Raw genomic sequence first — 143,705 nt, forward strand, 5'->3', positions numbered from 1 at the left:
TGTCTAAGGAAGGAAGTGATGGACATTGGAAAGGGTCGACGGGAGGTTGATGAGAATGATCTTGGGGATGAAAGCCTTGACATATGAGGAGCGGTCAAGGACTCTTGAAAGGGTTGAATGGACTCTTGGAGTTTGAAAGGGTTCAGAAAAGACCTACAGATGTTATCGGGGTTGAAGGGTTTGAGCTATAGGGAGAAGCTGAATAGTTTAGGGCTGTTTTCCCTGGAGCATCGGAGGCTGAGGGGTGACCTTATAGAGACTTAGAAAATCATAAGGGGCATGGATAGGATAAACAGACAAGGTCTTTTTCCTGGGGTGGGGGAGTCCAGAACTAGAGGGCATAGGTTTAGGGTGAGAGAGGAAAGATATAAAAGGGACCTGCGGGGCAACTTTTTCACTCAGAGAGTGATCCATGTATGGAACAAACTGCCAAAGGAAGTGGTGGATTCTGGTACAATCACAACATTTAAAAGGCATCTGGATGGATGTACAAATAGGAAGGGTTTAGAGGGATATAGGCCAAATGCTGGCAAATGGGACTAGGTTAATATAGATTATCTTTTTGGCATGGACAAGTTGGACCCAAGGGCCTGTTTCCATGCTGTACATCTCTATGATTCTATGACTTTGGATGTGTACTTGATGGAGTTGAGTAGGATGAAGGGGATCTCATGGAAGCTTACAGAATACTGGGATGTCTGGGTAGGTTGGACATGGAGAAGATGTTTCCACTAATGAGAGAGACTCGGACCAGAGGGCACAGCCTCAAAGCGAAGGGACAAACCTTTAGAATTGAGATGAGGAGGAATTGCTTCAGCCAGAATGATGTGAATCTGTGGAACTCATTGCTGTAGAGGGCTGTGGAGGCCAAGCTATTGAGTATATTTAAGACAGAGATAGACAGGTTCTTGGTTGGGGAGAAGGTAGGAGAATGGGGCTGAGAAACAGTTCAGCCATGGTTGAATGATGGACAGACTCGATAGACAGAATGTCTAATCCTGCTCCTATATCTTACTTTCAAAAATACTTGAAAATCATGATGTGAAGCAGAAGGAAGTAACTTCAAACAATCACCATCACCAGGGAGATGGTGTTGGGGAAATGACTGCAGCTAAAGGCTGGCAGGTACCCAAGACCAGATGGACTACACCATACTGTTTTCAAAGAAGTGGTTGCACAGATTGTCAACACATTCGTTATAATCCTCTAAAATTCCTTCAATTCTGGAAATGTCCCAGCAGTTGGAAAATAACTGTCGCGCTTTTTATTCAGGAAAAGCGGGGACAGAAAATATCGGGCAGTGAGCCTAACATCCTTCATTGTTAGAAACCATTATTGAGGAGGTTAGAGCAGGATATTTAGAAAATCATAATGTAACCCCCATGCAAAGTCACCACTGTCTTGAGAATTGAAGATTGCCTTTAATAAGGGTTGCCATAGTTTTTGCTGATGAAAGATGGGCCTTTAAACGATAAGCAAATGAGACTCCAAATGATACCTGGTGGAAAAGCTGTCTGGTTACTGCTCCGAATAAAAAGTACGGATTGCTTAGATTGCAAGGCCGACCCTTGCTTACTGAGATTCTCACTCAGCTCTGGATGTCAGCCCTCTGCTGAAGGGCTTTTGCCCGAAACGTCGATTTCGAAGCTCCTTGGATGCTGCCTGAACTGCTGTGCTCTTCCAGCATCACTAATCCAGAATCTGGATGTCATGTGGATGTGCTGTCTGCCTCTGCAAAAGGCAGAGCCTCAGATACAAATGTCTTGGTAGATACTGCAGCCTCCTGGTAAATGAAGGCAATGACTGTTTACTGTGCACATACATACACTCTCTCTCTCTCTCTCTCTCACACACACACACGCACACAATTCTTTCTCTCTCACACACACACAGACAGGCACACGTTACTGGGAGAGTCAGTAGTGAGGGGATACAGAGTTAAGGCAATGGACTGAGGAGATGCTCATTCTTAATGAACTTCTGAAGGGATGGCTAAAGCAGATTTAGCAATAACATTAAGAAGAGAATTTAATCAATATTTGGAAAGGGGAAATTTGAATGGTGATCAATGGATAAAATGGGATCTCTTTAGATGGTTCACTCAAAGATTATTTGTGTACTGTTGTCAGTTGATATATTAGAAGAATTTATTCCTCCAATAAATGTTACTTAAAAAGATAATCGAAAATATTCAGCCAATGACTGCTGGGCTTGATAGGAGAGACTGAATGGCCTCCTTGTTACAGGAAGAACATGAATGTACTGGAGAGAGTGTCGAAGCAATTTACAAGAATGGTTTCACAAATGAGACACCAGTCATGAGGAAGGATTGGAGAAGTTGGGACTGTTGTCCTTGAGTAGGAGTAGGCAGAGGGGAGATTTGATGGAGTTTTCAAAATCATGAGGGGTGTGGACAGAGTGGTAAGAAGAAATTAAACACAGTTGTAAAAGAATCCATAACTAGAGGGCACAGTTTTAAAGTCTTTTGCAAATTAGCAAATGGTTAGGATCTGAAAATGTGATGGAGGCAGGTTCCAATGAGATATTCATAGAACATAGAACAATACAGCACAGGAACAGTCCCTTCGGCCCACAATGTTGTGCTAAACATGGCGGCAAATTAAACAACTCCCTTCTGCCTGTCCTTGGTCCATATCCCTTCATTCTTGCACATTCATGTGCTTATCCAAAAGTTTCATAAACGCTCCTATCTTATCTAAAAGCCCCTTAAATGTCCCTATTGAATCTGCCTCCACCACCACCCTGCCAGCTCATTTCAGAGTCCAACCACTCTGTGTGAAATAGACTTGCCCCTCACAACTCTTTTGAACTTTGCCCCTCTTACCTTAATTACATGTCCCCTAGTTTTAAACATTACAAGTCTGGGGAAAAGAAATTCTGGCCATCAACTCTATCTACACATCTCATAATTTTATAGACTTCTATCAAGTCTCACCTCAGCATCCGCTACTCTAGAGAAAGCAACCTGAATTTTTCTAGCCTCCCCTAATAGCTCATAGCCTGTCATCCATACAGCATCCTGATAAACCTCTTCTGCACCCTCTCCAAAGCTTCCACATCCTTCCTGAAATGTGGTGACCTGAATTGAACATAATGCTGTAAGTGTGGCCTAACCAAAGTCTTATAAAGCTGCAAAATTACATCCTGACTCTTGTACTCAATTCCCTGACCAATAAAGGCAAGCGTGTCCATACGCCTTCTTAACCATCCCATCTACTTGAATGGCCACTTTCAAGGAGCTATGGACTTGAACCCCAAGATCCCTCTGTACATCAAAGTTGTTCAGGGTCTTGCCATTAACTGTATACTTTCCTTTAACCTTTGATCTCCCAAAGTGCAGCACCTCACACTTACCCACATTAAATTACATCTGTCATTTCTCTGCCTATATCTGCAACTGATGTATATCCCACTGTTTCTTTTGACAACCTTCTATACTATCCACAATCCACCAACCTTTGCGTCAAATACAAACTTACTAAACCACCCATCTACATTTTCACCAAAGTCACTTATATATTATCACAAACAGCAGAGGTCCCAGTACAGATCACTGCGGAATGTCACTGGTCACAAACCTCCAGCCAGAAAAACGCCCTTCCACCACTACCCTCTACCCTTTATGGGCAAGCCAATTCTGAATCCAAGTAGCCAAATCACCATGGATCCCATGCATCTTAATCTTCTGGATGAGTCTACCGTGAGGGACCTTGTTGAAAGCCTTACTGAAATCGAGAGGGCATTTTGAAGTACTTCACTCCTGGGATGTAGGCGTCGCTGGCTGCACCAATATTTATGGCAGGGAGGGCCAGCATTGACACGACGGGCTGAATGGTCTCCTTTATTACCTGCATATTCGGACACCGACCACTTGGGATACTATTGGTCAAACTGCCCGTCAATCACTGGCAGCTGATCGGGTTGATCGGCTCTTGGTCCCGCCTCTGACAAGATCCCGGCTATGGTTGGTCACTAGGCCTGCCCATCAGAGACCGATCAAGTAACTCATCCGACATCCGGGTAGTGATTGGTTTATTCGCCCAGCAGCCGGACGACGATTGAGTTAGTCTCTTTCCCGCCAATCTCTTGGGAGGTACCAACCGCTGATTGGTTTTAGCGGCGACCAACTTGAATCCGACTGGCTAGCGGTGACGGTAGTCCCGCCCACCTACCCAATGCAGGGCTGTGATTGGTCCACCTCCGGATTGGGGCCTGTGACCGGGAGGGGAATCCGCGGCCTAAATTTCTCAGAGAAGCGGGATGTTTATTTAGATTTATCTGTAACCCGGCGGTGGGTGAGGGGTCTGCTATCCGAGGATGACGGGTTCGGATTGATTTGCTCCCGCGGTGGGATTAAAGAAGAAAAGCGAAGGAAAGTCCGGCTGTGGGAGTAGGGGAACCTGCGGCCTAGTCGGTTGCTAGGGGCGACGCGCAGCCCGGGGCTGGCAGTGAGGAGCCCGGGCCCGAGCCATGAGCTCCCGGGTGCGGCCTCAGCCGCCGCTAGCAGCACCGGCGGGGGGAGGAGGAGGCCGGTTCACCCCAGCTGCCGGGTCCCGCACCCAGGGAACCGAGCAACTGGAGATGCGGCGGATCCGAGCTCCGGACTCGGCCTCCTCCCGACAGGCCTGGAGCCGGGAGAACCCGGGATACGAGCCCGGTGATGAGGAGCTGGACTGGGCCGGGATCAGCCCCAGCAGCGGGACGGGAGGCTCCGATACCCGGGGAGAGGCCAGCCCCAGCCCCGGCCCTGGCCCCGGCCCTGGTCCTGAGGACCAGCAGCAGCTCCGGGCAGCCCTACCCCAGAGCCTCCTGCAGAAAGCCCGAGGTGAGTGAGACAAACAGGAGCACAAACAGGCCATTCAGCCCATCTAGTCTACTCTGTCATTCAACTGAATGATCTGAAAATCCTCAACTCTTACTTCGCTTCCTTCACCCATAATCTTCCTGTTTCAGCCTCAAATATCATAGAATGTAGGTGAAAGTGAGGGATGCAGATCAGAGTTGAGTGTGTGTGTTGTTGGAAAAGCACAGCCGGTCAAACAGCATCCGAGGAGCAGGAGAATCGATGTTTTGGGCGAAAGCCTTTCACTGGGAATACGGCTCGGAGAATGTACACAAGCAGGAGGCTGGAAGAATACAGTAGGCCAGGCAACATCAGGAGATGATGAAGTCAACGCTTCGGGTGTAATCCTTCTTCAGGACTGGGGATTGGTGTAAGGGGAGTTGCAGGTGGAGGGGGTGAGGGATAGTTAGGATAAGCGTGGAAACAGGCCATTTGGCCCAACAGGTCCACACTGATCCATTCCCCCCACCCTATCCCTGCAACCCCAGGGTTAATCCACCTCGCCCATACATCTTTGAACACTATGGGGGAAATTTAGCATGGCCAATCCACCCTAACCTACACATCTTTGGACTGCCAGAAGAAACCGGAGCACCCAGCAGAAACCCACACAGACACAGGGAGAACATGTATGGCTGCAGCATGATCTCATGGTTCCAAAACTTAATCCCTCTACTGATAAAAGCTAACACACCTGTATGATTTCTTAACAACCCTATCAACCTGGGTGGCAACATTCAAGGGTCTATGTACCTGCGCACTGAGATCTGATTGAGGCACATGAGGAGGTGGAGGTGTTTGCAATTCTGGAAAGTGTAAAAATATGTTCCCTGGCCGGATGGGATTTATTCTAGGATTCCCTGGGAAGCCAGGGAGGAGATAGCTGAGCCTTTGGCTTTGAGCTTTATGTCGTCATTGTCTACAGGAATAGTGCCAGAAGATTAGAGGATAGCAAATGTTCCCTTGAACAAGAAGCAGAGTAGAGATAAGCCTGGAAATTATAGACCAGTGAGCCTTACTTCGGTTATGGGTAAAGTGTTGGAAAGGGTTATACGAGAGGAATTATAATCATCTAGAGAGGAATAAGTTGATTATGGATAGTCAAGATGATTTTGTGAAGGGGAGTTGTACCTCACAAACCTTATTGAATTCTTTTGAGATGGTGACCGAACAGGTGGATGCAGATAAAGCAGTTGATAAGGTTCCCTACAGTAGGCTATTGCACAAAATACAGAGGCATGGGATTGAGGGTGATTTAGCAGTTTGGATCAGAGATTGGCTAGCTGGGGAATGGACAATAAGTACAAACCCAGAGAGTGACACCCAAATCTTATTTACAAATGAAAATAAATGTATTGTATCTTTTATGACAGAAACTGAATGTCCTTACCCACTCCTGGCCTCTATCTATCTTGACTTCAAATTTCTCAGTCTCATTTTCATATTCCTCTATGGTTTCTCTTCCTTCCTATCTCTCTAACCTCCTCCAGCCCCTACACTTCTTCCTTTCTCTGTAATCTCCTCCAGCCTATACACCCCAACTTATCCCTGGAACCTCATCCAGTCCCTTTAGCTCTCCCTATATCTGTAAGATCCTCTCATCCTTACACCCCTCACTATTTCTGGAACCTCTTCCAGTCCCTACACCCCACTCCTTTTATCTCTAACCTCCTATAATCCTCTGAGATCTCTGCCCTCCTCCAATTCTGGCCTGTCAGGCAACCCATATTTTCCATCATTCCACAGTTGATGGCTGTGACTTCAGTTGTCTGGAGCCATGAACTCTGGCATTCCTCCCTAAAATCTCTCTTGCTCTCTTCAGGCTATGAGTCAAGGCTCAAAAATGGGATTGGAATACTCAGGTGCTTTGTTTTGAATGGTGTGGAGGCGATGGGCTTTTTTTAAATTGTATTGTAAGCCTCTGACGTATTGGGAACAGATTTAGACTGGGGTGGCAGTTTGTTCAAATGGTGAGGCATTACCAAAGCCCCATTAAACCTCATCAGGAAAAGGCCAGGCCTTATGCAGCAATAATCATCTATGCCTAACTGGCAGGTATGTGGCAGGTACGTATTGAGACAGCTGCAGTGGATATTTGGCTTTTTTAAGCACAAATTTAAATTTGTTACAAGTTGTATTTCATCAGAAACTAGAATCATTGTTAAACTTTGAGGTTATTATTGAAATGTGTTTGGTTTCCATAAGAAACAGTTCTGTCTGCCCAGCTGGTAGGAATGTGATCTGTTAATATAAACTTTGATTTTGTGACCTTTGCTTTGTTGTTCAGTTGCAGCTCCCTGACACAGCTATTTCCCACTTTGTACCGGTGGTTATATTGAGTGTTTGGGAGTTGTTTTGTTTAGTTTAGTTGGCTGGACAGTTGCTTTATGATGTAGAGTGCTACCAACAGTGTGTTTTCAATTCCTGCACCAACCAAGATTATCATGAAAGACTCTTTCACAATCTCTCCCATCACCTGATCCCTCTCCCCTGCTAATCTTCTCTCTCTTGTGAGACAACAGACCTATTGTTCGGTAAGACTGCTGTGGCTTTACCTTGATTTATTAAATGTTGGTCTTTTCCTTGGATAAATCCAAAAATTCTCCTAAGAAGTACCATTGTTAAATATCAAACATACTTCAGTGGAGTCACCTTCTACAGTGCATTTAGGAATGACCGATAATTGCTGGCTCAGTCATTGGCACCTGCTTCCCATGAGCAAATAATATATGTAAAATATCTGATTGTCGGGGAGGTCAGTGGATGTGTTGCTCATTCGACTGTAGGCTATTTGATAGAGTGCAATATCCTGATGGAACATTGATAGCTAAGGGAAACCTTTGAATGGTTTTGCAGTTTATCCAAAATGCTAAAGCAAAAGAATGTTACGTGATACATCATGCAGTGATCGGGTTGATCCAAAAATTGCTTTTGTGGTTCATCAAAGTTATATCACTCTGGTATTTTAAACGTTTGTGGAATTTGATCTTTTTATGTGTATTTGTGCTCTAAAGTTTGAAGTCTAAATCTTTTTGCTTTGTAATAATCCTCTTTGGAATGGTATACTGGTTTATAACTGTTTGAAACTCTTAATGTTGCTGAATTTTGTGTAGCCTGATTTTACAGAAGTTCATGATGCTTTCCTGTTTTATTCATTCTTAAGCTTTATGGGGAACACGACTTACTGTGGATCACCCTGTGAGCAGAGAAAGATACCTGAAGAGAATGCTGCGAGAATTGGTGACATATAGCATTTTCTTGGTGATTTTGTGTGTCTGTAAGTGGAATCTCTAGTTACTTAGCTGAGCCAAAAGAAATAGTGGTATTATTGAGTTCTATACATTCTGAAAGATGTGTGTTCTCTATATGGTAATTTTGAAATTTGTTTATAACAATGGAATCTTTTCAATTTTGTGGCCAACACTTGGAAAAGTTAATTGATTTCAGAAAGTTTAGGAATATCCTAATTGAATTTTTGAAATTGTAGAAGCAGCAATGTTTCATGTCTGAGTCTGCTTTACATCTGTTATGCTAATAGAAATCATTGGAAAGAATTGTAGAATCCCTACAGTGTAGATCGAGGCCATTCGGCTCATTGAGACTCCCATCCTATCCCTGTAACGACACATTTACCATAGTTAACCAAATAGCCAGCACACACACAGCAGTTTAACCTGGCCAATTCACCTACCCTCCACATTTTTGGACTATGGGAGGAAACTGGACCCCCCATGAGGAGAACGTGCAAATTCCACACAGACAGTTGCCCAAGGCTGGAATCAAACATGGATTCTATGAGACAGCGGTACCAACCACTCTGCCATTCTATCAGGACTTTTTTCCCTGTTTTGTTTCTTTGAGGGCTTTTTCCTACTTTTCGATGCATTTAAGTATTTTTCTGTCCGTATAAATTCAGCATTTCATTCCACCTGCAGTGTTACTATGAATTTACAGCTCGTTGAGGGGCAGGTCAGCTTGGGTGGATGATCAATTGTTTGCTTGATCCTGAGATTCTCATAATTTTCTTCCATTCCAAAGATTTAGGCCTAGGGTTGGAGGGAGAAGCATAAATGTGCTTGTGTTCCAACAAGCAGAAAATGCTGGATTTACACAACAAATTTGAATGTGCACTAGATTAGATAATAGTATTTATCACAATTAGCCAAGACTGAGGCATCCTTCATACAAGTGACCAAACTACAGAATATGCAATAAAAAGTATAGAAAATAACCAAAGGAGTACACCATTTGACCCATCAAGCCTGCGCCTTCATGATTGATCTTCTGTTTCATATCCTGCTCTCTCCCTATATCCACTGACACCTTTAGCTTCTAGAAATCTATTTCTTCCTTAAGTATATGCAGTGATGTCAACTCCACAGCTTTCTGTACAAGACAATTCTGCAGGGTCATCACCTTCTGAGCGAAGAAATTTCACCTCTGTTTAGTCCAAAATGACCTTCACTGTATCCAGGGACATGACCCCTTGTTCTGAGTCAGTGTCCAGGAAGGAGCATGATCCCTGTATCCAGTCTGTCCAACCCTGTCAGAACTTTATACATTTAGATGAAATCCACTCTCATTCTTCTGAATTCCAATGAGGCTCAGTCAACCTAATCTCTCCTCATACAGCAAACCTACAGTCCCAGGAATCTGTGGTGAACCTTCTCTGCACTCTATGCATGGCAAGTATATCATTTCTTGGTTCAGGAGTCCAAAACAGCGCACAGTACTCCAGGTGTGGTCTCACCAATGCCCTGCACAGTTGAAGTAAGACTACCTTGCTCCTGTACTCAAACATTTTTGGAAAGATCAACAAGCCATTATCCTCCTCAGCCACAAAGCAGAGATCAGAAATCACAACAATGTTTCTGCTCCAGTGACCCTTCAGAATTGAACTGAGTTCTGAAGATGGGTCACTGGACCCGAAATGTTAACTCTGATTTGTCTCCACAGATGTTGCCAGATCTGCTAATTTTACAAACAATTTTTGTTTTTGTTTCTGATTTCTAGCATCTGCAGTTCTTCCATTTTTCTTTAGTGTTTTAAAATTGTTTACTATTCAAGGGGAATTGTGATTCTTCAGCTTTTTTTCTGTTTGTAGAATGCAGTTGTGTTGTTGAAGGTGGATAGAAATTGATGTGTTTTTTTTAGTTCTTTTTTGAGGGATGTGGGCATCACTGGCAAGACAAGCATTTGTTGCCCATCTCCTAACTGTACTTGATCTGAGTGGCTTGCTCGACAATTTGAGGGCAATTAAGAGTCAGCCCCATTGCTATAGTTTTGGAGTGATACATAGGCCAGGTCAGATGCGGACAATAGATTTCCTTCCATAAAGGGTGTTAGTGAGTCAGATTGGCACCACTACTGAGGCTACATTCCAAGTGTATTAATGTAATTTAAATGTGGTCGGCTGTCCCAATGGGTTTTGAATCCATGTCAGCGCATTAGTCTGAACCTCTAGATTTCTATTCCAGTGAGTTAGACGCCCCACCCCATGGATTTCTATTCCAGTGAGTTAGACCCTACCCTCTGGTTGCAAAAAGACTAATTTTACTAGTGTTCAGGATGGATTCAGTAAAGTTTATATCGGTTGAGATTGTTCATCTTGAAAAATTTAACCAGCTGGTAAAACCACCTGATCAGATTCAGGGGAATGATTTGACACTGTGTGGAATAGGATAAACTTAGAACTGTGGGATTATACACTGCACGAGACCATTTCTTGTATTTGCTGACTCTTGAGGTATCCCAGTCAAAAAGTGTACTGCTGGAAAAGCACAGTTGGTCAGGCAGCATCCAAGGAGCAGGACAGTCAATGTTTTGAACATGAGTTCTTTATCAGGAATGAGGCATCCCATCAATCTCCTCTTTCCCTGTAGCCCAGCAATTCTTTTTCTAATCAAATAGATTTCCAGTTCCCTTTGGAAAATTACTGTAGAATCTGTTTGTACCATTCTTTAAGGCAACATATTCCAGGTCATAGTAAGTTGCTGTGTTTTTAAGAAAAAGATCTCCCAAAGGGAAGCTTCTCACATTGCTTCCATTAATACCCCTCTAATGTTGATGATTTTTTGCTTCTGGGATTCTCTGCTCTGAAGGAAACAATCCCAACTTCTGTACTCTGCCCAGATGAAGTCCCTCATCCCAAGTATCAGTAACCTTCCTCTAGGCGAAAGTGAGGGGTGCAGATGCTGGGCTTTTACCCAAAATGTCGATTCTCCTGCTCCTCAGATGCTGCCTGACCTGCTGTGCTTTTCCAGCACCATACTCTTGACAGTAACTTTCCTCTGCAGCTTCTCCAAGGCCATGACTTTCTTAGAAATTGTAATGCCCAGAGTTATAGGAAGTGCTGTAGCTGAGTCATAACGCAGGGTGGAACAGTGGCTCAGTGGTTAGCCCTGTAGCCTCACGGCGACAGGGACCCAGGTTTGATTCCAACCTCGGGCGATTGTGTGGATTTTAAACGTCTCTGCGTGTTTCCTCCCACAGTCTAAGGATGTGCAGGTTAGGTGGTTTGGTCATGCTAAATTGCTGATACTGTGCTGGGATGTGCAGGTTAGGTGGATTAGCCATGGGAAATTCAGGGTTGAGAAGGGTGGGTGTGTATGGGATGCTCTTCAGGGGGTCGGTGTGGAGTTGTTGGGCTGAATGGCCTGCTCCATACAGCAAAGGATTCCGTGATCTAACTGCTTACTTTATTATAAAGTTTGACATCCCTTCCTCGTTTTGGGACAACACTGTGGCTCAGTGGTTAGCACTGCTGCCTCACAGCACCAGGGACCGGGGTTCGATTCCAGCCTTGGGCGACTGTGTGTGGAGTTTACACATTCTCCCCGTGTCTACATGGGTTTCCTCTGGGTGTTCCGGTTTCCTCCCACAATCCAAAGATATGCCGGTTAGATGAATTGGCCACGCTAAATTGCCCAGAGTGTCCAGGTATGTGGAGGTTTGGTGCTTTAGACAGGGATAAATATAGGGCAATGATCTGGATGGGTTACACTTCGGAGGCTCGGTATCACCTTGTTGGGCCGAAGGGCCCATTTCCACACTGTAGGGATTTTAATTCTAATTTTGATTTCTTCATTCTGTACCAAATTTCTTTGTTTCATTGTTTATGGATTCAAAATCTCTTGCTGATATGAAACTGGTGGCTTCCTGTACATTGTGAAACTTTTGCATGTATTGTTTGGCCTTGTTCTTGCTGGCATGGGATGTGGGCAGAGCTGGCCAGGCTAGTATTTATTGTCTATCTCGAATTGCCCCAAGGGCAGTTGAGAGTCAACTACATTGCTATAGACCTGAAATCCCTCACAGGCCAGACCAGGTGAGGATGGAAGATTTCCATAAAAAAACATTAGTGATCCAGATGGTTTTTTCCAACAATTGGTAACAGTTTCACTATCACATTAGACGTTTAATCCATGATTTTTATTGGTTTCAAATTCCACCATCTGCCATTGGTAGAATTTAAACCCAGGTTCCCAGGACATTACCCGGGTTTCTGGATTAATAGTCCAGTATAAGACCGGTAGGCTATCCCCTTCCTTATGCAAATAGTTAATAGTTAGCAATGCATAGTTTTTAAAAAGAAATTTCCTGTGGCATTACTCACACTGCCTGAGGTTTCTTTAAGAAATGGGTTTAATGCCATTCAGCGTGAGCTAGGACATTGACAACTTGGGGATGTCTTGGGATCTGCAAGCACTTGAAAGGGGCCTGTCATTACTGAGTTTAAGGTCTAGATTTTTGGAATCAGAAGCATTGAAATGCTAAATGTATCTTTGTGCTCTGCTGGTGAGTTTGCTGACATATACAATCCGTAGCAAACAAAAATTTCCATAAATTACGTGCTAAAGCACACAAGGTTATTGAATGTGCTACTCTTAAGTTTAAACATAAAATTTCCTCAAGCCTGAGTGTGTTGGGGAAGTTTTCTAACTTGATATAAAACTAATATAAAAGTGAATGACCAAGCAAAGACAATTAATTCACAGTAAACATGTAATTTCCTTCCCATGACAAGAAGAACCAAGATGACTACTGTCTGCCTGGGCAGTTTGTAATAGAAAAGGGCATTTGCCATTGACCAATCCCTTGCTTAAAATAACATTTGGAATTCAATCCCAAGTTTGTATTATGGAAAGAGCTAAGAAATTCTTGTATTCTCTCAGGATGTTTGCAAACTGTATCAACAGGAATTACAAACTCCAAACTGCACATGTTCTTAGGATAGCCAAATATGATCATTAGACGTTTAATCCATGATTTTTATTGGTTTCAGATTCCACCATCTGCGTTGGTGGAATTTAAACCCAGGTCCCCAGGCATTACCCGGGTTTCTGGATTAATAGTCCAGTAATAAGACCGGTAGGCTATCACCTTCCTTATGCAAATAGTTAATAGTTAGTAATGAATAGTTTTTAAAAAAAGAATTTCCTGTGGCGTTAAGTCGCATTGCCTGTGAGGTTTCTTTAAGAAATGGGTTTAATACCATTTAGTTCTTTAGCTCTTACGATAAACATTTGTCATCTAGGTGTTTGAAGTAAGAAATTGTTAAGATAAGTTTAACTAACTTGCTTTGCAATTCATATCCAACCTTTTGCATCTTGCATTTCACTTCAAATTTTGTTTGTGATTGACAGAGGAAAGATAAGACGTGGCCTCCATTCTAGCTGGGACTGAAGGTGCCACTAAATGCAGCCTTTAAAATAAATTAGGGCTCCAGTTAAGCTTTATTCTGGAGATAAATCAATAAAATTAGCCATGCATTTGAATGACAGAGCCTATGCAATGAGGGTGCTTGGCGTATGTCTACGTTAATTTCTTACTACTTGATATTGAGCCGCTAAAATACTCCAATTCAACAGTCCCAATTACTTAAACTTATACATCACTGTATTTGTGTGCACTGCCATGAGGACCCCGACTGGTTGAAAATGTTTATATGCCTTAAAATCTCCAGAATGAACATTTGTAATGTAGTTTCCATATATGTTTACACTTGTGTTACAGTGACCTATGGAATGGTCAGCTCCAATATGTACTACTATACCAAAGTCATGGCCAGTCTCTTCCTAGATACTCCCTTTTCCAAAAACGAAAACAGCAACTTCAGAAGTGTGTCCAACATGGATGATTTCTGGAAGGTACTGTTGCAGTTTGAATACTTTAAATGTAAGGAGTTAAAATACAACCACAAAGCGTAATGAGCCATGATTCATATTCTTGTACTTGTATGTGTTTATATTGCAGATTATCTGGTGGCCTTAGTTTTAAAGTTACTGTAAGTTGGGTATATCCAAGTGTTTTATTGCAAGAAAGCTAGAGTTAGACACCTTTTTGAAATGCCTTTGTCATTAACCAAGGGGTTTTCTATTTGTTGGAAGTGGGGTTGGAATAGCTTTTTAAAAAAAGCAATTTAAAAAAACTTTTTAAAAACCTCCCTTAATAAAACAAAATTGGAGGATGTCTGAGGAAAGATATGTTGAGAAGTGTTACAGAATTCAAGTAACAAAACATATGGCTATTTGGTGAATAGTTTCTGTCTACTATAAGGTAATAACCTGGATTTTTGTGATGGAAAATATTGATAAAGATGTTTGACAAATATAGCATCTGGAAGCCAGGTTTGAGAGAGACTGCAATAATAAAAGTAAGGAAGGATTAGAGCAGCAGATGCGTGGGATCACTACTTCCTGGAAGTCCCCTCATCCCATTTTGAATTGGAACTACATCACTTCATTGATGCTGGGTCAAAATCCTCAAATTTACACCCCAATAGCATCCTGAGTCCACCTAAATTCACTTTCCAACAGCCCTCTGGGTCAACTGCACAACATATAGTGGTCATTGGAGGGGGTTGGGGGGGGTGTGAAGAGGGAGGGGTTGCTGAAGTGAGGGGAGCTCAAAGAGTCTTCATTTGAAATTACAGATTCAAAGAAAAGCATGCATATATACTTTCAAAAGACCCTTTAGGTATTGATACATTTCACAGATGATTGGGAATAATCCAGTGTGTGTTTGTTAAATATCATCTTTCCTAGTTTGCAGAAGGCCCTTTGTTAGATGGGCTGTATTGGGATGTGTGGTATAATAATGAAACACTGGCTGAGAACAGAAGCTTCATTTACTATGAAAATCTGCTTTTGGGAGTGCCTCGCATAAGGCAGCTGAAAGTGAAGAATGAATCATGTAAAATACATGAAGATCTGAAAGATGAAATCAAGGACTGCTATGATGTCTATTCAGTTGCAAATGAAGATACATCACCATTTGGCCTGATGGATAAAACAGCGTATGTATCATTTTATTTTTAATTTCTGCTATAGTTTTGTGAAAATTCTTCATAATGAGTGACTGTCTGAAATACTGTACTGCACAATGGAAAACATAATCTTGAAATGACAATGACGTCTGCTGGGCAGCTGTGAGAAGTTGTTTGGATCTGATTTTTAATTTTCTTAATGGAACATTTGGCATTTGCACTCGTGGTGATGCAATCACTTTGACTGTTCTCCCTGTCAGCATTATCCTGTGTGAGAGGTTTTGTGCTTAGCATATGAATTTAATTTTGTGCTTTGACTGCATTTGCAGCAAAACACGTTGACACCCTAAATATTTCAGAGAAGGAAACAAAGGGAAATGCTGTAGTCTATAACCTTAATTGGAATGAGTTAGAGAGTTGGGTTTACTGTGGTGCTGTCCTGTTGCTGACTCACCCCTGTCCTGGTACACTTTCTCTTGGGAGCATGGGATCACTTTCCATTTCAGCTTCCTCTGTGGGGATCAAAACATGGGCTCCACTGACACACAAGTTCCATTACGTTGCCGTCTATCAGCTGGTTCTAATTCTTCCAGTTAATCAGTTAAGATAATTCACTGTATCACTTTCAAATAATCACAGTTGTTTTTTCACATTGGGTCAGTGTAACCACACATTGCTGACTTCCAGATTTGATTTCTGTGCCTGGACTGAATTGACTGATCCCAGCCAGGTAGTAGCTCAGGCACTGTGATGCTGAAAGCAGTTCGGGCACCAAAAATACTTAACAAGTATTGTTGCTGTTATTTGTTGTTGCTTGATCTAAGAAAGAGTAATTTTGTGGCAATTTGTTGTAGGTGATATCAGAGTCAATTGTGATATCTTCTGTAGTCAAAAAGTCTGAAACACAATCCTTGGTTGCTTGCAAAGAATGGCTGCTTCAATGAATTATGTGAAGGTGTACTTTTGTTTTATACGTAATGTTGCAATCAGATTTTTTGAGCTAATTATTTCACTCCTCTTTACAAAATAAACCAGCTGGATTTATACAAGTGAAGAAGATTTGAAAGAGACCCGTTACTGGGGGTTAATTGCGACCTACAGTGGAGCTGGATATTACCTAGACCTGGCAAGGAATAGAGATGAGACAATGACAAAGTTAAAACTGCTGAAAGAGAACCTCTGGCTTGATCGAGGCACCAGGGTTGTGTTCATTACTTTCTCCGTCTACAATGCTAACATTAACTTGTTTTGTGTGATCAGGTATGACAAGTTTTAAATGCCTTTCTTGTTTGTCTTTTATGCAGGAAATTTCAAACTCAGTGGCTTTTCTTTTGTAAAAGAAAAATGTCCTGACTTTTACAGGAGGCGAAATTCTGCTATATTTAAGGAAAATGTCTTTGTACCTGTGTTATGCTCTGCAGTTTGGTTTATTGCTATAAATGATATGTCAGCAATATTTGGAATTGAACAAGTTTAATCTAAGGTAAAAGCAATGACTGCAGATGCTGAAAACCAGATTCTGGATTAGAGTGGTGCTGGAAAAGCACAGCAGTTCAGGCAGCATCCAAGGACAAACTTTGATAGATGTGGAAGGCTCCTTTGGGGCCTTGGATGAGGTGAGGGAGGAGGTGTGGGCGCAGATTTTACAATTCCTGCAGTGGCAGTGGAAGGTGCCAAGACAGGAGGGTGGTTGTTGGTGGGTGTGGACCTGACCAGGTAGTCACGGAAGGAGCAGTCTTTGCGATGATTTGGTTTATGCGAAGGGTGAAAGGACCAGGGAGGTTCTGAACTTGTTACGGTTGGAGGGGTGGGGTCTGAGGGCAGAGGTGCGGGATGTAGATGAGATGCGTTGGAGGGCACCTTTAACCACGTGGGAAAGAGAATTGCGGTCTCTAAAGAAGGAGGCCATCTGGTGTGTTCTGTGGTGGAACTGGTCCTCCTGGGAGCAGATATGGCAGAGGTGGAGGAATTGGGAATACAGGATGGCATTTTTTGCAGGAGGTAGGATAGGAAGAGGTATAATCCAGGTAGCTGTGGGAGTCAGTGGGTTTGTAAAAAAAAAAAAATGTGCTTTGGGAGACCTCCTCCTACTGCCCCCTTGACCATGACCCCACCCTCCATCACCAAACCATCATCTTCCAGACCATACAGAACCTCAGGACATCTCTCACCCACAGCTTCCAACCTCATAGTCCAGGAACCCCGCACTGCCTGGTTCTACCTCCTTCCCAAGATCCAAAAGTCTGACCACCCTGGCCGACCCATTGTCTCGGCATGCTCCTGCCCCACTGAACTCTTCTCTACCTATCTCGACACGGTCCTATCCCCCCTAGTCTAGGAACTCCCCACATATGTTCGAGACACCACCCACGCCCTTCTACACCTATATCCGCCATGACCAGGGCCTCCAAGCCCTCCGTTTTTTCCTCTCCAGATGTCCCCAACAGTACCCTTCCACCAACACTCTCATTCATTTGACCGAACTGGTCCTCACCCTTAACAATTTCTCCTTCGAATCCTCCCACTTCCTCCAGACCAAAGGGGTAGCCATGGGCACACGTAGGGGCCCCAGCTATGCCTGTCTCTTTGGCTATGTAGAACAGTCCATTTTCCATAGTTACACAGGCACAACTCCCCACCTCTTCCTCCGCTACATTGATGACTGCATCGGCGCCACCCCGTGCTCCAGCGAGGAGGTTGAGCAATTCATCAAATCATCTGACGACATTTCCGCCACCTCCAAACGGACCCCACCACCAGGGATATATTTCCCTCCCCACTCCTTTCCGCCTTCCGCAAAGACCGTTCCCTCCGTGACAACCTGGTCAGGTCCACGCCCCCCTACAACCCACCCTCCCATCCTGGCACTTTCCCCTGCCACCGCAGGAATTGCAAAACCTGTGCCCACACCTCCTCCCTCACCTCCATCCAAGGCCCTAAAGGAGCCTTCCACATCCATCAAAGTTTTACCTGTACATCCACCAATATCCTTTATTGTATCCGTTGCTCCTGATGCAGTCTCCTCTACATTTGGGACACTGGACGGCTCCTAGCAGAGCGCTTTAGGGAACATTTCCGGGACACCCGCACCAATCAACCACACCACCCTGTGGCCCAACATTTCAACTCCCCCTCCCAGTCAGCCAAGGACATGGAGGTCCTGGGCCTCCTTCACTGCTGCTCGCTCACCACCAGATGCCTGGAGGAAGAACGTCTCATCTTCCGCATCAGAACACTTCAATCCCAGGGCATTAATGTGGACTTCACCAGTTTCCTCATTTCCCCTTTTCCCCCACCTCACCCCAGTTCTAAACTTCCAGCTCAGCACTTCCCCATGACTTGACTTGTCCTACCTGCCTATTTTCCTTCCCCATTTCCAGTCCACCCTCCTCCCTGGCCTATAACCTTCATCCCCAACCCCATTCACCTATTGTACTCTATGCTACTTTCACCCCACCCCCACACCCCTCTCCTTTATCTCTCCACCCTTCAGGCACTCTGCCTGTTTCCTGATGAAGGGCTTTTGCCCGAAACGTTGATTTCCCTGCTCCTCGGATGCTGCCTGAACTGCTGTGCTTTTCCAGCGCCACTCTAATCCAAGTTTAATTGAACAAAAATCATCAGTTTTGCATAATTTAAATTATAAGTAACAAAGTTTGAAGAGGACGTACATTCATCATTTTCTGACGTTAGGGAAGGGGGTTAAAGTAGAAGTTGAATTTTTTAAAAACAAGGCTTAGTTCAAATTATTATAAAATTTTCTGCCTGTTTTAAAAAAAAACTAACGTTAGTCGAAATGCAGGTTAATCGTGGGACCTCAAGTAAGTATTAAATGCAATGGAGGTCTTTTTAATATCTACGAGTATGAGAAATCAGAAAGTGTGATGTGGAGGTGCTGGTGTTGGATTGGATGGACAAGGTCAGAAGACACACGACACCAGGTTATAGTCCAACAGATTTATTTGACAAGCTTTCGGAGTGCTGCTGCTTCATCAGGTGAAGAGATTTCAAATAAAGTTGTTGGGCTATATCCTGGTGTCATGTGGTGTCTGACCTAAACCAGAAGGTGACAGCTGTAAAGAAACACAAAGAAGTGAATATACATCGAGCACATTTGGAATCTTGATGAAGTGATTGGAAATATTGGCAATGCTGCTGTTTATGTTTCTTAGAAAAACAAAGGAGTGTGGATGTTGGTGATTGAAAGCAAACTATGCTGGAGAAGCTCGGCAGTTCTGGCAGCATTTGTGGGTAGAGAAACAGTGGCCCAGCAACCACCTTTTAGAATTGTGTATATGTTCCTTAGGTGCTTTGTAGGCAAGATTGTTCCCTTCCGTAAAATTATTAAGTATGGTCAAATAAGATTGGCTTCTACAATATATCATGATCTGGAATTTCTGCAGGAATCCTCCTAATTTTCTGCACTGTTAGGTCCTCTTGGAGGGGTGGTTGGAATAGCTGGTGGTACCATTTTTCAAGGGGTTGCTCTGATTCCTCAATGAAAGTGCAGTTCACAATAAACCTCTTCCTCATATGGCAATTATTCAGCTATTTGTCACTTCAATCAAAAGCAGCAAATGATATTTGCAGAAAGTTCATTTGTTTCAAGTTGGCAATATACCTAATTGCCAGAGAGCATTTTTGAATTTTGACAGTGTATTCTTTCAGTTAATTGTCTGATTACGTAAGATCTGAAGGAATGGGATCAGGCTTAGGCTGTCAATCTCATCAAACCTACTTCTCTATTCAGTACCATCAGGATCCAGTTGTGGCCTTGACTCCACTTTCCTGTCTGTGTCCCATGATCCTTCTCTTCCTTCTCATTCAAAAGTCTATCTAACTCAGTCTTGAATGTATTTTATGACCCAGCCTCTACTGCTCACTGCATGAAAGGTGATGCTGAAAATTGTTCATCTCCTGACAGAAAATACATTCCTTCTCATTGCTGTCTTCAATGTGAAACCCCTTATTTTAAATCTGTGCCCCTCCTATGAAAGGAAACATTTTTCCATCATTGATCTTATCTCCGCTTCTTGGAATCTCGTTTCAATAAATCACTTCTTGTTCTTCTAAACTCCAATGAGTTGAAACCCAATAAGACCATCCCGTCATCCCAGGATTAAGGCTGGTTCACCCTCACTAAATGACTTCCAATGCCCTTCCTTTATGTAAGAGAACCAAAACTGTAGACAGTAGTCCAGAATAATCGAGGGAAATCAGGAACTTGCTTTAGATAGTTCTAACCTTTTATTCATCCGACATCTAACTCTGTGGGCCATGTGATGTATCTTGACCATTCACAATTTGTTGTATTTACTTTGTTTTAATATAATCTCTGTTAAATTAGGAATTAAGTCATGTTAGTCCTATATTTCAAAAATGATCTTTTTGTCCCCCTTGCCTAGGTTGGTGGTTGAATTTCCAGCAACAGGCGGGGCTCTTTCATCATGGCAGTTTCAGACAGTGAAACTCATTCGCTATGTATCCTCATTTGACTATTTCCTGGCAGCTTGTGAACTTGCCTTCTGTATTTTCATATTTTACTACATAATTGAGGAGATTCTGGAGATCTATATTCACAAGTTATGTTATTTCAAGAGCGTTTGGAACTGTTTGGATGTTGTGATTATTGTGGTAAGTGTCCATCCGTGGAGAGAAACTATTTTGCAGCATTTTGTGCTGGAACCTCAAATTATTAACTAACATTAAGCTAAATGAAAGAAAGACCTTCTGCCAGCAACACTACTTATAGAAACGAGAAAACCTTACATTTTAATAGAACCTTTTGTGATCTCAGGATGTCGAAGCACTTTACAGCTGGCAAAGCGTAGTCACTGTTTTAACTTAGGAAATTCTGGCCCCTGCTAGTTTCTCAGGCCTTCATTTCTGTGACCTAGAAAAGTATATGAGGCATTCTTGCATATCTTGTCTCCACACTTGTGCAATATTGTACCTTAAACAATTAACTCCTCCACCTCCACCTCCACCACCTCCTCCTCCACCTCCTCCCCCTATATAGTGGTACTGCACACATGGATCTTGTGTTGGTTGAGTGCTCAATGAGTATTACCATAACTTCTAATTTTGGGTTCTTGTACCCTCCCACCCCCATTCCAAATAAGCATTGCTTGACTCAAGTTGTATACCTTTGTGATGTTGACTCAATAGTTTAGTAATTGTTTTAATTTCTTGTTTTCCAGTTATCCTTGGTAGCAATTTGCATCAATATCTATCGCACATCAATAGTCAATGAGCTTTTGGGAGAGTCACTTGAGAACCAGAATTCATACCCCAATCTTGAATCTCTAGCTTATTGGCAGATTCAGTTTAACAACATGGCAGCAATGGTTATATTTTTTGTATGGATTAAGGTATGTATACAGCCAGGTTATACAACTTGCACATCCAGATTAAGTTTCTTGATCAACTTTTTCGACTCCTAACTTCCTGATTTCATTTATTTTCAATGAAGTTGTAATAAGGATTATGTTTAGATGTGGATAGTGAACTATGAGGGTGGGTATAAGATGGTAAAAGACAACTATAATTTGGCCCGCATGTTGCAGTGAACTGTTGCTTGGCAATAGGTTACTAACCACACTTCATGGTTGTATTTTCATTCATACAGGAGTCATTGCTCCTGAAAGGGTGGGAGCTGGATGAATACTATACTTTTTAAGTTTGTTCTTTCATTGGGCATTGCCATCTTTGACAAAGTGATTGAACTGAGTGTCTCACTAGGGCCATTTCAGAAGACAGTTAAGCATCAGCCGCATTGCTGTTTGTCTGGAATCATATAGGACAGGCCTGGTAAGGACGATCAGGTTTCTGTCGCTTAATTACATCAGCCAACAAGATGGGTTTCACTGTCAGACCAAATTTATTAACTGAATGTACCTTTCCTGTGGTGCTGCTCTGGGATTTGAACTGATGACTCCGTGTATTAACTTGGTTTTCTCAAGTATGAGTCCAGTGATATTATTACAACATTACTTCCATAACTGGGTGACGGGTGATTCAGCTGAAGTGTTTCAGACAATTAAATGATTTTGTGGAATAGATAGAGAGAAACTATTTACTCTGTCATGGGACTTTAAATTTAAAGCTAAACCCAAGGGTTATGTTAGGAAGCACTTCACATAAAGGTGAATGAAAATGTGGAACACCTTTCCCTCCAGTGAGTTTATGGGAAGCAATTAAAACTCAATCCTGAGATTCATTTTTGTTTATTTGTTTTAAGGGTATTAGCAAGGTCTGGAGCGAATGTGGTTAGACTGAATGATAGAGCAGACTTGGGGATAGAATGGCCAAATCCTGGTCTTTTTCTTCACTTGTTCAGAGGATGTGGGCATTGCTGGTGGGTCCACATTTATTGCCCATCCCTAGTTGCCCTTGAGAAGGTGGTGATGAGCTGCCTTCTGGAACTGCTGCAGACCCTGTATGTAGATGCACAATGTCATGAGGGAGAGAGTTCCAGAATTTGACCCAGTGACAGTAAAGGAACAGTGATTGATGTTTCTAATCAACCTAGTCAGACATTTTATGACATACCTGTAGCGCATTTCTGTGACTTGAAACTGTGCCTACTGGTTGAGAGGTAGGGACATGACCACTGCACCACTGGAATCCTTGACACTAATGATATACTTGTATTCTATGATATTTGCTGCTTGAGTCAGCAGTTAATAATGGGAGATGCCATTTAAGGTTTGCAGTACACTTGAGTTAAATTAAGTGAAATGGATTTATGACCTAAACTTTTATTTTCACAGATCTTCAAATTTATTAGTATCAATAAGACCATGACACAGTTGTCTTCTACCATGTCTCGCTGTGCCAAAGACATTATAGGATTTGCCATCATGTTTTTTATTGTTTTCTTGGCTTACGCTCAGTTGGCATACCTAGTCTTTGGCCCTCAGGTTGATGACTTCAACACTTTCCACACTTGCATGTAAGTGTCTTATTTTTAGCCAAGAATGGGAATATGAGTCTGACTCAGATGGAGAGTTCAAAATCATAACTTGTTTTATATTTTCTTGTACATTTATGTGTTTCTTTTTCTGTGTCAACCCATCTAGAAATGCAACATTTTACATGCTTTTTTCATATGTGCATGCAAGACCTTTCGCTCTCATCTGTCTTTCACTCATTTGGTACTGGTCTGGGCACACTCACCGCTATTTCCTGGTTGTTAACTTAAATCCCTTTTATGTAAATTTAAAGTTCCCGACAGGTCTTTTATGCAATAACTTGATTCTGGTTCATGGATTAACAAGATTCCCTGAAATAAAACAGTGATTGATATTTTCTTCCAATGTTTTGTATCCTGGTCCTCCAGGTCTCCCTCCATCTGTAAATATCCATCTGTTTGGATCTATAAATCTGTGCTGTTTTTGACAAACTGGGACTATTGTCTGCTTCTGAATATTTTAAAGAAAAGGGCGCTTTAGCTAGTTGCGACTCTAGCAACATTCCCTGGTACTTCGAGTTAGTGTGTGTGTGCGCGCTAATGTAGCCTATGTAGATATTGAGATTGTCATTTTCTATGACAAATATTCCAATGTTCGACTATGTACTATTCAATAAAATTCATTGTTGTAATTTATTTGTACAATGGAGAAATGATCTTCCTTGTCAAAAATATATTCTGTCTGATTTATCTATTCCTCATTGATATCAAATGTAGGTGGAGGTGGCAGAGAAGTAAAAGTGGCAAAACTAATATTTTTCCCTCCTATTCTCTTTTATTTTTCTATCCCTTTTTGTAGTTTTACTCAATTTCGCATCATTTTGGGAGATTTTGATTTTGCCAAAATTGAAGAAGCTGACCGGATTCTGGGACCAGTTTATTTTGTCACTTTTGTGTTCTTCGTTTTCTTCATTCTCTTGGTGAGTCATAAATGCAGTCATCCCTGAAGGAAGTATATATTAAAAAAAATCCAAATATGCTACTTGCAACATTCTTGGTTCGTGTTATTATTTTCTGTTACTACAAGACCCATCTTTACATAGGTGAGTGTCTACTCTGCTGCCTCAAAGTCTGCCAGCGCGTGGCCTTTGGCTGCTAATCGGGTGCTGATCCAGTCAGGAGAAGTTAGTTGGGGTCAAATTCATTCCATCATTCCATCTGAATTAATACTTTACACACTAGATTCAAGTGCAGTTCTATCAAGAGTTACCTTAAGCTTCAAACTTAAAAACAGGCAAGATTATTGCAAAGACCTGGCTTTAATAACTCTTAGTATCTCTCAGTTTGTAAAAACAGCCCAATCCTTAATATATACTTTTGGTGTTTTGGAGGAGAGTGGGTAGCAGTCCTAGGTTTTCAAATATTCAGGTTCTTAGGGGAGCACTGTTCATAATGCTCCTAACATTCTAATGTTGCTGACTCCCCGTGAGCAATGCCAAGGCGATTTGCTAACATATTGTGAAACAAATTGTTTCCATTTATAATTTAGTTCTTTTTCTACTTGAGATTTTGTCTTTCACTTGATTTCTGTTCATTTCACCAGAACGTGTTTTTGGCCATTATTAACGACACCTACTCTGAAGTGAAATCTGATATGGCTCAGCAGAAAAATGAGATGGAACTCACTGACCTTATCAAGAAGGTATTGGTTTTGCTTTTTGTTATAATGTGGCTTTGCTTCAGTAGAAAACCACATTGTTTTGCGCACTCTGCATTAGGGGACATAGTTGAAGGGTTTAATGATTGTGTTTGTGATTGAGAATGTCATCTGGCCACTTAATATATTGCTGCCTTACAATGTGTTCAAGTTTGTAATCCTAGTAATAATTTACAAAACACAAAGGAAACGACGGCCTACTGGTATCATTACTGGGCTGTTAATCCTGAGACTGAGGGACCCGGGTTCAAATCCTGCCATGGCTGATGGTGGAATTTGAATTCAATAATAATTTGAAATAGTTTACTAATCATTAATTCATTGTCGATTGTCAAGAAAAACCATCTGGTTCACTAATGTCCTCCAAGGAAGGAAGCTGCTGTCCTTACTGGTCTGGCCTACATGTGACTCCAGCCTCATAGCAATGTGGTTGACTCATCACTGCCCTCTGGGCAATTGGAGAGGGCAATAAATGCTGGTCCAGTCAGTGATGCCCTCATTCCTGTGAAAGAATTAAAACAAAACATTCTGCCTTCACAGTGAGAATACCCTCTAGTGTATTGTATAGCATTACCACTGTCTCAACTTAGAACAGATCAAGCAACTCTAGACTGGGTATCTGAGGTGCTGTGAGCCATCAACAGTAGTAGAATTGGACTCCAGCATAATCTGCAGACTCATGACCTGGCATAGCCCCACTCAACCATTACCATCAAGCCTGGGGATCAACCCTGGTTCCATGGAGAGTGCAGGAGGGCATGATAGGGGCAGAATCGCATGTACCTTAAAAGAATGAGCTGACAACCTAATGAAGCTACCAAGCAGCAAGTGTTAGACAGAGCTAAGTGAGCCCACAACCAATGAATTAGCTGAAGCTCTGCAGTCCTGCCGTATCCAATCGTGAATGGTGATGGACTCTTTAAACAGCTTGCTGGAGGAAGAGGCCACACAAATATCCTCATCCTCAATGATGGCGAAGCCCAGCACGTCAGCACGAAAAAGAAGGCTGAAACATTTGCACCAGTCTTCCGCCAGAAGTGCCAAGTGAATGATCCATCTCTGCTGCATGCAGAGATGCTAGTCTTTGTCTAATTCCATTCACTCTATTTTGTTCTGATTCGTAGGTTTGAGGTCTTGGATACTGCAAAGCCTATGGACCCTGGCATCATTCTGGCAATAGTACCAGACCTGTGTTCCAGAACCTGTCACTCTCCTAACTAAGAAATGCAACAAAAATCCTTAGGCAGCCCTTTCTAAACCCACGGCGACTACCATCTGGACAGACTGAGCAGCAGATAGATGGGGACATCACCCCCTGCAAGTTTCCCTCCAAACCACTTGCTATCCTGACTTGGAAATATATTACCATTCCTTCACTGTCACTGGATCAAAATCCTGGAATCCCTACCCTAAGGGCATTGCGGGTCTACCTACAGCACATGGACTGGAGCAGTTCAGGAAGGCAACTCCAGGGCCAACTAGGGATGGCAGTAAATGCTGTGCCCAGACAGTGATTTCCATGAGTGAACAGAGAAGTTTATAACTGCTGTAATGTTTTGTATTTAGAAGCTAATGATTGTTGGTCTGATTTGGTGCCAAATGTTTCAGACAAAATGTTTAATTGCTATTAGAAACAATTATACTCAGTTAAGTATTTCACAAGAAACTTCATTAGCACCACAGTGCAATCTGTGCCAGGAGCAGCTCTGAAACCACATTCTTGATTTGGCTGTTTAAAACTCACCCTGAACTGTTCCACTAGCTGGCATGTTGTATTCTACAGATTTAATCTTCAATTCATGGCACACTGACACTATTCCATGTTGTTGCAGTCCTGATTTGAAGATTACTTGGATTTATCGCCAAAGTTTTGGCTCATTAATTGTGTGGTTATTATTATGCTGTTTTATGAAGATACATGAGGCGCTAATTGTTTATGAAGCTAGTGACTTTGGGTACCAGAAACCAAAGGTATTCAAAAGCGTAATTCACCAAGAACTGCATACGTGTTATATACCATGCATATCCTGCCTTGGAGCACTGATGTATTATGGAAAAATCCTGCCTTGATTTTGTCCTAAACACTACAATTAATTCATATTTTGCATCAACTTTGATCTAGATTCAAGATGTTAGCTTGTTGTCTCTCCACAGATGCCGTCTGAACTGCTGGTTTTGTTGTTTTCAATTAATTCAGCCATAAATAGAAAGGGTTTGTCCAATAAACCTTTAATTCTGAATAAGCCACAGGTACCCACTTTTGTATTCTATCTGTTTAATTAGCAGTGTTTCGGTAGTCACATCATAATGCAGAATCCTGTTGCCACCACGGCTAAAGTATATTTTTAATCCAGGATTGACTTGCATGGGCATGGTTTAATTGCAAACGTTAGGCTTGCAGTCACGAAGAGATTCAGTTCAGTGATTCAGTGCCCTCCATTTTGGGTAGGGATATTTAACTGTGCAGTCAAGATTTCTGCTAAGTGGTATGCATGCAATAAATAGCACTTTTGCATACAAAAGAAAGTAAATATTCACTACATGAAACCTTTGAGTACAACACAACTTGTCTGGTTCCCAAAGTCTTGGCTGCTCATAATGTCTTGATCCTCAATCCAACTGCTTTCCAACTTATTATCTTGTCTTATGAAAGTTCATCCTGGCTGCAACTCTCTTTCTAAACCAGGGATGCAGCAAGGCTATGGTGAAACTCCGGCTGAGGAAGACTACAGTAGATGACATTACTGAGACTCTGCGTCAAGCTGGAGGAAAAGTAAACTTTGATGAGTTACGTCAGGATCTGAAGGGGTACTGTGAAAATTGTCATCTTGGAAGATTTCTTTTTCCCAGTTGGTATACAGTTATTTTTTTGTTTAAAATGCAATTTTCACTCTGTAGGAAGGGTCATACTGATGCAGAGATAGAAGCAATCTTTGCCAAATATGATCAGGATGGTGATCAGGAGCTGACAGAACATGAACGTCAACAGATGAGGGATGACTTGGAGAAGGAGAGGGTGAGTTAATCATCATCTTTGCTTCATTTGTGTAAGTTGGAGTGTACTTAATATGTTAAATAATCTGTAAATCAGCCTGTGGTGCCATCATGTGCAAATGTAACTTCTTTTTTTGTAAGTTAGTATGATTTAGTTAAATCTATTTCAGTTACTGGATTAATGAAGTTAAAAGATAATGGGGGTCAAGAGGGTAAAGTCCTACTGGACTGTAGGGCTGATGATTATATAGAGAGACAGAGAGAGACGACTGGTCGTGGTTTCACGTGAGGGTCACCATGTCTCAGGCAAGGGGAAAGACTGAGAAGGTAGGACCTGTGGTGCCAGAACTGGATCCATGCAGTTAGTGTCACTTTGCACCGCAGTCCAGCCATCCAACAATCAAGGTAATCGCCTCAGCAAAGTCTTATTAATGGTCTGAGCACAGATTCCAGTGACTCGTTTTATTTCATTCTTAACCAACATCAAGGAGATTAAATCTTCTAGGCATTTGTGGTAAATCATGAAGCCATGTGATGTTCTTAAATCTGTACAAACTAGAAAAGGTGCCTTGTTTATGCGTGTAAGAAGAGTATTGCACTGTATTAATTTACAAACTGGTGTCAAATTCAAGAAAGTAGTGTGCACTGCTTGTGTTTGAAGTGTGTGTGTGTGTGTGTTCAGATTCCAATTCAATCATTGCAATTAATATAAATTTAGCCACCAAATACTCCCCTTTGTTTTAAAGGATGATTTGGACTTGGATAGGAGCTCACTGCCTCGATCAGCGAGTGGCCGGAGCTTCCCACGGAGTATGGATGATTCTGAGGAAGAAGATGAAGACGACAGCGGGCATAGCTCAAGGAGGAGAGGCAGCAGCTCCAGTGGGGTATCATATGAAGAGTTTCAAGTGTAAGCATTTCAATTTAAACTTCATTTATCTACCCAATCTAGAGCATAATTTACACGTATTCTGATTTTCTATAGACTTGGAGCTGGTGGTGCAGTGATAATGTCATTGGACTGATGTGCACAGCCCACACCTATTGCTTTGGGGACATGGGCTTGAAACCCACCATGGCAGGTGGAGAGATTTGAATTCAGTACAGTCTGAATTTTTAAGAAAACCCTCTAAGGGTGCCTATATAACCATTGTTAATTGGTTACATTAAAAATCTGGTTCACTAATGTCCTTTAGCAAAGGAAATCTGCCCTTTTTACCAAGTCTGCCTTACGTGTGACCAAGTCTGCCTTTTAAAATGACCGAGAGAGGTAATCAGTTGGGGATGGGGTGCAAATGGTAGCTTTGCGAGCAGTACCCGCAATTCATGTTCACAAATACAAAAGTAGTAAGCTAAGGCACAGATAACAGATTTTGGAATGGCATATGAGACAAGAAACCAAGACAACTGTTTTTGAATAGAGTTTATTGACTACTCGATCTTATAGCTCCTTTTTAACCTGAATTTTACAGGTGCTACCTATATAGAAATATGGCGATAATTTCCTAGTCAGCCTATTCAGAGATGCTCTTACAAACCTTTTATTGAACAGGTAGGATTTGATCCCTGGCCTCCGAAATAGAAATATTACCACTGCACCACAAGAGCCTCGAATACCTGTACATCGTTATTTTCTGATCAACCTGTTCAGAGATAATATTCGACATCCCTAAACCAGATGTAACTTGAACCTGGGCTTCTTGGTTCAGAGGTAGGAACACTCTCACTGTGCCACAACACTCCCACTACCTAAATATCAATATTCTCAAATTAACCTGTTCAGAGACGTTATGATACCCCTTTGGAGTAGGTGGGAGTTGAAATCGGGCCTCTTGACTCCGAGGTAGAGACACTAGCTGCTTCCTATATGTAACACTTGCTCATCGACCTGTTAAGAGATGTTAATGCTCTTCTCTGGAGCATGTCTGACTTGAACCCGGGTCTCCTGGCTCAGAGGTACGGATACTAACCACAACCTTTATAGTTTATATTTTCTAATCAACCTGATGCTACGTGGTCCAACAGGTAATAGCCTCCATGTGCTGCTGCTTAACCTTTAATAAACTTTAGTTTTTGTGATTTAACCAGCCATTACCACAAAACCGAGTGGCATTGGACAGATTAATGCAGTTTGAAATTAATCTATCCATTCAAGTGATGTTATCACTTGTGTGAACAATAAGAAAACTAATTAAATGGTCCAATTTAAAGGAAGAAGGCTCCAGTAGTGCAGTGGTAGTATCTCTGAGCCAGGAAGCCCAGGTTTTAGGCCCATCTGCATGAATGATGTGTCATAATGTGGCTGAACAGGTGGATTAGGAAATAGCTACATTTTAAAGGCAATATAGAAATCAAGAGACCTGGATATGCAGATAACCAAATGTTTGAAGTCATTAGCCACCCCCCTGCCGATGTACTGCTAAGGGGAATGGGATCCTTTGCTTTAGTAATGGTGAAAAGGAAGGAACTTTGAAGGATGTTGGTTTCAAATATTCTGGCATGGATTTTAAATTAATGTAAGAATAGATATTAGGATTCACCAAACAGCAATCTGGGATTATTAAATTGTCTAAAGAGAAAGCACATGAGGGAGAAAGGACTGGGAAGGTGTTGAAAGAACAGAGAGAATGTGATGAGAGGAAACTAGTATGAAACATAGCACGGGCTGGTTTGGGCTGAATAGCCTGTTTCTGTGCTGTAAAACCTTTATTGAACAAAGTAGAGGCTATCCATGTTAATAAAACATCTTCCCAGATGAGTAGGCTTATTTTGCGATGATAAGTCCTGGGAACAGTTTGTAAAGCAAATGACCCAATTCCTTGATGTTCAGGCTGGTGAGGCGTGTGGATCGAATGGAGCATTCCATTGGAAGCATAGTGTCAAAAATCGACGCAGTGATTGTGAAGCTGGAGGCCATGGAGAGAGCCAAGTTGAAAAGGCGAGATGTGCTGGGCAGATTGCTCGATGGTGTTACAGAGGTGAACCTATTTAATATTTAGGAGCATAAGCGGATTTACAGTATTTGGTGTTAACAGTTAAGTTGGTGCTGCTGGTCTCTATTATCTTGACCATAGTGGGTTTTGTTTTTTTAATTCGAGTTAAGAGTTTTTACTGCAGGGCTGAGGCCTTTTGGCCCATCATTTCTACACTGATCATCAGGCACTCATCGATTTGAATCCCATTTTTAGGCAGGTGCTCCATGTCCTTGTGTGCTGTGGCATTTCAAGTGTTCATCTAGATAAGTTAAATGTTTTATGGGCATCAGCATCTACCACCCTTTTAGGCAATGGGTTCCAAATGCCTGTTAACCTCTGGGTGAAAAGGTTCATCTAGAATCAATGGATATTTGGTGACCAGTGTAGGCATGAGCTGAATTCAGCCACCATCTAATTGAGTGGCAGAACCAATTTGAGGGGGTTAAATGGCTCCCTCTTAAAAAGTAGGAAAACATGCTGACATACTGGAGTTGAATTGATTGAACCTGGCTTTATATATCCAAATAAAAGCAAAATACTGGAGGTCTGAAATGAAAACAAAGCCTTAGAGAAGCTGAGCAGGTTTGGCTGCATCTGTGTCTCCAAATGAGTCATTTCAGGTGTGAAAGTTTAAGTGTGTTTCTCTCTCCACAAATGTTGCCAGACCTGCTGAGTTTCTCCAGCAATTTGTTTTTATTTTACATCAAACTCCACTCTCCATACACTACTTTGCATTCAGTGCATAAATGACAAACTACGCTTTTCATTTCTAAGCCCGTCTAACAAATGTGTGAAAGGGAACCTCGGTGAAAATGTGGTGGGAGGGACTGGAATTCTGGGAAAGGCAGCCCTGTAAAATCGTGTATAAAGCTAAGGAATTGTCTTGTAGGATGAGCGACTGGGTCGTGACAATGACGTTCACCGAGAGCAAATGGAGCGTCTGGTGAGGGAGGAGTTGGAACGCTGGGAGTCTGATGAGACCATGTCGCAGCTGAGTCAGCATCTCGGAACACCTCTGGGAATAAATGGGAGATCCCGCTCCCGCAGTTCCCGCCCATCCTCATCTCAGTCTACTGATGGCCTGGAAGCTGGGGGGCTAGGGGCCAGCCATGTTTAGTCTGTTAATGCCATGGTCAGTTAATCCCTCTCGTACATCCCTGAACCTATATTGTCATGGCAGTTTGACAGTAGATCAGTATTTTTGCATTTTAATTTCAAATCACTTTTTTACCGAGTTGTGCTTTGATCAGCTGAGCTTGAATGAATGCACACAACACTTTTTGGGATGATTCACAAAATATATAATCATGAATTTTTGTACACTCTCTTATCGTTCAGAACGAATGAATTGACTGCACGTTTCATCCAGGAGTTCAAAGAGAGGTTCACAGTTGAATGCATTAGTGTATTAATAAAAGTTTCTCAACACAATTTTTTTTTTGTCTGGCAAATGTAATAAGAATTTTCAAAGGCAAAAAAATTATTTGGCCAGATCCATTTCAGACATATGCTGACTTGTTGCTTTTACACAAATTGATTGTGAGGAAAATTTTTTTAAAACCCTCGTTACTGAACAGAGGTTGCAAGCAATTACAGCCTAAAGGTCTGGAAGGGATTTTCCTTTAGTACTTTATCACATCTCACATGGGTGATATGTTTCTTTATCACTGGGCCTCTCTGACAGGACAAGAATTACATGGAAACAGTCAAAGTAAACATGTTACACATGTTTGTTTTATAAAGTTATTTGGGAACTTTGTTTGCTTATAGATCCAACACAGATATTTGTTGTATTAGATTAAAAACAATTCCATTTCCAAATAAGAGACCGGAGCAAATCTAAACCTTTTTTAAGAAAGTATTTGTATTTAAACATTTACATTTTCAAATTGAGAAGGAATGTGTCTATTGCCAAATATAAAGACAACTTGTAAAAATGTCCTCTTACCTATTGTATACTTTTTCCTAGATTTAACATTATGCAAGTGATGTTGAATAAGAATTTACTTGTACCTATTAATGCATCACACAACTTTTATGAACCAAATAAAGCCTGTTAATATGTGATGTGTAGGAACCTTTAACAAACTTCATTTTGGAGTGCGTAATTTCATGGGGTATCCATGTTGTGTCTTGACGCTGTGCGTACCAATGCATAAAGTGTCTAGTTTTGTAGAGTTTGGGTTTTTGTATTCCCTGCATTTTATAATCCCAAATATGAGCTTTAATTTAATTATATAGCATGTATCATGTAACAACTCACTTTTAGGTTTTTACAACTATGTGGTAGAGCTACAACTTAAAATGGAAGACTTGTGATCTAAAATTAATAGTGGTTTTTTTAGGTTAGAGGCCTGTTGTATCCAAGCACTTTACTCAATAAAGAAAAAAATCTGCACAATTATATGTCTACCTGTATTTTTTGTATAGCCAATGTCGGACAGGGCATGAGGAATAAATATATTTTCTAAACCTGTTCAGACAAATTATTGCACACTTCTGGAACATGGGGGAATTGAATCTGGATCTCCACACCCAGAGACAAGGACACTACTGGTGCACCACGAGAGCCCCTCATGAAGAAACAAGGCACGAGTCTTGGTAATTGGAGCTTAATGTAAGCAAGGGTATGGTAATGCATTGTGATAGAAATGACTACATGGCAGCCTAGTTTTTCAAAGAAAGGTAAGTAAGATGTTCTTGTACATGTAACACAAAAGTTAGCATTCAGGTGCAGCAATAATGAAGTTAAATGTAATTTTAGCCTTTATTGCCATGGGATTGAAATTTAAAAATAGGGAAGTCTTGTTTAAAATCACGCACCAGGTTATAGTCCAACAGGTTTAATTGGAAGCACTAGCTTTTGGAGCGCTGCTCCTTCATCAGGTGGTTGTGGAGGACACAATTGTAAGACACAGAAGGTTTGTTGCAATTGTACAGGGTGTTGATGAGACTGCACTTACAGTGCCTTTATTCCTAGTTTTTATTTTAGAAAAGGATGTACTGCTGTTGGAGGCAATTCAAAAGAGATTCATTTGGCAGGTTCTTGGGAGGAAGGGTTTGACTTATCAAGGACAGCTAAACAAGTTAAGACTTCATTAATTAGAGTTTAGCAGAATGAAGCATGAATCTTATTGAAACAAAATTCTGAGCGGGTTTGACAAGGTAAATGTTGAGAAGATCTTTCCACGAATGGGGAAAATCTTGACGTATGGGACATAGTAACGAACTGTGGAGGAATTTCCTCTCCCAGAGAATGGTTGATGTGTGAAATTCTTGACCATTTAAAGAGTTGGTGGATTTTGAAATATTAGGAAATTAATGGCGATACTGAGCTGGAATGAAAGAAGAATTGAGGCCATGGACGGATTGACCTTGATCTCCATAGTGGGCCAGGCCTGAGGAGCTGAATGACCTACAGCTGATCCTATTTCTGATGCTCTTACTGTGAGAAGACATCAATTGTCGGTTTCAAGAGGAGAAAAATTATAAATGTAGCCCTTGTTTATCTGGGAAGGGAGCAGAACAGTGAGTTCCGGATTCCCGCTCCCCATTTTGTGAAGAAGCTCCTCCTTCCATTCCTCCCACCACCCACCACCTCTTTTTCGCCCCCCCCCCCCCCACCTGAATAGCCCACGTTGAATGATAAAGTTCACCCCTCAGTAAAGAAGTGTTTCCAGCGCCACTCTGAGAATGGAAATCAGGAATGTCCCACCCCCAAAAAACAGACTGTACGGTTCTAATTGTCTCTCTGTTGAAGCTGACAATTAGTGTCTCATTTGAGCATGGGATTTTTGGGATCAAGCTAATCTGAATCCATCACAATTTCCTGATCCCCTTTACATCTGCATTTTATAAAATTAATTTAACTGAAATATTAGCTTTTATTTCTGTCTCTAAAGATACTGCTGACACGCTGAGCGTCTCCAACATTTTCTGTTTTTATTACTATATTACAATTCCTTCTCTGGTGGATTATATATGGGGTGGGAATGTTACTGAATAGAATCTATTCTCCCTCTATGTTGCTATCCATTTTTGAATTACCAGTAATTTATACAGCTTGAGCATACCTGTGATACATGACAGTGTGTGAATGTACCAGTACGTTCATAGTTAATCCATGTGGAGTATTTTTTATATGTTGTGTACAGGACGTTGCGATCTATATTAGAGGAGTTAACTCCTTTGTTTACAAAGATAGCCATTCCCAAAACTGGAGCAAAACATGGACAAAATAAACATATTTATTAAGATACAGGTAAATAATTTCAAAAGGTGAAGCAAATTTCAGTTTGTGCCACTTCTCGGGGATTTCAGTAGCTTGAATAAATATGAACATGATTTTCAGTCTGAGGAGTTGGTAAAGTCCGTGCTCTGTGGCTGCAGGAAGGCAAAGTGATTGAAGTTCATCCACAAATTATTTATTCCATTCTTAAATCCAGACCAAAGGGCAATCCTCGACTTACAGCTCATGAGAATTTCTTCATGTACAAGAGTTTCAAGTATGCAATGCATAGGAAGGTGGTGATCAGTACAGTTAATCCCACATGGTTCTGCCACAGATCCCATGAGGCTGTGCCAATCCCCATGTCCTGAAGGTGCTGAGTTCCTGTGCATCTGTAATGTAAAAGGATCAAATCAGGATTTTAACAAAGGGATTTTTAAAATAACATATGACAGTATTTACTGCAGAGAAACTGATGCTTCAGCCCAGTAGACCTATGGTGCTGTGTGTATTCCACTCCTCCCCCTCTCGCTATCTCGTGCTCTCTCTCTCTCTCTCCATACGTTATTCCTAAACCACCACATTTACCCAGCTTTCCTGTCATTGTATCTACATTATTCACCTCCCCCCCCCATTCCATGTGAGGCCAAATTCCACGTTCTCACTGCTCTCTAAGTATTGGGTCTCCTTATCTGAGCAGGATGTTCTGGTGATGGAGGGAGTGCAGCAGAGGTTTACCAGATTGGTTCCTCAGATGAATGTACTGACGTTTGAAGAGAGGTTAGATCAGTGAGGATTATATTTGCTAGAGTTCAGAAGAATAAAGGAAGTTGGAGGAGATCTTGTAGAAATTTATAAAATTTTATCAGGTCTAGACTTGGGTAGATGCAGGAAGGATGTTCCCAATGACCAGGTAGTCCATCACGGGGGTGGGGGTGGGGGGGAACACTTTTAAGGATACAGATAGGTCAATTAAGACTGAGCTGAAGGGAAAGTCTTCACCCAGAAAGTGGCAAGCCTGTGGAATCCTCTGCAGCAGAAAGTGGTTGAAGTCAAAGCATTGAATGTTTTCAATAGATAGTCTTAGGGTGAAAGGGATCAAAGGGTATGGGGAGAAAGTGGGAAAAGGGAATTGAGTTGGATGATCAACCATGACCATACTGAATGGTACAGCAGGCTGGAAGGGCTGAATGGCCGACCACTCCATTTTTTGCCAAGTTTAAAGGCATTTCTCCTGAATGCCAATTTGATTTTATGCCAGCGGCAGCAGTGTGTGTGCGTGTTAGTCTCATTCCTTGCTGTGGAGAGTGTTGTGTGTGCGTGTTAGTCTCATTCCTTGCTGTGTACAGTGTTGTGTGTGTGCGTGTTAGTCTCATTCCTTGCTATGTACAGTGTTGTGTGTGCGTGTGTTAGTCTCATTCCTTGCTGTGTACAGTGTTGTGTGTGCGTGTTAGTCTCATTCATTGCTGTGTACAGTGTTGTGTGTGCGTGTTAGTCTCATTCATTGCTGTGTACAGTGTTGTGTGTGCGTGTGTTAGCCTCGTTCCTTGCTGTGTACAGTGTTGTGTGTGCGTGTGTTAGTCTCATTCATTGCTGTGTACAGTGTTGTGTGTGCGCGTGTTAGTCTCATTCATTGCTGTGTACAGTGTTGTGTGTGCGTGTGTTAGCCTCATTCCTTGCTGTGTACAGTGTTGTGTGTGCGTGTGTTAGTCTCATTCCTTGCTGTGTACAGTGTTGTGTGTGCGCGTGTTAGTCTCATTCATTGCTGTGTACAGTGTTGTGTGTGCGTGTTAGTCTCATTCCTTGCTGTGTACAGTGTTGTGTGTGCGTGTGTTAGCCTCATTCCTTGCTGTGTACAGTGTTGTGTGTGCGTGTGTTAGTCTCATTCCTTGCTGTGTACAGTGTTGTGTGTGCGTGTTAGTCTCATTCATTGCTGTGTACAGTGTTGTGTGTGCGTGTGTTAGCCTCATTCCTTGCTGTGTACAGTGTTGTGTGTGCGTGTGTTAGTCTCATTCCTTGCTGTGTACAGTGTTGTGTGTGCGTGTCTTAGTCTCATTCCTTGCTGTGTACAGTGTTGTGTGTGCGTGTTAGTCTCATTCCTTGCTGTGTACAGTGTTGTGTGTGCGTGTGTTAGTCTCATTCCTTGCTGTGTACAGTGTTGTGTGTGCGTGTTAGTCTCATTCATTGCTGTGTACAGTGTTGTGTGTGCGTGTGTTAGCCTCATTCCTTGCTGTGTACAGTGTTGTGTGTGCGTGTGTTAGTCTCATTCCTTGCTGTGTACAGTGTTGTGTGTGCGTGTGTTAGTCTCATTCCTTGCTGTGTACAGTGTTGTGTGTGTGCGTGTTAGTCTCATTCCTTGCTGTGTACAGTGTTGTGTGTGTGCGTGTTAGTCTCATTCCTTGCTATGTACAGTGTTGTGTGTGCGTGTGTTAGTCTCATTCCTTGCTGTGTACAGTGTTGTGTGTGCGTGTGTTAGTCTCATTCCTTGCTGTGTACAGTGTTGTGTGTGCGTGTGTTAGCCTCATTCCTTGCTGTGTACAGTGTTGTGTGTGCGTGTTAGTCTCATTCCTTGCTGTGTACAGTGTTGTGTGTGCGTGTGTTAGTCTCATTCCTTGCTGTGTACAGTGTTGTGTGTGCGTGTGTTAGCCTCATTCCTTGCTGTGTACAGTGTTGTGTGTGCGTGTGTTAGTCTCATTCCTTGCTGTGTACAGTGTTGTGTGTGTGCGTGTTAGTCTCATTCCTTGCTATGTACAGTGTTGTGTGTGCGTGTGTTAGTCTCATTCCTTGCTGTGTACAGTGTTGTGTGTGCGTGTGTTAGTCTCATTCCTTGCTGTGTAAAGTGTTGTGTGTGCGTGTGTTAGTCTCATTCCTTGCTGTGTACAGTGTTGTGTGTGCGTGTTAGTCTCATTCATTGCTGTGTACAGTGTTGTGTGTGCATGTTAGTCTCATTCATTGCTGTGTACAGTGTTGTGTGTGCGTGTGATAGCCTCGTTCCTTGCTGTGTACAGTGTTGTGTGTGCGTGGGTTAGTATCATTCATTGCTGTGTACAGTGTTGTGTGTGCGCGTGTTAGTCTCATTCATTGCTGTGTACAGTGTTGTGTGTGCGTGTGTTAGCCTCATTCCTTGCTGTGTACAGTGTTGTGTGTGCGTGTGTTAGTCTCATTCCTTGCTGTGTACAGTGTTGTGTGTGCGCGTGTTAGTCTCATTCATTGCTGTGTACAGTGTTGTGTGTGCGTGTTAGTCTCATTCCTTGCTGTGTACAGTGTTGTGTGTGCGTGTGTTAGCCTCATTCCTTGCTGTGTACAGTGTTGTGTGTGCGTGTGTTAGTCTCATTCCTTGCTGTGTACAGTGTTGTGTGTGCATGTTAGTCTCATTCATTGCTGTGTACAGTGTTGTGTGTGCGTGTGTTAGCCTCATTCCTTGCTGTGTACAGTGTTGTGTGTGCGTGTGTTAGTCTCATTCCTTGCTGTGTACAGTGTTGTGTGTGCGTGTCTTAGTCTCATTCCTTGCTGTGTACAGTGTTGTGTGTGCGCGTGTTAGTCTCATTCATTGCTGTGTACAGTGTTGTGTGTGCGTGTGTTAGTCTCATTCCTTGCTGTGTACAGTGTTGTGTGTGCGTGTTAGTCTCATTCATTGCTGTGTACAGTGTTGTGTGTGCGTGTGTTAGCCTCATTCCTTGCTGTGTACAGTGTTGTGTGTGCGTGTGTTAGTCTCATTCCTTGCTGTGTACAGTGTTGTGTGTGCGTGTGTTAGTCTCATTCCTTGCTGTGTACAGTGTTGTGTGTGCGTGTGTTAGTCTCATTCCTTGCTGTGTACAGTGTTGTGTGTGCGTGTGTTAGTCTCATTCCTTGCTGTGTACAGTGTTGTGTGTGCGCGTGTTAGTCTCATTCCTTGCTGTGTACAGTGTTGTGTGTGCGTGTTAGTCTCATTCATTGCTGTGTACAGTGTTGTGTGTGCGTGTGTTAGCCTCATTCCTTGCTGTGTACAGTGTTGTGTGTGTGTGTTAGTCTCATTCCTTGCTGTGTACAGTGTTGTGTGTGCGTGTTAGTCTCATTCCTTGCCGTGTACAGTGTTGTGTGTGCGTGTGTTAGCCTCATTCCTTGCTGTGTACAGTGTTGTGTGTGCGTGTGTTAGTCTCATTCCTTGCTGTGTACAGTGTTGTGTGTGTGCGTGTTAGTCTCATTCCTTGCTGTGTACAGTGTTCTGTGTGCGTGTTAGTCTCATTCCTTGCTGTGTACAGTGTTGTGTGTGCATGTTAGTCTCATTCCCTGCTGTGTACAGTGTTGTGTGTGCGTGTTAGTCTCATTCCTTGCTGTGTACAGTGTTGTGTGTGCGCGTGTTAGTCTCATTCCTTGCTGTGTACAGTGTTGTGTGTGCGTGTGTTAGTCTCATTCCTTGCTGTGTACAGTGTTGTGTGTGCGCGTGTTAGTCTCATTCCTTGCTGTGTACAGTGTTGTGTGTGCGTGTGTTAGTCTCATTCCTTGCTGTGTACAGTGTTGTGTGTGCATGTTAGTCTCATTCCTTGCTGTGTACAGTGTTGTGTGTGTGCGTGTTAGTCTCATTCCTTGCTGTGTACAGTGTTGTGTGTGCGTGTTAGTCTCATTCCTTGCTGTGTACAGTGTTGTGTGTGCGCGTGTTAGTCTCATTCCTTGCTGTGTACAGTGTTGTGTGTGCGTGTTAGTCTCATTCCTTGCTGTGTACAGTGTTGTGTGTGCGCGTGTTAGTCTCATTCCTTGCTGTGTACAGTGTTGTGTGTGCGTGTGTTAGTCTCATTCCTTGCTGTGTACAGTGTTGTGTGTGCGTGTGTTAGTCTCATTCCTTGCTGTGTACAGTGTTGTGTGTGCGTGTGTTAGTCTCATTCCTTGCTGTGTACAGTGTTGTGTGTGCGTGTGTTAGTCTCATTCCTTGCTGTGTACAGTGTTGTGTGTGCATGTTAGTCTCATTCCTTGCTGTGTACAGTGTTGTGTGTGCGTGTGTTAGTCTCATTCCTTGCTGTGTACAGTGTTGTGTGTGCGCGTGTTAGTCTCATTCCTTGCTGTGTACAGTGTTGTGTGTGCGTGTGTTAGTCTCATTCCTTGCTGTGTACAGTGTTGTGTGTGCGCGTGTTAGTCTCATTCCTTGCTGTGTACAGTGTTGTGTGTGCGTGTTAGTCTCATTCCTTGCTGTGTACAGTGTTGTGTGTGCGCGTGTTAGTCTCATTCCTTGCTGTGTACAGTGTTGTGTGTGCGTGTTAGTCTCATTCATTGCTGTGTACAGTGTTGTGTGTGCGTGTGTTAGTCTCATTCCTTGCTGTGTACAGTGTTGTGTGTGCGTGTTAGTCTCATTCCTTGCTGTGTACAGTGTTGTGTGTGCGTGTTAGTCTCATTCCTTGCTGTGTACAGTGTTGTGTGTGCGTGTGTTAGTCTCATTCCTTGCTGTGTACAGTGTTGTGTGTGCGTGTGTTAGTCTCATTCCTTGCTGTGTACAGTGTTGTGTGTGCGTGTGTTAGTCTCATTCCTTGCTGTGTACAGTGTTGTGTGTGCGTGTGTTAGTCTCATTCCTTGCTGTGTACAGTGTTGTGTGTGCATGTTAGTCTCATTCCTTGCTGTGTACAGTGTTGTGTGTGCGTGTGTTAGTCTCATTCCTTGCTGTGTACAGTGTTGTGTGTGCGCGTGTTAGTCTCATTCCTTGCTGTGTACAGTGTTGTGTGTGCGCGTGTTAGTCTCATTCCTTGCTGTGTACAGTGTTGTGTGTGCGCGTGTTAGTCTCATTCCTTGCTGTGTACAGTGTTGTGTGTGCGTGTGTTAGTCTCATTCCTTGCTGTGTACAGGGTTGTGTGTGCGTGTTAGTCTCATTCCTTGCTGTGTACAGTGTTGTGTGTGCATGTTAGTCTCATTCCTTGCTGTGTACAGTGTTGTGTGTGCGTGTGTTAGTCTCATTCCTTGCTGTGTACAGTGTTGTGTGTGCGTGTTAGTCTCATTCATTGCTGTGTACAGTGTTGTGTGTGCGTGTGTTAGCCTCATTCCTTGCTGTGTACAGTGTTGTGTGTGCGTGTGTTAGTCTCATTCCTTGCTGTGTACAGTGTTGTGTGCGCGTGTTAGTCTCATTCCTTGCTGTGGAGAGTGTGCAAGGGAGGGTCACTGGGTTGAGGCCATTAAGGAGAGAGTGTAGGAGATCTCACTGAAATACAGAATTCTTACACCTCTTGGCAGGCTAGATGTAGGAAAGATAAAAGCAAAATACTGCAGAGGCTAACATCTTCAATGGGTAACATCAGAAGATGTCCTCCTCCTCTAACCAAAAAAATGGATGCTGTGCACTGGATTGGTACAGTGACTAGTTTCTTTATTTTTGTTTTAGTTTTCAGTAGTCTCCTTGGGAATTTAGAATAGTGGGAATGGAGGTTAGGGCAGTTGAATGTTCCTCCTGCAGAATGTGGGAGATAAGTGTTACCTCTAGTGTCCCTCCCTGCGGGAAGTGCACCCAACTCCAGCTCCTCGAAAACCACGTTAGGGAACTGGAGCTGGAGCTGGAGCTGGATGAACTTCAGATCATTTGGGAGGGGGAGCGGGTTCTTGAGAGGAGTTACAGGGAGGTAGTCACACCTCAGGTACAAGAAAAGGGCAGATGGGTTACAGTCAGGGGACGGAAAGGGAACCGGCAAGCAGTGCAGAGATATCCTGTGGCTGTTCCCCTCAAGTATACCGTTTTTGATAGTATTAGGGGTGGGAGAGGTGGTACTTACCAGGGATAAGCAATGTGGTACAGGTCTCTGGCACAGATTCTGTCCCTGCTGCTCAGAAGGGAAAGTGGAAGAGGAGCAGAGCATTAGTCATTGGGGACTCCATAGTTAGGGGGACAGATAGGAGGTTCTGTGGGAACAGGAGAGACTCACGGTTGGAGTGTTGCCTCCCAGATGCCAGGTCTCGTGATGTCTCTGATCGTGTTTTCGGGATCCTTGAAGGGGAAGGGGAGCAGCCCCAACTGATGGTCCATAGAGGCACCAGCGACATAGGTAGGTAAAAAGAAGGCAGAAATTCAGGGAGCTAGGGTGGAAGCTTAGAGCTAGGAAGAACAGAGTTGTTGTCTCTGGTTTGTTGCCTGTGCCACGTGCTAGTCAGGCAAGGAATAGGGAGAGAGAGGAGTTGAACATGTGGCTACAGGGATGATGCAGGAGGGAGGGTTTTGGATTCCTGGATAATTGGGGCTCCTTCTGGGGAAGGTGGGACCTCTACAAACAGAATAGTCTTCACCTAAACCAGAGGGGCACCAATATCCTGGGGAGAAATTTGCTAATGCTCTTCAGGTCAGTTTAAATTAATTCAGCAGGGAGATGGGAGCTGAAATTGTAGTTTGAGTATACAGGAAGTTGACAGTAGTGAAGTCAGAACTAAGATCTCAAGATCGCAAGAAGGCACCAGTAGACAAGAAGTTGGTTTGAAGTGTGTCTTCCTCAATGCCAGGAGCATCCGGAATAAGGTGGGTGAACTTGCAACATGGGTTGGTACCTGGGACTTCGATGTTGTGGCCATTTCAGAGACATGGGTAGAGCAGGGACAAGAATAGTTATTGTAGGTTCAGGGGTTTAGATATTTCAGTAAGAACATAGAAAACAGTAAAAGATGGGGAGGTGTGGCATTGTTAGTTAAAGACAGTATTACAGTTGCAGAAAGGATGTTTGATGACTCATCTACTGAGGCAGCTTGAGCTGAGGTTAGAAACAAGAAAGGAGAGGTCACCCTGTTGGGAGTTTTCTATAGGCCTCCAAATAGTTCCAAAGATGTAGAGGATCAGATAGCAAAGACGATGCTTGATAGGAGCGAGAGTAACAGGGTAGTTGTTATGGGGGACTTTAACTTTCCAAATATTGACTGGGAATACTACAGTTCAAGTAGTTTAGATGGGTCAGTTTTTGTCCAAAGTGTGCAGAAGGGTTTCCTGACACAGTATGTAGACAGGCCAACAAGGGGCAAGACCACATTGGATTTGTTACTGGGTAATGAACCCAGCCAGGTGTTAGATTTGGAGGTAGGTGACCACTTTGGTGATAGTGACCACAACTCAGTTAGTGATGGAAAGGGATAGGTATATACCGCAGGGCAAGAGTTATAGCTGGGGGAAAGGCAAATATGATGTGATTAGGCAAGATTTAGGATGCATAGGATGGGGAAGGAAACTGCAGGGCATGGGTGTAATTGAAATGTAGAGCTTATTTAAGGAACAGCTACTGCAGGTCCTTGATCAGTGTGTACCTGTCAGGCAGAAAGGAAGTTGCCAAGCACGGGAGCTGTAGTTTACTAAGGAAGTTGAATCTCCTGTCAAAAGGAAGAAGAAGGCTTATGTTAGGATGAGGCATCAAGGCTCAGGGTGATTGAGAGTTACAAGTTAGCCAGGGAAGACCTCGAGAGAGAACTAAGAAAAGTCAGGCGGGGATATGAGAAGTCATTGGTTGATAGGATCAAGGAAAACCCTAAGGCCTTCTGTAGGTATGTCAGGAATAAAAGAATGACTAGAGTAAGATTATGGCCAATCAAGCATAGCAGTGGGAAGTTGTGCGTGGAGTCAGAGGAGATGGGGAAATGCTAAATGAATACTTTTCACCAGAATTCACTAGAAAAAGACAATGTGGTTGAGGAGAATACTGAGATACAGGCTACTAGACTGGATGGGATTGAGGTTCACAAGGAGGATGTGTTAGCAATTCTGGAAAATGTAAAAAATAGGTAAGTCCTCTGGACCGGATGGGATTTATCCTAAGATTCTCTGGGAAGCCAGGGAGGAGATTGCCGAGCCTTTGGCTTTGACCTTCATGTCGTCATTGTCGACAGGAACAGTGCCAGAAGACTGGAGAATAGCAAATGTTCCCTTGTTCAAGAAGGGGAGTAGAGACAACCCTGATAATTATAGACCAATGAGCCTTACTTCAGTTACAGTTAAAGTGTTGGAAAGGGTTATAAGAGATAGATTTATAATCATCTAGAGAGGAATAAGGTGATTAGGGATGGTCAACACGGTTTTGTGAAGAGTAGGTCGTGCCTCACAAATCTTATTAAGTTCTTTGAGAAGGTGACCAAACAGATAGTTGAGGGTAAAGTGGTTGATATGGTGTATATGGATTTCAGTAAGGCGTTTGATAAGGTTCCCCACGGTATTGCACAAAATATGGAGACATGGGATTGAGAGTGATTTAGCAGTTTGGATCAGAAATTGGCGAGCTGAAGGTGGTGGTGGTTGATGGGAAATATTCATCCTGGAATTCAGTTACTAGTGGGGTACTGCAAGGATCTGTTTTGGGTCCACTGTTGTTTGTCATTTACATAAATGACCTGGATGAGGGCATAGAAGGGTGGGTTAGTAAATTTGCAGATAACACTAAGGTCGGCAGAGTTGTGGATACTGACGAAGGATGTTGTAGGTTACAGAGAGATATAGATAAGCTGCAGGGCTGGGCTGGGAGGTGGCAAATGGAGTTTAATATGGAAAAGTATGAAGTGATTCACTTTGGAAGGAGTAACAGGAATGCAGAGTACTGGGCTAATGGTAAGATTCTTGGTGGTGTAGATGAGCAGAGAGATCTCGGTGTCCAGGTACAGAGATCCTTGAAAGTTGCCACCCAGGTTGACAGGGTTTGTTAAGAAGGCATACGGTGTGTTAGCGTTTATTAATAGAGGGATTGAGTTTTGGAACCATGAGGTCATGCTGCAGCTGTACAAAACCTCTGGTGCGGCCACACTTGGAGTATTGCGTACAGTTCTGGTCACTGCATTATAGGAAGGATATGGAAGCATTGGAAAGGGTGCAGAGGGCATTTACTAAGATGTTGCCTGGTATAGAGGGAAGGTCTTATGAGGAAAGGCTGTTTTCGTTAGAGAGAAGAAAGTTGAGAGGTGACTTAATTGAGGCATGTACGATAATCAGAGGGTTAGATAGGGTGGACAGTGAGAGCCTTTTTCCTTGGATGGTGATGGCTAGCACAGGGGCACATAGCTTTAAACTGAGGGGTGATAGATATAGGACAGATGTCAGAGGTAGGTTCTTTACTCAGAGAGTAGTAGGGGCATGGAATGCACTGCCTGCAACAGGAGTAGACTGGCTGACTTTATGAAGGGCATTTAAATGGTCATTGGATAGGCACATGGATGAGAATGGAATAGTGTCGGTTAGATGGGCTTCAGATTGGTTCCACAGGCCGATGCAACATCAAGGGGCCGAAGGGCCTGTGCTGTGTTGTAATGTTCTATGTTCTATATCCCATCGCGCTGATGTTAGCAGCTGGTTCTGGTACCAGACCAAGAAATCCTGGCTCTTTGCGAGAATTCCATTTCTTGTGCACCTTCCAAACCCACGGCCACTTCCATCGGGAAGGACAAGGGCAGCAGATACATGGGAACACCACCCTGTGAGTTCCCCTCCAAGCCACTCACCATCCTGACTTGGAAATATATCGCTGTTCCTTCAGTGTCACTGGGTCCGAATCCTGGAATTCCCTCCCTAAGGGCATTGCGGGTCTACCTACAGCACATGGACAGCAGCGGTTCAAGAAGCCAAATTTAAGGTGAAGGGTGGAAGGTATAGGGGGGATGTCAGGGGTAGGTTCTTTACCCAGAGAGTGGTGGGGGCATGGAATGTGCTGCATGTGGGAGTGGCAGAGTCAGAATCATTGGCGACCTTTAAGCGACAATTGGATAGGTACAAGGATGGGTGCTTAAGCTAGGACAAATGTTCGGCACAACATCGTGGGCCGAAGGGCCTGTTCTGTGCTGTATTGTTCTATGTTCTAAGGCAGCTCACCCCCACCTTCTCAAGGGGGCAACTAGGGACAGGCAGTAAATGCTGACCCAGTCAGTGACACCATATCCCACGACTGAATACATTTTAAAAATTACTTACGAGATCTCAACCGGGGTTGGATTTGGACAATGACAGCCTTTCCCCATATCCGACACATTATATGAAAAGGTCAAGTCCACAAATTCGTTCACCATGAGAGCCTGTGAGATTGAACAGGTCAGGAGTTACACTGGGGAGCCAGCGCATTTGGAAGACAGCACAGTATTCTTTGAGGAAGACCAGGTAAATGCTGGGAATGGTAACACTGTGCTTTTGTTATTGGGCAAGTAACTTGGAGCTGTGAGTCCATATTCTACTGTGACTTTGAGAATTTTAGTTTCATTAATTAGATATATTCGGAATTTAAAAAGCTAGTCTCACTGATAGTAACCAGGTAACATCAGATGGTTGTGAGAGCCCATCTGGTTCACTAATGTCCTTTAGGGAAAGAAATCTGCCATCCTTACCTGGTCTGGCCTACATGGGACTCCAGACCCACAGCAATGTGGTTGACCCTTAACTGTCCTCTGAAATCTAGAAGGACACGGGCAGCAGATACATGGGAACACCACCCTGTGAGTTCCCCTCCAAGCCACTCACCATCCTGACTTGGAAATATATCACTGTTCCTTCAGTGTCACTGGGTCAGAATTCTGGAATTCTCTCCCCAAGGGCATTGTGGGTCACCTCCCCCCTCTCAAGGGGTAATTAGGCAGTGCCCCCCCCCCCCCTCCCAGCTGAATAAAGGAGCTCTGTGGTGCCTTGTCCCTCAGCACACAGTCTGCTTGTCCATGTCATTGCGATTTTAACATCATCACACGCACTTCCAGAAAATAGTCCCATTAATTAGCTTCATAACAATGATGAACATTTTGTAGACAAAGATTAGATTAGATTACTTACAGTGTGGAAATAGGCCCTTCGGCCCAACAAGACCACACCGCCCCGCCGAAGCGTAACCCACCCATACCCCTACATCTATATCTACATCTACCCCTTACCTAACACTACGGCCAATTCACCTGACCTGCACATCTTTTGGACTGTGGGAGGAAACCGGAGCACCCGGAGGAAACCCACGCAGACACGGGGAGAATGTGCAAACGCCACACAGTCAGTCGCCTGAGGCGGGAATTGAACCCGGGTCTCTGGCGCTGTGAGGCAACAGTGCTAACCACTGTGCCACCGTGCCACCCACAAAGGGTTCTCTCACAGGTGGTTATATATCAAATCTGTTGTTTTTACTGTTCTGTCAACAATAATTGTTAGTGCCTGGACAGTGTGATATCAATGAAGAAAGTAATTCGATATCAGTTCAGTGCTGGGCACATTTGAATAGTACCAATCAGAGAGTGAGCTAAATTACAGAGAGTATTCTACTGTGTAAACCCAGAGGGCAGGGAATGCACATGTATTTATAGATATACATTGTGTATGTGCATATACCCATACTTTATATATGTCACACTTTTCATGAAACCAGCCAATATTATGAATGACTAGTTCAGTCTCTCAGTTCAGACTGTCAAGTTACTAAGTGTAATACCAACGATCACATTCCTCCTTGTCACGGGCTTCCAGTGAAAGTCTTTAACCAACAAAAATGAATTTCATTTATATAGCAGCTTTAAGGTGATCAAACATCCCAAGACAGTTCAGGAGCATTACAGATTGACACCAATGGTGATGACAATAGGGGGTCAGACAGGAAACAGATTGTAAGAAGTATGAGGGAAGGAGGGGGGGTGGGGGGGGGGGAGTTATTAATACAATACAATCCAGGGGAGGTCATTGTGACTGTGATAGCTATCCAAAGGAAACATTCACCTCATTACCGTTCCTTGGCCTTCTCCCCTTAGTCCAGTACATTATTCCATTTCAGGTAACTATCCCATTCCCTTCTGAAAACCTCGACTGGTCCTGCCTCCCCCACACTCTCAGACAGTCCATCCCAGACCCTAACCACTGCCTGCCCCACACTCTCAGATAGTCCATCCCAGACCCTAACCACTGCCTCCCCCACACTCTCAGACAGTCCATCCCAGACCCTAACCACTGCCTCCCCCACACTCTCAGACAGTCCATCCCAGACCCTAACCACTGCCTGTCCCACACTCTCAGACAGTCCATCCCAGACCCTAACCACTGCCTCCCCCACACTCTCAGACAGTCCATCCCAGACCCTAACCACTGCCTCCCCCACACTCTCAGACAGTCCATCCCAGACCCTAACCACTGCCTCCCCCACACTCTCAGACAGTCCATCCCAGACCCTAACTACTGCCTGTCCCACACTCTCAGATGGTCCATCCCAGATCCTAACCACTCAATGACTGCACAAGGTTATCCTAATCTCATCATCACTCCTTTTGTCAATCTCCAGCAATCAATGCCCTCGGATTCTTGATCCTTCCACCAAAAGGACCTGGTTTTCTCTCTCTCCCTCTCTCGGCTCTGCCCAGACCCCTCGTGATTTTGAAAACCTCAATGAAATTTCCTCATGACCGTTTCTTCCCCAGGGAGAACACTCCCAACTGTTCATTAATTAGGTTTTGAGAGAAGCATGTTAAGAACTTTACAAAGCCTGCTGTTGGATTACAAAATAGACCAGCAGGAGATTGGAAGAATACAGCATCAGGAGGTGGAGGAGTCAACGTTTCGGATGTAAGCCTTCTTCAGGACTGGGGGTGGGTGTGGGGGGGAGCCGCAGGTAAAGGGGATAGTGGGGGCATGGTGGTGAAGTTGGGATAGGTGAACACAGGCAGAGGGAATGACCAGGTTGGCCAATGGGAGGAATGGATCTGGTTGGTGGCAGGAGCAGTGGGGGGGAGGGGGGAAGGTCGGGAAGGGAGTCAGGGGATGGGGAGGGAGGTTACTTGAAATTGGAGAAATCATTGTTGAGTCCTCCAGGCTGTAGGCTGCGCAGGTGAAGATGAGATGTTGTTCCTCCAGTTGGCGGTTTGGTTCATTGTGGCAATGGAGGAGGCCAAGGATGGTCATGGCAGAAAGCGAGTGGGAAGGGGAATTAAAACGGGCAGTGACTGGGAGGTCAGTCAGCCCCTGTGGGCCCGGCTGAGATGCTCAGAGAGCCGTTCCCTAAATTTACGTTTGGTCTCCCTGATGTAGAGGAGGCCACACTGGGAGTACCGGATGCAGTAAACCGGGTTGGAGGGATTACAATGAGCCAGTCTGGGAGTTTGCCAGTGAACCTGTATCCTTGTGAAAAAACTGACTGGACCAAACCCTCCTTTATCATCTCAGATTTAATTCACCCACAGCATCTGGATTTCCATCGAATACTCAAGGCCTGATCTCCTCAAACTGTTCCCCATGTGTTTAGAAACCTCGTTACCCATTAGCTGGAGCACTGTTTCTAAACTGAGTTTACCTCAGCAGTGCACTTGTATTTTCCTTCTGTACACGGCCCTCTACCCCTTTTCCTTCAACCAGCTACTTGGTCAATCACACCGTGGTCCCCTAGCCTGACTCCAGGATGGATGGTGATGATCAGTGTTTCTGTGAAGTTTGTAAGGAGGACTTTCCAGTTTAAACGATACTCTCTCTCTCTCTCACGCTCTCTCTGTCCCTCTCTCTGTATACACATATATATATAAATTGTGTGCAGTGATTATAATTGCAAGCCACTTACAGTGATTCCATAGCGAGTGATGCTGAGGTATTGTAACCAGCTCAGCCATTTCACCATTCCTGGCAGGTGCACCAATAATCCAGAATAGATCTAAGTGTAATTATTCAGAGTCAATCTTTTTCACAGATAGACCACGGACAACATCACTCCTACAACTAGACCATTCAATCCCAATACAGGATATCAGGGCCAGGCTCGAGGGGCTGAATGGCCTCCTCCTGTTCCTATATTCCACTCTCTAATGGCTCGGTTGGTTCTTCTCGTCCCTGAGTCACAGAGTTGTGTGGATAATGTTCCAGTGTCGAAGCTCCAGGCAGGAACTGCAGGATCGGTCACTTCCCTCCAGTCCTGAGGGGACTGATTATGACCCCAGCATCCAGAGGCTGAGCAGGGGTTCCCCACCTACACCAAGCCCCACCCCACCCCCACACCACCCCCCTGTTGTGTTTTCTGCATGTTGAGCGGCCAGTGATCCAGGGCAGAGAAAGACAACTTAACATGGACAGAAAGACATTCTCCCCTTGACAACATAACATTGACAACAATGAGCACGAGGAGTCTGTAACCAATTATTCAAAATGGTGATGGAATGTCCAACGAGTGGTCTCTCTCTGAGAGTGTCATGGCAAGAACGATGAGGCAGAGTGAAGGAAGCAGACCCCGTTTCTCTGGATCTCCCTGCCCTCTGGGACCCCAGGAGAGGTAATAAACAGGAAACCCAGAGGAAGGATTTCATAGAATGATGGGAATTCTGCATTTGGGATATTGGGGGATGAAGAACCAATGAATGTGACAACAATTTGGCAGGTGATGGGTGAAAAATGGGAGCTTCTTGCAAAATGGAAGGAAAGTTACTCCAAGCCAACACTCAGGAAGAGGTCAGCTGTCTCGGCCTTTTCCTAACAATCCCATTCCCACTGTCACATCCAGGATCTTCCAACATTGACATGCTTCAGGGGTAAATTGGTCACATTTCACCCTTTTACATCCTGACTAAGTAACCTGGAAAACGCGTTTGATTTGTTTGTTGGTTTGACTTACAGTCATCATGACGAAAGTGAGCGATAGCATGATGATCGCAATAGTTACAGAATTCCCACCAGCTGCAATTGCCAGGGCCAAAGCTGAAGAGGTGTATGAGACCATGACCAAGGTGAGTATCGATATAGAAATCGCAGGAACTGTCCGTTTCAGACCTGGGACAAAGTGTAAAACAGGAGTCTGAGCTCACAATCACTCTGGCTGAGATTACCATGAAGGAGTCTCCTTCTCACCCTCTCCCCTCGCCTGACGCACGGTGAGCCTCAGGTTAAACCACCCCCAGTCGTCTCCCTCTCTCTAATGAGGGAGCAGCCCAATGGTCTGCTAAGACAATAGCAACGTTACTCCAAGAACATCAGCAGGACAGCACAGGAACAGGCCCTACAGCCCAATTGTCTGTGCTGACCATAGTGCCATTCCAGACTAATCCCATCCTCTATTCCCTCCCTCTTCATGTGTCTGTCTAAATGCTTCTTAAACATTGTTAATGTAACTGCTTCTACCCCCTCCCCGGGCCACACGTTCCAGGCATCCACTACCCTCTGTGTAAAAACAAACTAACCTTGCACATCTCTTTTAAACTTGCCCCCCTCTCACCTTAAACCAAAGCCCCCTGGTAATTGACACTTCCATCCTGGGACAAAGACTCTGATTATCCACTGTATCCATGCCTCTCGGAATGTTGTATATGTCTATCAGTCTCTGATGTTCCAGTGAAAATATCCGGGTTGGTACAGCTCTTTTTCCAGTCTGTTTTTACGTAACTCAACAACAACTTCAACTGAAGAAGAGTCAACCTGGACCTAAAAGATTCACTCTGTTTCTCTCTCTCCACAGATGCTGCCAGACCTGCTGAGTTCCTCTAGCAATTTCCGAATTTGTTTCAAACTGCTTCATACCAAATGGTTTAAGGAGAAAGAAAATCTTCACGATGTTGATTCTAAATGAACCATCGAGGAATTCATTTGGTCCCTGAAATTATATGCTCTCTCTTACCATATCCTCTTATCCAGGAAATTACTACATGGGAATTTTACTCATAGCTGGAGTTCTTCTTGGGATATGTTCCCCACTTGGTGAGTTCCACAATGGGCCAATCCATTAGGTTCCACAGCTATCAATCTGTTAGTGTCTAATCTGAAACCTTGGGGGTCAGTTCTCCAGGTTACCACTCAGTGAGTCTCGTAATAACATCAGAGATCCCTCACAATCAACTGCAGAGTCTCAAGGATATGGATCTTTGCTTGCTCATTATAATGAACAGAATGTGTGCTGACAAATGCCTAATCTCCCCTCCCAGCAAGACAGGAGGAGAGGGATGGGAGGGAAGGAATTCCGAATCTTTACACGCAGCAAGTGGTGATGACTTGTCTACCACTGCCTGTGGATGTGGTGCTAATAGTTATTATATAATATTTAGGATAAGTAACTTCCTGCAGAATTTGAGTAGGATCCTGTAGAGAATAAATTGGAGTTTACAGGGGATTGGATGAGGGATTGGGACCCTGCAAAGAACTGACATCAACTTGATGGGCTGAATGGCCTCTTTCGGTGTCATAATGGCTATGCAACTGTTCAGGTGATGAGACTTGTCTGACCTTATCTGATGTCCTTCCTTTGATGCGTTAACAAGTTGGTGGAGTTTGGGTTGAAAGGTGGAAGATGAGATTCAGTGCAGAAAAGTGGGAAGCGATACACTTTAATTGGAAGAACATTGTAAAACTACATAAAATAGAGGGTACAATTCGAAAGGAGGGAGTGTGTAAAGATCATTGAAGGAGGCAGGGTAGATAGAGGGAGCAGTTAATGAACTATTCAGTGTCCTTGGCTTTATCAATAGGATCACAGAGTACAAAAGCAAAGAGGTGATATTGAACTTGTACACGACACTTGTCATACCTCAGTATTGCATACAGCTGTGGGTACCATATTATAGGAAAGGTGCGAATGCCTTGGAGAGAGTGCAGGAATAATTTACAAGAAGGGCTCCAGGAATGAGAGGTGTCAGTGATGGGGATAGATTGAAGAGGTGGGCATTGTTGTCCCTGGACAGAAGGCAGCTGTGTGGAGATCTGAGAGAGGTTTCCAACTTCATGAGGGGGCTGGACAGGGTAGATAGAGAGAAGTGATTCCCGCTGGTAATGATTGAGAGGGTGTAGATTTAAAGGGAGGTATAAATGAAGCAAGGGTGAAGTGAGAAAACCCTTTCTCACCCAGTGAGTGGTTCGAGTGCACTGCCTGGGAATGTGGTGGAGGCAGCTTCAGCTGAGACTTTCAAGAGGGTATTGGGTGGTTATTTGGATAGAAATGATGCCTGGGGATACGGGGAAGAAGGCAGGAGGTTGGCGCTGGGTAATTTAATGAGCCAGTACAGGCACGATGGACAAATGGCCTCCTTCATGCTGTAACAGTTCTGTGATTCTGAATAGTTTCATGGTGAGAGTTTGAAAACTTAAGGAGCAGCTTGGTTTCCACTTACCTGCGAGAAAGTAAGTTGTGCTGTTATAAATAATGCTCGGCATTGTCCTCAGAGGGATCACTTCAAATAGTAACTTGGAGATGAAGTATGCTGGCAATGAGTAATACCCACTGATATATTCATGGCTAAAGGAAAACAAAATAAAAATCAACAAATATCACTGAGTGACATCAATCACAACTTTGAGATTCTGCTGAAGGCACAACTTTTGAAATTACTGCCAAAAGGTGTCTAAACTGTGGTGGACAGGCTTAACTTCACAATTTGTTTGAATTGTTTCAGAAAGCGCCCGACCAGAGTAATTGAATGCAATCATCTGGTGACCTTTTCCAATAACAAGTGAAAGGCCTTACAAGCAGTTTATCTCAGGATCATGTTGAGATTTAGCGGCTCAGACTGAGGCACATTAAACCCACTGTACACAAGACCATAAGAAATAGGAGCAGGTGTAGGACATTCAGCCCTTCAAGGCTGCTGTACCATTCTCTGGGATCGTGGCTGATCCGATGTTCCTCACATCCACTTTCCTGCCCTTTCCCTGTAATCCTCAATTCTCTGACAGATCAAGAACCTCTTGAACTTGTGAGGTTCTGATAAATTATGGTCAGATTCCAACAGTGTAGGTTCTCTTCAAACCTTCCCTGATATGCCGTGTTTATAATACATAATGTAAGATATAGAATGACAAATACATTCAATAACATTTTTATAATACAATTAAACCACAATGTCTTGCATTTATGTAGCATCTTTACCACAGTAAAAGTTCCCCAAGACGTTACACTAACACAAGTTCATCATTCCAGCTACTGACAGAGTTATTGAGTTTTTATAGGATGGAAGAAGGCCCTTCAGCCCACACTGGTCTAGAGGAATCTTTCTATTCTAGCTCCCTTTCCTAGCATGTGGTCCATAGCCTAGTTTACTATGACATTTTAAGTGCTCATTGAAATAGTTCTTAAATGTCTGTTCAGACCTATTCAGCCACTGCACTGTGATAAACCCAGCTTTAATGAGTGCTAAACCCCACCATGCTCACAGAGTGGAGAAGAATTAGGGCAGCACAATGACTCAGTGGTTAGCACTGCTGCCTCACAGCACCAGGGACCCAGGTTCAATTCCAGCCTTGGGTGACTGTGTGGAGTTTGCACACTGTCCCTGTGTCTGTGTGGGTTTCCTCCCACGGTCACAAAGATGTGCAGGTTAGGGTGAATTGGCCATGCTAAATTGCCCGTAATGTCACAGGGATGTGTAGGTTAGGTGCATTACTCAGAAGTAAATATCAGGGAATGGGTCTGGGTGGGATACTCTTTGGAGGGTCGTGTGGGCTTGTTGGGCCGAATGGCCTGTTTCCACACTATAGGCGTTCTATGATGCCCCAGTGATGTTGAACGATGGAATAAATAGTTGTTATTGCTACAGCAGAAGCAAAGTATAAGAATACCAGCAATGATTTCACAAGTTCCATCACATCCCATTTAACATGCTTGATAGTATTTTTCTGATTAGGCTGTAAGTAAAGTTTGAGGTCATTGAGGAAATCCAGCTGTTCAATCACAAACTCTCAATAAACATTTTGGACTGGGTCAGATTGCTGACCTTTGACATGGAAGTGAACTTTTATTAAAAGTGGGATTGTTCTCCTTTGAGATTAGGAACATTTAAAAGGGACATTCAAAATAATTTGAATGGAATAAAGGGCTGTTAGACACCGCAGCTGAAATAGGCCCATTCAGCCCATTGAGACTGCTCTGTTATTCAATGGGCTTGTGGCTGATCTGGTAATCCTCAACTCCACTTTCCTGCCTTTTCCCGATAACCCTCAATTCTCTTCCTTATTAAACAACTGTCTCTCTCAGCCATGGATATAACCAAGGAGGAAAAGGGCAGTGGGAGCTGATTCGATAGGAACTTTCTGAAGGAAGTTGGAGAAATGGAAGGAAAAAGCTAGCAAGGACAGCGGGTAAAAGCATGTGACTGGGACTCATTGGCTTTCCAAGACTTTCCAAGAGCTTGCATGGGTCAGATGGAACAAATGGCCTGCTTCCATGCTCGGAGATTCTATTTTGCAAATTCTTTGGGTGAACGTTAGATGGGAGCAGCTGCCACTGAGAGGCCCTGTTCTGATTTAGTTTCTGTTCCGTGTCAATCCAACAAGTACCTACATTAAAGTCTTCTTTTCTGTGACCAGAAGTTCAATGCTAGAGATACTGCTGTACATCTGGCAATTAACAATAAAAAACAACAGCCCAGATCTGTAAGGAAAAGAAATAAAATAATTAGTCCTTACAATCACCAAAGGACAGTGTGCAACCCATGACAGGGTTGATCTCTCAACCACGACAATCTTTCTTGACCACCAACAGTAACTCAGCCCCAGCTCCATCTATAGATCAATAGACCAGAGGGGCTGAATGGCCTCCTCCTGTTACTGTGTCACAGACCAGAGGGGTGGAATGGCCTGTACACATTCCTGTGGAACAGTGTGGAGGGGCTGAATGGCCTCCTGTTACAGTGCCACACACTACCTTGATATGGAGGGATATCAGCATTACTGAACCATCACTGGATAAAGGTCCTGGAGCAGGGGTTAGTGCTGTGCCTCGGAGCTGCTTGTGCACTGTTCCTCCACATTAAGAGGTCGGTCTGCATTGCGATGCTGGCCTGTAGTTTCTCACTGTCCCCGTGTTATCGGAGCGCTCCCTGTCTCCATGTTATCGGAGAGTTCCCTGTCCCCGTGTTATCGGAGAGCTCCCTGTCCCCGTGTTATCGGAGCTCTCCCTGTCCCCGTGTTATCGGAGCGCTCCCTGTCCCCGTGTTATCGGAGAGTTCCCTGTCCCCATGTTATCAGAGTGCTCCCTGTCTCCATGTTATCGGAGAGATCCCTGTCGCTGTGTTATCAGAGTGCTCCCTGTCTCTGTGTTATCCGAGAGCTCCCTGTCCCCGTGTTATCAGAGTGCTCCCTGTCCCCGTGTTATTGGAGAGCTCCCTGTCCCCGTGTTATCGGAGAGCTCCCAGTCCCTGTGTTATCGGAGCGCTCCCTGTCCCCGTGTTATCGGAGAGCTCCCAGTCCCTGTGTTATCAGAGCGCTCCCTGTTCCTGTGTTATCGGAGTGCTCCCAGTCCCTGTGTTATCGGAGAGCTCCCAGTCCCCGTGTTATCGGAGCGCTCCCTGTTCCTGTGTTATTGGAGCGCTCCCTGTCCCCGTGTTATCGGAGCGCTCCCTGTTCCTGTGTTATCAGAGTGTTCCCAGTCCCTGTGTTATCGGCGAGCTCCCAGTCCCCGTGTTATCAGAGCGCTCCCTGTTCCTGTGTTATCGGAGCGCTCCCTGTTCCTGTGTTATCAGAGTGCTCCCCGTCCCCGTGTTATCGGAGCTCTCCCTGTTCCTGTGTTATCGGAGAGGTCCCCATCCCCGTGTTATCGGAGCGCTCCCTGTTCCCGTGTTATCAGAGCGCTCCCTGTCCCCGTGTTATCGGAGCTCTCCCTGTTCCTGTGTTATCGGAGAGGTCCCCATCCCCGTGTTATCGGAGTGCTCCCTGTCCCCGTGTTATCAGAGCTCTTTATGTCCCAATGTTATCGGAGTGCTCCCTGTCCCCGTGTTATCGGAGCACTCCCTGTCCCCGTGTTATCAGAGCTCTTTATGTCCCCGTGTTATCGGAGTGCTCCCTGTCCCCATGTTATCGGAGTGCTCCCTGTCCCCGTGTTATCGGAGCACTCCCTGTCCCGTGTTATCAGAGCTCTTTATGTCCCCATGTTATCGGAGCGTTTTCTCCCTGTCCCTGTATTATTGGAGCGCTCCCTGTCCCCGTGTTCTCGGAGCGCTCCCTGTCCCCGTGTTATCGGAGAGCTCCCTGTCCCCGTGTTATCGGAGAGCTCCCTGTCCCCGTGTTATCGGAGCTCTCCCTGTTCCTGTGTTATCGGAGAGGTCCCCATCCCCGTGTTATTGGAGATCTCCCTGTCCCAGTGTTATCGGAGAGCTCCCTGTCCCCGTGTTTTCGGAAAGCTCCCAGTCCCCGTGTTATCGGAGATCTCCCTGTCCCCGAGTTATCGGAGTGCTCCCAGTCCCCGGGTTATCGGAGAGCTCACTGTCCCCGTGTTGTCGGAGAGCTCCCTGTCCCCGTGTTGTCGGAGAGCTCCCTGTCCTCGTGTTATTGGAACGCTCCCTGTCCCCATGTTATCGGAGTGTTCCCTGTCCCCGTGTCGGAGCGCTCCCTGTCCCCATGTTATCAGAGCGCTTCCTGTCCCCATGTTATCAGAGCGCTCCCTGTCCCCATGTTATCGGAGAGCTCCCTGTCCCCATGTTATCGGAGAGCTCCCTGTCCCCGTGTTATCGGAGAGCTTCCTGTCCCCGTGTTGTCGGAGAGCTCCCTGTCCCCGTGTTGTCGGAGAGCTCCCTGTCCCCATGTTATCGGAGCACTCCCTGTCCCCGTGTTATCGGAGAGCTCCCTGTCCCCATGTTATCGGAGCACTCCCTGTCCCCATGTTATCGGAGCACTCCCTGTCCCCGTGTTATCGGAGAGCTCCCTGTCCCCGTGTTATCGGAGAGCTCCCAGTCCCCGTGTTATCGGAGAGCTCCCAGTCCCCGTGTTATCGGAGCACTCCCTGTCCCCGTGTTATCGGAGAGCTCCCCGTCCCCGTGTTATCGATGCACTCCCTGTCCCCATGTTATCGTAGAGCTCCCAGTCCCCGTGTTATCGGAGCGCTCCCTGTCCCCGTGTTATCGGAGAGCTCCCCGTCCCCGTGTTATCGGAGCGCTCCCTGTCCCCATGTTATCGTAGAGCTCCCAGTCCCCGTGTTATCGGAGCGCTCCCTGTCCCCGTGTTATCGGAGCGCTCCCTGTCCCTGTGTTATCGGAGCTCTCCCTGTCCCCGTGTTATCGGAATGCTCCCCGTCCCCGTGTTATCGGAGAGCTCCCTGTCCCCGTGTTATCGGAGAGCTCCCTGTCCCCATGTTATCGGAGTGCTCCCTGTCCCCGTGTTATCGGTGAGCTCCCTGTCCCCATGTTATCGGAGTGTTCCCTGTCCCCGTGTTATCGGAGAGCTCCCTGTCCCCGTGATATCGGAGCGCTCCCTGTCCCCATGTTATCGGAGTGTTCCCTGTCCCCGTGTTATCGGAGCGCTCCCAGTCCCCGTGTTATCGGAGAGCTCCCTGTCCCCATGTTATCGGTGCGCTCCCTGTCCCAATGTTATCGGAGAGCTCCCAGTCCCCGTGTTATCGGAGTGCTCCCTGTCCCCGTGTTATCGGAGAGCTCCCTGTCCCTGTGTTATCGGAGAGCTCCCAGTCCCCGTGTTATCGGAGCGCTCCCTGTCCCCATGTTATCGGAGAGCTCCCTGTCCCCGTGATATCGGAGCGCTCCCTGTCCCCATGTTATCGGAGTGTTCCCTGTCCCCGTGTTATCGGAGCGCTCCCAGTCCCCGTGTTATCGGAGAGCTCCCTGTCCCCATGTTATCGGTGCGCTCCCTGTCCCAATGTTATCGGAGAGCTCCCAGTCCCCGTGTTATCGGAGCGCTCCCTGTCCCCATGTTATCGGAGAGCTCCCTGTCCCCGTGATATCGGAGCGCTCCCTGTCCCCATGTTATCGGAGTGTTCCCTGTCCCCGTGTTATCGGAGCGCTCCCAGTCCCCGTGTTATCGGAGAGCTCCCTGTCCCCATGTTATCGGTGCGCTCCCTGTCCCCGTGTTATCGGAGAGCTCCCTGTCCCCATGTTATCGGAGCGCTCCCTGTCCCCATGTTATCGGAGTGCTCCCTGTCCCCGTGTTATCGGAGAGCTCCCTGTCCCCATGTTATCGGAGCGCTCCCTGTCCCCGTGTTATCGGAGATCTCCCTGTCCCCCTGTTATCGGAGAGCTCCCTGTCCCCATGTTATCGGAGCGCTCCCTGTCCCTGTGTTATCGGAGTGCTCCCTGTCCCCATGTTATCGGAGAGCTCCCAGTCCCCGTGTTATCGGAGTGCTCCCTGTCCCTGTGTTATCGGAGAGCTCCCCGTCCCCGTGTTATCGGAGATCTCCCTGTCCCCATGTTATCGGAGCGCTCCCTGTCCCCGTGTAATCGGAGCACTCCCTGTCCCCGTGTTATCGGAGCGCTCCCTGTTCCTGTGTTATCGGAGTGCTCCCTGTCCCTGTGTTATCGGAGATCTCCCTGTCCCCGTGTTATCGGAGATCTCCCTGTCCCCATGTTATCGGAGTGCTCCCTGTCCTCGTGTTATCGGAGAGCTCCCCGTCCCCGTGTTATCGGAGAGCTCCCCGTCCCCGTGTTATCGGAGAGCTCCCAGTCCCCGTGTTATCGGAGCACTCTCTGTCCCCATGTTATCGGAGCGCTCCCTGTCCCCGTGTAATCGGAGCGCTCCCTGTCCCCGTGTTATCGGAGCACTCCCTGTCCCCGTGTTATCGGAGAGCTCCCTGTCCCTGTGTTATCGGAGAGCTCCCAGTCCCCGTGTTATCGGAGATCTCCCTGTCCCTGTGTTATCGGAGAGCTCCCCGCCCCGTGTTATCGGAGCGCTCCCTGTCCCCATGTTATCGGAGAGCTCCCAGTCCCCGTGTTATCAGTGCGCTCCCTGTCCCCGTGTTATCGGAGAGCTCCCAGTCCCCGTGTTATCAGAGCGCTCCCTGTCCCCGTGTTATCGGAGCGCTCCCTGTCCCCGTGTTATCGGAGAGCTCCCAGTCCCCGTGTTATCGGAGCGCTCCCTGTCCCCGTGTTATCGGAGCGCTCCCTGTCCCCGTGTTATCGGAGCGCTCCCTGTCCTCGTGTTATCGGAGCGCTCCCTGTCCGTGAATCATACTGACCGGTTGTGGAGACCCACACGATTGGTCTTCATTCGGTAAAAGGCACATCCCAAAACCAGACACAGTAACACTCCAATTGTTATCTAGAGCCAAGCAAAGAGCTATCAGTGCACCTCAACCTGCCCAAACGATTCTCACACGCTGATGATGTATCTGAACTTGTTAAAATCCTTCTTTCAGATTGACATTGAGCTGAAACTCTGCCTGCTCTCTCAGGTCGATGTTAACATTTCCCCAGTCACTGTTTCAAAAAGGGAGAGAGGGGAGAGAGCACTGTCCCTGATATCCCCTGCTCAATATCTACCCCTTAACACCACCTGGATCGAAAAGAGATTACCTTGGCATCATCCCATTGTGGTGTGTGGGATCTTACTGTGCGATAATTGGCTGTTGCGTTCCTATACAATAACAATGACTGCACATTGTGATTGTTTTTATCAGCTGTAAGGTTTAGATAGCCTGAAGAAGTACGAGTCTTTCCTTAAACAGGTTGTCTATAGTTACAGCTCTTTTCCGAACTCCCACATTTGTGGGATTTCCAGGTGTTCTCAGTGTTAACTCTCAGTGTCTCTGGTAATGGTGCTCTCTGGGTTTACACTCATCGGCACATTAACATGACCCTGTAATTGTTTATTAGCCCCTAGCAGCTACAAACCCCGGTCAAAAAGAGGAGGTGGTTATCATTCTGATGGCTACAGGGATGAAAGGGATTATGGGGAAAAGGTGGGGACTGGGTTGAATGGTCAGCTATGATTCCATTGAACAGTGGAGCAGAATGGCCTACTCCTGTTCCTATTCTCTATGTTTTGATGTCACCATGGAGTATTTGTACATCCACCGTCCCTGATAGCCCTCATATGCATGAACTCAGCAGCTGGGATCAGCAGTTTTGTTGAATTGCAACTTGTTCACGATTTTTTCCCTAACTGTAGTGCCTTCCAGCATTTGTTCATCAATTACAAACTGGAATTTGATGAAGATTTGGTCACATTAAAGTAATGCTGTAATGAAAAGCAGAGTGAGGTACACGAGAGTTCTTGGTGGGGGAACCATGTAACACAGCAGATGGAGCTTTACCTCTGAGCATGTTTCCAGAGTGTGTTATAAACTCTCTGAACAGGCTGGTTAGAATGACTTCCAAAATAACCCCAATGGTAAGACTCTGGCATCCTGGTTGGTTGGAAGTGGTTAGTTTTGCAAACACATACCATATGCTCTCCCTCCACCTCCCCCTTCCCAATTTCTCGTCTCCTTTGGTATATTCTTTGCTCTTCCGCTGACCTACCCCTTACCCACCCGAACAGAGAGCCCAAAGACAGGACTGGGATTGTTAGGCTGTACAGGGAGAGGCTCCACAGGAATACACACACCATCCCGTTTCTAGAGCATTGAGTTCAAACTCAATCTGGCAGGAAATCCCCAGTATGTTTTATTGGGTCTGAGAACTGCTATTTCTTCATTTACTAATGATGTGGAGATGCCGGTGTTGGACTGGGGACAAAGTTAAAAAAATCACACCACACCAGGTTATAGTCCAACAGGTTTATTTGGAAGCACTAGCTTTCAGAGCGACAACCACCTGATGGAGCAGCGCTCTGAAAGCTAGTGCTTCCAAATAAACCTGTTGGACTATAACATAGTGTGGTGTGATTTTTTAACTTCATTAACTAATAAGGTTTATCTTGGTTTAGCAACTATTGTCTAACATTGTCTAACATTTTAAAGTTTCTTAACCTAAGTAAAACAATTGATAATGTGCTTTTTGAATGTACCTGAAAATTCAAATCAGCAAATGCAAATTCACCCCATGGACTTCTGTATGTGTGTGTGTGTTTGTGACTGTGTGTGTGTATGTGTGTGGGTGTGTGTGTGAGTGTGTGGGTGTTTGTGTGGATGTTTGGGTGTGTGGGTGTGTGTGTGTGGGTGTGTGGGCGTGTGTTTGTGTCTATGTGTGTGTGGGTTTGTGTGTGAGTATGTGTGTGTGTGTGTGTGGATGTTTGGGTGTGTGGGTGTTTGTGTGGGTGTATGTGTGTGTGTGTTTGTGTCTGTGTGTGTGCATGTGTGTGTGTGGGGGTTTGTGTGTGAGTATGTGGGTGTGTGTGTGTGGATGTTTGGGTGTGTGGGTGTTTGTGTGGGTGTATGTGTGTGTGTGTTTGTGTCTGTGTGTGTGCATGTGTGTGTGTGGGGGTTTGTGTGTGAGTATGTGGGTGTGTGTGTGTGGATGTTTGGGTGTGTGGGTGTGTGTGTGGGTTTGTGGGTGTTTGTGTGGGTGTGTGTGGGTGTTTGTGTCTGTGTGTGTGTGTGTGTGTGTGGGTTTGTGGGTTTGTGTGTGAGTATGTGGGTGTGTGTGTGTGGATGTTTGGGTGTGTGGGTGTGTGTGTGGGTTTGTGGGTGTTTGTGTGGGTGTTTGTGTCTGTGTGTGTGCATGTGTGTGTGTGTGTGTGGGTTTGTGTGTGAGTATGTGGGTGTGTGTGTGTGGATGTTTGGGTGTGTGGGTGTGTGTGTGGGTTTGTGGGTGTTTGTGTGGGTGTGTGTGTGTGGGTGTTTGGGTGTGAGTGTGTGACTTAACAAGCTATCTAGGTGTGTTAAGTAAATTCACATCAGTTGTATGTCCAATATATCCTCCCTTCCTCTCAACTGACAAAGGAGCAGCGCTCCGAAAGCTTGTGATTTCCAATAAACCCGTTAGACTATAACCTGGTGTCGTGTGAATTTTGACTTTGTCCATCCCAGTCCAACACCAGCACCTCCACATCTTAAATTATAAAGAACAGTTAAATAGGGTCAGCCTTTATTGGTCAGAGTTTCGTGAGCTGAGGGTGATCTCATTGAAATGTACAAAGTTCTGAGGGGCTTACCAGGGGACAGGGTGAGATGATATTCCCACCAGTTTTGGGGTGGGGGTGGAATCTCAGACAAGGGAACACAGTTAGAGAATAAGGGGACACTTGTTTAAAACTGAGATGCAAAGGAATTTGTTCTCCCAGAGGAGAGTAATTGTCTGGAATTCTTCGCCCAAGGGTGGTGGAGGCTCAACAAGAGAGTATTTAAAGTGGAGGTGGGTAGGGTTTTGGAGATGGGGAGGGTTTTAGCGGTGGGTACAGTTTTGGAGATGGGTAGAGTTTTGGCGGTGACTACGGTTTTGGAGATGGGTAGGGTTTTGGAGATGGGTACAGTTATGGAGGTGGGTGGGGTTTTGGGGGTGGGAACAGTTTTGGAGGTGGGAACAGTGTTGGAGGTGGGAACAGTTTTGGAGGTGGGTAAGGTTTTAGAGGTGGGTACAGTGTTGGAGATGGGTAGAGTTTTAGCGGTGACTACGGTTTTGGAGATGGGTAGGGTTTTGGAGATGGGAACAGTTTTGGAGGTGGGTAGGGTTTTGGCGGTGACTACGGTTTGGAAGTGGGTAGGGTTTTGGAGATGGGTACAGTTATGGAGGTGGGTAGGGTTTTGGAGGTGGGAACAGTTTTGGAGGTGGGTAAGGTTTTAGAGGTGGGTACAGTGTTGGAGGTGGGTAGGGTTTTGGAGGTGGGTACAGTTTTGGCGGTGGGTAGGGCTTTGGAGGGGGTACAGTTTTGGAGGTGGGTGGGGTTTTGGAGGTGGGTAGAGTTTGGAGGTGGGTATAGTATTGGAGGTGGGTACAGTTATGGAGGTGGATAGGGTTTTGGAGGTGGGTATAGTTTTGGAGGTGGGTATAGTTTTGGAGGTGGGTAGGGCTTTGGCAGTGGGTACAGTTTTGGAGGTGGGTACAGTTTTGGAGATGGGTAGAGTTTTGGAGGTGGGTAGGGTTTTGGAGGTGGTAGGGTTTGGGAGGTGGGTATAGTTTTGGAGGCAGGTAGGGTTTTGGAGGTGGGTATAGTTTTGGAGGCAGGTAGGGCTTTGGCAGTGGGTACACTTATGGAGGTGGGTACAGGTTTGGAGGTGGGTAGGGTTTTGGTGTTGGTATAGTTTAGGAGGCGAGTAGGGTTTTGGAGGTGGGTAGGGTTTTGGCGGTAGGTAGGGCTTTGGCAGTGGGTACACTTATGGAGGTGGGTACAGGTTTGGAGGTGGGTAGGGTTTTGGTGTTGGTATAGTTTAGGAGGCGAGTAGGGTTTTGGAGGTGGGTAGGGTTTTGGCGGTAGGTATAGTCTTTGAGGTGGGTAGGGTTTTGGAGGTGGGTACAGTTTTGGAAATCGGTAGAGCTTTGGAGGTGGGTACAGTTTTGGCAGAGGGTAGGGTCTTGGCGGTGGGTATAGTCTTGGAGCTGGGTATAGTCTTGGAGGTGGGTATAGTTTTGGAGGTGGGTACGGTATTGGAGGTGGGTACAGTATTGGAGTTGAGTACAGTTATGGAGGTGGGTAGGGTTTTGGAGGAGGGTAGGGTTTTGGAGGTGAGTAGGGTTTTGGCGGTGGGTATAGTTTTTGAGGTGTGTAGTATTTTGGAGGTGGGTACAGTTTTGGAGGTAGGTAGGGTTTTGGAAGTGGGTGCAGTTTTGGAGGTAGGTCCAGTTTTGGAGGTGGGTAGGGTTTTGGAGGATGGTAGGGTTTTGGAGGTGGGCACAGTTTTGGAGGAGGGTAGGGTTTTGGAGTTGGGTACAGTTTTGGAGGAGGGTATGGTTTTGGAGGTTGGTAGAGTTTTGGAGGTTGGTAGAGTTTTGGAGGTGGGTAGAGTTTTGGAGGTGGGTAGGGTTTTGGAGGTTGGTAGAGTTTTGGAGGTGGGTAGAGTTTTGGAGGTGTGCAGGGTTTTGGAGGTGTTTACAGTTTTGGAGGTGGGTCGGGATTAGGGGTTGGGTAGAGTTTTCGAAGTGGGTAGGGTTTTGGAGGTGGGTAGGGATTTGGAGTTGGGTGGGATTTGGAAGTGGGTAGGGTTTTGGAGGTGTGTACAGTTTAGGAGGTGGGTAGAGTTTTGGAGGTGGGTACAGTGTTCGAGGTGTATGCAGTTTTCGAAGTGGGTACTGTTTTGGAGGTGGGTACGGTTTTGGAGGTGGGTACGGTTTTGGCGGTGGCCAGGGTTTTGGAGGTGGCTAGAGTTTTGGAGGTGGGTAGGGTTTTGGAGGTGGGTACAGTTTTGGAGGTGGGTAGAGTTTTGGAGGTGGGTAGGGTTTTGGAGGTGGGTACAGTTTTGGAGGTGGCCAGGGTTTTGGAGGTGGCCAGGGTTTTGGAGGTGGCTAGAGTTTTGGAGGTGGGTAGGGTTTTGGAGGTGGCCAGGGTTTTGGAGGTGGCTAGAGTTTTGGAGGTGGGTAGGGTTTTGGAGGTGGGTACAGTTTTGGAGGTGGGTAGAGTTTTGGAGGTGAGTAGAGTTTTGGAGGTGGGTACAGTTATGGAGGTGGGTGGGGTTTTGGGGGTGGGAACAGTTTTGGAGGTGGGAACAGTGTTGGAGGTGGGAACAGTTTTGGAGGTGGGTAAGGTTTTAGAGGTGGGTACAGTGTTGGAGATGGGTAGAGTTTTAGCGGTGACTACGGTTTTGGAGATGGGTAGGGTTTTGGAGATGGGAACAGTTTTGGAGGTGGGTAGGGTTTTGGCGGTGACTACGGTTTGGAAGTGGGTAGGGTTTTGGAGATGGGTACAGTTATGGAGGTGGGTAGGGTTTTGGAGGTGGGAACAGTTTTGGAGGTGGGTAAGGTTTTAGAGGTGGGTACAGTGTTGGAGGTGGGTAGGGTTTTGGAGGTGGGTACAGTTTTGGCGGTGGGTAGGGCTTTGGAGGGGGTACAGTTTTGGAGGTGGGTGGGGTTTTGGAGGTGGGTAGAGTTTGGAGGTGGGTATAGTATTGGAGGTGGGTACAGTTATGGAGGTGGATAGGGTTTTGGAGGAGGGTAGGGTTTTGGAGGTGGGTATAGTTTTGGAGGTGGGTAGGGCTTTGGCAGTGGGTACAGTTTTGGAGGTGGGTACAGTTTTGGAGATGGGTAGAGTTTTGGAGGTGGGTAGGGTTTAGGAGGTGGTAGGGTTTGGGAGGTGGGTATAGTTTTGGGGGCAGGTAGGGTTTTGGAGGTGGGTATAGTTTTGGAGGCAGGTAGGGCTTTGGCAGTGGGTACAGTTTTGGAGGTGGGTACAGTTTTGGAGGTGGGTAGGGTTTTGGAGGTGGGTACAGTTTTGGAGGTGGGTAGAGTTTTGGAGGTGGGTAGGGTTTTTGAGGTGGCTAGAGTTTTGGAGATGGGTAGAGTTTTGGAGGTGGGTAGAGTTTTGGAGGTGGCCAGGGTTTTGGAGGTGGCCAGGGTTTTGGAGGTGGCTAGAGTTTTGGAGGTGGGTAGGGTTTTGGAGGTGGCCAGGGTTTTGGAGGTGGCTAGAGTTTTGGAGGTGGGTAGGGTTTTGGAGGTGGGTACAGTTTTGGAGGTGGGTAGAGTTTTGGAGGTGAGTAGAGTTTTGGAGGTGGGTAGGGTTTTGGAGGTGGGTACAGTTATGGAGGTGGGTGGGGTTTTGGGGGTGGGAACAGTTTTGGAGGTGGCAACAGTGTTGGAGGTGGGAACAGTTTTGGAGGTGGGTAAGGTTTTAGAGGTGGGTACAGTGTTGGAGATGGGTAGAGTTTTAGCGGTGACTACGGTTTTGGAGATGGGTAGGGTTTTGGAGATGGGAATAGTTTTGGAGGTGGGTAGGGTTTTGGCGGTGACTACGGTTTGGAAGTGGGTAGGGTTTTGGAGATGGGTACAGTTATGGAGGTGGGTAGGGTTTTGGAGGTGGGAACAGTTTTGGAGGTGGGTAAGGTTTTAGAGGTGGGTACAGTGTTGGAGGTGGGTAGGGTTTTGGAGGTGGGTACAGTTTTGGCAGTGGGTAGGGCTTTGGAGGGGGTACAGTTTTGGAGGTGGGTGGGGTTTTGGAGGTGGGTAGAGTTTGGAGGTGGGTATAGTATTGGAGGTGGGTACAGTTATGGAGGTGGATAGGGTTTTGGAGGAGGGTAGGGTTTTGGAGGTGGGTATAGTTTTGGAGGTGGGTAGGGCTTTGGCAGTGGGTACAGTTTTGGAGGTGGGTACAGTTTTGGAGATGGGTAGAGTTTTGGAGGTGGGTAGGGTTTTGGAGGTGGTAGGGTTTGGGAGGTGGGTATAGTTTTGGAGGCAGGTAGGGTTTTGGAGGTGGGTATAGTTTTGGAGGCAGGTAGGGCTTTGGCAGTGGGTACACTTATGGAGGTGGGTACAGGTTTGGAGGTGGGTAGGGTTTTGGTGTTGGTATAGTTTAGGAGGCGAGTAGGGTTTTGGAGGTGGGTAGGGTTTTGGCGGTAGGTATAGTCTTTGAGGTGGGTAGAGTTTTGGAGGTGGGTACAGTGTTCGAGGTGTATGCAGTTTTCGAAGTGGGTACTGTTTTGGAGGTGGGTACGGTTTTGGAGGTGGGTACGGTTTTGGCGGTGGCCAGGGTTTTGGAGGTGGCTAGAGTTTTGGAGGTGGGTAGGGTTTTGGAGGTGGGTACAGTTTTGGAGGTGGGTAGAGTTTTGGAGGTGGGTAGAGTTTTGGAGGTGGGTAGGGTTTTGGAGGTGGGTACGGTTTTGGAGGTGGGTAGAGTTTTGGGGGTGGGTAGAGTTTTGGAGGTGGCCAGGGTTTTGGAGGTGGCCAGGGTTTTGGAGGTGGCTAGAGTTTTGGAGGTGGGTAGGGTTTTGGAGGTGGCCAGGGTTTTGGAGGTGGCTAGATTTTGAAAGTGGGTACAGTTTTGGAGGTTGGTTCAGTTTTGGAGGTGGGTAGAGTTTTGGAGGTGGGTAGAGTTTTGGAGGTGGGTAGGGTTTTGGTGGTGGGTACAGTTTTGGAGGTGGGTATGGTTTTGGAGGTGGGTACAGTTTTGGAGGTGGGTAGGGTTTTGGAGGTGGGTACAGTTTTGGAGGTGGGTAGAGTTTTGGAGGTGGGTACAGTTTTGGAGGTTGGTTCAGTTTTGGAGGTGGGTAGAGTTTTGGAGGTGGGTAGAGTTTTGGTGGTGGGTACAGTTTTGGTGGTGGGTAAGGTTTTGGAGGTGGGTACGGTTTTGGTGGTGGGTACGGGTGGGTATGGTTTTGGAGGTGGGTACGGTTTTGGAGGTGGATAGGGTTTTGGAGGTGGATACAGTTTTGGAGGTGGGTAGAGTTTTGGAGGTGGGTAGAGTTTTGGAGGTGGGTAGAGTTTTGGCGGTGGGTACAGTTTTGGAGGTGGGTAGGGTTTTGGAGGTGGGTAGGGTTTTGGAGGTGGATACAGTTTTGGAGGTGGGTAGAGTTTTGGAGGTGGGTACAGTTTTGGTGGTGGGTAGGGTTTTGGTGGTGGATAGGCTTTTGGTGGTGGGTACGGTTTTGGAGGTGGGTAGGGTTTTGGAGGTGGGTAGGGTTTTGGAGGTGGGTACGGTTTTGGAGGTGGGTAGGGTTTTGGAGGTGGGTAGGGTTTTGGAGGTGGGTACAGTTTTGGTGGTGGGTACGGTTTAGGAGGTGGGTACGGTTTTGGAGGTGGGTACAGTTTTGGAGGTGGGTACAGTTTTGGAGGTGGGTACAGTTTTGGTGGTGGGTAGGGTTTTGGTGGTGGGTACGGTTTTGGAGGTGGGTACAGTTTTGGTGGTGGGTAGGGTTTTGGTGGTGGGTACGGTTTTGGAGGTGGGTACAGTTTTGGAGGTGGGTACGGTTTTGATGGTGGGTACGGTTTTGGTGGTGGGTACGGTTTTGGTGGTGGGTACAGTTTTGGTGGTGGGTATGGTTTTGGAGGTGGGTACGGTTTTGGTGGTGGGTACAGTTTTGGTGGTGGGTACAGTTTTGGTGGTGGGTACGGTTTTGGTGGTGGGTATGGTTTTGGAGGTGGGTATGGTTTTGGTGGTGGGTACGGTTTTGGTGGTGGGTAGAGTTTTGGAGGTGGGTACAGTTTTGGAGGTGGGTACGGTTTTGGAGGTGGGTATGGTTTTGGTGGTGGGTACGGTTTTGGTGGTGGGTAGAGTTTTGGAGGTGGGTACAGTTTTGGAGGTGGGTACGGTTTTGGTGGTGGGTACGGTTTTGGTGGTGGGTACGGTTTTGGTGGTGGGTAGAGTTTTGGAGGTGGGTACAGTTTTGGAGGTGGGTAGGGTTTTGGTGGTGGGTAGGGTTTTGAAATGTTGGGGAGATGAGGTCAATGAGGAGCTGATATCGAAAAGGAGGTGGGGCCTGGTTTGGTGGAGCCGTGATCCTTAAATATAATGGGGTAGATTGGGGGGACAGAAAGGCCTCTCCTGCTCCTCGTTCTGATGTTCTGTCAGAATCTGTCTGTTGTTTCAGATTCCAGTGTGGGCCCTTTTGCTGAGAATCCTGTTTGTTGTCACTCTGTACATGATGCTGGCTGTACATGGCCACACCACTCCCTCAGCAGGGTACTCCTGAGAGCATCACACCTTCCCTCAGAGACCCATCTACAGATTTATTAAACCTAATTCTTACAGCAGCTAATGCAAACCCCAAAGATTACAAATGAAACTCAATGACTCCTCTCCGAACCTTACCGTTAAAATTGGCACACGTGGATCCCCCAGGTACTTCCTGAAAATCCGTCTGCCCAGCCATTTCAGCTGGTGGGAGAATGATGTTGCCTGTGTGATGTGATTTGGGGAATGTAAGATCTGGTGCAGCCGGCTATAATCAGAGAGTTTCACTAGTTGTGTCATCAGCTGATTGAAATGTGTCGATGCGTGATACCAACGCAGTAATGTCTCACAGACCGTGGAGTCTCCCTGCTGGTCAGTGGGTCCAAAACCTACAGTGAAATGTCAGGAAACACTTTAGTGCATTACTGATACACTTGCCATTACAGAACCTGAACCAGTCAGTACGTCTGGTATCCCACTGTCCCATTTATCCCACTGCTAACCCTCCATTCCCTGTCATGGAAATCTCTCTGCTGCTAACAATAAAATTATTCAAAGGTTCTGCCCCCACCACCCTCTGAGGCAGAGAATCCAAACTTGCCTAAAACTCTGAGAGAAAATCATTCACATCATCTGTATCTTAAAACGGAGTTCCCTAACTTTTAAAACATGCCCCCCAGCTCTGGACTCACCCACAAGAGGAATTGTCAGAGTCGACTCTTACACACTTCAAGCAGGTTGTCCCTAACTGTTCGAAACTCCAGTGGGTAGAAGGCCGGTCTGTTCAAACTCTCTTCATCAGACACACCACTCAGTTCAGCTGAAATCCAGGAAACCTCCTGAGAACCGTGTCCAACTCAATTACATCCTCCCTTCAAAAAGGATGGCTGAGCGAAATGGGAGCAATGAGTGCGACAAGGTAGCAAGGTCCTACAGAGACTCAAAGGGTGAAATAGCCTCCCTCTGGACTGCACCATTCAATCAGGAGCCTTGATACAAGCAACTGGGACCCAGCTGTTTCTGATACCCAGTCAAACTAAAGCTTTCTCCATTTGTTCCAAACATTTCCCTGAGGCAGCCAACCAGAGGTGACAGAGATAGAGAGGGGTGTAGAGGCTGGAGGGGTTTACAGAGATAGGGAGGGGTGTAGAGGCTGGAGGGGGCTACAGAGATAGGGAGGGGTGTAGAGGCTGGAGGGGGTTACAGAGATAGGGAGAGGTGTAGGGACTGGATGGGGTTCCAGAGATAGGGAGAGGTGTAGGGACTGGATGGGGTTCCAGAGATAGGGAGAGGTGTAGGGACTGGAGGGGGTTCCAGAGATAGGGAGAGGTGTAGGGACTGGATGGGGTTCCAGAGATAGGGAGAGGTGTAGGGACTGGAGGGGGTTACAGAGATAGGGAGAGGTGTAGGGACTGGAGGGGGTTACAGAGATAGGGAGAGGTGTAGGGACTGGATGGGGTTCCAGAGATAGGGAGAGGTGTAGGGACTGGAGGGGGTTACAGAGATAGGGAGAGGTGTAGGGACTGGATGGGGTTCCAGAGATAGGGAGGGTCACTACTCAGACCCCTTGGTATCATGGTAGCCCACAAACCCACCAACACAATAAAACAGCAACTAATGAACTTGAAAGACCCTATACAGACAACAAGAAAAACTAATGTCATTTGCACAATGCCATGCAAGAACTGTAACACACACTACATTGGACAAGCAGGCAGAAAACTAGCCACCAGGATACATGAACATCAACTAGCCACAAAAAGACATGACCCTCTCTCACTAGTATCCTCACATACAGATAAGGAAGGATACCACTTCAACTGGGACAACACATCCATTCTAGGACAAGCCAAACAGAAACACGCACGAGAATTCCTAGAAGCATAGCATTCCAACCGGAACTCTATCAACAAACACATGGAGTTGGATCCCATTTATCAACCCCCCGAGAAAAAGAACAGAAAATGACATCACCAACCCAAAGAAACCTAAACATATAAATAGAAAGCAGGAATCATCAGCATTGCTTCATCTGAAGGCTCACTGAAGATGTTACCTAGTAGGGTGACAAAATGTCTGAAAATGAACCTTCCAGCTCAACGAGCAAACCTACAGGCAGAACCTCAACCTGAGCTACAAACCTTCTCAAAACTCGCTATAGGGAGGGAGTGTAGGGGGCTGGAGGAGGTGACAGAGATAGGGAGGGGTGTAGGGGCTAGAGGAGGTTACAGAAATAGGGAGGGGGTGTAGGGGCTAGAGGAGCTGACGGAGATAGGAAGGGGGTGTAGGGGCTGGAGGAGGTGACAGATAGGGAGGGATGTAGGAGCTAGAGGAGGTGCCAGAGATATGGAGGGGGTGTAGAGGCTGGAGGAGGTGTCAGGGATAGGGATGGGGTGTAGGGGCTGGAGGGGGTTACAGAGATAGGGAGGGGGTGTAGAGGCTGGAAGAGGTGTTAGGGATATGAAGGGCAGAGAGGGATTTGAAACAATAATAGAATTTAAAATGAGAGTCCTGGTCGGGTGGACACACAGATTTCTGAATTGATTTGAACAAAGTTTAAACCGTTCAAACTGCCCTCTTTTCTGTTTATCTGGATGAAATAAATGATGGATCGAAAAGCCACAAGTGCGCGATACAGGGGCATTATTTTTATGTGCTGAAAATGTGTTGCTGGAAAAGCGCAGCAGGTCAGGCAGCATCCAAGGAGCAGGAGAATCGACGTTTCGGGCATAAGCCCTTCTTCAGAATGAGGAATGTGTGTCCAGCAGGCTAAGATAAAAGGAGGCCAAGGACCTGCATGTCCTTGGTGGAGTGGGAGGGGGAGTTGAAGTGTTGAGCCAAGGGGTGGTTGGGTTGGTTGGTCTGGGTGTCCCAGAGGTGTTCCCTGAAACGTTCCGCAAGTAGGCCTTTTCCAGCAACACATTTTCAGCTTTGATCTCCAGCATCTGCAGTCCTCACTTTCTCCTATTATTTTTACGTGGCAGTCATAGCAGTATAGGGAATTATTAAATAATTGATGGAACACTGCTCATTGTTAGAACATACCATTCTCCATTTGATTTGCTGCAGCTTTGCACAAGATATCAAGCACAACATCAACAGGGTTACTATGCACATGAAATTTGTATCCTGCGATCACAAAAGAAATAATATATTAAACTTCCATAACTGGCAACAATGTATCATCAAATTTGTTATCAATCCTTATTAAAGTTTTAGTGATTGTGACAATGTCAATCAGGTAGACCTCATAGAATCTGAGTTCCCTGATTGGGGCTGTTAATCTGGTCCAGTCAGAGAGAGCCCTGGTTGACAGATACAAACAGGGGAGTCCAGAAGAAAAAAAAGATTTAAAAAAATAAATAAACAGGAGAGTCACAGGTTCTGCTCACTCTGAGAGCTGGTCTGAGGGAGCTGGATCAGTGTGAAGGACTCTCCCCATGTAAATAAAAAGGGACTTGGTGATGGGATACCAGCCTCTGTAGAGTTATTTCATTAGGATCTTCAGAAAAATACAGAACAAATAATTCCAGGAGAGAGAGAGAATAGATGAGAGAACAATGCGCTGGCAGATGTTCAAACAAAATTTGTGGAGATGACAGTATATAATGGATTTCAGGCAAATCTGTGCCACACAAGTGGATACCATTTATTCCTGAGAAATATTCTCTCCATCATGTTCATAATATGCCTTTTTGATGGTATAGACCCAACTGTCTGATGGGCTTTTTCTGTACTGAGTGATTCTATGATTCTATGATCATGAATAAGGTACCTTAATATTTTAAAAATGAATTTATTTTCATTTATCCAGCAGCCAGATGAAGAGGAAATTGGATGTTATTATTCTAGCCCCTGGCGAGCTCTCTGTTTCCCATCAGGCCCCAGAGTTCAGGAAAGCACGTGCTGGATCGGTCACAAACTCCAATTCCATTTCTTTTCAAACAGCTAAAGGACTCAGCCGTTAAGATGATGGTGCTCCTGTGTGGTGGAGAGTGGTAGAAACAACAGGAGACAAAGGGACAAGGGACCAACTGGGAGGTTAGCCTGGCTAACAGAATCAGATAGAGAGTGGCAGAAAGGGAGACCCTGGTAGGAGAGATGCTGTGGTTAGCAGGCACCATGCTGTCAGAAATCAGGTGAAGCCAGGAAGCTACTGGAAAATCTCTGACTCTGCATTGGATCAAGACAGGCAGTCTAAGTTGAAGTGTTGTATTTGACTCTGAGAATCTGGCTCATCGAATCCTGGCAGACAATGAGTGTTACTGGGATTTGGGGTTAACATTTGGAAGCCTTTTAATTGTTCAGTACAGCTGGGAGTGGGGGTGAAGGAAGCCCACAGGCAGTATCTACTTGGGGCAGCTTCGTAAAAACACTGGGGTAGTGCCTGCATAGTGAGGCTAGCTGCCTGTGAAAGACCCGGAACTGTATCCATGATGCCATATAATAGATGCTGCATTGCACTCTTGGAAATCCAATGGAATTCAATCTCAGGGGAAGAGATGATGTGAGCAGTCATTAAATCAAACTGTAATCAATAGGCTTTTGAGAGAGTTTCTCAGTCTCTGGTACAGAGATAACATTTGAATGAGATTGGTGACCCACGATGTCATCTTAACTGGGAAGGGGGTGGGAGGGGAGGCTTTTGAGAAATCCATTGGATAGATGTTTCTTAACTGCATCTTGCTATTCCTTGTGCTATGATGGGTGTTTGACACTAGTTTGTCTGCTACACTATATTTAACTCAGGTTAATTATCAATGTTTGAGTATAAATTGCACATGAAGACCATTTTATTTTTCTAACTCTGTACAATAAAGTTTTATTTGTTCAGACCCACAGAATGAGATTTATTCATTTCTCTCAGTAAGTACCTGGAATCTCAAACCTTGGTCTATCTTTATGAAGATGAAATTGGATTCTACTCAGTCTGTAAATGTGGTGGTCTCATTGAGACTAAAACATTGATAAACAAAAGAGTGAACAGATGAATGGAGGGGTTCAGTAGGAAAACATTGACCTACACTTCCTCAATGTATCTCAAGAAATTGAAAATGCCATTCCAGTGGTTATAACAAAACCTGACCACGGTTTATCACTCCCATCATTGTAGATCCAGAATCCCTTAGCCTTATTAGGAGAAAGCAGGAGAATGGGGTTGAGAAACATATATGTTATGACCAATCAGTGGAGCAGACTCAATGGGCTGAATGGCCACACTCTGCACGGATTTCTCATGGTTGTCAGGTCATCATTTTGAAAGAGAATAGGTGAGTTCTCCCTGGTGTCTTGGTCAATATTTCTCCCAATACCAATATCACCAAAACAGGGAATCCAGTTATTATCACACGGCTGTCTGTGGGATTTTGGGTGAAAATTGTTTGGCACATTTCCCGTGAGTATATTCGAGAAGCATGTCAATGATTTCAAAGGGTCTTGGGCTGTCCCCTTGTGTAATGAAGAATCTGTAAAAATGCAAGCCCTTCCTCAAACTGGATAATTCTTGAATTTTCAACAAAATCCTTTCTCTCAAGATCAGCGATTGAGTCAGTCAGTTAACCTTTATTTGGCATTCTCTTTGGAATTTGAAAGTGAGAAATTGGCAAAAATGACTTAATAAACTCAAAGAAAAAGCCCCAACACATTTCGAAATCCTTACCCATTGCTTTAAAGTGATCAATGGAGCTCCGAGCAGGCCCATGGTACATTACTTTGCCATTGGTCAGCAGTGTCAGGGAGTCGAATTGTTTAAACATTGAATAGCGAGGCTGGTGAACTGAGAAGATAATAGTTTTCCCTTGCTGTGCTAACCTGTGAGGAATGAATTTGGACACTTGTGAATATTTGTGGCAAAAAATAATCCCTGAAGCCTTCTCACGGAGTCGACAGAAAGGCAACTTTGACTAATGGTGACTCACTGCTGCAGACCAGGAGACCAAATCCCACAGCAGTAGATAGTGGTTTTTAAATTCAATTAATAAACCTGGGATATAAAGATAATCTCAACATTGGTGGCCATGACAACTATTGTGAAAGCTCAACAAGTTCATTAATGTCCTTCAAGGGAAGGACATCTGCTACCCTTACCCTTAATGTAGGAGACTCCGAATTGAAATGATCCAGCACATCCCTGAGATCAAGGGCAATTAGGGACAGGTAAAGAATGCTGGCCTAACCAGGGATGCCCACATCTCATAAAAGAACCATATATCTCCAACAGGCACAGTATATCTATCTCAAAACAGTTCTTCCAAAGAGCTGCCACAAGTGTGATGGGCTGAATCACCTCCTATCTCTATCCAACAACAGATGTGTAAAATCCTGCATAACATCATCCACCAAACCTCACTCCCATTCCAAGGGAGAGTAAACAGAGTTAAAGTAAAGGGGGTTTGTTAGGATGGATTTTTAAAAAATCATTTGTGGGATGTGAGTGTCGCTAGCTGAGCCCAGCATTTATTGCCCTGTCCCTAGTTGCCCCTTGAGAAGGTGGGGTGAGCTGCCTTCTTGAACCGATGCAGTCCATGTGCTGTGGGTTGACCCACAATGTCCCTTAGGGAGGGAATTCCAGAATTCTGACCCAGTGGCACTGAAGGTGATATGTTTCCAAGCCAGGTTGGTGAGTGGCTCAAGGGGAACTTGCAGGGGTTGGTGATCCCATGTATCTGCTGCCCATGTCCTTCTAGATGGAAGTGATTATGGGTTTGGAAGGTGGTACCTAAGGATCTTTGGTGAATTTCTGCAGTGCATCTTGTAGATGGTACACACTGCTGTTACTGAGCGCCAGTGATAGAGGGAGTGGATGTTTGTGGTTGTGGTGTCAATCAAGCACCTGCTTTGTCCTGGTTGGTGTTGAGTTTCTTGAGTGCTTTTGGAGCTGCCCCATCGAGGGCAAGTGGGGAGTATTCCATCACACTCCTGACATGTACCTTGTAGATGTTGAACAGGCTTTGGGGAGTCAGGAGGTGAGTTAATCTTCACAAAATCCCCAGCCTCTGACCTGATCTAGTAGCCACTGTATGTTGATAGTGGGGGATTCGGTGATGGTAGCACCATTGAATGTCAAAAGGACGGTCGTCAGATCGTCTCTTATTGGAACTGATCATTACCGATGTTTTCGCTAAGCTGCATGCGCGTGCAGCGATTCCAAGATTCTTTGTACACTGATCACGGAATTGACTTCGGCTCGGGAAATTTCTGCTGTGCATGGAGCTTGGAGTCTGTGCAGTTGGAATGAAAGTAAGAGGGAAGAGTGGGCATTGCCTTGTGTGGGGTGAATCTTCCTGATGACCTGAGCTACAGCCTCTGGCCAGTAGGTGGCTCAGTTAAATGACTACAATCTTGCCCAGTTGCATGGCTGTCTATAGTTATAATGAGCCACTTGCTGACAGTGTGCAATATGAGAGACACACACCAGCACATGGTCAGAAATATTCTTCTGATACTCTCACTGTGTGGTAACATTTCTAGCTCATGCTTTTGCTGCATTTCTCTCAACTTTGTTTCATTAGAAATCCTTTAATTGATATTTATTCTGTTTTCTACCAAGCGCATCTCTCACTGTAACTGGCCAGTCAATTGTGCCAAAATCACTCCATGGGTTTGAGAAACAAAAAATACCTATATTTTTGGCAATTACATTTCTAATGTTTAATGTAAAAGTTAAATTTTTTCTTTAAATTGCACATTTTCAAACAGTAGATTGAAATGCGTCCATTGAATTACCTGTCACTTAAATATTTGCATTAAATATATTGCATTGAGTTTTATTGTGGTCTAATGGGAGCTTCCTGTCTCTACACACAGATAAGAACATGGCTGAATATTTATATATGTGTGTATATATGTATACACCTATATGTATCAACATGTATATAGTAGATCGCTTAACAGGATGCTGGATTCACAGCAAATAATCCTTCCTTTTATGTACCACATATCATCGCTTTCCTTATTCCTTCACCTCTTGTTCTACTTTCTCCTTCTGCCTATCTATGGTCTTTGCCTCAACCATTCCCTGAGATCTCAGGGTCCCTATTGTCACTACTCTCGGGCTAACACAATCGCTCCCCCAGCTCTAATGGGGGTGATTAGTGACCATCTCATTTTGATGATCACTCCTCTTCGATCCTTCTTGAGTGGCAATCATTGATGCATCTGACCCTAAAGAGCAAAACAACCTCCACCCTCCATCCCAATTAATGTAAAGGGAATGGAGTGTAAAATCAGTGAGGAGCTCTGGCTGAGACAATACAAGGCACTAGTCAGAGCACAGCTGGAATACGGTGAACAGCGTTGGGCCCCGTGTCGAAGGGAATGTAGACTGGGATTGGAGAGAGTCCCGGGAAGGTTCACTCAGCTGATCCTGGGGATGGAGGGATTGTCTAATGAGGAGAGATTGGGTAGGTCGGGCCTGTATTTATTGAAGTTTGGAACAATAAGAGGTGACCTTATTGAAACACGATGGGGAGGAATTCCTTCTCTCAGAGTGCAGTGAAACTGTGGAATTCTTTACCACGGAGAACAAAAATGGCTGACCAATTCAATACATCCTTTGGTTTTGTGTTCACAAAGGAAGACACAACTAACTTACCAGAAATGTCAGGTAACACAGGATTTAGAGAACGGGAGGTACTGAAGGAAATCAGTGTTAGTCAGGAAATAGATTAGATTACTTACAGTGTGGAAACAGGCCCTTCGGCCCAACAAGTCCACACCGCCCCGCCGAAGCGCAACCCACCCATACCCCTACATCTACCCCTTACCTAACACTACGGGCAATTTAGCATGGCCAATTCACCTGACCTGCACATCTTTGGACTGTGGGAGGAAACCGGAGCACCCGGAGGAAACCCACGCAGACACGGGGAGAACATGCAAACTCCACACAGTCAGTCGCCTGAGGCGGGAATTGAACCCGGGTCTCTGGCGCTGTGAGGCAGCAGTGCTAACCACTGTGCCACTGTGCCGTATTGGGGGAATTTGAAAAGATTGAAGACTGATAAATCCCCAGGGTCTGATAATCTACATCGCAGAGCACTTAAAGCAGAGGCTCTAGAAATAGTGGATGCATTGGTGATCATCTTCAAAGATTCTATACGCTCTCAAGCAGTTCCTCCAGATTGGAGAGGTGCTAATGTGGCATCTCTATTTATGAAGGGAGACAGAGAACCAGAAACAGTCGATCATGCTGCATGTTGTTGGTACTGGGGGGAGTTCCAGAGTCCATTATAAATGATTTAATAGCAGAATGCCTGGAAAACAGTGACAGGATTGTATTTACAAAAGGGAAATCATGCTTGACAAATCTCCTAAACGTTTTTGAGAAGGGAGCTAGCAGAATTGATGAAGGGGAGCCAGTGGATGTGGTTTATTTGGAATTTCAAAGGCTTTTGACAAAGTCCCACATAAGAGATCAGTGTGTAAAATGAAAGCACATGGGGTCAAGGGTGATGTATTGGAAAATATAGGAAACTGTGGCAGGAAACAAAGAGTAGAATTAAACATGATATTTTCCCAAATGATTCAGTGACGAGGAGGGCACTTCAGAGATCAGAGCCCAGCTATTCCCTAAATATATTAATGTTTTGGATGAGGGAACGAAATATAATATCTTCAAGTTTTCAGATGACACAAAACTGGATGAGCTGGGAGAAGGATGCAGAGATGCTCCACTGTGATTTGGATAAACCAAGGGAGTGGGCAAATACATTGCTGATGCAGAATAATGTGGATAAATGTGTGGTTATCCAATTTAGTAGCAAAAATAGAAAGGCAGCTTATTTGCTGGACGGTGATAGACTGGGAAAGGGGAGGTGCAATGGGATCTGGGTGTCCTTGTACACAAGGTGCTGAGAGTAAGTAGCTGTAGCAGGTGGGGAAGAAGGTAATTGTTACACTGAGCAACAGGGATGTGTTGCTGCAATTATACAGGGGCCTTGGTGAGATGACAGCTGGAATACCATGCACCGTTTTGGTCTCCTTATCTGTGAAAGGATGTTCTCGCTATCAAGACAAAATTTACCAGATTCTGAGCTGGTAGGACTGATGTATGAAGAGAGGTTGAACTGGTTAGGATTATATTCCCCAGAGTTCAGTGGAACGAGGGGGATCTCACAGAGCTCCCCGTAACAGGACCAGACAGAGTAGATGCAGGAGGGATTTTCCTGATGGTCAGGGAGACTAAGACCAGGCTTACAGTAGTGTACAGGTTAAGGATATGGGGTGGGCCATTTAGGACTGAGATGGGGAGAGATGACTCCACCCAGAGAGTGGGGAGCCTGTGGAATTCCCTGCCGCAGGGAGCAGCTGGTGTCAAAAATATTGAACGTTGTCAAGGAGGTGGTGGATGTAGCACCTGGGCTAAAAGGATCAAAGGGTGTGGGAGAGAAAGCAGGAACAGGGGACTGAGTTGGATGATCAGCCATGACTATACTAAATGGTGCAGCAGGCTCAAAGGGCCGAATGGCCTACTCCTGCTCCTGTTTTCTACCTTTTTATGATGGAGTACCACTCTCCTGCTTTTTCCCCATTTCCCTGCACTGCATCACTCTCCAAATACCCATCCAATGTCAGATTGAAAACCACAATGGAACCTGTCTCCACCATATTTCCAGACAGTACATTGAAGACCCTAATCACACGCTGGCGATAATGTTTCTTCTCACTTCACCCTTGCTTCGCTTGCACCTCACTTTAAATCTACTCCCTCTCATTCTTGTTTCCTTTTCCGAGCAAGAACAGCTTCATCCTGTTTACTCTGTCCAGCCCGCTCATGGTTTTGAAAATCTCCTCTTGGCTTCCTTCTCTCCAGGGTCAACAGCTCCAACCACTTCAAGCTCTCCTCATCACCGAAGCTTCTCATTCCTGGAACATTCTAGTAAACCACGTCCGCTCTCTGTCCAGGGCATTCCCGCCTTTCCTATAATGTGGCGGCCACACCTGGGCATGACACTCCTGCTCAGTCTAACAAGTGTCTTGTACAAGTTTAACATCACTGCCTTGCTCCTGTGCTCTGTGCCTTTATTAATAAAGTCAAAGACACTGTGTACTTTATTAATGGCTCCCTCCCACCTGTCCTGCCACCATCAGTGATCAGTGCACATATACACCCAGCTCCCTCACTCCTTTTACAACGATTGCACCCTTTCCTTTATGTTACCTTCAATGTACTTCCAACCAAAGTGCATTGTCTCACACGTCTCTGCATTGACTGTCACCTCTCTGCCCACTCCACCAACGTGTGGGGTTCCACACCATCCTCCAGTCAGTTTACAAAGCTTCCAAGTTGAGAGTCACCAGAAAACTGTGAAATTGTCCCCTGCCAACTGTGATCCAGATCATTAATATTACTATAAGGCCAATCGTTAATATCACATCAATAGCTGCAGGTCACAGTGGCCTTTTGTTTTTGATCAGACTGCAGCTCAGGAAGCTGGAGACAAGATCGAACATTCTGGGGAAGAATTCTGAGAGAAGGACAGCTTTCATTTGACACTAGTACCTTCTCAGTAACTGCAGAACAGCATTTGCGTTACTAGTGTCCAAACCACTTGTCGGTTCATCCAGGAAGAGAACGCCAGGATCCTTCAGCAGCTCCATCGCAATACTGACTTTTCTTCTCTCTCCATCAGAGACACCACGAGTCAACAATGTTCCAATCTGGCAAAAATATCAAAATGTTTCGGAATAAGTACTGGCCTAACTCGCAATACCTGCATCCCATGTGCAAATAAATAACTGTTAAAAATCTGATTCTCAAGATACATGATACAAGGTTAAGGCAAAATGGAACTGCAGGAGCCAGTTCAGCCCATCGTGATAGTATCAGCTGGGTGAAGTGTGACAGGAAGATACCCATGAGTGGAGACTGTGGGTGGGGGGGGGGTGTAGGGAAGGGTCAGAGAGCAGATTATACTCAGCTACTCGTTCTCAGGAGAGGTCTATCAATCTAGTAACCCTCCCAGACCTCAGCAAAGCAGAAGATTCTGGAATGTGTACCCTGACTAGTATCACCAGGTTTATTCAAATCTAGACAACCCTTTAAATCTGTGTGCTCTGCTTCCCAATCCTCAATCAAATCTCCCCCTAACCCTCTCCTCTTCAAGGTAAACAGTCCCAGCCTTTCCAATTGATCCATGTCACTGAAGTTGCTTATCCCTGGAACCATTCCTGTGAATGCATTTGATTATCCTCTCTAAAGCCTTAATGGAAACTTCGTGTAAAATGTAAATTTACATCCTTCTGAAAGTATGGTGCCCATGATTGGATGTAATCCTCCAGTTGAGGTCATTCCAAAATGCTTCTCATCTAATCAGGTGAATTGGCCACACTAAATTGCCCATAGTGTTAGGTGCATTAGTCAGAGGGAAATGGGTCTGGGTGGGTTACTCTTCGGAGGGTCGGTGTGGACTGGGTGGGCCAAAGGGCCTGTTTCCACACTGTAGGGAATCTAATCTAATCTAATCTAATCTCATGCTCTATGGGACTTTATTTGCTTTATTGGCCACTTCAAGGCTACCTTCATTGTTTGATGCATTCGCCCTGTAATCCTCCTGCTCCTGCACTTGCTGGAATACAGAAAACAGGAGTAGACCATTCGGCCCTTCCAACCTGCTCCACTATTCAATAAGATCATGGCTGACCATCCAACTCAGTCCCCTGTTCCCACTTTCTCCACCATACCCTTGGTCCTTTTAGCCCTGAGAACTATATTGAACTCCTTCCTGAAAATGTTCAATGTTTTCACCTCAACTGCTTCCTGTGGCAGGGAATGCCACAGCTTCCCCACTCTCTCGGCAAAGACATTTCTCCCCATCTCCACCCTTAGGCTGGGACCCCCTGAACCTGGATTCCCCGCTCACTGGGAACACCCTTCCAGTGTTTACCCTGTCTAGTCCTGTTAGAATTTTACAGTTTTCAGTGAGATCCCCCCTTATACTTTCAGAATTTCATCTTCATAGTTTCATCTCTTTAATTTTATTCAGTATTGTCCCTCTGTTTCCTCCCAAAATAAATCATTCACCATTTATCTGCATTAAATTCCATTGAACACAGACTGTGTGTTTCACTAACTTGCAAATGTTCTGGAGTCAATTAATATTCTCCAGAAACTCTCAATATTTTCATGTTTCGAGTAATTTACCAATTTTGAAGTGATGCCCTGAAATCACAAAGGTCACTGGGTCACAAATAAACATCCAGAAAAGCAATGGCTCTAACATTGACATCTGGCAAACTCTATACATCACTGCACTCAGAGAACCCATCGTTCACGAGGACTCTGTTTCCCATCACTCAATCAACTCCACAGCCAAGTTACCAGTGTCCCTCTTATTCCAAGGATTTCAACTTTGTTGAGACAACTGCATGATGCAACAACTGATCAAGTGCCTTTTGGAAGCCTTTGTAAAACAAATTGGCCAATTCCACTTTGCAACGTTCTCAGTTACTTCATCAAAAAAACCCTGTTGAAATTAGTTAAACTGACTATTTGCCTTAGCAAACCCACACTGGCTTTGCTCAATACACCTACATTTCTCGAAGTTCCTGTTAGTTTTGTCCTTACCATCGCTATGGTCAGTAAGGTGACAGCCAACATTCAGTGGTTACCTCTCCTGAATCTGAGTCAGGACGCTGTGGCTTCAAATGCTGTCCCAGGGATGGGAACAGTTTAGAGGGAGGGCAGCACTGTCAGAGGTACTGCCTCTCAGAGGGTAGTTTAAATTGAGCCCCTCATCTTTCCCTGAAGGGGACATGCAAGTTCCCAACAACAGCAGCGTTTGGCCAATATTTATCACTCAATTAAAATCACAACATCAGAGTGGCCATGAGAAGCATTTGTAATAAAATTAGGAAGCAGAACGCAAATAGCTCCGAGACATGAAAAGGGTTTTGAACTGAAATGTAATCCTTGGTGGTGTGGGTTTCCAAAGCTACTGGATTCTACCCAGTGAGAATACAATGAAGGGATGGAGGGGATCTGCTTTCACTTAATGTAATTTAAATCAGCTGGATCTAAGGATCTCTCTCACAACCTGACAGGGCACAACGTTTGAGGCACATCTGGCTATTTGGACTGAAGTTCAGACCATCCCAGTGGATCATAGGGTCTACAGCAGACCCCATCAAAATACAGGAACAGCGACAATGTGCATTTCTGTAGCACCATTAACATGGCGAAGCACATCAAGGTGCCCCATGGGTGCATAAGGAAAACTGACAATGAGCCACGAGAGGACAGAGGGACAGGTGACTAAAGGCTTGGTCAGGTTTTGAGGGGCTGCATCTGAGGGGAGAGGACAGAAAGAAATGGCAAGAGGTTCAGGGCTCAAACAGCTGAAGGTCGGTCCTGCGAGGGATGCCTCAACCTGAGTACAAGTCCACACTGGACACAGACATCACACTCCCTGAAGCATGGTGCCTGGATGTACAGTCTGAGCGAGGAACTAGCCCCAGTGAATATGTTGGTATCAATGTTAACAGAGGAGCTACTCCACCAGGGACCTCATGGAGGAAGTAACTCTGAATCAGAGTCAAGTCAGATGAGTCCATACAGCAGACAGGAGGAACAGTAATGTATTATAACAGAAGGCAGCAAAATAACCAGACAGGACTCATCATTTTCACCAGTCACAAGCTGTACCCTAGAGTTCTCTATTTTACTGAGTCCAAGTTCTTCAATAAGTTTATTGATTCGTTTTGTTCTTTCAGATTTAGTGAGATTCTTAGGCAGCCTCAGTGCAGCACAGAATTCCAAGTTCTCTCTCACAGTCAGAGTCCCAGTCATCATGTAATCCTGTACAATGAAAGAGGTTATCATTATGTGAAGAACAGCATATTCAGAAACACCAATTACTGCATCACATAAACACAGGGAATGCCAATTATGAAACAATTACACTGAAAGCTGTCTCATGAGGGATGTGACAAAATGAGAAATGTGTATCCATCAATTTGAATGGATTTTTAAAAAAAAAATTCATTCAGGGGATCGGGGGTCACTGGCTGGTTCAGCATTTACTGCCCATCCCTAACTGCCCAGAGGGTAATTTAAGAATCAGCACATTACTGTGGCTCTGGAATCCCTTGTCAGCCAGACTGGATAAGGATGGCAGATTTCATTCCCTAAAGGACATTAGGATAATTGAATTAAAACCTGGCTTAGCTCCCCGAACTAGCCTGTGCGAACATCAGGTCGGGTGTGTTTGTTTGAGTTTGTAACTTGGCAATGCCTCAGTTTAAAAATCCTTATCCTGGTTTTCAAATCCCTCCATGCCAGCAACCCACCTGAGTCTCTACACCTCTCGAAGGTGAGTGTCACTCAGAAGGGGTGGTATTCCCATGTATCTATGGCCTGTCCTTCTAGATTTCTAAATGGAAGTGGTCGTGGGTTTGGAAGGTGCTGTCTAAGGGTCTTTGGTGAATTTCTGCAGTGCATCTTGTGGATAGTACACACTGCTGTTACTGAGTGTCTGTGGTTGAGGGAGTGAATGTTTGTGGATGTGGTGCCAATCAAGCGCCTGCTTTGTCCGGTTGGTGTCAAGCTTTTTGAGTGTTGTTGGAGCTGTCCCCATCCAGGGCAAGTGGGGAGTATTCCATCCCACTCCTAACTTGTGCCTTGGAGATGGTGGGACAGGCTCTGGGGAGTCAGGAGGGGAGTTGAATTCTCAGCCAGTATCAATGTTCCAAAGCAGCTAGATTAGGATTAGAATCGTGGAGTTTTTATGGTGCAGGAGGAGGCCATTTGGTCCATCCAGTCCATGCTGAGTCTCTGTACAGCAATCCAGTCAGTCCCTCAGCTCCATTCTATCCACCTAAAATTTCGTCACCATGCATTAAAACATAATTCATAATATCACAGAAGACCAGATACATATAGGGAAGGTATAAAAGAAAAACAGGAATTGTTGGAGAAACTTAACAGCCTGTGTGGACAGAAAAACAGAGTTAACATTTAAGTCTGGTCTGATCTCCAGATAACAAGGTAGTTAGAGAGTGAAGAGTCACAATTCTCACATATACGACGTATCCAGCGATGCAGTTGAAGTTTGTTGGTTGCTGGACACCATCAACGAGGACCTCCCCACTAAACCCTGAGGGCTCTTTCCTTGCAGCCAGAATGTCCAATAACCTGGGACAGAGAGAGAGAGAGAGAGAGAGAGAGAGAGAGAGACTGTAAGCAGCTAACCTTCGCCTGTACTTACACAGAGCCAGGGCTGAGACAAATACCAAGACACTCACGTGGTTTTCCCACTACCCAGGGGGCCCATGATGGCATTCAGACCAGGCTTCATGATCCCACTGCAAAACAAGGAAACACGCAAACAGTAACACACATGTGCTCATGTACACATACCAAACACAGGAAACATCAGCTACACACAGTGCTCTCAGGCCAGCCCTTTTTGACAACCATGAGCCCTCAATAATAAAGCGAGCAGGTCCACTGGCCAATCTGGTTTGTCCAGCTGCAGTTATACCTCCTTGCTCCTGCACCCAAGCCCTTTCACACTGAAAGCCTACATACCAGCCGCCTTCCTATCTGCTCACTACATCTTTCAGTGACCAATGTACAAGTCTACAGTGTGTAATCATGTTCTATACAGTGTATAATCATGTGCTGTACAGTGTATACCCATGTGCTATACAGTGTATAACCATGCGCTATACATTGTATAATCATGCACGATACAGTGTATTACCGTGTCCTATACAGTGCATAACCATGTGCTAAACAGTGTATAATCATACGCTATACAGTGTATACCCATGTGCTATACAGTGTATAACCATGTGATATACAGTGTATAATCATGCACGATACAGTGTATAATCATGCACTATACAGTGCATTACCATGTGCTATACAGTGTATAACCATGTGATAAACAGTGCATAATTATATGCTATACAGTGTATACCCATGTGCTATACAGTGTATAATCATGTTCTATACAGTGTATACCCATGTGCTATACAGTGTATAATCATGTTCTATACAGTGCATAATCATGCGCTATACAGTGTATAATCATGTTCTATACAGAATATAACCATGTGCTATACAGTGTATACCCATGTGCTATACAATGTATAACCATGCACTATACAGTGTGTAACTATGTGCTATACAGTGTATATCCATGTGCTATACAGTGCATAACCATGTTCTATACAACGTATAATCATGTGCTATACAGTGTATAACCATGGGCTATATAGTGTATAATTATGTGCTATACAGTGCATAACCATGCGCTATACAGTGTATAACCATGTGCTATACTGTGTATAACTATGTGCTATACAGTGTATAATCATATGCTATACAGTGTATACCCATGTGCTATACAGTGCATATCCATGTGCTATATAGTACATAATCATGTGCTATATAATATATAATGATGTGGGCTATACAGTGTATAATCATGTGCTATACAGTGTATACCCATGTGCTATACAGTGTATAACCATGCGCCATACAGTGTATAACCATGTGCTATAAAGTGCATGAGCATGTGCTATACAGTATATAATTGTGTTCTATACAGTGTATAACCGTGTTTTATATAGTGCATAATCGTGTGCTCTACAGTGTATAACCATGTACTATACAGTGTAAAACAATGTGCTATAAAGTGTACAACTGTGTGCTATGATTTTGAACAATACCCTCTGTGATGGGACATCAGCAAAAGCTTTCCGAAACCCAAATACATCACATCCACCTATTCTCCTACATTTACTCTACTAGTTACATCCTCACTAAGCTCTAGTAGGTTTCACAAGTATGATTCCCCAGTCATTAATACTGCATGCTAACTGTGTATCTGTTGGTATTTTTACATATCCTGTCACCGTATCCTTTACAATAGACTCCCCGGTATTCCCCTTCTCCTGCTCCTAGACTACCTGGTCTCCCTCCATTCTTTTTAAATACTTTGGTTGCATTTGCCACCCTTCAACCTGGTGGGAATGCACCAGAATGTACACACATTTGGAGGATGATAACCAATGCATCCAGTATTTCCTTGGCATACCTTTGGTGCACTGGGATATCGATGATCAGGCCCTGGGGAGTTACTAACTTCCAGTACTGTTAATCTCTCTAGAACTATTTCTGTTACTAATACATTTCTTTTTAAATTCATCTTGGTCCCTGTATCTTTTAAGCAACAGGGCTAACCAATAAAACCACCTTGTCCATAGACCCCAATCCCAACTTCACCAACCTCTCCTCGTAACTGAGAGTTTCATCTCAATGGAGTTAAACTTAAGGAAAGGAAGCTACCTGACACCAATTAAGACCTCCTTAGTGGATTTGGTACGTCGATAAAAGTAACCATGTTTTATTTTCACTTTATAGGAAACATTGAAGAAACTGATAATCATGCCTTGAGGATATTTCATGAGATTAGGTTCCTCCAGTTCGTGTTGTGTAGCTTTGAAGAGCCTTATTTCTGAATCGGGATTCATTCTGTCGCCTGTTGCTGATGGTTCAGAAAGATCATATGTCGCAGCGTGAGATGTCATCAGAATGCTGTTAATTTTCATGGCGATAGGCTCTTTCTCCATTATCAGTTCATCAGTGCCCACACGTTTTTCCACTGTATTGGGTACTCTTGCAGAAAGGTCGAAACTGCTCCCTGATGATTCTGCTGAAGACATTGTTGTACTCAATAATTCTTCATATGATGTAGTTACTGTCAGGTCACGCACTATGTCAGTCACACCATGCTCGCTATCCATTGCTGTCTCTTGGTCAATGCTTGGTTTTTCACTGCCATCAGTGTTCACACCCACCTCAGTCTTTGCTGCAACACTCTGCGATGTTTCATTTTTGGTGAAATTGTCCATGTTTGTTCAACCTTTTACCCTTCCATTTGTCATCTGTGTGCGAAAAGAATGTCCAAAAACAATCAGCATTCTGGGGTGGGGTCACCATTGGTCAGAAAACAAATGGGAACATCCACATAACACCATGGCACCAGCAACTTGTCACCCTGAGGCTGCAGGCTCAACTGGAGAGGTTCAGCTCTTGGCTCAACCAAAACCTGCCCAGCAGAACCAGCAGAACTGTGATGGGGACCTCTCCTGGTGGCAAGTTCTTTTTTCTCCTTACACACTTGATGCAACTGCAACATGCCAACTTCTGTGAACAAACAAAATTTGATTAACCAAATGCAGTCCAAGCTTTGGAGAAATCGTGAATACTCCTCGCCACGCCTCTGAGTCATGTCCAGGGGGTCTTTCTCTAGAGGAACCTTGAACACACACCTTGCAGGGCTTACGGGGTCACGGCAAAAGCTCTCCCTGAACAAAGGAAACAGTCCTTCCTTTATACAAAATCTTTACCTCACAGTCAGTAATGCCCACAACACAACCCCCAGTCACTCCGTCATAGTCACATGCCACTCAAGATACAATGTAGTGACCACCTCACCTCCAGAGACAATGTGACGTAAATCATCCCTGATTGGTCAAATCTTGTTGCAAATCATGTTTTCTAACTATAGGGGAGTACTCAAATTCCAACTGTAATATTCTTATTGAATTCTGGATGAAAATGTAAATCATCCCTGAATGGCAAGGAAATGGCCATGTCAACCTCCCACATTCCTCGTATAAAACAAAGACACACCACCTTATCACCCCCCCCCCCCACCTCCCCCCCCCCCCCCACCCCCCGAGTGCATTCAATTTCTTGCAGGCCAATAGACAAAATTAACACCTTAATATCTCACTGTTGTGGCTGAATACAGCTCCAACAAGGCCCCAGCAGCTCAATACCTCCAGGAAATGGCGAGGTATCTTATTCACAAGATGTGGGCATGACAGGCTAGGCCAGTGCATATTATCCATCCCTAATTGTCAATTAAAAGTCAACCACATGCCTGAAGCCATTGTAGGACAGACTGGGTAAGGATGGCAGATTTCCTTGCCTAAAGGACATTATTGAACCAGATGGGTCTTTTACAATTGATGGCAATTACATGGTCACTGTTCCAGATTTGTTTATTGAATTTAGATTTTACCAACTGCCATGGGGCCTTAACCAGTGCATCACTGATCGGCTAAAACAGTCAATCCTTCCATCAGCAGCAGGGCCCCACAGAGACAGCACTGTGCATCATCCACAAACCTAGCTCTTTCACAATCACCTCATCCTCATCTGGGACTAGAGCTAAGGGCATTGAAGACACAGCTAAAACGAGTCAATCCCTCCTTTCTCCAGGAAATACTGAAGGGTTTAGTTTAGTTTAGTTTAATGATTCATTCATGGGAAGTGAGCATCACTGGCTGGGTTAGTATTTATGATCCATTCTTAATTGCCCCTTGTGAAGGTGGGGGTGAGCTGCCTTCTTGACCCGCTGCAGTCCATGTGCTGTAGGTAGACCCACAATGCCCTTAGGGAGGGAATTCCAGGATTCTGACCCAGTGACACCGAAGGAACGGTGAGATATTTCCAAATCAGGATGGTGAGTGGCTTGGAGGGGGACTCACAGGGGGTGGTGTTCCCATGTATCTGCTGCCCTTATCCTTCAAGTTGGAAGTGGTGATTTGGAAGGTGCTGTCTGAGGATCTTTGGTGAATTTTGATGGATGTAGTGAAGAAACTTCCACACGTGAGAGGCTTCAAACTGTGAGACCATCAACATTAAACAGTTACTAACTAATCCAATCAGAGATTCAGGAAAAACATTTTCATCCAGAGGATGGTGAGAATGTGGAAATTACTTCAACAGGGAGTGATTGAAGTGAAAGGTTTTGAGACATTTAAATTTTGAAATAGATGAGGGAAGAAGGAGTAAAGGGATATGTTGATAAAGTCTGAAGTGTAATAAGTTGAAAATGTTGAAAATCATTTCAGTTGGAGGTTAATCAGAGCCTGTGACCCACAACTCTCTTGCCCCATGTTTACATCACGTTGGAATGGGATTAAAAAAAAGAAACTCACTTCAGAACAGTTGGTGCATCTGCTCCAGAGACAAGGAACTGCATCCGACAGCTGAGATTGGGCTTGACCATCTGATTCAGAGAATTGAGGGAGATGATGATGCCACCAATCCCCTTGAAACAAGAATAAAATTAAAGAGATAGAAATGATGACCCAAACAAGGAGGATGAACAACAAAGAGGCCTTCCTATTCCTAAAGGTTGAACATTTCTTCAATAGATGCATTGGAATTACTAAGGAGTCAAGTGCAGGAACATGTATTATCAAAATGCAATCCAATATACAGGGGCAGGAAATAGTTAACAATTGGAACTAAACTAAAACAAACATCTTAAATTCCTTTTAAAATTTAATATTTGAGCAGAATCGTATTTTGCTAGACCACAAAATTCCAGTAATGACCCAATCTGAAACACAGGGCAATATGGAGGGAGTGTACTGTCAGAGGGTCAGTGCTGAGGGAGTGCCGCACTGTCGGAGGGTCAGTGCTGAGGGAGTGCCACACAGTCAGAGGGTCAGTGCTGAGGGAGTGCCGCACTGTCGGAGGGTCAGTGCTGAGGGAGTGCCACACAGTCAGAGGGTCAGTGCTGAGGGAGTGTCACACTGTCAGAGGGTCAGTGCTGAGGGAGTGCCACACAGTCAGAGGGTCAGTGCTGAGGGAGTGCCACACAGTCAGAGGGTCAGTGCTGAGGGAGTGCAACACTGTCAGAGGGTCAGTGCTGAGGGAGTGCCGCACTGTCGGAGGGTCAGTGCTGAGGGAGTGCCGCACTGTCAGAGGATCAGTGCTGAGGGGTGCAGCACTGTTGAAGAGTCAGTACTGAGGGAGTGCCACACTGTCGGTGGGTCAGTGCTGAGGGGGTGATCCTGCTGATTTAAGGTCCTCCCTCAATGCGTGCCCAGTTTGAGTTAAAGGTGTAAAGCTGTTATTGCAATTTTCCAACTAGCACTCACTGGAAATGTTGCAATGTGTTTATGGGAGCTCGAGGCTGGAGGTTGTTGGTTTACAGGGAATGAACTTGCAGTCCAGCTGGGAACCTCACTCAGCTGCTGGATCCCTGCAGCCTTCCCCAGACAGGATCAGGCCCCGTCCATCATTAATTTCCTCCCATTTGCCAAAATCTTATAGAACTCTCTCACAGCCTCATTGTGATCTAAAGGGTTTTACTGCCAATGAGTTACCTCTGAAGTCTGCTCATTCCTTTCATGTAAAATGACAGACAAGTTGTACATGGTAACATCCCCAAACTGTGAAGTAACAATGACCAGATTATCTGTTTCTTCACCCTGGTCAAGGGTCATTTTCTTTGAAGAAACAGGGAATGAGCACAAGCCCTTGTCACTTCCCATTCTGCTGCTGGAAGCAGAGATTACTCGTCAGCCCCTGGAAGATGGTGAACCAATCTGGGTCCCACTGTTCGGGCAGTATTTGAACCTGGGAGCTCTTACCTGGTGACAGGAGCCCAGTGGAAGGGAATTATTTAACTTCGAGATCCCTCCCACCCCCTGGAGCCAAGAATCATGATTGGAGCTCACATTGTGATGTCAGACATGGTAATTGGGTTACTGGTCAGCTGATCCATTTTGTTTTGTTGTGATTCTTGTATGGAGTTGCTCTCACTCTGAATTATATTGTATTGAGATATTCAAGACATTTTGACACGGAACATCTTCTTACTGAGTATCCCAACACTCAATATCTTGATACTAAGTATTTTGATACTGAGTATCTTGAAGTACTGAGATATTCTGTATCAAGACATTGAGTATTGAGATTTCTGTTTTGAGATATGCAGTATTGAGACATTCGATATCGAGTAATCCTGTATCAAGACACTTGGCATCAAATTGTTCTGAATTGGGTTACTTTGTGTCGAATAATATTGAGTTGAAAGTATGGTGCTGGAAAAGCACAGCAGGTCAGGCAGCATCCAAGGAGCAGGAGAATCGACGTTTCAGGCAAGAGCCCTTCATCAGGAATCAAGGCTTTATGCCTGAAACATCAATTCTCCTGCTCCTCAGATGCTGCCTGACCTGCTGTGCTTTTCCAGCACCACTCTCTCGACTCTGATCTCCAGCATCTGCAGGCCTCACCTTCTCGTTCTTTGAGTAATTCTGTGTTGATACATTCAGTATGGACAGGGCTTTAAACTGACAGAGAGGGTGCAGGGACAGGGTTCAGGTGAAAGGTGCTTTCCAAATCCAAAAAGAAAAGGTGAAGCACCAGAACAGAACAGGGATGTGGCTGAAGACTACAGAAAGGAACAGGAAGGGACAGAGTTTAATGAAAATTGCACATCAGTGGATAGGTTTGTATTATTTCACATCAATCAATTTTGACTGAGTAATTCTGTATTAATTAATTTTGTATGGGTTACTTTGTATCAACTAATGTTTTATTGAATAATTCTGCATCGAGGAATTTTGGCACAGTCTGGTTGATTGAAATGTAAATATCTGTGGGTGATGCAGTCAAAAGATTCGAACAATTGAAGAACTGAATTATATTACCTCCAGCTTTAACAATTTCAATGTGCTTCCTGACTCACCTGGAACTTTCCACTGTTTTTAGATAATTCAAAATCCTGCTGCTCCATATCCTGATGTGGTTCCTGATGTGGCTTTGTAACCTTGTGCTCTCTGGGCAACATCCCTGGTTCAGTGACAACTTCCTTTCCAACTTCTTGTATTCAACTCCCTCGATGTCCTAGGCTCTTACTATTGCTGTCAACCTCTCCAGCTCCAATAACCCTCCCTCCCTATCTCTGTCACCCCCTCCAGCCCCTACACCCCTCCCTATTTCTGTCACCTCCTCCAACCCCTACAACCCTCCTTGTCTCTGTCCCCTCCTCCAGCCCATACACCCCCTCCCTAGCTCTCTGTCCTCCTCCAGCCCATACACCCCCTCCCTATCTCTGTCACCCCCTCCCACCCCTACACCCCTCCCTATCTCTGTCCCCTCCTCCAACCCATACAAGCCTCCCTATCTCTGTGTCCTCCTCCAGTCCATACACCCCCTCCCTGTCTCTGTCCCCCCCTCCAGCCCATACACCCCCTCCCTATCTCTGTGTCCTCCTCCAGTCCATACACCCCTCCCTATCTCTGTGTCCTCCTCCAGTCCATACACCCCTCCCTGTCTCTGTCACCCCCTCCAACCCCTACACCCCTCCCTGTCTCTGTCCCCTCCTCCAGCCCATACACCCCCTCCCTATCTCTGTGTCCTCCTCCAGCCCATACACCCCCTCCCTGTCTCTGTCCCCTCCTCCAGCCCATACACCCCCTCCTTATCTCTGTCCGCCCCCCTCCAACCCCTACACCCCTCCCTATCTCTGTCCCCTCCTCCAGCCCCTACAACCCTCCCTGTCTCTGTCCCCCCCTCCAGTCCCTACACCCCCTACCTATCTCTGTCCCCCCCTCCAACCCATACACCCCTCCCTATCTCTGTCCCCTCCTCCAGCCCCTACAACCCTCCCTGTCTCTGTCCCCCCCTCCAGCCCATACACCCCCTCCCTGTCTCTGTCCCCTCCTCCAGCCCATACACCCCCCTCCTTGTCTCTGTCCCCCCCTCCAGCCCATACACCCCCTCCCTGTCTCTGTCCCCCCCTCCAGCCCATACACCCCCTCCCTATCTCTGTCCCCTCCTCCAGCCCCTACACCCCCTCCCTATCTCTGTCCCCTCCTCCAGCCCCTACACCCCTTCCCTGTCTCTGTCCCCTCCTCCAGCCCGTACACCCCCTCCTTATCTCTGTCCCCCCCTCCAGCCCCCTACAACCCTCCCTGTCTCTGTCCCCCCCTCCAGACCCTATACCCCCTCCCTATCTCTGTCCCCCCCTCCAACCCATACACCCCTCCCTATCTCTGTCCCCTCCTCCAGCCCCTACAACCCTCCCTGTCTCTGTCCCCCCCCTCCAGCCCATACACCCCCTCCCTGTCTCTGTCCCCCCCTCCAGCCCATACACCCCCTCTCTGTCTCTGTCCCCCCCTCCAGCCCATACACCCCCTCTCTATCTCTGTCCCCTCCTCCAGCCCATACACCCCCTCCCTGTCTCTGTCCCCTCCTCCAGCCCATACACCCCCTCCCTATCTCTGTCCCCTCCTCCAGCCCATACTATTGACAGTTTTCTCTGGTGTTTTATTGCTGGCTTGTTGTCACCATCCCAGTTTCCCTCACTGCACTATGGCCAGCTCTGGCTAAGCCATGGGTCTTGCTTGCTGAATCCCTTAACTCTTCTCCTCCTTCCTCTTTGTAGATGCTCCTGAAATCTTCCCTCTTTGATCAAATTCCTGGTCATCCAATCCCCATTTATCTTGTTGTCAAATTTTGTTATGGCCAGCTTTTGTGATACACTTTGTGATGTTTTATGATGTTGCAGGTCTTATATAATGACCTTCCCTCCACCATAAGGTCAGGGGTGGGGCTGTTTGCTGATGATTGCGCAGTGTTCAGCGCCATTCATGACTCGTCAGATCCTGAAGCATTCCATGTTCAAATCCCTCCAAAGCTGGACAATATCCAGGCTTGGACTGACAGTGGCAAGTAACATTCACAACGTACAAATGCCAGGCTATGACCATCTCCAATAAGAGACAATCTAACCACCGCCCCTTGACATTGAAAAGTGTTACCATCACTGAATCCGCCACTATCAACATCCTGAGGCTTACCATTGGCCAGAAACTCAACTGAACTCACCACATAATCACCATGGCTACAAGAGCAGGTCAGAGACAAGGAATACCACAGCAAGTAATTCACACCTCACTCCCCAACTCCTGTCCACCATCTCCAAGGCACAAGTCGGCAAGATGATGGAATACTGCCCACTTACCCCTGGATGGGGGCAGCTCCAATAACACTCAAGAAGCTCAACACTGCCCAGAAAGCAGCCTCGTTTATTGGCACCACATCCACAAACATCCCCTCCCTCCATCATCCGACGCTCAGTAGCAGCAGAGTGTACTGTCTACAAGATGCACTGCAGAAATTAACCAACAAACCTCAGACAGCTGACAAAACTGTGGATGCTGGCATTTAGAAACTAAAACAGAAATTGCTGCAAAAGCTCAGCAGCTCTGGCAGCATCTGTGGAGAGAAATCAGAGATAACATTTCAGGGCCAAGTTCTGAGGAACGGTTATTGGACCCGAAATGTTTACTGTGATTTCTCTTCCCAGACCTGCTTAACCCTTCTGGTAATTGCTGTTTCTGATTCTCAGACAGCACCTTTCAAACCCATGACCACCTTCCATCCAGAAGGACAAGGGCAGCAGATACATGGGAACACCACCCCCTGCAGGTTCCCCTTCACGCCCCTCACCATCCTGACTTGGAAATATATCACCGTTCCTTCACTGTCACTGGGTCAGAATCCTGGAATTCCCTCCCTAGGGGTATTGTGGGTCAACCTATAGCACATGGACTGCAGCGGTTCAAGAAGGCAGCTTACCCCGACCTTCTCAAGGGGGCAACTAGGGACGGGGCAATAAATACTAACCCAGCCAGCAACATCTCATCTGATGAGTGAATAAAATAAAATACAAATTATTGTCGTTTTAGTTGTTAGGTTTGTGGTTCTTTAACATTCACACCACAGGCAAATTTGCACTGTTAGCCCTGCAGATGGAAAGGCTATCACCTAAAGGGACTGGGCTGGCTCAGAGTTCAGCTCCTGGCCTGTTATCTCGCAGCCTGTGGGTCACTTTCATTAACACTTTCCTGTGATGATGCTGATTGATTAAAATGAGGAAATGGTGACATTTCCAACAGCAACTCGTTATCAGTAAGTTTTGATCATAAACTTATTTCTTTTCTCTTACAGCATGAGTTAGTTCAAAATTACACACATGGTCTACATAAACTTTACCATCACAAAGAGGGAGGCCATTCAGCCCAACACCTTGTAGTGGTGCTAGCTCTTCAGGCAGAGCTGTTTAAATTGATCCCATTTCTCTGCTGTCTCTCCATATTCTTTAATGTTCTTCCTTACCCAAATACCTGACTATCCCCCTTTGTGTCAGTCCCCACTTCTGGTCAAATACCACATTGTACCAAGCTGCTGGGTGAACAGGAGAAACTCAGTAACAACCAGACAGGCCCGTGCTGTGGAGTCAGGAGAGACCTCAGGCCTGGGGAAGGGAGGAGAGGGGAGGGCTGGAGAAGGCCCTCATGGTGAACATCCATGTGGAACCTTGGGGTCAAACCCGGGGCTGTACTGAGAAGGAGGAACAGTGTCCCTGCACATTCTGTCAGCAGGTTTTACCCCTGGTGATGCCTATCCCCCCCTCTGTAAAGCAGAGGGAACGGAGACTGAAAACAGTTACTGTGCGATCTGAGGGTGGAAGGGATGTTTATTTGTTTACCTGGTTCCCAGGCAGAAACCTGTGTGGCTTCCTCTTCTGTTTATATTCAGAGTGACAAATTAGACAGGGCTGACCCCAACCACTGAACCCAGCACAGGCAGAGCATCCCACAGCCTTGCCATTCCTATTTTAAGTGGGTGTTGTTTCCCTTCATGAGTAAGATTGGTGGGAGACCGAAGTTCTTGCGAATGAATCATTTCTGGAGTAGTGAGTTTCATACAGTGAAGAGGCCAGGGTTTTCTGGGGAATTGAGTAACTTCCTCACTGAATAGAAAACAGCCAATCTCTGCCCAAACCACCTCTCACTTGCCTGGACCATTCACCAGGAACAGTCAGCTTTGGCGGTTACTCAATAACATCAGTGAAAGGTCAGACATTCTAATGACCTTTCTACTAGGGGGTCATCACCCCCCCCCCACACACACACACACATTGCACATTGTGCTTCATCTGAGGCTGTATATATTTCTACATATCCTGCTCAAGCTGATGGGAGGTGATAGTGATGGAAAGGTGCAGTGATCACGCTGTCCAGGTGCAGCAAAGTAATTCAGTCTCCACCTTCATAAAAAAAACTTCCATTGACACTGGGCCTTTCATAAGAGCTGGACATCCTGATGTACCTAGCTGCCACAGTGTGCTGGCAAGAGGTACAAACACCAAGGCAGCAACTTAACAAATAATCTGTCCTTTGTGATTTTAGTTGGTGGCTAAATATTGACTAAGATCTCATGAGGAATCTGCTGATCAAATTTTAATTAATGGCCGTTAGGTCTCTTATGGCCAGATAAAATAGTTAGCACCTGAAAGGGTTAGCTGACACCATGAGATAAGCTCCATCCATCTTGATATAACTAGTGTATGTGTAAGGAAGCTCCAGCTTTAAGTCTATGTGGCAAGGAGTAATGTAAACTAGCTCTTAAACTAACTTGAGGTCTCATTAGAGACTGCAATGTAACTGTTAACTGCTGTGTAGTAAACCTATTCTGTTCAGCAAGACTGAGCTTCTCTCCTGAAGACTTTATGTGAACTGGGGAAGGCACGGTAGCTCAGTGGTTAGCACTGCTGCCTCACAGCTCCACAGACCCGGGTTCGATTCCAGCCTCGAGTGACTGTCTGTGTGGAGTTTGCACATTCTCCTCGTGTCTGCGTGGGTCTCCTTTGGGTGCTCCGGTTTCCTCCCACAGTCCGAACATGTGTAGGTTCGGGTGGGTTGGCCATGCTAAATTGCCCATAGAGTCCAGGGATGTGTTGGTTAGGTGCATTAGTCAGGGGTAAATGTAGAATAATAGGGTAGGGGGAATGGGTCTGGGTGCGTTACTCTGCGAAGGGTCAATGTGGACCCTACCAATGTAGGGAATCTAATCAAGCTCCCTTTCTCATTGGTTATGGTAACAACAATCAGGAGGACTAGTAGCACCGAATCTAGTAAAAGTATCTCAGGTGGTACTTGGTGAACACAACCACAACGTATACCAGAAAGGACTCCCTGTAACATCGCATCTGAAAAGCCAACATGTCCAATTGTCCTGAGGAAGGGTCACTCGACCTGAAATGTTAACTATGATTTCTCTCTTAGATGCTGCCAGACCTACTGAGCTTTTCCAGCAACTTCTGTTTTTGTTCTGTCCAACAGTGCAGCACTCCTTCCTTACTGCCCTGGAGTGTCAGTCTAAATAATTGTGTGTTCGACCTCAGCTGTGAGATCAACTCAATGACTCTGTTTCTCTCTATCTTCCTCTCTGCAGGTTTACAGGGATAATGCTGGGGATGGGGGAAGGGGTGTCGATGTGGGGTGCTGCTCGGAGGGGCAGTATCAACTGTCAGAATTCTATGATTCTATCAAGTTCTACCCAACAGAATATATCCAGCATTTTCTGTTTTGATTTCAGATTTCTAATGTTTGTTGTATTTTTGCTTTTGGACAATATTCATATGTTGTTTTTTTCATTTTTATATTCCCACAGTAAATGCTTATGTACTTTATTTTACACACCCTTGTCAATAGTGCAGGAGTGCCCCTACTGAACAGAAATGTAATTGCAGTGTGACATGTTTACTCACTAAATCTCCACGATCGATGTGGATGCAGGACTTCATCACAGCAGTTACATACCTGCACTCTCAGACAAGGTTCAGACCATTTGGTTGCAAATATTTACATTAACTAACCTTCCAGAAATAAAATACTGATGAGGGTTTAAGAAATAGTTGGAACAAACATGGTTTTTAATTTCAGAACAAGCACTGTTTTCTGAACATTTGCTGAGGTTTGGTTAAGGATATTTATTTAACGTCCTCCTCCACAGCAGAAAAAAAAATTCCAATAAAGTAGGTACGTTCTTATTTTTTGTGTAGAATGTTATGTTTCCCACAGCTTGGTCTAAAATACAGTAATGCCAGTGTGTACTTTTTATACGTGGCCACAGTAAAAATAAACCCAATCTGTTTTTGTGGACAGCTTGGGTACCACGTCTAACTTTCAATCAGGACCAAGTGGAGAATAAAAAAAAAGATTGCAAAGCTGTTTAAATATAAGAAACCATTAAATGCTCTGAATAGCAAAGAGGGTGCTTGTTTGAAAAGTGAGTCATTATAACTCATTTTAACAGACCCTGTTGGAGGAGAATGGGTGGGACATTCTGCACAATATTATTCTGCAGTGAGTGAAAAGGATTCTGAAACGTAGGTGTGTAAAACCAGAATTGTGCTTGATTTTCTCAGTTTCCCAGTTGACGTGTTGGGTCATTGGCTTTCAGTGCCTCAGTGACTGATACTAGACAGATCATTATCACATCATGGAGTAATCCTCATTGTAGTCAGCTCCTCCTCACCTCAGTAGCAGTGAGTAATTGTCGATCAGACTGCCTTGCACACTGTTTAATGGACATTGCTCACTCAGTCTTGAGTGTAAGATACTGGCCCAGCATTTGATGTCAAAGTAATCATTTTGTTTGATAGGTCTCGTTACTATTTCAGCTTAAATTGTCCAGCAACTTGAGATGAGGGAGCTACTCCCGATCAATGTAAAGGGCCACTAGTTACTGGATAATTTGGGCCACGCACCTCACAGGAGGTCAGCTCTGTATCGCCATGAGTTTCAGAGATTTGATGCTTTTTGTCCATTAAACTCACTGACTCTTTCCCAATATTTATCCTTCAGTCAGATTGGTTGGTCATGATATCACATTCCTGCTTGTGGAATCTTACTGTGCACAGGCTGATTTTCCTGCATTGCAATAATATAATAAAAGTGTCTACCTGATTGTTGTGATGGTGGGAGATTGGGAAGGCATCTATATAAATACAAATTGTTTCTTTATGTATTGCACATTGATCTATGGTGGGACAATGTCCCAAACCAGCTGGGAATCCAATGATAGGAGAAGCTCTGCTGGATATTTTGCAGAATTCCTGGTGATTCCTTTGCAGATAAATTCCTGGAAAGTGTTCACATCAACAACTCTGGCTCAATACAAAGAAGTTATCAGTCTTCACTAGAAACTGAGAACTCCGTTTCCAAGAATAGAAAATGGGTTGGGATCTAAAAGGTTTCCAAAATGTCTAAACATTGCAAGACAATACGTATCCACCTTTTGACCAATCAATGACAAGAGGCGATAGTTAACACATTAAACCAGTTGTGGTCAGATGGCCTGTGAGATAACATATACAGGATAGGACCAGTTTGAACATCCTTTTGCAAACACCAATCAATGTGAAACTTGAACCTGATTTTGAAAGATTTTTATTAATCAAAGACTTTGAGGCATTTCGGGTAATGATGATTATTTGGCTTCTAACTTCCTGCCACTTCAACATAGGAGTGTATTCCCTGGTCACTGTCACTGTCTCTGTCTCTGTCTCTGTCACTGTCTCTGTCTCTGTCTCTGTCTCTGTCACTGTCTCTGTCACTGTCTCTGTCTCTGTCACTGTCACTGTCTCTGTCACTGTCACTGTCACTGTCTCTGTCTCTGTCTCTGTCACTGTCTCTGTCTCTGTCTCTGTCTCTGTCACTGTCTCTGTCTCTGTCTCTGTCTCTGTCTCTGTCTCTGTCTCTGTCACTGTCTCTGTCTCTGTCACTGTCTCTGTCACTGTCACTGTCTCTGTCTCTGTCTCTGTCTCTGTCACTGTCTCTGTCTCTGTCTCTGTCTCTGTCTCTGTCACTGTCTCTGTCTCTGTCTCTGTCTCTGTCTCTGTCTCTGTCTCTGTCTCTGTCTTGCTGTAGTACTCCACAGAAGCTCAGCATGAGCTGGAAGAACAACATCTCATTTTCCGTTTGGGAACCCTGAGTTTGATTTTACCCACTCCACACCCTGCTATGGCATGGGTTACTTTCAGCACAGACTACTCATTCTCTACTATGATCAGCTCCGCCTGCCCAGTCATCCACAATCCCCTGATTGAACTACCCCATTCCTCTCTCTGTCTCTCTCTCTCTCTCTCTGTTTCTATCTCCGGGCTCTCTCTGTCTGAGCTCTGTCTCTGCCTATCCACTCACCTCTCCCTTCTTCCTCCTCAACTCCCAACTTCATCATCAGCAGTAAATTCCAGCTACCATTGGTTCTGAAGAAGGGACACCAGGCTCAAAATATTAACTCTGCTTTCTCTCCACAGATGCTGCCAGCCCTGCTGAGTTTCTGTAATGATTTCTGTTTTTGTTTTCGATCCTCAGCTGCTGCAGCTGTTTAGTTTGTGTTGGTGGTGATCTAGAATTGGATAACACAACAGTGGAGGAGGTTTGAGGGGCTTTTCCCAATGTTTCCGTGGTACATGAGCATCATCCCTCTGTCTGTCACCTCATTGTATCAACATCCTTCTGCTCCTTTCCAGCTTTGACTTATTTCCTTTCTCGTTAAATCCATCTGCAACTTTCACCTTAACTGCTGTGACCATAAAAACCAGGGGGTCACAGTTTAAGGAAACTGGGTCAACCTTTTAGGACTGAGCTGAGGAGAAATGTCTTCACTCAGAGAGTGGGGAGCCTGTGGGATTCTCTGCCACAGAAAGCAGTTGAAGCCAAAACATTGTGTGTTATCAGGAGGGAGGTAGATAATGCTCTTGTGGCTAAAGGAATAAGGGATACGGTGAAAAGCAGGGACAGGCAATTGAGTTGGATGATCAGCCATGATCATAATGTGTAACAGAACATGTTCGAAGGGCCGAATGGCAACTCACATCTTTCCACCATTCAATATCATCATGGCTGGTCTGAGTATGGTTCTCAAATCCCCTGTCCTGTCTGGTCCCCCTTGATAACCCTCAACTCCCTCATCAAACAAAACATCTGTCTCACTCAACTGTGATTATACTCAATGACTCAGCTTCCATTGCTCTTGGGGAATGAGAATTCCAGAGATTAATGACTTTGAGAAAAGGAATTCCTCCTCCTCTCCATTTAAGTGGGAGGCTCCTTATTCTGAAATTGTGTCCTCTTGCTCTGGACTTGCACTTTATCACCCCCAACCCCAGAATCTTATTGTCTCAATAAGATCACCTCTTATTGCCCTAAACTCCAATGAGCATATGCCAAGCCTTCGCAAACATTTCTCATAAGACAAAACCCTCATCCATACCCTAAAGACCAATCTATGAACTGCTTCCAATGCAAGAATATCTCTCCTTAAGTAGGAGACCAAGCAATCCACATTACTGCAGGGCTGGTGTCACCATTGTCCTGTACAGCTGCAGTGAGACTTCCCTCTCTTTATAATCCCTCCCCTGCGCTATAAAGGCCAACATTCCCTTTACCTTTCCGATGCCGTGCTGTACCTGCAATGTTGACCTTTCCTGATTCATGTACAAGGATCCCCAGATCCCTCTGCTCCACACCATTCTGCAGTTTCTCTCCATTTACACAATATTCTGCTTTTCTGTACTTCCTACCAAAGTGGACAATTTCACATTTTCCCACATTATACTCTGTCTGCTAAACTTTACGTTCTCTCTGTCTCCCTTTGCTACCAATCCCCGTATCATCAGGAAACTTGGTGACATGACAATTGGCCGCTCGATCTAAATCACTGTAAGAGTTTGTCAATAGTTGAGGCCCCAGCATGGAGCCCTGTGTCACTGCACTGGGTACAGTTTTCCAAACAATGACCCACTTAATCCTGCCTCTGTGATTTGTAGTCATTATATCGTTTATGTTAATATACCACCCCCAACGGCATGAGATCTTGTGCAATAGCCTTTTATCACACGGCTTTTGGAAATCCACATGCAGGTACATCACACCTACTGACGCCACCTGATTTGTTACATTCTCAAAGACGCAAATAAATTTGTCAAATATGACATCTCTTGCACAGAACCATGTTGACTTTGCCTGGAGATATGATTAACTGACCCAGAGTTTCCTGCCTTCTGTCACCTTCCTTATCTTGGATAATGATGTAGCATGAAGTTTTTTATTCCTCTGGGATCTTTCCCAGAATCCAGTGAATCCATTGGATTTTAGAAGATTACAGTCAATGCACCTATTATTCCCACAGATCATCTCTCAAAACAACTAGTCAGCCATTAGCATGGTCAACTTGATGTGCAATTAACCTCAAAAGTCAAATACTTTTCCAACTCTGATCCCATTTTGACTCTTCAGAATTGACATGATTCTAGATGCCAACAAAAACAAATAATTAATGATTTGGTTCAAAATTAAAGCTAAGCATTATATATGTACAATAATCTGTGCTGTTAAATGATTTTGTGGAAATGTTATCTAAATATTTTGGTTGATGTACTGTTCAGCTCCATCGTTACTGAAGCAACATTGCCCGGGAGAAGTTCTAGAAAGTTCTGCCCATGAGCTCCTTTCTAGCCCCATCCCTTCATTTCAACCCTCCAATTGCAATGCAGCCTTCTTCCCCCAATCACATGGCTTCATTTAGCGATGTGACCCAATCATGTGAGGGGTTGTTGGAAGGTCCTCTCACCTCCCACTAACCCAGAGGTTGAAAGGAAATTGGGCAAGTGTTTGTGACTGGGCCTGGCCATGACTCCGTGACTGGTTTAAACTCTTTCCTTTCTTTGAGATGTTTTTTGCGTCTTCTGTTGTAAAATCCATTATATAATGTTTCCTGCCATTTTGTTATTAAATTATTACTAAATTCCATTGCAACCTCTAAAGGTCCAATGTCACACTTTTCCCTTCTATGTTTTTAAAATTCAGTCACATGATGTGGCTGAGCAAGTATTCATTGTTCATCCCTAACTTCCCCTTGAAAAAGCCATGCAAAGCTGCCTTAGAACATAAAGAATAGAGCAGGAGGAGGCCATTCAGCCCCTCAAGCGTGTTCCATCATTCAATGGGATCATGGATGATCTGTGGTTTAACTCCATATACTGGCCTTTGGCTCATACCCCTTAATACCTTTTGCTGAACAAAAACTTATCCAATTCAGATTTAAAATTAACTCCTGATCCTGCATCCATTGTGGAAGAGAGTTCCAAACCTCTCCCACCCTTTGCATGTAGAAATGCTTCCTAACATCTCTCCTGAACCGTCTGGCCCTCATTCTCAGACTATGTCCCTCATTCTAGAATCCCCAATCAGTGGGAATAATTTAACTTTATTTACCCTGCCTTTTCCTGATAATATCTTGAAGACTTCGATCAGAACACTCCTTAACTTGTTCAATTCTAGAGAAAACAGGCTTAATTTATATAATCTCTCCTCACAACGTAGTCCAACGTAGTCCGAAGTCCAGCGATCATTCTTGTAAACTTACATTGTACTCTGTCCAAGGCCATCTGTCCAACCTAAGGTGTGGTACTCCAAGTGGGGTCTAACCAGGGGTTTCTCTAACTTCAGTATAACTTCCATATCCTTGTATTCCAGCCCTCTCGATATAAAGGCCAATGTTCCATGAGCTTTCTTGGTTATTTTCTGCACTTGTTCATGGCATTTTATGAACTATGCGCCCGAATCCCTGAGTTTCTTTGGATGTCCACTGTTTTTAACTTCATAGCATCTAGAAACTATCTAGAAGTCTATCCTTTTTCAGTTAAAATGGATACCCTCACACTTGCATGCATTGAAGTCCATCTCAGGCCCATTCATTTAGTCCATCAATATCACTGTGTAATTTTATGCTATCATCTACACTGTCTGCAATGCTGCCTAATTTTGTGTCAGCAGCAAATTGGAATAGATAGTTTTTAAATGCCCCTATCCATTTGCTAATAAATAATGAGGCCCTAACACAGATCGTTGTGGGAAACCAACGGTCACATCCTGCCAACTTCGGTACTCACCCATTTTCCACTTTGTCTGTCGCCTGCCACCCAACAAGTTCCCAGCCATGTCAGTGAGTTTGCCCTCAATTCCATGGGCCTTGGCCTTAGTTAAAAGACTCTTGTGTGGGACTTTATCAAATGCTTTATGAAAGTTCATATAAACAGCAGACATAGACATTCCCCTGTCTACTTCGTTAGTCACCCCTTCAAAGAATTTAATCTCATTTCAGCCTCAATGCCTCTCTCCATTACCCTTCAGCCCACTACTAATTAAAAATCTGTCGACCTCCTCCTTAAATTTACCCAATGTCCCAGTATCCTCCGCTTTCTGGGTCAGTGAATTCCAGATTCATGACCCTTTGAGAGAAATGACTTCTCCTCATCTGTGTTTTAGATCTGCAGCCCCTTATCCTAAAACTGGGATCTCTCATTCCAGAACTTTCTCGAACAGTTGCAGTCCATGCACTGTACGTTGACCCACAATGCCCTTAGGGAGGGTATTCCAGGATTTTGACCCAGTGACAGTGAAGGAACAGCAATATATTTCCAATCAGGATGATGAGTGGCTTGGAGGGGAACTTGCAGGGGGTGGTGTTCCCATGTATCTGCTACCCTTGTCTTTCTAGATGATAGCACTCATGGGTTTGGAAGGTGTAGAACATAAAACAATACAGTGCAGAACAGGTCCTTTGGCCCTTGACGTTGTGCCAACCTGTGAACTAATCTAAGCCCATCCCCCTACACTATCCCATCATCATCCATGTGCTTATCCAAGGATTGTTTAAATCTCCCTAATGTGGCCGAATTAACTACATTGGCAGGTAGGGCATTCCACGTCTTTACCACTCTCTGAGTAAAGAACCTGCCTCTCACATCTGTTTTAAATCTGTTACCTCTCAATTTGTAGTTATGCCCACTCGTACAAGCTAATACCATCATTCTAGGAAAAAGTCTTTCACTGTCCACCCTGTGTAATCCTCTGATCATCTTGTATGTCTCTATCAAATCTCCTCTTAGCCTTCTTCTTTCCAATGAGAACAGACTCAAGTCTCTCAGCCTTTCCTCATAAGACCTTCTCCCCAGACCAGGCAACATCCTGGTAAATCTCCTCTATACCTTTTCCAATGTTTCCACATCCTTCCTGAAATATGGGGACCAGAACTGTACACAATATTCCAAGTGTGGCCGCACTAGCGTTTTGTATAGTTGCAGCATGATATTGCGGTTATGGTACTCAATCCCTCTATGAATGAAACCTAACACACCGTATGCTTTCTTAACAGCACTATCCACCTGGGTGGCAACTTTCAGGGATCTATGTACATGGACTCCGAGATCCCTCTGCACATCCACACTGCCAAGAACCTTTCCATTGACCCAGTACTCTGCCTTCCTGTTATTCTTCCCAAAGTGCATCACCTCACATTTAGCTGCATTGAGCTCCATTTGCCACCTCTCAGCCCAATTCTGCAGTTTATCCAAGTCCCCCTGCAACCTGTAGCATTCTTCCAAACTGTCCACTACTCCACCAACTTTAGTGTCATCTTCAAACTTACTAATCCATCCACTGATGCCTGTGTCTAAGTCATTTATAAAAATGACTCACAGCAGTGGTCCCAAAACAGATCCTTGTGGCACACCACTAGTAACCAGACTCCAGGCTGAATATTTTCCATCAACCACCGCTTGCTGCCTTCTTTCAGAAAGCCAGTTTCTAATCCAAACTGCTAAATCACCCTCAATTCCATGCCTCTGCATTTTCTCCAACAGCCTACCATGTGGAACCTTATCAAAGGCTTTACTGAAGTCTGTGTACACCACATCCACAGCCCTACCCTCATCCACATGCTTGGTCACTTTCTCAGGAAACTCAGTGAGGTTTGTGAGATATGACCTGCCCTTGATGAAACCATGTTGACTATCTCCAATCAAATTGTTGCTTGCTCAATGATTATAAATCCTATCTCTTATAATCCTTTCCAAAACTTTTCCTTCAACAGCTATAAGGCTCACTGGTCTATAGTTACCTGGGTCATCTCTGCTACCCTTCTTGAACAAGGGCACAACATTTGCAATCCTCCAGTCCTCTGGTACTAAACCTGGAGACAATGATGATTCAAAGATCAAAGCCAAAGACTCTGCCATCTCCTCCCTAGCTTCCCAGAGAGTCCTCAGATAAATCCCATCCAGCCCAGGGAACTTGTTTACTTTCACTCCTTTAAGAACTGATAACACCTCTTCCTTACTAACCTCAATCCTTTCTAGTCTAATATCCCATATCTCATTCTTCACCTTTACAATATTCTCCTTTTCCTGAGTGAAAACAGATAAGAAATGTTAATTTAGCACCTCTCTGATCTCCACAGGGTCCACACACAACTTCCCACTTCTGTCTTTGACTGGCCCTATTCCTACCCGAGTCATCCTTCTGTTCCTCACATACCTATAGAAAGCTTTAGGGTTCTCCTCTATTCTATTTGCTAAAGGCTGCTCGTGTCCCCTCCTTGCTCTTCTGAACTCTCTCTTTAAATCCTTCCCAGCTAACCTGTAACTCTCCATCGCCGCATCTGAACCATCTCATCTCAATGTCACATAAGCCTCCCTCCTCCACTTAACAAGAGATGCAATTTCTTTAGTAAACCTTATCACTTCCTCCCTGCCTGACAGGGACATACCTATCAAGGACACGTAATATCTGTTCCTTATACTAGCTCCACATTTCCATTGTCCCCATCCCCTGAATCTAGCTACCTCATTCTATGCATCCTAAGTCTTGCCTATTCACATTATAATTGCCCTTTCCCCATCTATAACTCTTGCCCTGTGGCATGTACCTATTCCTTTCCATCACTAAACTGAACATAATCAAATTGTGGTCACTGTCTCCAAAGTGCTCACCTATCATTAAATCAAACACCTGGCCTGGTTCATTACCAAGTACCAGATCCAATGTGGCCTCCCCTATTTGTCGGCCCTTCGACATACTGTGTCAGGAAACTCTCCTGTACACATTGGACAAAACCGGATCCATCCGACGTACTGGAGTTATACCATTTCCAGTCAATGTTGGGGAAGTTACAGTGCCCCATAATGACCACCCTGTTCCTTTCACTCCTACACAGAATCGTTTTGCCGATCCTCTCCTCCATATCCCTAGAACTTTGTGAATGCCTATAGAAAAATTCCCAGTAGTGTGACCTCTCCTCTCCTGTTTCTAACCTCAGCCCATACCACCTCAGTAGACAAGTCCTCGTCAAAAGTTCTTCCAGCCACTGTTATACTGTCCTTGACTAACAAAGCCACACCTTCTCCTCTTTTACCCCATTCCCTGATCTTAATGAATGATCCAAACCCTGAAATCTGCAACATCCATTCCTCACCCTGCTCTATCCATGTCTCTGAAATGACCACAACATCGAAGTCCCAGGTACCTATCCATGCTGCAAGCTCACCCACCTTATTTTGGATACTCCTGGCGTTGAAGTAGACACACTTCAAACCACTTCGCTGTCTGCCAGCACATTCCTGTGACCCTGAAATCCTGTCCCTGTCCTTCCTACTCTCATCGACCTGTTCACTGCAACTACACCACTGGTTCCCATCCCTCTGCTGAGGTAGTTGAAACCCACCCGAATAGCACCAGCAAATTTCTCACCCAGGATATTAGTATCCCTCTGGTTCAAGTGAAGGCGGTCCTGTTTGTAGAGGTCCCACCTTCCCCAGAATGAGCCCCAATTATCTGTTTACCTGAAACACTCCCTCCTGCACCATCCCTGCAGCCATGTGATCAGCTGAGATCTCTCCTTGTTCCTTGCCTCGCTATCACGTGTACTTGTAGAAGAAACTTTGACAGTCCATTTTTTAGATCTTTTACCGATTCTATTTGCTCCATGGAATGGGACAGACAATGAAATAAAGGAACTAGAATTGGACAATGAGGCAAAGGGGAAACAAATGCACTTGGCAGCTCGTTTCCTTGTGTTTCCCCCAGGTCCGTGCTGGGGGGTTACTAACCCTGCAGGATAGTCCTGGTGTCTTCAAGGAAGAAATAGTCATCACCAGGAAACTGCTGTGTGAAATGGCCACATTCTGTATAGAGGCCAGTAACTACAAATTGTGGGTTTAGTTTTCATTTTTTAAAATGCTTCACTTTACTAGCTGTAAAAAAAATGTTCGGAATAGAAGAATAAAGACTTGTTTGATTGAGTGAGGTGATTGAAATAAAGCTTTCAAGGTCTCAAAGTCTCTAGGAACATGTCCAATCAAAGCTGCCATTCCTAAAGTTTGTGAATGATGTTCCAGCCACTGCTCTGTGGGTGACCGCCTGGTCCTGTCCCTCTTTGGCAGAGTGGCTATCCAAATTCAGCTCCAAGTTAACGTTCCAGAGGGCAGCTCAGAAAACATGTCATATCCAGGTATAAGTTGCAGAAAATGCACTCCCTTGTGTCTAGACTAAAGACATGTTTGCAAAAGTGATGAACAATTCAGTTCGCATTATAACTCATTCCTGTGGCTGTGTTGGCAGACTGCTGTCTGTTTTAATCTAGAAGGGTGTCCAAAGAGATTATCTACAAAGTTTCAAAGCTGTGGGCTTGGGCGTTTGGGAGATCTTAACACTCTTCCGAAAAGCTTTTTGAAAAGTGACCAATCTCAGATTCCAAATTTCCCTGATCATTGTTTCATTGTGTACAAATTGGAAATAATGTTCCATTAAATCACAACTGTACGGCATTAAAATTCTTACTGGACAAGTTGAACCAAATTCTATTCCATGAAACGAGAGAAAACTTCTACCAGTTCCACCCAAGACTCTCGGTCATGTTCCACACCCATCCCCATTCACCCATCGCACCCTAATGCTCAAAACCCTGCTCCTTGTCGGCTATACCTTGATTTTAAAATTCCTATCATCCAGTTTTCAAGACCACCCCCCCACCCCCGATATTTCCAGACTGATAACCCTGAGATCTCTGCACTTCTCACTTCTCCCACACATTCCATTTTCTAATCAATTTAATACAGGCTGTGAGTTCAGTTTGCTTTGGAACTAAGTTTCTGTATTCCCTCCCTAAAACTTCCTTCTCTTTTCAGACACACCTATCTGTCTTTCACTCAGCTTTTGTTTGCTAATCGTTTTTGAGGCTGTCCGGGGCCATATCACCACATAACAACGCTATGTCAATGCAGACAACTGTTATTTAAATCAGAAATCTCTCAGACGTGAACTTTATTTCCAAAACACAATTACATTCTCTATAAAGTGTACTATGTTGCTCTATTCCAATTTGGCATAACAGCTAATAAATTATATAAATCATACAGGATCTTATTTCTCTGCAATACAACTGATAGATGTAGAAATAAATCTGTCTGCGGTATTATCAGCAAATAATTAACATCAATGCAATACCTGTAATTCCAAACTGTTCAAATGTTGTTCAGTTATTGACTTTCCTGCATACATTTCCATGCTTGGTTGGGTTTGAGGGACAGAACACAGTTTCTGAACAATGTAAAGGCACACTAAATCCTCTGAGTGACAGGCTGATGCAAATCAGGGCGATGACTGTTCAGGTGCTTCCCAGCACATGGCCTCAATTCAGAAAGGCCAGTGAACGGTCACTTACCTGCAGATCGTCACTGAAGAGACAACGCCCCATCTTAATGCAGAGGTCGGAAAGGTAGATGGCCCACACTTCTCTCCTACAACAACACACTGCTCTTATACTATTCAGATATAGCAGCTTAGGTAAAATCAGTGACATTACTGGTAAAGGGCAGCTATTAAGGTAGATGGCCCACAGTTCACTCCTACAACACCCTGCCCTCTGAGCCTGCAGTGAGAACTCTGTTAGATACAAGATGACCTGAACATTAAGTGCCAAGAATCCTACGTTTGGAGTGATAATACTTTGATTCCTTTCAATTTCTCCAGAGCAGCAAAACCAACTCTCAGAGATTCAGAGATCAATTCTCAATGAATAAGAGATCAATTCTCAGGGATTCAGAGATCAATTCTTGGTGAGCAGAGAGGTCAACCCTTGGGTAAACATAAAGGACACTCTTACAGATGGTGAGGAACTGAAGAGGTTTACTGAATATCCAAAAGCCAGTTCTTTCCCATCAGGGAGCAGAATGCATTTTTGAGAACATTCATGAGGGAAAAAGACACAAGAGCAGGACACTCAACCATTAACAAATAACTAATTAATATCAACAGATACAGTTTAGTCAGGGTCGTGGAGGGAGTGCATGAGAGCAGTGTGGGTGTGGGAGCTGTGTATGTGTGGGTGTGGGGATGGGGATGGCAGGGTGGAGGTTGGGTATGGGGGTGAATGGATGGGGTCCGGGGTGTGGGAGTGTGTGTGGGGGTGAATTGATGGGGTATGAGGGTGTGGGGGTATGTAGGGTGTGTGAATGGATAAAGTGGGGCTGTGGGGGTGTGTATGGGCGTGAATGGACGGGGTGAGGGGTGTGAGGGTGTGGGGGTATGTATCAGGGTAAATGATGACTTGTGGGCGTATGGGGGATGTATGGGGGTGAATGGTTGGTGTGGGGGAGTGTGACGTTGTGGGGTGTGTATGGGGGCGAATGGATGGAGTGTGGAGTGTGGGGGTGTGCAGGGGGTGAATGGTGGGGATGGGGAGTGTGGGGGTGTGTATGGGAATGAATGGATGGGGTATTGAGTGTGGAGGTGTGGGAGTGTGCATGGGGTGAATGGATGGGGTGTGGGTTGTGTGGGTGTGTATGGGGGTGAATGGTTGGGGTGGGGAGTGTGGGGGTGTGTATGGGAGTGAGTGTTGGAGTGTGGAGGTGTGGGGGTATGTATGGGGGAGAATGGATGGAGTGTGGGGGTGTGAGGGTATGTATGGGGGTGAATGGTTTGGGTGTGGCATATGGGGGTGGAGGGTGTGGGGTGTGGGTGTGTGTATGGGAGTGAATGGATGGGGTGGGGGGATGTGAGTGCCCTTCCAAAGTGCTTCCTTGATTGTAAGTCACATTGGGATTTTTTGCCACTCAGCACTTGTTATCTAGTGACTAACATCCCCATTGCACCAGCAGATCCAGGTTCAAGTCTCATACAAGGCACTAGCTGACCATTGAAGGAACATTTATGGGTTGATAGAGAATCCAATATAATCCCTTCCTGACTCGCTCCTAGTCGAATAGAAGCCTAAGCTAGAGCTCTGACCAATTCTTACATTCAGTGAGAATACAGAGGTTGTCCACCTCACATTCACCAGGATGTTGTGTTAGACAGTGGAGGACGGTGTTGTTATCATTTGTTTTGTTTCAGAATTGTTTATTCCAAGCTTTTTCACAAGTAAATAGCCCAGTACAGGTTCAATAACAGCTTTATTCCATAAGACCATAAGACATAGGAGTGGAAATAAGGCCATTCAGCCCATCGGGTCCACTCCACCAATTAATCATGTGATGGGCATTTCAACACCACTTACCCGCACTCTCCCTGTATCCCTTAATTCCTTGTGAGATCAAGAATTTATCAATCTCTGCCTTGAAGGCACCCAATGTCCTAGTCTCCACTGTGCTCCGTGGCAATGAATTCCACAGGCCCACCACTCTCTGGCTGGAGAAATGTCTCCTCATTTTCATTCTAAATTGACTCCCCTCTAATTTTAAGGCTGTGCCCATGGGTCCTAGTAACCCTGCCTGACAGAAACAACTTCTCAGCGTCCACCCTTTCTAAGCCATACATTATCTTGTAAGTTTCTATTAGATCTCCCCTCAATCTTCTAAACTCTAATGAATACAATCCCAGGATCCTCAGCCATTCATTGTAAGCTCGGCCGACCATTCCAGGGATCATCCATGTGAATCTCTGCTGGACACACTCCAGTGCCAGTTAGTCCTTCTTGAGGTGTGGGGCCCAAAACTGGACATAGTATTCAAAATGGGGCTTAGCTAGAGCGTTATAAAGTCTCAGAAGCATATCGTTGCTTTTATATTCCAACCCTCTTGAGATAAATGACATTACATTCGCTTTCTTAATCAAGGTCTCAACCTGCACGTTAACCTTTAGAGAATCCTGGACCCAGATCCCTTTGTACTTTGGCTTTATGAATCTTCTCACCATTTATAGAATAGTCCATGCCCGTGTTCTTTTTTCCAAAGTGCAAGACCTTACATTTATTCACGTTGAATTTCATCAGCCATTTCCTGGACCACTCTCCTAAACTGTCTAAATCTTTCTGCAGCCTCCCCACCTCCTCAGTACTACCCGCCTGTCTGCCGAACTTCATATCATCGGCGAACTTCACCAGAATGCCCCCAGTCCCTTTGTCCAAATCATTAATATATAAAGTGAACAGCTGCAGCCCCAACACTGAACCCTATAGGACCCCACTTGTCACCGGTTGCCATTTCAAAAAATCCCAACTCTCTGCCTTCTGTCAGACAGCCAATCCTCAATCCATCCCAGTAGCTCACCTCGAACACCATGGGCCCTCAACTTACTCAGCAGCCTCCCATGTGGCACCTTATCAAAGGCCTTTTGAAAGTCTAGGTAGATAACATCCACTGGGTTGAAGTATTCAATCTGAAGGCAATGATTGCAAAGTGTCCCTTTGGCTTCTTTTCGAAAGGGAGTGAATGAATGATTTTATTGTCACTGGTGCTCTACAATGAACAACACCGTAAAATACAATGAAAAGCTTCAACCAGAGCCACAATCCGGTGCCATTTGAATATTTTAAGAATCAAAAGATAAAGCTGAAAGAGTCCATCTTCATTTGGCCATTTCCACCATGAGTCCTAAGTTGGCTCACCAATGACGACTGCTCCACCACCCCTCTGCTGCCTGCACTGGACCCACCACCATTGGAGTTGCTGCTCTTCAGGCACCATCTCTTCATCTCTGGGCCCACCTCACCGACAGGAAGAAGAAGTTGTAAAAGAAAAAAGTAAAAGAGAAAGAAAGAAGATAAAAAGAGTGAGGAAAGAAGTCAGGAAGCAGCTGGTCTAGAGCGGATGGGTGCAGGAGCCTGAACGCTGCTTACCTTGTCAGCGCCGCCATCTTGAATGTTCAGGATCAGAGAAACTGTGAGAGTTTGTCATCTGCTGAAGGTTTGAAATGAATGGGTGATGTTGGCCTTGACACAGGGAGGGGAAGTTACAGTGACAGTGACAGTGACACTGTAACTTCCCCTCCCTGTGTCAAGGCCAACTCTCCTGCTCCTCAGATGCTGCCTGAGCTGCTGTGCTTTTCCAGCGCCACACTTTATCAACTCTGACTCTCCAGCAGCTACAGTCCTCGCTATCTCCTGGGGGCGGAGGTTCAATTAAAGGGAAAAAAATCATGAGGAGTCTGGACAGAGCAGGAAGGGACAAACAGTTCCCATTTGGGAATGGGCGAAGAATCAGAGGGTACCAAGCAAAGGGCACCAATTGGCAGAAGGAGCAATGGTAAACTGAGAGTAATTTTGTTCATGAGCAAGTGATTGGGGTTTGGAATGCACTGACTGAGAATGTGGCAGAGGTTTCATCAACTGGAACTTTCAAAAGATTGCCTAAGCAACTGAAAGCCAAAGAATGTACAGAGTTAAGGGAGAGCATTGTGAGATGGGCCAAATTATTCTCACAGACAGCCAACACAGACACAATGGGATAAATGGCCTACTCTATTCTACAACTATTGTGTGGGTCCAAAATCTTATGAAGCACATTTTCCAGTTTATTTTAATGAGGGGGAAAGGATAGAACAGAACAGAAAGAAATATAAAACATTTCACAGTGCTGGAAATGCAAAATGATTCAAAGCCATTTCAAATTAAATCTCAGCTTGTTGAAAAGATCACTGAGTTGGGCAATCCTTGCTGTCTGGATTCTGATTATGTACTTTTAGCTCTAACTCAAATCTGACTGATTGTTGTTGGCTGAGTGCCAACAATTCCCAACCTCATATTGAAGTTTACTTGGGCTGTTTGTTTCTATCTGTGCTGTTCCAGCCTGGGGAAAGACCACAACAAACTAGACACCAATTGTGCAACTACAAAAAAAAAATAAACATTGCAGATTCCAAACAATACCCACTGATCCCCTGGGTGTTGCTGGGATGTGGAAGTGTTAATGTGAGGGTTCAAGGATATCATTATTTTGAGAGGCTTAGATAAACTATGATTTTGTTCAGTTCTGTGGTGGATGGGATAGCACTCTCTCACATGTTACTCAGAGGATTGTGGTTTCAAGTCCCAGACTGACATAATGTGTATAAACAGAGCTGACACACCCAATATGGTCCTCAGGGAGAGGTGGAGAATTCAAAGTGAAGCTATCAATGGTGCAATGATTACAATTGGAGATACACCAGATTCCAGTGACAGGGCACTGCTGAAGTCTCAAAGATTACAGGGTGGTGGGGGATTACGGAGATAGGATTGGTTATCAAACACGTTACAATTGTGCAAATGATCTCCTCTGAATTGAGAGAGCTGCAGTGTACATCTTTTTCAGTTCTGTTCACCAGCACAGGACCTCTGTTCATTTCACTGAGTCTGGGGGAGCTTCTCAAGCAGGAAATACTCCCGATAATGACATCACTCCCAAATCCCCTCATTCCCAACTCCCGCCTCACTCCCAAATCCCACCTTAATCCCAACTCCCAACTCTCACCTCACTTCCAACTCACCCCATCACTCCTAACTCCCACCTCACTCCCAAATCCCCCATCACTCCCAAATCCCCCATCACTCCTAACTCCCACCTCACTCCCAAATCCCCCATCACTCCCAAATCCCCCATCACTCCCAAATCCCACATCACTCCAAAATCCTGTCTCACTCCCAAATCCCATCTCACTCCCAAGTCCAACATGACTCCCAACATCCACATCATTCCCAGCACCCACCTGTTTCCCAATTTCGACATCGCTCCCAAATTCCACATCAACTCCCAGTCCCGACATCTCTCCCAGCTCTGGTATTACTCCCAACTCCACATCACTGTTAACTCTGACACCTCCACATTGAATTGAGCCCAGGTCTCATTAGCAGCTCACCAGTTCAGTTCAGTCCACTGTCTTGGACTCTGCTGCAGTTTTATGTTCACATTTTTAGAAGAATGTCTCAAAGAGGGAGCCTCAATTGGAAATGGAGCAGGAATGAGGGAATTCAGGGGGGTTCCTTTGAGAGATTGAAGGATTTGGGATTATTCTCCTTAGAGCAAAGTGGGAGGTTTACAAGAAATTTAACTGAGATATTCTAAGTCTTGAAGTGTTTGACTGAATAAATAAGAAGCTATTCTCACTTGCAGGAAGGACACAGGTTTGAAGATTGGTAGGAAATTGAGGAAGTTTCTTTTGACACAGTGTGTTGTTATGATCTGGAATGCACTGTCTGAAAGGCTAGCACAGATTTAAGAATAACTTTCAAAAGGGAATTGGGGGAATACTCAGCAGTGAGAAAATCTGAGGACAGAACTTGGGCACTCAGAGACTAAGGGGAGACGCTGTTAAAGTGATGTGTAGGCACATTCAATTTGGTTTGAATTGATTTGATTTGATTTATTATTGTCCCATGTACTGAGATACAGGGAAAAGTACTGTTTTGCATGCTAACCAGACAAATCATACCCTACATAAGTACATCAGGATAATAGAATAGAATGCAGAGTATAGTGTTACAACAACAGAAAAGGTACAGAGAAAGATCAACTCTTTTATATAAGAGATCTATTCAGAAGTCTGATAATAGTGGAATTCGCTTCCTAAGGGGTATTGTGGGTCAACTTACAGCATATGGACTGCAGTGGTTTAAGAAGGCAGCTCACCCCCACCTTCTCAAATGTAGCTCGGGATGAACAGTAAATGCTAGCAACCCCACATCTCAAAAATGCTGAAAAGTAGTTGTGTGCAAGTTCATTATTATTTAGGATTTTTTAGATGTAGATCTGATGTATCTTCTGTCTCATGGAAGAGGGTGGAAGAGAGTCTAACTGGGTTGGAGGGGTCTCTGATGATGTTGGCTGCTTTCCTGAGGCAGCTGGAATTGTAGATGGAGTCAGTGGATGGGAGGCTGAGCTGTGTTTATGACTCTGCAGTTTCTTGCAGTCTTGGTAGAGCAGTAGACAAACCATGCTGTGACGCATCCAGATAGGATTCCTTCTACGGTGCATCAGTAAAAATTGGTAACACCCCTTGTGGACATGCTGAATTTCCTTAGCCTGCTGAGGATGTAGAGCCATTGCTGTGCTTTCAGGACTGCTCTGTTCTGGGCTGTCGGAGTCAGTTGGGTCCAAGCTGTATGGTACAGACTGACGACAGGCTGGTAAAGCCATGTGAAACAAAGAAGGAATGAGCACAGATAGCACAGGGATGATGGTGGCCACAAGAAGTTGAAGGGCTACAAGGGAGGATAGGGATTTGAGGAAATGGAGGGGTATCAGAAGGAGAGAAGTAGAATGAATGGTATAAAGTGCAGCCAGAGAGAGAGAAAGATGTGAAAGGGAAAGGTAGAGTCAGTAATTGCTGAAACACTGTGGGAGCTTCAAACACATTCCATTTGGCTGGAATTTGGGGAAGCACAGTGGCTCAGTGGTTAGCACTGCTACCTCACAGCACCTCACAGCACAGCACGTAATGTAATCTAATCTCTCAGATTCAATTCCAGCCTCAGGCGACTGTCTATGTAGAGGTTGCACATTCTTTCCATGTCTGCATGGGTTTCCTCCCAAAGAGGTCCAGGTTCGATGGATTGGCCATACTAAATTACCCATAGTGGCCAGGAATATGTAGGCTAGGTGGGTTAGCCATGGTTTATGGGGACAGGGTGGGTCTGTAGGATGATTTTTGGAGGATCAGTAAAGACTTAACAGGCTGAATCACTCCTATCTGCACTACGGCAAATCGATTATTCATTGCAATCATCCAGAAACATGAGCCTAGGCTTGTGTCTATGTCTGTCATTCAACAATATTAAAATAACATGATTAGATTCCCTACAGTATGGAAACACACCACTTGGCCCAACAAGTCCACATTGGCCCTCCAAAGAGTAACCCACCCACACCTCTACCCTATATTTACCCCTGACATTATGGACAATTTAACATGGCTCATTCACCTGACCTGCACATCTTTGGATTATAAGGGGGAAGACAAGAAGGGAACCCACACAGGCAAGGGGGAGAATGTGCAAACTCCATGCAGGCAGTTACCCAATGCAGGGGTTGAACCTGGGACCCTGGTGCTGTAAGGCAGCAGTGCTAACCACTGAGCCACCATGCCACCCACCCTGTGCAATTGTTACATCATGCTCCAAACATCCACACAATTAAAATCACTCCTGAACAAAAGATTTTCTGAAAATATTTTATTGAGTAAAATTTATCAAATGGATTCAACAAGAGCAGATACAAGCAATCTACACAAACAAGTCCTATTCATTAGAATAACATTTTAAAGCCTTTTATTTCTCACAGATATGCTGATATACAGATAATATAAACATGTACAGATCAACGGGTCAGCACTGTCTGATACAATGTCTAAGTCCTTAATATCATATTTCTTTGATAGCTTAACATTAAATGCTACATAAAACGGATGTGCCCTAATATTTAAAAGTTAATTTGTAGTAAGCCACCAATGCCCCTTTAACAGGACTTCCAAAACAAAGATCATTTCCATCTAGAAGGACAAGGAGCAGCAGATACATGGGAACACCACCCCCTGCAAGTTCCTCTCCAAGCCCCTCACCATCCTGACTTGGAAATATATTGCTGTTCCTTCAGTGTCACTGGGTCAGAATCCTGGAATTCCCTTCCTAAGGAGCATTGTGGGTCAACTTACAGCATATGGACTGCAGTGGTTTAAGAAGGCAGCTCACCCCCACCTTCTCAAATGTAGCTCGGGATGAACAGTAAATGCTAGCAACCCCACATCTCAAAAATGCTGAAAAGTAGTTGTGTGCAAGTTCATTATTATTTAGGATTTTTTAGATGTAGAACCACCTTGGTAGAATCTTGAGGGTGTTGATGAGGAACTGTTCAGAACTTTGTATGATGTAACCTATACAACACCAGAAACCTTATGCCCCAAATAAAATAAATGTCTTTAAGCTGTAAAAAGAAAAGTGCTCCCTTCTATAACATGTGCAGTCATGAAAGTGAGCAGAACTGTCCATCAGCACCACGTTGAATAGAGCAAAGTCTAGAACATGGACAAGGAACCAAACCTTACGTCCACCATCTCTTTTAATTCAGTTAATCAGCATCCTGGAGGACCAGGTAGGGATTACTGTCCTCTGAAACAGAAAGAATAATTCACACTGAATGAATTTTCAGAAATCTCCATAACAATTACTCAAACCAGAACTAGTCTTCAAATCTTGTACTTGTCATCACTAAGACCATCTAACGTCACCTCAAGAGAGTGAATCCTCACCTTAACCTGCCTCACCAGGCAGGAAAGAAATGGTCGTGTGAGGGAGCCTTGGTTGACGAGGGAGGTTGAATGTCTAGTAAAGAGGAAGAAGGAGGCTTACATAAGGTTGAGGAAACAAGGTTCAGACAGAGCAGTGGAGGGATACAGGATAGCCAGAAGGGACCTGAAGAAAGGGATTAGGAGAGCTAAGAGAGGGCATGAAAAATCCCTGGCGGATAGGATCAAGGATAACCCCAAGGCATTCTATGCATATGTGAGAAACCTGAGAATGACGAGAACGAGGGTAGGTCCGATCAAGGACAGTGGTGGGAGACTGTGTATTGAGTCGGAAGAGATAGGAGAGGTCTTGAACAAGTACTTCTCTTCAGTATTTACGAACGAGAGGGACCGTATTGTTGAAGAGGAGAGTGTGAAACGGACTGATAAGCTAGAAGAGATACCTGTTAGGAAGGAAGATGTGTTGGACATTTTGAACAACTTGAGGATAGACAAGTCCCCCGGGCCTGACGGGATATATCCTAGGATTATGTGGGAAGCAAGAGAGGAAATTGCAGTACCGTTGGCAATGATCTTCTCGTCTTCACTGGCAACTGGGGTGGTACCAGGGGACTGGAGAGTAGCGAATGTTGTGCCCCTGTTCAAAAAAGGGAATAGGGATAACCCCGGGAATTACAGGCCAGTTAGTCTTACTTCTGTGGTAGGCAAAGTAATGGAAAGGGTACTGAGGGATAGGATTTATGAGTATCTGGAACGGCACTGCTTGATTAGGGACAGCCAGCACGGATTTGTGAAGGGTAGGTCTTGCCTTACAAGTCTTATTGAATTCTTCGAGGAGGTGACCAAGCATGTGGATGAGGGTAGAGCAGTGGATGTAGTGTACATGGATTTTAGTAAGGCATTTGATAAGGTTCCCCATGGTAGGCTTATGCGGAAAGTCAGGAGGCATGGGATAGAGGGAAATTTGGCCAATTGGATAGAAAACTGGCTAACCGGTCGAAGTCAGAGAGTGGTGGTAGATGGTAAATATTCAGCATGGAGTCCAGTTACAAGTGGAGTTCCGCAGGGATCAGTTCTGGGTCCTCTGCTGTTTGTAATTTTTATTAATGACTTAGAGGAGGGAGTCGAAGGGTGGGTCAGTAAATTTGCAGATGATACAAAGTTAGGTGGAGTTGTGGACAGTGAGGAGGGCTGTTGTCGGCTGCAGAGGGACTTAGATATGATGCAGAGCTGGGCTGAGGAGTGGCAGATGGAGTTCAACCCTGCCAAGTGTGAGGTTGTCCATTTTGGAAGAACAAATAAGAATGCGGAATACAGGGTTAATGGTAGGGTTCTTGGTCAGGTGGAGGAACAGAGGGATCTTGGGGTCTATGTACATAGATCTTTGAAGGTTGCCACTCAGGTGGATAGAGTTTGTAAGAAGGCCTATGGAGTATTATCGTTCATTAGCAGAGGGATTGAATTCAAGAGTCGTGAGGTGATGTGGCAGCTGTACAGGACTTTGGTTAGGCTACATTTGGAGTACTGTGTGCAGTTCTGGTCGCCTCACTTTAGGAAAGATGTGGAAGCTTTGGAGAGGGTGCAGAGAAGATTTACCAGGATGTTGCCTGGAATGGAGAGTAGGTCGTACGAGGATAGGTTGAGAGTTCTCGGCCTTTTCTCGTTGGAACGGCGAAGGATGAGGGGTGACTTGATAGAGGTTTATAAGATGATCAGAGGAATAGATAGAGTAGACAGTCAGAAACTTTTTCCCCGGGTACAACAGAGTGTTACAAGGGGACATAAATTTAAGGTGAAGGGTGGAAGGTATAGGGGAGATGTCAGGGGTGGGTTCTTTACCCAGAGAGTGGTGGGGGCATGGAATGCGCTGCCCGAGGGAGTGGTAGAGTCAGATTCATTGGCGACCTTTAAGCGGCATTTGGATAGGTACATGGATGGGTGCTTAATCTAGGTTAGATGTTCGGCACAACATCGTGGGCCAAAGGGCCTGTTCTGTGCTGTATTGTTCTATGTTCTATGTTCTATGTTCTAACCCCTGCCGATTGTCTTGAGTGAGTATCTCTAAACTACACATTCTTCCCTTATCACTGCTAAAGTGCAAAATGGTAAAAACTGTAGATTGAAAATTCAGACCAAACATCAAGATGGCATTGTGAGCGTATCTACTGTTAGAATCGACTGTTGCTGATCGAAGGAGGCAACTCTTCACCACCCTCCCTAGGGCAGCTAGGGATGGGTGATAAACGCTGGGTCCAGCCAGTATCATCCACATTCCCCGAATAAATAATCAAACACAACAATCAGCCCAGCCACTAAGATCAATTTCATTGTTGCTAATGGAACAGAGAAAATAAGCATTCCAGCTTAAAGGTTAGACTTAGTGTAAAGCTACCGTCACTTAGTTAGCAAGAACAGAGCAGAAATATTACCTGGATCAGGTAGGCCCTTGAGCCCAGTGGCCTGGCTCAGAGACAGGGACACTACCATTGTGGCACAAGAGCCCAAAGAACAGCCCAGGACGTATCTGACACGAGCATGCAAGTTGTTCATGTTGTTGTCAGTAAATCCACCCTCAGGTGATACTCACCGGCTTCATTTTGTTCACTGCTATCTTCATTTGGTTCCTCGTCATTCTCCTCCTCACTGGAATCAGCTTCTTCAATTCCATCAAAGTCATAATCATTGGAAAGGCCAATTGAGTCCACATCCACTAAGCTGAAACCAACATTCCAAGCCTATGAACGGAAGGAAATGATTCCATCAGTATCCTGGGCTGAATGACTTTCAAAGAGATTGGAAATTACTTTGAAATTGTAGAATAGGGACTGGGCCAACCCAATGTTAGTTAGTTTTTTTAAAGCATCCATAACAAGGTGTGATCCTTAGAAATGTGACAACTGAATGTCGGTACAGACTGTTCCAGATCCTTCACCCACCTGCTCAGACATGCTGGGACCCACCTCTCAAAGCCAGGTTCCTGGATCAGCACAACAATTTCAAGGTACATGAGGCTTTGACTTTGGTCCTCAACTAATTATTTGCTAAAGTGGCTGAATTCGGACAAATGTTCAACTGTATGTGGAAGATCCTTGCTGCAAATGTTGGAAAGTGTTACCCAGCCTGTTCGGGAGGTTGGGGAGAAAGAGACAAAAGGTGTGGTGCTGGAAAAGCACAGCCAGTCAGGCAGCATCCGAGGAGCAGGAGAGCCGACGTTTCGAGCATAAGCCCTTCATCAGGAATTCCCGAAACATTGACTCTCCTGCTCCTCAGATGCTGCCTGACCGGATGTGCTTTTCCAGCACCACACTTTTTGACTCTGATCTCCAGCATCTGCAGTTCTCTCTTTCCCCTGCGCTTGGGAGAAAGTGTTTGGAGAGAGTCTGGCAACCAGCGGGAAATATGAGATGTTGCATTGGGAACAGGAGTCTTTGGCACTGTGGGAATCTGAGGAAGGAAGCTTGAGGACATGCTGTTTTACAACTATTGGCATTTTTGGTTCAGGCACAGCTGCTCAGTACTGAACTTGGAGGGTTCCAACTCGGATATATCCAACAGCAACACAGAGAGGGAGAGAGAGAAATGAGTGGAAGGAAAGGGGGCAGGGTGGGCTGTAGTAATTGCTGTGGGAAGAGGGTAGTGAGGAGCAGTAATATCACACTGACCAGTGGGCCGAATGGCCTGTGTCTCTGATGTCATTGATGCCAGAGGTGTTGCAGCATTCTTGGAGAGCACTGTTCTTAAAGACACCAAGATGTGAATCAGAATGGATTCTCACCTGACCACATCCAGTGTCATCGGGTGAAGATGGGATTAGAGCATTGATCTCAATGATCATATTGTATGGCAGAGCAGGTTCAAGGGGCCAAATGGCCTACTCCTACTCTTGTCTTCAATATAAGAGGGTGAGAAGATTCAGCCCCTTATATCATATTAATAATTAACTAATCTCTTCAACTACCTGGCTGTAAATTGCAAAAACAGAAGAAAAATACCTCATCCTGTTCAGTTTGATCACCTTCGTCCAAATTTCCATTTGACATTTGCTGATTGGCAAATTGTTCATTATTCATGTTTCCATCATGGTTCACGTCCAACCTGGTCAGTTCAGAGATTGTGTTTTGTTGGTTCAGCCCCTTGTGGCTCTCACTGATCACAGAATCATCTTCAACGTTTGAGCCCAATGGGTCCCCTTCTTGCACAGAGTCAGTGTATGGGAGAACAGGTTGCTCTGGATTCAAAACATCAGTCTCCAATTCCTGTTCAACCCCAACATCCACAGCATTGGGATCAACACTTGGTGTGAAAGGTCCCTCATTACCTGGTAGAAAGGAGTCCTCATTATCTGGTGCGAACGGTTCCTCATTATCTGGATCTCCAGGGAACTCATAACCCGGCCCACCATATGGGACATTCTCATAGGGCATGAAATCAGTATATTCCATACTGCTTGAATCTTCAAGTGAAACCTCAGAACTTATGCTGAGAGGTCTAGGATTGCTTAGCACGGAATATTCTTGTGGATCACCTTGTCCCACAATATTATCTTCCTTTATCTTGGAGAGTTCGGAATTGGAATTCCTTGAAAACCCATTATGTACAGGTCCATAGTTTGGATACTGAGGGAAGTTTGGATACTGAGGGAATTTGTTGTAGCTTGGGAAGTAGCCAGGGTATTGGGGATAGATGGGGTAATATGGACTGAATGGTAGCCTGGGGTATCCAGGCTGAAAAGGATAATAAGGTCTGTATAAAGGTGGATAAAACTGTCCATAATAGCGATAGTAATTCTGTAAGTACAAAAAAAAGACACAATATTAACAAATACTCTTGAAGGTTATTGTAAAACTAGACTGAGGCGAAAAGACACAATAGAAAGAAAGAAGTGAAATGTCCATATTCAAAACCTCCAAACGGTCTCAAAAATGTTCCACTGAGGTTTCATGACTTGAGAAATAACATTATTAACTTTGGGTGGACATTAATTCCTCACAAACTAGGAAGTGGACCCTAAGTTGAAGGACAGGGGTATATGTTGTGGTGAGAAAGCGTGACCATTTTCTATTCCAGTCTTACCGACGGTTCCTGCCTCCACAGTGATTGGCTGCTTTCAGCCTGACTCCAGCTTCTGAGCTGCTGAAACCTGCATTTCTGGGCCCCAGGACTCAATAAGGTATAATTGCTTCAACTATTAACCTGGGCTTGATGGCAACATCATGGCAGATGGTGGAATTTGAATTTAATAAGGATCTGAAATTAAAAGTTTAATGATGTTGATTGTCAGGTAAAACCCATCTGGTTCATTAGTGACCCTTCAGGATGGAAACTGTCCTCCCAACCCAGTCTGGCCCTACATGTGACTTCAGACCCACAGCAACGTGGATGACTCTTAACTGCCCTCTAGGCAATTAGGGACGGGCAATAAAAACTGGGCCCAGCTAAAACACCCACATCACTTGACTGGTTAAACAAAAATGTTGATGCTTGAGTTGAGGTAGATATCAATGACTTTATTGATTAGTGAGGAAGGCATTACTCCAATCCCTGTTCCTCATAGAGCTTTGTATCTGTCTCCATCGCAATCAACTACTTCAGAAAATGAACACACAAACCGATCACCTGCCTACTCTATTCCTGTGAGAAAGTGAGTTCCACAGATACTGAAGAGTCAGATTTGAAAAGTGTGTTGCTGGAAAAGCACAGCAGGTCAGGCAGCATCCGAAGAGCAGGCAAATTGATGTTTCGGGCATAAGCCTCATTCCTGATGAAGGGCTTTTGCCCGAAATGTCGATTCTCCTGCTCCTCAGATGCTGCCTGACCTGCCATGCTTTTCCAGAGCCACACTCTCGACTCTAATCAATTCCTGTGTCTTTATGAATTGCCTTGACACATTTCTGTGAACATTATAGCTTTATTGTAAATAACTTGATATTTAAAAAGCAGAATAAAATGGCAGTATGGTAAGAATAAAGGAAAATGAGAGTTTACCTCCCGACTACCACTCTCCAGGTCTCTGGCTTTCCGAAGCTGTGAAAATGAAATGGAGACCAATGTTAATAACATTGTGAAGTGTACAATGGAACGGTTAGGATTGTCTCTGTAACAGAATAACATCCTCTCACTTTCAGGTTTCCCTGTGGGGATGCCTTTGGGATTTTGGAGAAATTACTAATATTCCTGGTGAGAATCCTCCAGGGTTTCTCCTGTTACCCACTCTTGGGTTATCCTTACTCTGAGGTTGGGTAAGCAGGATTCCGGGTTGCTGACCTCTGTTTTCCTTTCTATCCATAATTCCACCAACAGTTTCCATTTCCATTTCCATCTGGGGTACATTGACCATTTCCTGAACTTCCTCAGCTTCCTCTGTCAAACGCCCCCCAAACTGATGAGGAAACCCAATGGAATCAGCCTAGCCTTCCCCGGGGGTTGACAACAAAGACTTTCACAAGTCAGTGAAAGTCATGGTGTGATCAGTTACTATTTCCACATTCTTGTACAGACCTGGGCTGTAGGTCAAGTGTTTTATCAAATCCCTACAGTGTGGATACAGGCCCAACAAGTCCATGCCAACCCTCTAAAGAGTAACCCATAGAAACTCATTCCCCTGCCCTATATTTACCCTATGACTAATGCTCCTAACCTACACATCTCTGAACACTATGAGCAATCTGGTACAGCCAATCCACTCTATCTTGCACATCTGTGGACTAATAGAGGAAACTAGAGCAAAACAGGGGGAAACGTGCAAACTCCATCTAGACAGTTGCCTGAGGTGGGAATTAAACCCGGGTCCCTAGCTCTATGAGGGAGCAGTGCTAACCACTGAGCCACCATGCCACTCCTTTTCTGACACAGAAAAGCACAAGAGAAATACCACTGGCAAGCCCTTGCTTCACTTCTCTGATTCAGTGAGAAGGCCATTGCTAGTGTTGTTTTGTAATTTCAAAAATAAATTTTATTCCTAACAGTATCTTTATACAGATCCATTGTCACTGAATGTTGTTCAGTTCTGTGCAGTAGCACATAAAGAACAAACGGACACTGGAGTTTGACTCTACCCAACAAACAAACCCAAGACATTCCTTACTTGTACAAAATTATATTTACACATATTTCGACCTTGAAGCCAGCTTAGGCAAACTCCCATGTGCTGAGCTGTAATAGACTGGGCACTCTGTCTCTACATTCAGCTTGTGTTTACTGATCCAGAGCAGAGAAAGAAAACATGAAAAATTCACTCTGAAACTCTCCTTGAAACACAACAGCATCAACTTTAATGACTGCAAGGAGTTTGCAAACAATCCGGTTTCCTCTCACAATCCAAAGATGTGCAGGTTCGGGTGAATTGGCCATGCTAAATTGCCCATAGTGTTAGGTCAGAGGGAAATGGGTCTGGGTAGGTTACTCTTCGGAGGGTTGGTGTGGACTTGTTGGGCCGAAGGGTCTGTTTCCACACTGTAGAGAATCTAATCTAATCTAAAATGATGATATGTCCAGCAAGCTGCCTCTCACTGAGAGACAGACTGTGTGTGACATCAACAGGATGGGTGGAGCTAATGCAACCAGATTGTTAACCCCTTCAGAATCAATGCCTGATACAAAAGTTTCTACTTTATTTTCATGAGCAAACATCTTCTTATTTTGAAAAAAAAGCTGATACTTACAGGACTGGCCAATACCACGACCACCAGGCACAAAGTCAAAACCAGAGTTTGCATCTTTCTGTGCGGATTTGGATCTGGAAAGCAAGAACTGGGTTCATTCAAAATCAGGGTGCAAAATGGGAATTGGACAATGGTTCCGAACAGTCACTTCCTCTTTTATTCTGATGACAATAGATTTCCCCAAGAGGCACTTGATAAGGTTCTCATTTAAGAATATTATGGAAAATGAAAGCTCATGATTTCAGGGGTAGGGAGTGAAAGTTGTCTGACTCAGAAAACAGGATGTAGAAATAAATAGGTATTTTTCAGGTTGGCAAACTAAAATAAGTCATGTGCTGGAACCTTTAATGTTCTCAGTTTTTATAAATAAATTGAATGAAGGAGCTAAAGATTTATTTGTCAAATTTGCTGATGACACATAGAAACATAAAAATAGGAAGAGGAGTAGGCCATTCGGCCCTTTGAGCCTGCCCTGCTATTCAATAGGATCATGGCTGATCCACCTACTCCAACCATCTGCTGCAGATTTTCCAAAATATCCTTGAATTCCTTTCACCCCAGACAAGACAACAGGCTGGAAACTCAGCTGTGACAAGGACATAAGGATATGGATACATTATGGGAGTGGACAAAAAAACCTGGCAAATGGAATACTGTATGATGTGGGAAAACGTGAAATTATCCATTTTGGAAGGAAGAAGGTAAAAAGGAACACATTATGTAAATAGTGAGAGATTGCAGAGGGATCTTGGTGTCCTAGCAGGTCCAACGAATAACTAGGAAGGTGAATAGAAGGTTATTATTTATTGAGAGGGGCGGTGAAACTGTGTCTGGTGTCCTGTGTACTGTCACCTGGCTTAGAGAAGGATGCCAATGTGTTGTTGGTGATTCAGAGAGGTTTCTCAGGCTCACATCTGACATGAGCAGGTTGTCTCATGCGGCCTTTACAAGGGTAAGAGGTGATGTGACTGAAACATGAAAGGCCCAGTAGGACCTTGACAAGGTGGATATGGAGGTGGCCTTTCCTCTTGTGGGTGAATCTTGAATTGGGGTCACTGATTAAACATCAGGGGTCACCCCTTTGAAATAGAGATGAGAAATTTTCTTTTCCTTTAGAAGGTTGGGCCTTTGGAACTCTTTTCTTGAAAAGGTGGTGGCAACAGAATCCTGAATATTTTATGGCAGAGATAGATTTGTGGTTAAGCAAAAGGATGTTGCGAAACTTGAAAGGGTTCAGAAAAGATTTACAAGGATGTTCCAGGGTTGGAGGATTTGAGCTACAGGGAGAGGCTGAACAAGCTGGGACTGTTTTCCCTGGAGCGTTGGAGGCTGAGGAGTGACCTTATAAAGGTTTATAAAATCATGAGGGGCATGGATAGTGTAAATAGAAAAAGTCTTTTCCCTGAGGTCGGGGTGTCCAAAACTAGACGGTATAGGTTTAAGGTGAGAGGGGAAAGATATAAAAGGGACCTAAGGGGCAACCTTTTCACGCAGAGGGTGGTGCGTGTATGGAATGAGCTGCCAGAGGAAGTGATGGAGGCTGGTACAATTACAGAATTTAAAAAGCATCTGAATGGAGTATGAATAGGAAGGGTTTAGAGGGATATGGGCCTGGTTCTGGCAAATGGGACTAGATTAATTTAGAATACCTGGTCGGCCTGGATGAGTTGGAGTGAAGGATCTGCTTCCATGCTGTACTGCTCTATGACTCTATAAAAGGTTATCAGAAATAGGCAGGAATGTGGGTTTGAGCCTCAGTTCTCCAACGCTCCTGTGAAAACAATCCAAGTTTGTCCAACCTCTCCTTCTAGCTAATACACTCCAATCTGGGCCATATCGTGGTAAACCTCTTCTGCACAGTCTCCAAAGCCTCCAAATTCTTCCTACAGTGTGGTGACCAGAAATGTACATAATACTCCAACTGTAGTCTAACTCAAGTCTTATAGAGCTGCAGCATGACTTTTCAATCTTTATACTCAATGTCATGACCAATGAAGGTAAGCATGCTTTACTACCTTATCCAACTGTCCTGTCAGTTTCAGGCAGCTATGGACTCGTACCCCAAGATCCCTCTATATATCAAGGCTTTGAACAGTCCAGCCATTTACTCTACACTCTCCTCTTGCATTTGACCTCCAAAATGCATCATCCCAGACTTGTCTGGATTAAACTCCATCTGCCAATTCTCCACCCAACTTTACACTGATCTATAACCTGTTGTATCCTTTGACAGGCTTCCTCACTATCCACAACTCCCTCTGTTCATGTTGTCTGCAAGCTCACTAACCAGACCACCTACATTTTCATCCATGTCATTTAACATTTATTATAAACAACAGGGTTCCCAGCACTGATCCTTGCGCACCACTGGTCACAGACCTCCAGCCAGAAAAATGTCCCCTGTTGCCCTTCTTAAACAAAGCAACAATGTTGGCTATTCCCTAGTCCTTCGCTCCTGTGACTAAAGAGGATACAAAGATCTCCAGAAGGCTCTAGAAATCTCCTCCTTGGCCTCCCTCAGTACCCTGGGATAAATTCCATCTGATTTTGGGGTTTTATCTAACTTAATGTTTTTCAAAACACCCAACACCTCCTCCTTCTTAATATCAATGATTGGATTGAGAGAAATAGATTGGTTGTGGAGATGGACAAGGTTACAGAACCGTGGAGGGCAAATCTGAAGAAATTTGAACTCAAGAATGTTAAATGTGATGCTTTGTGGGAAATCAGAACATCTTCAAAACATTCCTCTCTCAGTGGTCCTGAAATTTGATGGCTGAGTGGGGTTGGGGGGGAGGAAGCTGGGAGGTGAATAGGGGGATGTGGGGAGTTAGGCAATGATGGGTCACTGAGAAAGAGGTGACAATGAGAGAGGGTGAAGAGTGGGAGGATGGTGATGAGGGATTGGTAATGCAGAGGAATTGGGGGAGGGGCAGTGCGGGTTCAGGGGGAATCTATCACTGTTGGCTCTAAGTGAGTGTGTTCTGTTTTCTGTTTGCTTGTTTTTTTCTTTGGCAGTGTAAACAGAACGCTCCCACAGTCTCTCGTTTGATGACAGCTGCCAGGAAACCCACTGTACCAGTGCCAGGGCCATGAGGAATTCAAACTTCAAATCCTGCCTGTGACTGGCTGGTAAACCACAGCTCAGGACCCTGACAACATGAAAGCAGAGCGGTCAACATGATATCAGCTTCTTGTGTTCAGTTAAAGTTGTGTCTTTCTAACGTCCCCAGGTTTTAGGAAGGTCACTGCTCAGTCAAAGTGCCTGAGTCCGACATCATACACGTTGTGGTAGAGACACTGCTCAACTTAAACAGAAGGAAAATTGGAATCATGTTATAACCCATTGCACACACCCTAAAATAAAATGGATAGAAGATAAAATGTTCTCTTGTAACTTTCTCTTTTCATATCCATATCGCTGCTGAGGGGTGACCTTATAGAGGTTTATAAAATCATGAGGGGCATAGATAGGATAAATAGACAAAGTCTTTTCCCTGGGATGGGGGAGTCCAGAACTAGAGGCCATAGGTTTAGGGTGAGAGGGGAAAGATATAAAAGGGTCCTAAGGGGCAACCTTTTCACACAGAGGGTGGTATGTGTATGGAATGAGCTGCCAGAGGAAGTGGTGGAGGCTGGTACAATTACAGCATTTAAAAGGCATCTGGATGGGATTATGACTAGGAAGGGTTTAGAGGGATATGGGCTGAATGCTGGTAAATGGGTCTAGATTAGGTTAGGATATCGGGTCAGCATGGATGAGTTGGACTGAAGGGTCGGTTTCCATGCTGTACAACTCTATGATTCTAATTGCCAAGTGTGTAGCAGTTTGTAACAATGCTGTAAAAATCTTTAACTTCTCAGGTTAATTACGGACAGGATCTTGGGGATTGAGACATCTACTGTCTGATTATACACAATTACTGGATGTATTCTCCCCTCATTCTGGAAATTGTCTCGAGCAACTTGTATCCAACCCAGTCTGAGCAATCCTCCTCTCACTGCTGGACTGTGCAGCCTGGGATCAGGGCCTGTTCAGCTCAGGAACACCAATCCTTCAGGATACAGAGTGCAGATTAAATCAAGCTCTGTCCTGGAAACAAAGGGAGACTCTTGTGACCATGTTGGTGCCTCCCTCAGTGCCCTACCCCCCGCCGTGGGTGGAGCACCGTTAAGAGGAGAGCTACAACAAGCAGCCAAACTATGAGGAACATAACCCTCCTGTGGCCTTGAGGATGGATCATCTGACAGTGACTTGACCACAGCTAACACTGAGACCCCGTACATTCATTCTATCAACCAGAGGGGTCGGGGAGCACCCATTCCACTCTCCTCTACTTCAGGAATGTGACAACAGGGTAGGGGGGAGACAGAAGAGGGTACTGGGGGATGGAGGGGAGAATGGGTGTAGGGGTGTATGGTTGGTGGGAAGGTATTACTCCCAAACTCTCAGAGCAGGAGTGTTGCGACAGAGTTGTTTCTTGCCCCACCATTTAAACCCCCAAAAGACCCAAAGGCCACTGGACACCTTCATTGTCCCCTCCCCCCACCCCACCCCACCCCACCCCACCCCACCACTGGGGAAATGGGAGACAGGTTGGGGATTGGTGATGAGGTAGTGGCACTGCAGTTTACTAGCCCCCCACCAAACACATTGGAGGGCGGTGTCAAGGTGCCTGATGGAGGGACCCAACATCATCGAAACATAGAGAATAGGAGCAGGAGGAGGTCATTCAGCCCTTCCAGGCTGCTTTGCCATTCAACTAAATTATTTCCCACTATTTGGGGTTTCATTGACCAACCCATTCCCTCCCTGCCAACATGCCCACCTCAAATTGCCCTAATTAAATATCGCTCACTGAGCTCTGGAGTAGGAATGGCAAGGCTGTGGGATGCTCTGCCTGTGCTGGGTTCAGTGGTTGGGGTCAGCCCTGTCTAATTTGTCACTCTGAATATAAACAGAAGAGGAAGCCACACAGGTTTCTGCCTGGGAACCAGGTAAACAAATAAACATCCCTTCCACCCTCAGATCGCACAGTAACTGTTTTCAGTCTCCGTTCCCTCTGCTTTACAGAGGCGGGGATAGGCATCACCAGGGGTAAAACCTGCTGACAGAATGTGCAGGGACACTGTTCCTCCTTCTCAGTACAGCCCCGGGTTTGACCCCAAGGTTCCACATGGATGTTCACCATGAGGGCCTTCTCCAGCCCTCCCCTCTCCTCCCTTCCCCAGGCCTGAGGTCTCTCCTGACTCCACAGCACGGGCCTGTCTGGTTGTTACTGAGTTTCTCCTGTTCACCCAGCAGCTTGGTACAATGTGGTATTTGACCAGAAGTGGGGACTGACACAAAGGGGGATAGTCAGGTATTTGGGTAAGGAAGAGCATTAAAGAATATGGAGAGACAGCAGAGAAATGGGATCAATTTAAACAGCTCTGCCTGAAGAGCTAGCACCACTACAAGGTGTTGGGCTGAATGGCCTCCCTCTTTGTGATGGTAAAGTTTATGTAGACCATGTGTGTAATTTTGAACTAACTCATGCTGTAAGAGAAAAGAAATAAGTTTATGATCAAAACTTACTGATAACGAGTTGCTGTTGGAAATGTCACCATTTCCTCATTTTAATCAATCAGCATCATCACAGGAAAGTGTTAATGAAAGTGACCCACAGGCTGCGAGATAACAGGCCAGGAGCTGAACTCTGAGCCAGCCCAGTCCCTTTAGGTGATAGCCTGGGAATATTCATTTAATATATCATACTTATTCATCAACAGGATGTAGGTATCTCTGGTCAGGACATTGCTCATCCCTAATTGCCCAGAGAGCAGTTAAGAGTCAACCGCACTGCTGTGGGTCTGGAGTCACATATAAGCCTGACCAGGATGGTAGTTTCTTCTCCTGAGGGACATTAGTGAACCAGATGGGTTTTATCCCTAACAATTGCTTCATAGCCATTATTAAACTTTTATTTCCTCGTTTTTAATTGAATGCAAATTCCACTCTCTGCCATGATATGATTCAAACCCATGTTGCCAGAGCATTACCTGAGTCTCTATCAATAGGTCCAGAAATAATGCCACATGGCCATAACCTCCCCTAACATGGGATTACATTTATCTATTCTTGGACATGTGCCCTGTACTGAATCGAATTTCATCAGGTTACAGTGGTGTGCCAGTAATGTCACTACCTGTGGGCTGGGGGGGGGGAAGCTAGGTTCAAGTGCCATTGGTGATCTGTTGTGTTATAACATCTTCAAACTGGGAGATTTAAATACCTCAGTCTAATTCCCATTGCACATCGTGGGTGGATGGTGAGTAACAAGCCTGCTCACAGACTAGATTCCGAGGTGTTACCTCAGGAGCTTCCATTTTGCATCCACATGGAATCACCTGAATCCACTGGAGAATCTGGCTTCAGATGCAGCTCAATCCCACACAATCTCCAGATTGTCTCAGTTCAAGAACACCTTTGCCAAAGTGCTCACTTTCCCTGCAGCACCTTTAACAGTGTTACCCAAATCAAGCATTGGTTACACTTCCAAACAAACTGACTGGTGTACAGCAGTGGGAACGTTAAGTAACTGAGTAGAGTCTCAAATCCAGTCACTTCCAGTGACATTCAGTCAGCCTAGCCACAGCGAGGGGGACTAAACACTCTCATGAACAAAGGTTACTTTCTGTGACTGGCTCACTTTCACTGACTTGACAAAACCACCTTCGCTATTAAAGGAATGTTCCTTAAATTAAAGAAAAATAAACAAATAGGGCTCTCTCCGCTCTGCTGTCTCATGGGGGATTTTATGCTTGACATTATACAAAGATTCAAAGAAATTTGAACAGTTACTGAAACCAAAGCAGTTTTGAGGATATTTAATATCCAGTTTCTCAACTACGCCAAAGTGGAAACTCAACTCCTATCAAAGTCCTTTCTCCAATATCCATTTCTTGTGTGATCTGATTCCCTGATACTGTCTCACTCTTACAGTAACCCCATCCTCACTGCTACAACAGACTGCCTTGAGATGACAAGGAAGGTGTTCGCCAACAAGAAGATAATGCACTGACAAAAGAAAAGGGAAGGAAGCAGCAAAATCAGTTAAAATTCTCTCTGGTGCAGAGGGAGGGAGATTCAAGTACAAAATGTGAACATTGCAGAAGCTGGAAATCTGAAAGGAGAATGATGGAGATTCTGGATAAACTCAGCGTGTCAGGCAGCACTGGTGGAGAAAAAAGCTGAGTTAATGTTCCAGATCAATGATCTTTAAACTGATATCTAACCCTGAGACTAAACTCCTTCCTACTGTCAGGTCAACAAGATTTATTCAATGTTCAAGATGCGAACAAGTAAAAACAAAGAGAAACTGCACACTGTGTGAAAGGATATAATTGTGTAAACTCTAACCAAAGTGTGTACTGTTAAATAAATCAAATTATTATGCTGTATTCAGCTGAGAATTCCCTTATAAAATGTTTTAAATAAAATATTTACTTGTGCATACTGCTCTTGAAAAACATTTCACAAGGAATTAATGCATTTGGGTTCACGACTGTTATCCCAAGGGCAGAATTCTTCAGCAAGCTTTTTTTTAAAAATTGCAGCAAGGTGTGTTGAAATGAAAGTAGGCACCTCCCATTTAAATATCGATGAGGTTCTGGCTTTCCCCTTCTGCTGGAGACAGATGAGATCAGGAAGTTCAGTAATCATGGTGCAATTTGTACAAATGCAACTTGAAGATTGTGAAGAATCTATACAGCCTAATATTACTGCTCAGAGTGCAACAGGTAAATCACAGCAGCTGAGTGCTAGCTTCTGAACAGAGATGTTAAACACCAGCACTGAGGACAGAGCCATCCACCTCAGTAAAACCAGACAGCACTGACAATAACTACCTGCACTTCCTACAAATGCTCCAGGTGATTTTTAAACTCCCCAGAAGCTTCCTATCATAGCCAAAATGTCAATGAATAGATGTCCAAATTACACAATTCCTGACAGTTGACAAGTACATTTCTCTAATTAAGTTTAGGAATACTTCCAAATATTTTGAATGTGACCATTTTAGTCTAAACAAACTTTTGCGATGACAAATCCTTTTCCTGAGGGAATCTCCAAAACACAAGTCATTATTGCATACAAACTTTTTAAAAATTACTTTAGATCAGTTTAAATTATTGTCCATTTTTTTCTTACAAATGATGACAAATGCTTTCAGTTCTTTCTTCAAAGATATAACATTGGTGAGCATTTCTTAAACTGTTAAATTGATATTTCAGTAACTCAGTTATTGTACTTGAATAAACGTAACATGAAGGAGATTAACATATTTCTCTCATTACCTCACCACTTTAGAGAGATGCAGAGATCACTGGAGTCAAATAGGGTCTGGCACAAAGTCTGTCTCAGCTGTGAATGGACTAAACCGTGCTGGAGAAGCAAGATCAGTCTCAGTGTCTGAGCAGCGTTCAGCCTCTGGAAACTTATCCTCCCGGGTTTCAGACCCTGCCCTAGTCACAGCCAATCACAGCTTCCAGGATCTGATGAAATGAGGTGTTACCACCACCATTAACCCTCCAGACATTAGTCACTGAGAGGTGGGGGGGGGGGGGGGGGGGAGGTGAGAGCTTCATTTACCCTCAGTTAATCTTTGCTGACTGTGCACAGGTTGATCAGAATTTCTTAACTTGTGCTTTATCAAAAACCCAAAGACTTCGAACTTAGGAAAGGTGGATGCTGGAGATTTCGAAATAAACGCGGAGAATGTTGGAGAAGCTCATCAGGTCTGGCAGCTTCTGGGGAGAGAAAAACAGAGCGAATGTCTCAAATCCAGTGACTCTTCATCAAAACTGAGAACAAGTCAGGAGTGTGTTTCAAGACATTCTATATTTGAAATATTAACTCTGTTTCTCTCTCCACAGATGCTGTTAGACCTGCTGAGTTTCTCCAGCAATTTCTGTTTTTATTAATACAGTAAAGGTTTGGTCCTGACAATTATTCAATATTCTGATCGATCAGTTAGCTCTTGTTGTTGATGTCTTTGGTAAAGATGTCAATGTTGTTGCTTTAAACAAATCATTTGCATATATATTTAACCATTCATGCTCCCTCAGTGTGGGTTTGATTTGGTTTCTCTCCAGTTGCTAATGAATATGGGTTGGCTGTAGGGTCGGATCTGCGTTATGTAATGGACAATTCCAGAGTAATATCTCAATGTGTTGTTCGTGAAGAACATTCCCATAAGTGTCAGTGCACTCTCCCTGCTCCTTCCTGATCCTTCTCTACACTGGCAGTGAACACCAGTCAGACCCACAGATTCCATTTGTTGATTGTTTCCAGGGAGTTTGAAGAAATTCCATATCCCTGCTTCACCTTCCCAGCCTTAGCTCCAAGAAACTGATCACGGACATCATTGATGGATGGTTCATGATATCAGTGACATCACTGACACCCCTCCAGTGAGAGGAGAGACATTTTGAAGGTTTCTCTATGTTTTACTGTCTACTGTTTGTTCCTGGAAGGGGAGAGAATGTTGGTCATTTCCCATCGCGTCCAGGACACAACATTCACTCCACAGCATTGGGTTCAACATTCTCACGCCAGTGAAATTAAACTGGGCAAACTCTCATGAGCTGACAATATTAAACTGTAAATCTCCATTTTTCATCACTGTTCTATTAATGGCATATTGTCAACGTTGGAATTAAACATTCCATGGGCCAATAGATGATACAGTATTATGGTAATGAGGGGAGTTGGCAGTGTCACTAGGACATTAATAGAGAACCTTGGTCTAAAGCCCTACGACATGGGGTCAAATCTCACCATGGCACAGGCCTCCCAGCTGCTAGGACCCAGGAGAAACCGGGAGTCAGGCAATGCAGTGAATTGTTGGGAGTGGAGCACAGTCAAAGTGCTAGGGGCTGATAGGCCTCAGATGAATCTATGTGTCCTTTATCTATCAGTGCAGCCGAGAACAATGGGGAAGCCCATCACCAGGGTTTACTTTGTGCAGCCGAGCAAAATTAGAGTTCAGAGAAATGCAGGGGGTGGTGTTCCCATGGACCTCCTGGCCTTGTCCTTCTAGATGGAAGTGGTCGTGGGTTTGGAAGGTGCTGTCTGAGGATCTTTGGTGAATTTCTGCAGAGCATCTTGTAGACAGCACGCTCTGCTGCTACTGAGCATCAGTGATGGAGGGAAGGCATGTTTGTGGATGTGGCACCAAACAAGCGGCTGCTCTGTCCCGGATGGTGTCAGGTTTCTTGAGTGTTGTTGGAGCTGCCCCCATCCAGGCAAGTGGGGAGTATTCCATCACACTCCTGAGTTGTGTCTTGTCGATGATGGACAGGCTTTGGGGAGTTAGGAGGTGAGTTATTCACTGAAGGATTCCCAGACTCTGACCTGCTCTTGTAGCCACTGTGTTTATGTGGTGAGTCCAATTCAGTTTCTATTCAATGGTAACCCCCAGGATGCTTGTATTGAGACATTCAGTGATATTAGCATGATTGAATGTCAAGAGGTAATGGTTAGATTGTCTCTTATTGGAGATGGTCATTGTCTGGCATTTGTGTGTTGTGAATGTTACTTGGCAGTTGTCAGCCCCAAGCCTGGATATTGTCCGGATCTTGTTGCATTTGAACACGGACGCTTCAGTGACCGAGGAGTCATGAATGGTGCTGAACATTGTGCAATCATCAGTGAACATCCTCACCTCTGACCTTACGATGGAGGGGAGGTCATTGATGAAGCAGCTGAAGATGGTTGGGCCTAGGACACTACCCTGAGGAACTCCTGCAGAGATGTCCTGGAGCTGAGATGACTGACCTCCAGCAACCACGACCATCTTCCTATGTGTCAGGTCTGACTCCAACCAGTTGCATGTTGTCAGGGTCCTTAGCCTTTGCAGTATCCAGTACTGAAAATGTGTTGCTGGAAAAGCGCAGCAGGTCAGGCAGCATCCAAGGAGCAGGAGAATCGACATTTCGGGCATTAGCCCTTCTTCAGGAATCAAAATTCCTGAATTCCTGATTCCTGAAGAAGGGCTCATGCCCGAAACATCGATTCTCCTACTCCTTGGATGCTGCCTGACCTGCTGCGCTTTTCCAGCAACACATTTTCAGCTCTGATCTCCAGTGTCTGCAGTCCTCACTTTCTCCCAGTATCCAGTACCTCCAGCTATTTCTTGATGTCACGTGGAGTGAATCGAATTGGCTGAAGACTGGTCTCTGTGATGTTGGGGATCACTGGAGGAGGCCGAGATGGATCACCCACTCGGCACTTCGGGTCGAAGATTGCTGCAAATGCTTCGGCCTTATGTTTCACACTGATGTACTGGGCTCTTCCATCGTTGAGGATGGGGATATGTGTGGAGCCTCCTACAGTGAGTTGTTTATTTCTCCACCATCATTTGGAAGTGAATGTGGCAGGACTGTAGAGCTTGGGTCTGATCTGTTGGTTGTGACATCACTTGCTGCAGATGCTTTGACATGCGAGTCGTCCTGTTTGGTGACTTCCCCAGATTGACACCTCATTTTCAGGTTTGCCTGATGCTGCTCCTGGTATGCCCTCCTACACTCTCCATTGAACCAGGGTCGATCCCCTGGCTTGATGGTAATGGTGGAGTGGGGGATATGCTGGGCCATGAGATTACAGATTGTGCTGGAACAGTACCTCATGGATGCTCAGTCTTCAGCTGCTGGATCTGTTTGAAGTCTGTCCCATTTAGCAGGGTGATCGTGCCACACAACACAGTGGAGGGTATTCTCAATGTGAAGGTGGGACTTTGTCTCCACAAGGACTGTGCGGTGGTCACTCTTACCAATACTGTCACGGACAGATACATCTGCAGCTGGCAGATTGGTAAGGATGAGGTCAAGTATGTTTTTCCCTCTTGTTGGTTCCCTCACCATCTGCTTCAGATCCTGTCTAGCAGCTACGTTCTTTAGGACCTGACGAATTCGATCAGTAATGCTGCAAATGAGCCTGTCTTGGTAGTGGACATTGAAATTCCTCACCCAGAGTACATTTTGTGCTTTTGTCTTCCTCAGTGCTTCCTCAAAGTGTTGTTCAACATGGAGGAGTACCAATTCATCAGTCGAGGGAAGATGGTACGTGGTAATCAGCAGGAGGTTTCCTTGCCCATGTCTAACCTGAAGCCATGAGACTTCATAGAATCCAGAGTCGATGTTGAGGACTCCCAGGGCAACTCCCTCCCGACTGTATCCCACTGCCAGTGGGACAGGAAATATCCAAGGATGGTGATGGTGTTGTCTGGAACATTGCCTGTAAGGTATGAATTTGTCAGTATAATTATGTTAGGCTGTTGTTTGTCTGGAATGAGTTAATTAATTAATCTAACCGGTGGTGAGCTAGAGGCAGATCAAGCAAATATCTTCCTAATTCTCCCAAGTACATGTGACTCTCAGTTGTGAACTCAGAGAGTGTATAACATTAAAAGCCCTGAGTCGGGGCCTCCTCTGTGCACAGGACTCCCTCCAGCTGAACAGAGCTATTGCAAGCTGCTGAGAGCCTTGATGAGAGGTTATGGTCGAGACTGGAACAAATGGGAAAACAGAGTTGTTTATGTAACTTGGAGGAGGTTGGAAACCTCATTGGGATATTCAAAATGGGCCTCAGCAAAACTATTGACAATTTTAGGGTGTTGTTAACATGGGAGTGGAGATGTAATTTTGAATCTGGTGGGCAATATTTATTCAAATTCCAGAGCTGTGAGACTGTTGAGGGAGGAGGTTGGAGGTAAATAATGGGGGTTATTATAATGGGTGCAAACAGATTGGGCAAGAATCTGCTCATGTTGTGGAATGGTTTGGAGGCACCAATCAGCAGAGGTACAGACTCAGCTGCCTGCAGTGTTGGGTTGTATTTACAGAAACAGGCAGAAATCTTTCCACAACGAGACTGTTCACCAGCTTACTTACAGAATGTCTCTCATGAAGTATCTCATTCTGAACGCTCAAACTACACAATCAGGGCCAACATGGGACTGAGATTCCAAGTTATCTAGGCATTCTGTATTTCTTTCAGAATTTTCACCCAAATCGTTTGCTCTGAGTGGAACTGTGCTCCCCCAAACCTTGTTGTGACAATAAGTCCTTACCAAACAGCAGATACATGGGAACACCATCACCAAGTGAAGCTGATCATGAGCAAATTGCCCCCTTGAGAAGGTGGAGGTGAGCTGCCTACTTGACCCACTGCAGTCCGTGTGCTGTAGGTAGACCCACAGTGCCCCTAGGGAGGGAATTCCAGGATTCTGACCCAGCCACACTGAGGGAACGGCGATATATTTCCAAGTTAGGACGGTGAGTGGCTGGGAGGGGAACTTGCAGAGGGTAGTGTTCCTATGTATCTTGTCCTTCTAGATGGAATTGGTCATGGGTTTGGAAGGTGCTGTCTGAGGAGTCTTGGTGAATGGGAGCTGTATTGAGGGAGGAGGAAAGTAACCTACTTGTGGAATATATTGTTCATAAATCACCTTTCTACAATGTGTCTATTCCACACTGGTTATAAAGCTGCTGCTTTCTGTTTATTTCATTAAACAATGATGGATCAGTGAGTCAGTGACAAGAGCAGGGCTTGGTTTCAGTCTTGTCAATGTTTTTTAGACCTAATTTGAATTTGTATAAAATTCTCCATCTACAGACAAGGTGGCCGAGGTTCCTGGGGCTGCTTTGTGAAGATTCGAAACATCCGGGCAGCTGATGTCCTTCAGATCTTGTGACTGTATGCTGATGCTGTTGAGGCATCAGTGCGTATAAAATGATAGTTTGTAAAAACCACTGGGGCTGTGGTTGATTTGGAGCTGTGATGAGTTTAAGGATTAAATATCCACACTGAAAATGTGAAAAACCTTTCGAGAGGCAGTGTGTTGTCACTTTGTCCATTTCATCTGGGGACCCAGAACTTGGCCTAAGATCTCACTATCCATAACCTACACCAACTCTCTCTGATTATAAATATCAGCAGCACTACACACACTCCTCTTGATAGATTGTATGTGGCTAGTTTAAGAGCTCTCTTCTGAGATTGAATAGTTCAAGGTGCTTTAGGGCTAGCTAACTCAGTGGGACAGGATGGCCGGGACAAGTGTCATTGGGGTCTTGGAGTCTGTCCCTTTATCTTGGTAAATATTGGGATCATGGTGTAAAGCCTTTATTTCAAATGTCAGAGAGAAAGAGAGAGGTACATCTCAATCTTCCTTCATTACCTATCACCTCTGCATTATCCTTCAGACTAAAAATTAATCTCTTGTTAATTCCTGTGGATAATGTGTAGGTTCAGATTTTGGTGGCGTGTGGCACCTTATACTAACCTATAATTGCACAGCTTGGGTTTGACGATATTTTGCCAAGAAGCGTGCTGAGGGAGTTGGTAACATCCTGTTCACAACAATAACTCTATCAGGTGGGACTAGATTGGGTTGGGATATCTGGTCGGCGTGGACGAGTCAGACCAAAGGGTCTGTTTCCATGCTCTACAGCTCTATGACCCTATAATAGGAGCATAATCCAGGGACTGACTGCCTTCCTTAATCAATAAGATATGCACATCAGAGCAAAGCAGGGAATGCCAAGGAATGAATTAATTGCACTAGAATCAAATCTCAAAGACAAAGAGAAATAGAGAGAGAGGGAAAGTCAGAAAGGAGAAATAAGAAACAAAAAAAACATTTTAAAATTTTAAATTTCCTAAAATAATTCACAAGCAAAAGGATAAAACTGCTTTATTTAAATGTGATTACTGTCTGGGAAAATAAGGTCACCCACACCCACCAACCCCATCGCCCCGCGGCTGAACACTTCAACTCCCCCTCCCACTCTGTTGAGGACATACAGGTCCTGGGCCTCCTCCATTGCTGCTCCCTCACCACCCGACACCTGGAGGAAGATCGCCTCATATTCCGCCCTGGGACCGTGCAACCACGCGGGATTAATGTGGATTTCAACAGCTTCCTCATTTCCCCTCCCCCAACATTATCCCAGTCCCAAGCCTCCAATTCAGCACCGCCCTCCAGACCTGACCATCTCTTTCCCCTCTGACCTATCACCTTCTCCCTCACCTTCATCCTCTATCACTTTCTCAGCTACAGCCCCCACTCCCTCCCATTTATTTCTCAGTCAACCCACAAGCCTCATTCCTGATGAAGGGCTTATCCAGAAACATCGACTTTCCTGCTCCTCAGGTGCTGCCTGACCTGCTGTGCTTTTCCAGCACCACACTCTCGACTCTGACCTCCAGCATCTGCGGTCCTCACTTACACCTCGTTATTAACAACAAAGAATTGGAGTTTCAAAGGAGAGGTTTACCTTATTGAAAGGTATAAGATCACAAGGAGATGTGGCTGAGAAACTACTGAGCACCGTCCCTACCTGTGAGAGAGAGCAGACCCAGGGATGGGGGGGTGGGGGGAACAGCTTAGAAACAAGGGAATTCACCCCCGTTCAAGACAGAGACAAGGAGAGCCATTGTACTGTCACCTTTTCTTTGTGAAACTCTCATCCATGGGAGTGGGGGGAGGGGTGTGTGTGCTGGAGGCAGGTTATTGAATATTTTTAAGGTGGTGGATCGATTCTTGACTAATAAGGGTGTTGGTTGGGGAGAGGAGTGGGTTAAGCCAGGAAAGTGGGGCTGAGCCGACAAGCTGTGATCTTATCAAGTGGCACAGCAGGTCATAAATTTATAGAGTCTCACAGCACTCCCAAAGACAGGCCCTTCAGCCCAAACTGATCCATGCCGACCAAAATGTCCACCCGCTCTAACCCCGTTTCCCTGCACTTGGCCCATACCCTTCTAATCCTTTCCTACCTATGTATTTGTCCAAATGCCTTTTAAATGTTGCTAATGTACCCACCTCAGCCACTTCCACTGGCAGCTCATTCCATATGTGTACTGCCCTCTGTGTCTGACAGACCAAATGGTGTATTCCTCACCTGTACTTGTTTCAGCCTTGGGAAGGTCCTTACACTGATAATCACTAGGCTTAACTTTCTGCAGCAAGTGTTGAAAACTCCTGGGCTATCCTCATGAGGTTAGTACCACAGAGACAACTCACCCAGCGACCTGTCGTAATGTGCGACTCAAATGGAGCCTCTCATTTCTCACAGGTTACTGGAATAACTCACATACTAATTATAATTAGCATCATTAAACTCTGCAGTATTTATTCTGTACTTCTGTTTCCTACAACACAGCTGTGACTGCGCTTCAAATAAAATCTTTGCTGTCTGATTGTCATGAAGCACTTTAGGGGAATCTGGTGGTCATGAAAGGCGCTATATAAATGTAAGCCTTTCTTTTAGCAACTTCTTCTTTCCATGGAGGTTTTGTTTAATTCAGGTGTTTCCAAGTAAGAAATATTTATTGGCGATGGTGTGCTGGTCGTGGTTCAGAGGACAGTGGATTTTGTCTGGGAATCACATCAGACTGGGTTCAAGACACCTCCCCCTGTTAGGTTCCCTTCTTGAGATTCTTTCGGGCTTGATGCAACTGCAATACGCCAACTTCTGTGAAGAGTCATGGTTTATTTCAGCAAGCACAAGTTTTTGGAGGATCACTTAACACTCTTTGTGATGCTTGCAGAGCGGGTCAAGTGAGGCTCCCTGAACAAGGGAACCATCCTCCCTTTATACAGGGTTTTACATCACAGTCAGTCATGCACGCAAGATACAACTCCCTGCCACTCCCTTATAGTCACATGCCATCCAGAAACAACATAAAGTGATTAAATTATTTCCAAAACAATGTGTGATTAGATTGTCGCATCCTGCCTGCAAGACAGAAAAACATCTCCCACCTCCCACTACCACCCCGGGACACCCAATCTTTTACGTGTCAGCAGAACAAATTAACCCTTTAACATCTCATTCCCTCCTTTTGTCATTCCATGATAACCAACTAAATGGAGCTGAAAAAGGCACTACCAGCTTCTTCATGAGAATCTGACTGCCAGCATTTGAGCAAGTTATTGACACACCCAATACAATGATTATAACAACAAGAATTACTAACTCATGCAGTTGATAGGATCCCCAGGATCCTCCCACATGGAAAAAAGTATTCATCAGTGAAGTTCTTAAACCCACGGTCTTTGGTGACCACTCCATCCCCACCAAGTCGAGTGAAAAC

General features: G+C 45.0%; 3 protein-coding genes across 5 annotated transcripts; 1 reads left to right on the forward strand and 2 right to left on the reverse strand.

The window, feature by feature from the left end:
• Positions 1 to 4,213: 4,213 nt before the first annotated feature.
• pkd2 (polycystic kidney disease 2) lies at positions 4,214 to 33,133 on the forward strand. Of its 2 annotated transcripts, none has more exons than XR_011962382.1 (15): positions 4,214 to 4,846; positions 8,028 to 8,141; positions 13,880 to 14,013; positions 14,911 to 15,161; positions 16,167 to 16,391; positions 20,537 to 20,765; positions 21,332 to 21,502; positions 22,904 to 23,085; positions 23,903 to 24,023; positions 24,647 to 24,745; positions 27,447 to 27,568; positions 27,659 to 27,776; positions 28,501 to 28,664; positions 29,307 to 29,465; positions 30,585 to 30,707. XR_011962382.1 is itself a non-coding variant. In XM_072583745.1 (15 exons), exons 1-15 carry the CDS (start codon positions 4,492 to 4,494, stop codon positions 31,844 to 31,846), a joined length of 2,661 nt encoding a protein of 886 aa, XP_072439846.1. In that variant the 5' UTR covers positions 4,215 to 4,491; the 3' UTR covers positions 31,847 to 33,133. The 2 variants fall into 2 exon arrangements, 1 of the variants encoding a protein (XP_072439846.1); XM_072583745.1 differs by lacking the exon at positions 29,307 to 29,465 and adding an exon at positions 31,619 to 33,133 and having other exon boundaries at positions 4,215 to 4,846; positions 30,585 to 30,732.
• Positions 33,134 to 35,147: 2,014 nt separating this feature from the next.
• LOC140485451 (broad substrate specificity ATP-binding cassette transporter ABCG2-like) lies at positions 35,148 to 87,365 on the reverse strand. Its single transcript, XM_072583655.1, has 14 exons — positions 87,247 to 87,365; positions 85,194 to 85,253; positions 84,969 to 85,083; positions 83,596 to 83,748; positions 80,455 to 80,612; positions 74,611 to 74,762; positions 71,997 to 72,080; positions 69,085 to 69,340; positions 55,102 to 55,191; positions 52,937 to 53,061; positions 50,458 to 50,612; positions 49,417 to 49,506; positions 45,828 to 45,928; positions 35,148 to 35,349 (listed from the first exon to the last, which is right to left on the reverse strand). Exons 1-14 carry the CDS (start codon positions 87,363 to 87,365, stop codon positions 35,202 to 35,204), a joined length of 1,806 nt encoding a protein of 601 aa, XP_072439756.1. The 3' UTR covers positions 35,148 to 35,201.
• Positions 87,366 to 117,903: 30,538 nt separating this feature from the next.
• LOC140485463 (uncharacterized) lies at positions 117,904 to 135,007 on the reverse strand. 2 transcript variants are annotated; one of them, XM_072583665.1, is made up of 6 exons: positions 134,903 to 135,007; positions 126,566 to 126,639; positions 124,890 to 124,928; positions 122,897 to 123,691; positions 121,492 to 121,639; positions 117,904 to 118,767 (listed from the first exon to the last, which is right to left on the reverse strand). In XM_072583665.1, exons 2-6 carry the CDS (start codon positions 126,617 to 126,619, stop codon positions 118,727 to 118,729), a joined length of 1,077 nt encoding a protein of 358 aa, XP_072439766.1. In that variant the 5' UTR covers positions 126,620 to 126,639; positions 134,903 to 135,007; the 3' UTR covers positions 117,904 to 118,726. The 2 variants fall into 2 exon arrangements, with proteins under 2 accessions (XP_072439766.1, XP_072439768.1); XM_072583667.1 differs by having other exon boundaries at positions 134,908 to 134,970.
• Positions 135,008 to 143,705: the final 8,698 nt, after the last annotated feature.

Source organism: Chiloscyllium punctatum, chromosome 14, assembly GCF_047496795.1.
Source record: "Chiloscyllium punctatum isolate Juve2018m chromosome 14, sChiPun1.3, whole genome shotgun sequence".
NCBI lineage: Eukaryota > Metazoa > Chordata > Chondrichthyes > Orectolobiformes > Hemiscylliidae > Chiloscyllium > Chiloscyllium punctatum.

What these genes read in the sequence shown, in the direction of transcription:
- pkd2 (XM_072583745.1), top strand. Translation starts at nt 4,492, where the DNA reads ATGAGCTCCCGGGTGCGGCCTCAGCCGCCGCTAGCAGCACCGGCGGGG. An exon ending in ACATGGATGATTTCTGGAAG is followed by an intron (nt 14,014 to 14,910) that starts GTACTGTTGCAG and finishes CATCTTTCCTAG; the next exon opens with TTTGCAGAAGGCCCTTTGTT. An exon ending in TCACTGACCTTATCAAGAAG is followed by an intron (nt 24,746 to 27,446) that starts GTATTGGTTTTG and finishes TTTCTAAACCAG; the next exon opens with GGATGCAGCAAGGCTATGGT.
- LOC140485451 (XM_072583655.1), bottom strand. Translation starts at nt 87,365, where the DNA reads ATGAAATATCCTCAAGGCATGATTATCAGTTTCTTCAATGTTTCCTAT. An exon ending in TCGCTGGATACGTCGTATAT is followed by an intron (nt 83,749 to 84,968) that starts GTGAGAATTGTG and finishes TTCATTGTACAG; the next exon opens with GATTACATGATGACTGGGAC. An exon ending in GTTCTGCAGTTACTGAGAAG is followed by an intron (nt 74,763 to 80,454) that starts GTACTAGTGTCA and finishes CATTCCTCACAG; the next exon opens with GTTAGCACAGCAAGGGAAAA.
- LOC140485463 (XM_072583665.1), bottom strand. Translation starts at nt 126,619, where the DNA reads ATGCAAACTCTGGTTTTGACTTTGTGCCTGGTGGTCGTGGTATTGGCC. An exon ending in TGGAGAGTGGTAGTCGGGAG is followed by an intron (nt 123,692 to 124,889) that starts GTAAACTCTCAT and finishes TTGTACTTACAG; the next exon opens with AATTACTATCGCTATTATGG. An exon ending in ATCAAACTGAACAGGATGAG is followed by an intron (nt 121,640 to 122,896) that starts GTATTTTTCTTC and finishes TTCCGTTCATAG; the next exon opens with GCTTGGAATGTTGGTTTCAG.